Here is a 144,179-nt window from a genome sequence, read left to right on the forward strand (position 1 = left end):
CTGCTTTAGACTAACGTATTTCAGTGTGGTGGTCCACATCACCGCACTGAAATGCAATGTCACACATTATAGCACCTCCTCAGGTGTCAAGCTGATAGCTCTGCTATAATAAAGCACAATATAGGCTGCAGTGGCAGGGTGCGGGACACGATGCTCCCGGCAGGCTTGGGGCTCTCTAGCTCAGCTGCAAAGAGAGTGGTTTTACAATGGAACATTTGACTAAAGACATATCACTGTCGCCAGGAGAACAGGTTGGAGTCAGTGCGCCCGGTGGCTGCCCAGAGGTGGTTGCACTTCATGTGACTTAATAGGCAGATGTGGTTCCTGCCTCCTGAGCATGAGGAGCGGCTTGCCGCTGCCAAGTTTCTCTTATAAAGTTGGCTGCACTGGCCTCATTTTTTGCTTGCTGGCTGACTGCTGCACAAAATAATGGCATTGCAGAGCCCACTGCTCGCATGCCTGCTGTTGCTGTGGTGCCAGCTTATCGCCTCCCTCGAAGTAAGTGTGCTGAGAGTCAGGTCGGTGAGAGACAATAGGCAGACGTGCTAACTTTTCAGCTATCAGGCTTCATTCTGAGCTGTATGGGCCCCTGTACTGTTTGTCACGCAGTCTGTTTCTGCGCAGTTTTTTAGCAGTGTAACTATCGCACTGACTAACTCGAGTTGCTTTGGGTGGTGTAAGGGGGCAACTACTAGCCACTGACTGGAGAGTGGTTGGAAAATGTTATGTTATGTTATGTTATTCGCACTTATACCGCGCTCAGGTGCCCCAGCGAAGGGGCGTCCCGGCGCACTGTAAGGTACACAAAACACAACTCAGTTAAAAAGGCCAGAAAATGAAACTACAGTGAGACAAATGTATAGTCTAAGCAAATAAAATGGTCTTGATGGCGCGTCTGAACAGCAAGAGGTCTTCAAGAGCCCGGGTGTGAGGGGGGAGCGAGTTCCACAACTTCGCCGCCAACACCCGAAAAGAACGACCACCAGCTCTGCTCAACCTAAAACGCGGGACAACTGCCAGATTTTGGCCCAGGGTTCTAAGGGTTTGTGAGGGTACATATGGCACCAGGAGATTCTCCAATATTTGAGGAGGTGAACCCTTGAGGATTTTAAAAGCAAGGCATAGTACCTTGAATTTTATCCTCTGCTTTACAGGAAGCCAGTGGAGAGAGCGCAGCGTGTCTGAAACGGATCACTGAAAGAATATCGACTACCAAAATATCGACTACCCAAAATATCGAGGAAAAAATATCTACAGCAAAAATATCGAGTTTGTATGTACAAACAGGTAAGTACAAAAATATCGAGTACAAAATATCGTTTACAAAAATATAGTTGTAAAAAATATCGTATTTACTAAAAACAGTGTTAAATTAAATTAATATTAATAATTAATTACTAAAATATACTTAAAATTACTTAAATTAACTTATAATAATTAAATAATTAATGAAAGTTAAAAAAATATTTTTTTATTTCATATTTATTAAACATATATATATAGTAATAAAATATAATAAAATAATACCCAAAAACTGAAAACTGACCCTGAACCCTAAAAATACCCCTTTACCCAAAAACTGAAAACTGACCCTGAACCCTAAAAATACCCCTTTACCCAAAAACTGAAAACTGACCCTGAACCCTAAAACTACCCCTTTACCCAAAAACTGAAAACTGACCCTGAACCCTAAAAATACCCCTTTACCCAAAAACTGAAAACTGACCCTGAACCCTAAAAATACCCCTTTACCCAAAAACCCAAAACTGACCCTGAACCCTAAAAATACCCCTTTACCCAAAAACCCAAAACTGACCCTGAACCCTAAAAATAAAAACGATATTACTTCACTTACCTTAAAAACGATATTACTTCACTTACCTTAAAAACGATATTTTGGATGTCGATATTCTGTCCTGTCGATATTTTCTCCAAACAATATTTTGGAGTCGATATTATGTCCAAACGATATTTTGGAGTCGATATTATGTCTGTGTACCGTCTGAAACAGAACAGCATTTTGAACTCGCTGCAGCCAGGTGACTTCCGACTGATTAATCCCCACCAGAAGCGAACTAGCATAATCTAGCCGGGACAACACTGACGCTTGAACCACCAACTGCCTGGTAGGCACATCGAAAAATTTCAAAATAGGTCTTAGACCTCGGATGATGCCGTAGCAGGTAGCCGCCACCTTCTTAGAGTGGCAGATGTAACTAAGGGTCGGATCCAGCCAAACCCCTACATTTTTTATCTCTGATGCTGGAATCGGGGTCACGCCCAGTTCAGGAGGCCACAAATAGCCTGGTTATAACGCAACTGGCTTTGCCGGACGGACAAGATGAATAAGTTACAGCTGCCTAGCTGTGACCTAAATGAGTACCTGCCACGCTCAACTTTACAATGCAGCCATGCTTACTGCTTATGTCGCCAGCGGCAGTTGAGTGAGTCTATGAGTCACTCAGAGCTGATTGTAATCAAACTTTTAACGTTTTCCAAACCGCTTTATTTATTTTCCACAATGGCTATAGTCTGAATGATAAGTGAGTTGTTAACAAATTTGTTTTACAATGTCTTGGCCTATCAAACTGCTGAACGGTGGCTGTCTAACTTGGGTGCCATCGGGACCGATAGCAATTGTAACTAATTATGAGCCAGCAGCTCCTTTTATTGCTTCGGCAAACAGAGGCTGGTTAGCCGCGCTCATTGTCACACTGTGGCCCCTATTACGATGTCAGTCGGAGTTGCCTTGGTCTTGGAACCGACCGACCGTAGGTCGGCCGTTTCGAACACCGTGATTTCGGTGCAACCGCACATGTTGCAGTCGCAAACTCCCATATCTCTATTGAAGCTTGTGAGGCAGGCGTAAACCGCCCGCAGCACAAGCACCCATAGAGAAATTAGAGTTTGTGTAAATCCCTGCACCGTGTGACAGGTATCATGGTGCAGGGATTTACAGGGGGGCACTATAGGTGCCCTCTCGACCCTCAACCAGAGGCCACAGTGAGAAGGGGACCCTGCTAGGGGGTCCCAAAGCGAATTTCTGATGTCAGAAAGTTCGACATGGATAGCCTGTTGGAAACTAACATCATAATACCCACGGCTGTAACGCCATCCGCATGGGATTATGGTGGGTTTCCGTCTGGCCGAAGGGCTCCATGAGCCCGAAGGAAGCCAACCGGAATGACCAGCCTGTTTCAGTTCCGACCAACGTAATCCTAATACTGCGGTCAGGATTCAAACCAAGGACATCCTAATGAGGGCCTGCGTGTCTCATCATCTCACAGGCATATAGGCAGCTTGAAATCAATGTTGCGGCCTCTCTTACATCCTGTTAGAGACTCGGCTCGGGTGCATCAGATGGGGTGTTCCTCTGCACTATTGGGTGCATGGAGGAGTGGGGGCCCAGTCAGTGAAGGGCACTGCATTATTGCCCTTCCAGTTCTGATGCTTTGCAGCAGTTAAGTTAGAGTTTCTCACTGCTCAGTTGGGCGTTATTTCTGATATTTATGTTTCCCTCATCTTCATTCCTTGATTTTGCTTGTGAGAAAGTGTCACTCATATTTGTGAAAATGTCAATCATCATTACACTGAAATTATGAAAACTTTACACATAGCAATCTGAACCTTGGCAGCTATGAAACTATAGGTACATTTGCACTGTGCAATACACGTGTTAAATGGGGAACATCCTTTTCAACGCAACTTTTACCACGCAGTGCCTTTACGACGCAACTATTACAACGCATATCATTACAACGCATAGCACTGGGGGGCGCTCTAGGATAGGGAATAGATTTAATGTACTATCCAACACCTTCCCTACTATCCACGGGGACTGGAGTTGGAATAGTAAATTAAACTATTCACTATCCAGCACCCCTTAACACTATGCGTTGTAACAGCATACGTTGTAAAAACTGCGATGTAAAGGCATGCGTGGTAAAAGCATGCGTTGTAATGTCATACAGCCGTGTTAAATGGATTGAATTATTGTTTGAAGGCTATTGAGCTCCTCAAAGGTATTTCTATGCATGCCAGCTGTTCAACAGCATATTGAGAAAAACATAAATGATTCTTAAAGATTTATTGAAAACATACACAGTTCTGTTCTCAAGCTATTTTTTAATCTTTTAGCTATACAAGTGAAAAAGGAAGAAACCAAGTAAGAAGAATTTGAAGCATGAAACTGTGTTAATGTTCAGCTGAAGTACTGTTACATATTTTATGACTTGGCATGGTGGTGTGCTCCAGTTTTCTGGACACACCAGGAGATTCTTTAAAAAGTGGGAATGTTGTAAATGTTTATTCGGCAACCATTCAGTAGCTATACAAAGACGAGTTCACAGCGCAAAGAAAGTTTTCTATTTCTTTTGTTTCTTAGACAATGAAGATCAAAATATCAAAATAGTTTTGATCATTAACCTGAATATATACCTTACTGTGAATGTAAGAAATTAAGGGGTCCATTAGGATGGCGGGCGGATTGCCCCCGCCAGGCAGGCGGTAGCCACCGCCGGCCTGGCGGGGGCAATCCGCCCGCCATCCTGACACAAAACACCCCCCGCCATATTAGGATGGCATGTTTGGCCGCGGCGGACGGAAAGACCGTCCGCCGCTTTTCAGCCCCGGTCGCCTTGCGGCCGGGGCGGAAAAGGGTTTATATGGTGGCCCGTCATCCTAATGGACCCCTAAATATACATGAAAAAGCTGTTTGCAAAATTATTTGTACCCCTTTCCAATATTTTAATAGAAAGGCATACATTTATGAGGCGATATCAGCAAGCCACTGACTCAATTGATACTTATGTAGATGCTTTACATATTCTTTTAACTAACTGTGAATATGAACATTTTGACAAACAAGTGATTTGTGACCAGATAGTTTGCCATTGCTGTACATAAAAAGTGCAAGAGATTAGTCACATTGTAAACCATCCTTAATCTATCACTATTGTAAAAGGTTTAGTACAACCTATGGAGTCTTCTAGAGGGTTGTATGTCATTACAATGCTTGCATTTACCCCGCATGCCATTACAACGCGGGGATTACAACGAAAGTCGTTACAACGACTCTCGCTGGAGGGTGCTGGATAGTGGAAAAGTTTAATTTTCTATTCCAACACCAGCCCACGTTGACAGTAGGGAAGGTGTTGGATAGAAAATTAAACGATTCCCTATCCAACAGCGCCCTCCAGCGAAAGTCGTTGTAACGACTTTCGTTGTAATCCCCGCGTTGTAATGGTAGTGCAGGGTAATCCCCGCGTTGTAATGGCTGTTCTCCCTTCTGGAGTATTAAACCAACAAAGCACAGCAGCCAGGCCACTGACCTTGTTTCAAGGGAATGGCAACAAAAACAGAAATGAAAAAAACAGGGAGAATACCAGCATGAGCTAAAACAGTGACCAACGTAGAAATAGTTTTAGGTACAATCACATGGTGGAAGAGGTGTGGCACAACGGCCAGAGCAACTGACTATGGAACCCGGGGCACAAGATTCGATCCCTGTTGCCGCCAGTATATCAGCCCAGCACCATGTGACTCTGGGCAATAGCTCGCTTAATCTTCCCGACGGCCCCCAGCGCCTTGGCACCTTCGGGTAATTGTTTGCGCTTTACAAATACTAGACATTTACATTTACATATCCAGAACACAATGTGCAGTTAGACCTGCCATGGGTTAACATGCTCAAGAATTATGGGCATATTGGTTATTCTGGCAAGGAAGAAAGGAACCAGTAAAATATCGTAGAGTAAAAAGTAACACTAAGCGCGTTAACAAAAAGGAGCATACAATGCATGGTAGATTCTGATTCACAAACCACTATTATAAAAATAATGTAAAGAAGCAGTTGAATATTAAATTAAAGGAATTTCAACACAGGAAATTAGCAGAAAAATGTAAAGTGTTATTCTTGTGATTGGGGTCATAATAACATTTAAATACTATATGAAAGGTAAATGCTACTGAGGATACATATTTTCATAGCCCTCCATATGAAAGTTGACCCATGCGCCGATACTCTGGTTTCAATTGTACATGTAGAGAATTCCACTCATGCATTAGTTGAAAAATACAGTGCACTATTCAGTGAGAAATTAGGTTAATTGTGTGGATTGTATTCTCTGAGTGGATAGAGCACCCATTAGACAGTCTAATCCCTATCAAGCGCTCAGTCAATCGCAAAACCAAATCTCGACCATGGTTCAAGACTGAACTCGCTGATATGCGTAAGGGTTGTAAGAGATTAGAACGGATATGGAGAAGAGACTTCAGACCAACTGCTAAAGATATCTATCGTGCAGCAATTAAAAGATATCATATGGCACGTGCAGTTTGTATCTCCAACCAAATACACAAGAGTGCGAATCCCTCTAAGAGTACATTGTCTATTTTTGCCAGTCTGCAATCTCTGCAAACCTCGGCTGGGTCAACCATCAAGTCCAACAAACAGTGCGAGTCATCTTTTTCGTGGAAAAGGTGGATGCCATCTATAGGTCCTTCCCGACCACTCATAGCAAAGTGCAGGAGTCACGCGGTTGTCAACAGATAAATACCCTCCACTCTTTTCCGCCAATCACGGCTGATCAACTTTCTGCTCTCTGATATAAGATCAAGTCAGGATCTCCTGTCGACCCACTTAAACTAGACCAATTTAAGAAAGTGCTGTCGACAATTTTACTTTCCCTGAATCAGCTGATAAATGGGTCCCTCAGAACAGCTACAGTGCCCAGGGCCTGGAAACAGGCTAAAGTAATTCCATTACTCAAGAAACCTGTTCTCGACCCAGCCAAACCAGAGAACTACCGCCATATTCCCTTGCTTCTGTGGGCAGCTAAGATTACAGAGGCTTATGTGAACTCCCTTTTATCAGATTTTTGGCCATTAATAACCTACATGATCCCTCTCAGAATGGTTTGAGACCTGACCACAGCACAGAGTCAGCACTCCTAGTGGTCACAGAACACCTCTGGTCAGCTGTGGATAAGGGTCAAACATCGGCGCTGATTCTGTTAGATCTGAGCGCCACATTTGACACAGTGTCACATGATATACTGCTGAGATGTCTCGCGGAGGCTGGAATTACGGGCTTGGCTTTGGAGTGGCTGGGTTCATTTCTTCATGAGAGGTCATTTACGGTAATTGCCCCTCCGTTTGCCTCTATCCAACATCAAGTTAAACAAGGGGTACCACAGGGCTCCTGCCTTAGTCCCCTGTTGTTTAATGTTTATGTTCAACCATTAGCAGCAGTTGCCAGCAGCAGGGGTTTGACAATGGTCTCTTATACCGACGATACTCAGTTGGTGGTGGCACTCTCTAATAACATCGAGTGGGACGCCCTTAAGTTTTAGGGCGACCTTGCGGCAGTGGCCGAGTGTATGAAGAGCAACTGCCTCCAACTGAATTCCAACAAATCAGAGGTATTGTTAGTAGGTAGGGACCATGGTCGGTGGAGTGATCTCTGGTGGCCAACCAGCCTTGGTAATCCCTCTTCCCCCAAACAGGCAGTAAAAAACCTAGGGGTTTGGCAAGACTCTTCTTTAAGTTATCGAGCTCAAACGAAAAAAACGGCCGGGACCTGTTTTAGACTCCTCCGGAAGCTCAGACCCCTGTTGGGCTTTTTTGATGCTTCCACGCGGCAGGTCATCATTCAGGCGACGGTTCTGTCAAGACTCGACTATGCCTGCTCCCTTTATCTAGGGTCCAATAAGGCGGAGGTCTCGAGGTTGCAATGGGGAACAGAATGGCGCTGCTAGAACACTCTTAGGTCTACGCAAATTCTGCTCTGTGTCAAATGCTATCCGCCGTCTGCACTGGTTACCAGTGGCCAGACGCATTGAATTCAAAACCTTATGCATCGCTTTCAAGGTTTTGAAGCTGGCCAGGCCTCCCATTCTGGCTGATCTCCCGTTGCCTTATGCCCCTACACGGTCCCTCCGCTCACAGGGTCAGCACTTGGTGGTGGCTCCCCAGACACCTAGAGTCCGGGCTGGTGGCCGCTCCTTTTCCTACAGAGCCGCCACCCTTTGGAATTCACTCCCTGTGCAGATTTGTGGCCTTGACAATTATCTTGTATTTAGAAAGGCCATTAAGACCAATCTTTTCCCTGCATCCTAGTCTCCTGCTTGCCCCCTGCTGTGTCTGTCTCTCCTGCATCAGTGCCGGGACGCCCCTTTGCTGGGGCAGCTGTCGCACTCTACAAGTCAAGATAACAGTTTCCATCCTATCATCAAATTGAAACCAACAACAAGTCAATGAGACATAATGTTTGAGACATACCCCTATCAGGCGAGACGCAGTCAATTAAAAAAAAAACTAAAAATGTGTCAAGATGATGAGAGAGAATTGATAGAATCTTAGCTTCCCCTGGTACATGTGGCCCAGGAAAAAAGTGGGGAGGTTTGACTATGTATCCGTCTCCGATCTCTGAATGAACGCATTTGGGTAGGTGTTGTTACATTTGGATAAGTGAGCCTGGCTCATTTGGTCAACCCCGAGGTGGGTGTTTTAATGGTCCCCCTTATGTGCTTCAGTCCCATTCGTGACAACCGTGACAAAGGGATGTGAGAAGTTGACTAAAGACAACCAGGGCATGCCCTAGCATAGCTAACCACTAGACATTGTGTGCAAGTAGTCTTTCCAATACGGGAAGCCAATAATTACTTGGGGCCTACATTCACAGGCTGCGGCACTCTTTTGCCTTACATAACAAATTTATGCCGAGCTGGTGTGGATCTGCGACGTTCCTCGGCAGTAGCTGTTTCAGTGCCGGAGTCTCATCATTAACTACCTCTCAGGCCAGGACGGTCGGTCCTTGCCCAGCATCTGGTGCTGTGCCCGCAGGGTGAGTGAGCAACCACCGCCCTGATGTACGGTGCAGCCTGCGGCTCGAAGGCCATCCTGAACATGCCCTGCCTGCTTGAGCGCATCATCCCTGCTGCTCGATAAGGCCACGGTTCCTCTTTGTGCCCCAGCAGTGAAGGGCTTCCCCACGACTGCCTGTGGGCCAACGTCCAGATCCTGTTCGTATGGCCTTGCCTCCTGATACTAACTCTAGAAGGCCTCTGCTACCAGTTTCCAAAGGGCTGTTCAATTCACAAGGCCTATGACACACCACTCCCTGCAAGTGCTGAGAATAGCACTTTCATTTGCCCGCCCCCCCCAAAAAAAGGAAAAGAGAAGAGAAGAGGGAAGAGAAAACACATGTGACACGCTGCTACGTCAAGCCAGGCAATTACCGGATGAATCCGTCAATACATTCTATGCACGTCTGAGAGATCTAACTAGCACCTGTACATTGCCAGATGCCAATGATGAAATCAGAGCACATTTCATCGAAGGCTGTTCTTCAACAAAGTTACGAGAGAATATTCTACAGGTTCTGTCCATGGCAGACATGTTGACCATAGGTTGGTCGAAAGAACTGCCCAAAGTACAGACCGCCCACATAGAGGCAGCACTTCAGCACAGTGTTAAAGTAGAGCCGGTCAATGCTATCACCGCCAAGACCCAAGACAAGAAGAAACCACCTTCTGAACCAAAAATTTGCTACGGGTGCGGAGGACTTTACCCCATAAAGGACTTTGTCCTGCATATGGGAAACGGTGTTCAGCCTGCAACAAGGAAAATTATTTCGCAAAAGTCTGTTGCTCTTAAGCGTCATCAAGGAACCCAAGTCCTAAGTCAGTCAACAAGATATACAACACAGACTGTCCAGATGATGAAGGGGACATGGACAATTATGATGTTGCAGGAGCTGTCCACATAATCCATGCCATGCAACCCAAGGGGCATACACTAAAAGACATTCTAAAATGTAATGTGCTTGTCAAAGGCCACCTAGTGCAAGCACAAATCGACACAGGAGCATACATCAACATCATGGCACAGTCGATGATGCTCGCTTTGCCTGTTCCACCTGTCCTGAGACACACTACTACCAAAGTCTATACCTATGGGTCCACCGTTCCACTCTCATGAGCAGGAATGTTCACAGCAAAGGTTACACATGGATTTCGATTGACGCAGACCAAGATATACATCATGAAAGGAGGCCACGGGATGTTGCTGAGCTGCCAAACCACGGAACACTTGCAGCTGGTCGCATTCACACTCAGTGTGCTTCAGGAAAGCGTGGAGGACTTACTAACTCAGTTTGCACCACTATTTGAAGGCATAGGCTGTTTGAATGACCGGTTGATAAAATTACATATTGGTGAATCAATTCAGCAAATAGCCTTAAGGCACCCACGGGTAGCATTCCATCTCCAGCCAAGGGTGTAGTAGGAACTGAACAAACTGGAGCAGGCTGATATAATTGAGAGAGTGGATGGCTCGACCCCCTGGGTATGTCCTGTTGTTGTGGCCTGCAAACCCAAGCAACCCGGTAAAATTGTAATTTGTGTGGACATGTGTCTACTGAACCTGGCCATTAAATGAGAACGATATATCACGCCCACTGTGGATGACATTGTGGCCAAAGTCAGCGGTTCAAAATGGTTCACGAAAATGGATCTATGTGCTGGAGAGTCCAGAGTCCAGCGTCATCACCGCTTTTTCCACTCACATAAGTCTGAGGAGGTACAAGTGCTTCAGTTTTGGAATCTTGAGTGCAGCAGAAGTCTTCCAGGACACCATCCGAAGTGTACTTGCCGACCTCGAAGGAGTTCTCAATGTCAGTTATGGCAATTTAGTTCATGCCCCCACATTATGAGAGCATTTTGACCATATGAGGACTGTGTTTCAATGCCTAATGGAAGGTGGATTAACTCTCCACCAAGAAAAGTGTGACTTCCTCAAAAAGGAAATATCCTTCTTTGGATACCACTTCTCCCAAATGGAGTGTTGCCAGACCCCCTCAAGGTCCAGAAAATTCAGGCTGCCCCTGCTCCCACCAATGTCATTGGAGTAAGAAGTTTCCTGGGGATTGTCAATTATTGTGGATGATTCATCCGGAACCTTACCAACCTCACTGCTCCGCTGAGGGAGTTGGTCAAGTCCAATACAGTATGGAACTGGGGATGTTATGTTATGTTATGTTAATAACTTTTATTAGGCGCACAGCTGCCCCAGCGAAGGGGCGTCCTGGCGCCTGATCAAGTGCCACAACACAACAGATCGATGCTGGAAAGACAGGGGATCAGTCAGTATTAGCGAATAAATGAGTTTTTATGGCGCGTCTGAAAAGAGTCAGGCTGTTCAGGGCACGAATGTGGACAGGAAGAGAATTCCACAATCCTGCCGCCAGAACTCGAAAAGAGCGACCACCCATCCTACTCAGTCTGAACCTGGTCTTAGTCGCCAGATATAAAGATTCCGACCTGAGAGCCCGCGTGGGGACATAGGGGGAAACAAGACCCACAAGGGCTGGAGGAGAGGAGAGTTTCAAGATCTTAAATGTTAGACAGAGGGCCTTGAATTGAATTCTCTGTCTAACCGGCAGCCAGTGAAGAGAGGTCAAGACTGCGGAGACAGAACACCGTCTCGGAAGGCCAACAATGGCCCGCGCTGCGGCATTCTGCACCCTTTGCAGCTGAGTAGCCTCCGCCTGATTCACTCCAAGCAGCAGTGCACTCCCATAGTCCAGCCGAGAAAGAATGGAGGCTTGGACCACCAGTTGCCGAGTAGGGGGGTCGAAGAATTTGAGGACTGGTCTCAGTCCTCGCAGAATACCATAACAGGTAGCTGCAATCTTCTTTGTGTGGCTGGTAAAGGAGAGTGTAGGATCCAGCCAAACCCCCAAGTTCTTAACTTCGGCAGCTGGGATGGGAGTCACCCCCAGTTCTGGAGGCCACCACTGATCTCCCCAGAGTTCCGCCTGCTTCCCTAGAATCAGGACCTCGTTTTTTTTGGCATTTAACTGTAAACAGTTAATGCGCATCCATTTAGCCACGGCAATAAGTCCTGCACGGAATCTGGGAGCAGTCACCTCAGGGTCCCCACTAAGTGTCACCGCCAGCTGCGTGTCGTCGGCATACGATGTCATGGTTAAGCCACTCTGTCTAACGACTGCAGCCAGCGGTTTCACATATAAGTTAAACAAAGTGGGGCTCAGCGCAGAGCCCTGAGGGACTCCCAGTCCCAAAGAATGGAAAGTGGACTGACCAGGTGGAATGGCCACTTTAAAAAAACGGTCCGAAAGGAAGGAGCGAAAGCATTGGAGAGCCGTCCCCTCAATTCCCACATCCTCCAGACGCCGCATCAGAATGTCATGAGACACCGTGTCAAACGCGGCGCTCAGGTCTAACAAGAGGAGTGCCGCTGTCTGCCCCGCATCCAGCACCGAACGCAGATGCTCAGTCATAAAGAGCAGAGCGGTTTCGGTGCTGTGTTGTGCTCGAAAACCATTCTGACTCTCGTCTAGAATATTATTACGAGAGAGGTGGGCAGACAAGATGGAATTCACGTGTGCCTCAGTGACCTTGGCGGTCCAGGGCAGGAGGGAGATGGGACGATAGTTCTCAGGTAGCAGGGGATCAAGATTAGGCTTCTTCAAAATGGGACTGACCACTGCTTGCTTCCAAGAGGAAGGAACCACGCCCTCAGTGAGTGAGAGATTAATCAATTCCAATATAGGCTCACGGCAAAGGGGCGGGAGAAGAGTGAGTAGCTCTGGCTTCAGCGGATCTAAGGGAGAGCCAGATTTAATTTTGAGGCTGAGAGTGTCAAAGACCTCGACAGACATAGCAGGCAGAGAGGAGAGAGTTTCGTGGACCGTAGCCCTCACACCACTAGGCTCAACCCCGGGCACAGATGACATAAATCCTCTGTAGATTATCTGCACCTTCTCCACGAAAAAGGATGCCAAACTTTCACAGTGAGAGTCTGTGCAGATTTCTAGCGAGGTTGCCCGTTTTCCCATCAGGTCTTTGAGAACCTTAAAAATTAATTTAGATGGGTTAGGGCTACTAAGAAACTCAGAAGCATAGTATGCGGCCCGGGTTTGGCATATTGCCCTGTGGTAAATCTTAAGCTGGGCAAAATACAACGATTTTAACGTGGAGTCAAAGGATTTCCTCCAAGCCCTCTCAGCTTGTCGGCATGTTTTCTTGAGCTCGGCAAGAGTATCGTTATACCATGGGCTGCTCGTTTTGGCGTGACATTTCGACCAGCGCATTGGTATAAGAGAGTCAAGGGCAGTTAGAACCCAGTTACAAAACTGCTCATATCCCAGTTCCACATTCGGCAAATTGCCCTGGGGCTGCGCCTCCAAGATCTTAACAAACTCTACCAGTTTGAGCTTACGCCAGTTTCTTTTAAGGATCAGTCTGTCCACAGGTTTAAATTGTGGGTCGTCTAAAGGAAATGACACTTTAACCAGCAGATGATCGGTCCAACCTACCACCATCGGGTCAGATGCCCTAGCCCGAACCAGAGTGGTGAAGAAGGGGTCAAGAATATGACCTCCTATATGGGTGGGGGAGGTAACTAGTTGGTTCAGTTGCATGGCTTCAAGGTCCGCTAGCAGAGAACTGATGGGTGAGGATGACGCCTGGTCCAGATGTATATTAAGGTCACCAACGATGTTAAAGTTAGCACATCTAGGAGCTAACGAACTAACCACATCAGCAAGGGCGGCCTTGAAGACAGTGTCATTCCCTGGAGGACGGTAAATAAGCAGGCCACTGAAAGTGAACTGATGACTGAAATTGACCTTAAAAGAGGCGCTCTCGCACATCGGTAAATCAAGAGCTTTCCAATCAGCCGGAAAGCAAGATTTTGACGCCATAGCTATGCCGCCTCCCCTAGACGTGCGGTTCAGAGTAAACACTGTATAGGTGGTAGGAAATGCCAGATTTATTATAGCAGTGTCAGCATCTTGAAGCCAAGTCTCGGTGAGAAAGATGAGGTCAGGAGACTCCCTATCGATCATGTCACGTAGAGACTGATGGTGCTTGACCAAGGATCTCACATTCAGGCTCCAAATACTGAGTACTCGCTCAGTGCTATCAATACGAGTACTTAGGGCAGTCCTTCCAACAGAACACACCCCGAGGGGGGTATCCAAAGAAAAACTACCACAGATACAGTCATAAGGCCCCAGGAGTGGGAACACCGAATCATGACCACACGCCGAAAGACCGTCTCTAATAGCAAGGAGGTCAGCGCGATTATACCTGATCATTGTAGTATTATGCAAGGTGATATGATGGATGGTGGCCAGAGTCCCTAGCCCGCACCCGCTACCTCGACGCGGACGAGCGCAGACGGGCTGAACAGTAAAACCCTTTTCAATCGACAGACACCAACCTACCCTTTTTATGACTCAGCGAAGGAATCTGAACTGTCAGGTGATGCTAGTCCCACAGGCCTAGGAGTGGTACTGTCTCAACGGCAGGGCAATGGTGAATCGGCCCCTGTAGCATATGCCAGTCGAGCACAGACTGTGATGGAACACAGATACTCACACATTGAAAAGGAGGCCATCACCATCCATTGGGATTGCCGCCATTTTCACTTATATCTTCATGGACAGCCATTTTACTATAAATACTGATCACAAACCTCTTATTCCATTGTTCATGGGATCGTCATCTAAGCCACCACCTCATATTGAAAAATTAATTCTTCAATTGCAAGAATATCACTTCATTGTGGTTTCCTAGCAGGAACTCCATACCCGGTGGACTATCGCTCCAGGCATGCCCACCCTGCTACCAAGAGTGAGGAAATGGTTGCAGAGGAGGTGGAAGAGTATGTCCGTCTGGTTGTTGAACGGTCTATGACACTCCCTATCTCACTTGAATAAATCATCGAAGCCACCAAAACTGCTGAATGCATCGAGCTAAGTATCTTCACTGTGCGATCTAGGAGGTGGAACACCTAACTGGACAAAACTGTATATCACACAGAGGAGGTGAGGTTAACTTTGAGATCCCTGCACAATGTGAGGAACAAGCTGGTGATATCTCCAGAAGGCTGCCTGATAAGAGGTTCACGCTTGGTGATTCCAAGACGTTAGCAAAAGAGGGTGGTCGATCTGGTGCATTTGTCCCATCAAGGGGTCATCAAAAAAAAGTCTTGACTAAGATGTAAAGTGTGGTTCCCCAATCTGGATGCCCTGGTAGAGCAAGCAGTGCATCAGTGTTCTCTTTGCCAAGCGGTAGGTCCTGCTTATCCGCCGACGTCCATCATCACTGAAATCATTCCGTCATTCCCCTGTCACTGAGCCGGTGCAGACTATGGAAGCCTCCCCACTGGGCATCATATGGTCGTGGTCATTGATGATTTCTCAAAATATCCATAGTTTGAGATTCTAGAGTCTATAACCACGAGCCAGATCATGCCTCATTTGGAGAATATTATGGCCACTCGTGGATTACTCAAAGAACTGCGCACAGACAACGGTCCTCCCTTTTTACATCACCAAAATATTACACCCCTATGGCCCCAAGCCAACGGAGAAGCAGAGCACTTCATGCCCACTCTTAACCAAATCATCAGAATTGCGTTGGCTAAAGGGCAGGGGGTGGACTGTGCACTTCATGGTTTACTAAGAGAGTATTGAATGACCCCTCACTCCACCACTCAATTGAGTCCCAAGTCCTTGTGCACGACCCACCCAGTTGGAGTTATCATTCCACACCTCGAGGTGGTATTAACCACGCAGAAACAAGTCGCGGACACACTACAGAAATGTCAACTGAGGAATGAACACATGTACAAGGTTCACAGGGCCAAAAAAAGTCATTTCAAAGTAGGAGACCTGGTGATGGTGAAGAATCGACATCCCCAGGGTAAGTTTGTACTGCCTTTCGAACTTGAACCATGGAAGATACAGAAAGTGCAGGGGACCATGATCACTGTGAAGAAAGATGGAGCGAATATGACCAGGAATGTTTCATTTTTCTAAGTCTGCCAAACTCCTGGAAACAGTCACCTGGTGGATACCCAGATCTCGCGTGAGGTCGAACCGGCGTCCAAGGATGAGTGAGTATCAGTTGGTCAATCTACCACTCCAGAATGTCCAGGTTCAATGAATTCACTAACTGGAAGCGGAAATACCTGTTCGCTGGAGGAACCATCCTTTTTGTCAGTTGAGAGAGACACTTCGCCCAGAATTGAAGAATCCAGAGAGCAAGGGGAAGGTGTCAGTCGTCACGGCGCAGAGAGATACCATCTTTGACCTCATCCAGTGAAATCCTTTTGTTTTAAGAACTTTTTGGTATAAGGAACAGCTGAAGTTGAACATGTGTCTTAAATTGTTCTTTTTGCAATTTTTTTTGTTAGTTGCGAAGGAATGTTACGTTAGGATAAGTGAGCCTGGCTCATTTGGTCAACCCATTGATGGGTGTTTTAATGGTCTCCCCTACATACTTCAGTCCCGATAGTCACGACTGTGACGTAGGGATGCAAGAAGTTGAATAAAAAAAACAGGGGTGTGCCCAGGTTAGTTAACCACCAGAGATTGTGTGCGAGTAGTCTTTTCATTAAGGGAAGCCAATAATTACTTGGGACCTACATTCACAGCTGTGGCACTCTTTTGCTATAGATAACAGTTTTGATCCTACTCAAAATAAATCAGTTAATAGCAACTTTATGTGGATTTAAAATATTCTCAAGTTTGGATTTGAGCAGTCTCTATCATCAAACAGAACCAGAAAAAAAGTCACTGACTTGACAGCCTATATCACACCAGAAGGAGTATTTAGATCTAAAAGGATGCCCTTTGGTTTGACCTCACTAGCATCTGCTCTTGAATTCCCTGTGTGCCACAATTTTAGACAAGAGGTCAGTTGATATCTTGATTTACGATTAAACATAGACTAACATGACAAGGTTTTAGAAAGTGTGCTTGAAATTCTGAAAAATAAAGGGGTTTCAAAATTGATAATCTAAACCACATGATTAGTAGTGAATGCATATTACCAAAAACAACTCTGTTAGAAGGCATTTGTTTAGAGCTGTCACCACTAAATGTAAAACAACTATACTATCTATTTTAAGGCTTTGCGAAATATTTAAAAGAAACTGCTACCACAGTTCATCAGACTCACTTCCAGTCCAACACAGTTGCAGTATGCTTGTTGGCAACAGACCTGGGGAAAAGGGGATGAGATAAGAGGGAGGAAACAGAGACACTGGAGATCTTTTCTGCTGGATATGGACTTTAGTTGGTCATAGCAGCTATCAATTATTATTTTTTAAATGTCTTTTATTGCATTTTCTTAAACAAGACATAAATAATCTCATATCTTTGATAAAACCATGCTAAGTGGGTCAGACAAGAATCCTAGGCAATGAGCAACATCCAGGAGCCTTCATACATAGTACGCTGCAAATTCAATATATTGCACTCAACATCCTGGCCATTTCAGTAGAAGTAAGAAAAGCATAGAGAAATAACCAAAAATAAGACATTCATTTAAACCGGCAGCTCCCGCCCTCCCCCAAACTGCCATCGAGAACCACACCTCTGAAAAAACATAGTGTAGTGAGTGGGACCATTGTGTATCCCTAGATCTGTATCAGACTTGTATATCTGGATACCCACATACCAAAATATATGCTTTGCTACTGTTATGGTCTGTGTACCAAAAAGGATTGTATCACTGGCTATAGTATCCAGGAATGATAATGCGTAGTAATTAGTTTGATTAACTCGAAGACCAAATAACTGGAGTAAATTAGATACTGGTCATAGCAGCTATCTATAAAATGTAAAATTAGTAGTGCCCATGAATTAGACTGCATCTAAATATAGACACAAATATAGGCAACAATATATCTTCAGGTCATCTCTATTGATCTCTGACTCTGCTGTGAAGTGACTGATATTTCTGAAAATTAAAACACAGATACTAGTTTAATGTCATAAGTCATTATACCACTTCTAATATAACAATGGCTAGCATAAATTGCACTTGCACTTTCAACTGTTCGTGCAAGTAAAATGAATTTGTTCTACCCCCTGAAGTATTCTTTACACCTTTAAACCTAGTAGAGGCAGCTACCTACCCTTCACACCCCTCTACAACAGACGTTTCGCTCTCACTAGGCATGTTACCCTTTGAATCCCTGCGATCCATTTCTTTCATGCAAGAATCTGACTCCTCTATTATTTTGGCAATATCAATTGCATCTTTAAGAGAGGGGTCCTTAGCAGCCCATAAGCGTTCTTGGGTTTTTCTGCTTCTACATTGAACAATGAGTTGGTCCCTGATCATTTCTTCGGTCATAGGGCCAAATTTACACTTTAGTGAGAGTTCACGAAGTCTTGTGACAAAGTCGTCGATAGACTCCCCAACTTTCTGTGGCTGGGTATAAAACTTGTATCTCCTCAACGCTATGTTTGTTTCTTTTGCAAATCTCAATTCCAATCTTTTACATGCCTCCTCAAAAACATCCTGAATGGGTTGACCTCGTTCGTTATTTGCAACAGGTAAATACTTAAAAATATGTTGTCCTTCTTTACCTAAATTTGTAAGTAAGATTGCTCTTTTCCTATTGCTACTGTAGTCCTGCGCATCTAAGGCCTCCAAATAATTATCAAACATCTCGATCCACTCATCCCATTCTATACTGGGATTCCCTGGCTGGTTGAGGAAGTGAAGAGGAGTAGACACAGCAGATACATCAAGGGTACTTATATCCATTTTAACTTAAATGTATGCTCCTCTAAACCAATTAACTGGTAAAAATGCTTGGAATATAAGCTTATATCCACTTCCTATTTATATGTTACATAAAATGAAATTTGAGATTACATAGCTATATAGCCTGAAGTCTTATCTTGTCAAAGTACACCTCGCAAGAATACCCGTTTACACACCTCCTTCATATACAAGATACACCCTGATTCATGAAACGAAAATCGGCTCGCAAAGGGCCAGATTCTGAGAATCTGGCCCTTTGCGAGCGCAATTTTTGCATTTGGGATTCATCATCCCAAATGCAATAATCGCTATTACAGAATTCGCTATTGTGCGAGGAATTGCATTTAAGGAATCTCTATTAGAGATTCCTTAAATGCAATTCATCAACCAATTTTAAATTGCTAATTCGCAATTTCGGGCCGCTATTTACTGAGAGGTCAGACCTCTCGGTAAATAGCAAAAACTTAGAAAAATGCTTTTAAAAGCATTTTTCTAAGTTGCATGTTGCACACACACATGTCCTTTGGACATGTGTGTGCGCAACACCTGTTCCAATTTGCATTTAAGGGGTGCTACAGGGTGTCCTTTGGACACCCCTGGCACCCTTTAAATCGCTATCTTATTTGCGAGTAGCAAATTGCTACTCGCAAATAAGGAATACTCCCCATTCATTCCTATGGGCCTTTTGGAATGAATGGGGAGTTATTCCTTATTTGCGAGTAGCAATTTGCTACTCGCAAATAAGGAATGTGTAGGAATCGCTATTTATTTAGCAATTCCTACATGAATACCGTTTTGCGAGTCTCTAATAGCGATTCCTTATGAATCTCTATTAGAGACTCGCAAAACGGTACCTTGATGAATCAGGCTGATATACAGCCTGATTCATGTACGGGCCGTTTTGCGTGTCCCTAATAGCGAATAATAGCGACTCGCTATTGAGGAAACGCAAAACGGCATTCATGTACTTTTCGGGGAAAAAATTGCGACTCGCACGCGGGCGCTAAACCCGTTAGCGACCTACAAAAAACGCAGAAAAATCGCTATTTCCTGCTACCTGCGATCGGGATTGCGACTCGCAATCCCGATCGCACGGGATTGCGACTCGCAATCCCGATCGCACGGGATTGCGACTCGCAATCCCGTGCGATCGGGAATGCGAGTCGCATTCTCGCGGGATCTGGAAAACGGGAAGACGCATTCCGAGCACCGTGATGACATCACAACCAGGAAGCAGCCAGTTCCCACCCCCAAACACCACAGTGACGCTATCCTTCGAGTGTGCACGAGGGAAAGCAGACGCTAAACCACAGTTAGCGACTCCCGATACGGCAGAAATTGCGACCGCCATGTCCGAGGAACCTGTCCCTGGCCCCAGCAACAGCGCTAGCCGCAAGCGCAAGCTCAAGTTCTCCGAGCAGGAGCTGGAGAACCTGATTGAAGGGGTGGTGGCCAACCACGACCAGCTCTTTGGTGCCAACTCCAGGAGGGTCCCAGAGCAGGAGAAGCGGAGGATCTGGCTGGGGATAGCCTCCAGCGTCAACTCTGTGGGCGTGGCGGACAGGTCGTTGGAGGAGCTGAAGAAGCGCTGGTACGACCTCCGAGGGCGTGCCAAGGAGAGGGTGGCGGAGCGCCTTGGTGAGGCATCGGGCACTGGAGGTGGCGGACCGACTGTCCCACCCAACACACCCCTGGAGGACCAGGTTGAGGACACCTTGGAGAGGGAGGCGTGTGTTGGCGTGACCCCTCTGGACTCCTCCCGCCCCACCCAAGACACCCAAGGTAAGTGGCATGCGACTGCGACCCTGTCCCCTATGACCGTCCCTGACCAAATAGGCTCACTCATTGGCCCTTAGTCATGCCTATGTTGTGCATCAGGAAATGCCCTGAAGCATTGTGGGAGACGTAGTATGTCCACAATGTAGTAGTACCACAATGCGGCCAGAAAGGTTCCAAAGTGCGCAAATCCACAGCCATCCAGGGAATGACACCCAGCATGCATTTAACATCTGCACGTCTGACAGTCACATGCACCTAATGAGTATCCACTTACCCTCACAGGTGGCGATGAGAGCAGTGACAGCGAGAGGCTGCTGATTGATGAGGAGGCCCAGGAGGAGGAATCCCTACCCGATACCCAGCCACCAGCCCCTGCCGCTGCACCAACACCAGCAGCCAGGCCCCCCACCGTACCTGCTGCTACATCTGCCGGCCCACCGGCTGCCAAGGCCAGGCCCCCCACCGTACCTGCTGCTACATCTGCCGGCCCACCGGCTGCCAAGGCCAGGCCCCCCACCGTACGTGCTCCTACATCTGCCGGCCAACCGGCTGCCAGAGCCAGGCACCCCACCAATGTGCCTCCAGTGCCTGCCGCACCAGCAACACCAGCTGCTACACCACCTGCAGCTCGTGCAACCACATCTGGGCCAGCCACATCCGCAACACAGCGGCCAAACAGCAGGAGGGGCAATGGGCATCTCCATGCCTGCATGAGCGTGGAGCGGCGCATGCTCCGAATACACCAGCGCCAGTCGCAGCAGCAAGGAGCCATCCAGCTCCAGCTGCATAAAATTGGCCGCAATGTGGCGGGAGTCGGCGAGCGGATGGACCGCATGACGGCGGCCATGGACCGCATGACGGCGGCAATGGAGGACAATACTGCAGCGCTCGTGAAGCACCGCAGTGTTGCAAGCAGGCGCCACCACCAGCTGTTGAGCCGGCTGTCGACCTATAGTAGGTCAAATTATGTGGCAGCAAATGCCACCACCCAGCTGTCGCGGCGCTCCCTGACCCAGCAGCACCAACTGGTCCAGTGCTGCGAGGACATAACCCGGGTGCTGGAGCACTTGACCACCGCCGTGACCGCACTGCATACACCTGTGCTACCGGCCATTGTAGGGGGAGACGATGCGAGTGAGGGTGCCTCCAGCGTGAGCAGCCACTCTGCCATGCAGGTCCCGCCACCTAGGCGCAGCACCAGGGCTACGCCTGGTACAGCTGCCCAGGATGAGGAAGAGCCTCACAGGCGCCTGGGCATTACGCGCCGGAGGCGCCAATGACATTGTGTGAGGGACACTGGCGCAGGCTGACGCTAAGCCTGCCATGAACCTTCACATGCAGTATGCAGGAATACTGTATTTTGTAAATAGTTGATACCATGACCCTTTTTTCTTGTGAATCAAACAAATACATTTATTTTGCTGCACACATTCGCCTTGTGTAATCATTACATTTTGCATGCAATTGTGATATGTGGGGTGGGGGAAGGGGGTGGGCTAGAAATTGTTAGCTGTGATGTGGTTGCGACGTCTGTGGCCTTCAGCTGGGTTCTCCCCGCGTGCATGGTGCGCATGTGCTGGTGGCCGGTCGTCCCCCTCAGATTCACTGCCTGAGATGTCAACTGGTATCCGGCGCTTGGTTGCAATGTTATGAAGCATTGCACAGACAGCCACAATGCGGCAGCACGCTGCAGGACTGTAATACATGGCCCCACCTGTCTTGTGCAGTATACGGAACCTGCTCTTGAGCAGGCCAAATGTTCTTTCAATACAGTTCCTTGTCCGGATGTGCGCAACATTGTAGCGCCGTTGCTGAGGTGTGGCAGGGTTGAGGTAAGGGGTCAGGAGGTATTCCCGTAGGGCGTAGCCACTGTCACCTGAATGAGAGGAGCAGATGTTGATTGCCTGTGCAGAGCAGTTACTTCATAGCAATGTGACATTGTCGACAAAGTGTACTTACCAAGTAGGTGTCCTTCCCCAAACTCTCCCCTGATCAGTCGTGTGTGGAGTCCGCTGTGCCTGAAGATAAAGGAGTCATGGGTACTCCCTGGGTACTGGGCCACAATGTCAGTGATGATGGTCTTGGCATTGCAGACCATCTGTATGTTGAGGGAGTGGTAGGACTTCCTGTTGCGGTACATATACTCCGTGCCAGCTGGTGGGCAGATGGCGACGTGGGTACAGTCTATGCAGCCGAGGACATGGGGAAAATGGGCGACATTATAAAATTGTAGTTTTGTCAGGTCCAATTCCTGTTGGCTCGTGGGAAATGTGATGTGGCGGTGGAGCTGGCTGAGCATGGCGTCAACAAAAGTGTGGAGGCAGCGTGACATGGTGGGCTGGGATATCCCCCCAGCAGCGGCTACTATGCCCTGGAAACTGCCGGAGGCCAGGAGGTGCAGGCTGCACAATACCTGCACATGTGTGGGCATAGAATTGTTTCGCCTTGTTGGGTGCTGCATGATGGGGTCGAGTTCTTGTATCAGCCAGGTGATCATTTCCCCATTCAGCCTGTATTTTGCATAAATCTGTTCTCTGGTTTGGCCCAGCAAGGTGACCCGCTGCCGGTAAATCCTTGCCTGCCTCATGCGTCTCCTCCGTGCTGCTCGCTGTAGCCCTCGCCACCTCACCACCATGTACATCCCAGGCATTGTGGAACGCCTAATGCTGCTGCTGAATGTCCTTATGTGTGATTGGTCAGGCCTGGACCTGTTGGTGATTGGCCAACAGTTTTTCAAATTTTACTTAATCATGGCTTTTATGGTTACCACCTGCTTTGAGTTGTCCTTAAATTGCGCCGCGCAAACGTGCGAATTAGCGCTTTTTCGCTAATGTATTTATTTCATGAATGCCGATTGAGACAATATTGCGTTTCGCTATTCATTTCGCAGATTCCGTGGTTGGTCGCTATTTCCGTATCGCTAATGCTCGACTTCCCGGAGTCTGCGACTATTATAGCGTAATCGCTATTTCAATCGCTATTATTTTTTTGCGAATTCGCTATTTCGTACTTGAATGCCGATTCCGTGTTTTGCACCCGCAATTGCGTTTTCGCAGCCATTGCGGGCGCTATTTCGCTTCATGAATCAGGCTGATAGTCTTTTTGGTAGATGTGCTTTAAATGACATGTATGTACTGCTTTATTCCATTGGGTGGCAGTGTTTCTCTTTGAACAGCTGCAGTTTCCTTGAAAATAATATTTTCTCAATTTCCTTTAACCTGACCCTGTTGGTCCTGAAGACGATGACTTTCCTTTCCAATTCACCTTAACAACGTCTTTATACATGTGATTCCGCTCTCACCCCCGGACTGCAATTACCCACGATGTGGCTCCTTACAATCTCAGTCATTCGATTTGTGCTCTCACCTTTTCTGTCACAAAGCGCAGACTTCAGATCCTCACTATGAACCGCTTGACAGTTTCAGGGCCACATGCATCAAGCCGTTTTTGAATCGCAAAGGCCGTTTTGCATGTTTTGGGATGTATGAAACATTCCCAAAATAAGGAATTGCAAAGTTGTGCTATTCCTTATTTTGCCATAGCATTTCCTTAAATGCTATGTATGTAGCATTTTTGGCTAGCGAAATATGGTTAAGAATTCGCAAATTACCACCAACTTTTAGTTGATGGTAACTTGCGAATTCTTCAAAAAATGCATATTTTGGCATTTTTAAAGGTGGCATGTGATGCACACACATGCCCATATGTGCGCCATATGCACACACTTGTATATTTCAGGGGTGCAGTAGGGTGTCTATGAGACACCCCTGCACCCTTGAAATAATTCCCAAATAGCGATTTGCAAATTGCGAATTCGCAATTTGAGAATTATTTCGCAATCATTACTATGGGCCTCCTGGCCCATAGGAATGCATTGGAAATTATTCCTTAATTGCAAATTTGCAAAATGCGAATTCGCAAATAAGGAATATTAAGGAATCGCTAAAAAATAGCGATTTTTTTCATACATACCATTTTGCAATTCCTAAATAGCGATTCCTTAAAATTCGCTATTTAGGAAATGCAAAATAGTTTGTTGATACATATGGCCCTTAGTCAGGAGATAACTCTTTTCCCCTCACGGTTTCCGTTATCCCCACTCCGCAGATCTTGACACATGACGGCAGGTTATTTGCCACGACGCCTTTATCTGTGCGATCTTGCCCTTGCACTTGCACAGTACTTTCTTTCTTTGTCGCCCGTCGCGTGCCCTGCGCACATTTCTCTCTGTCACACTTCTTTCTCCATTCACATCGTGCAAACATTACAGTGCATCCTCAAACTGTTTCCCTCGACAAGTCACCTCACGCTCCTGTTAAATTCCAGGCTCCACTAGTCAGCTGACGCACCTGTCACATCTAATACGCCCGTTTTCTCTGTAAATGCTGTTACCTCGCCTCTTCGCACAGCTGACTCTCCAGACGTTGATACCTCTTCTACACCTTGCTACGATTATTTTAATGTGATCCACCTTTCGCCGTCACATTTCTTTTTTCCGTCAATCTCACTCCATTGACACTCACGTCCCGCGTAGCAAATTCTCTCCCATTTTCCTCACGCTTTCCTTATAATTTCTCGTTACTCACAGTCGTCTCCTTCACTTTTCTTTTACTGCGTGGGAACACCTCTCTCCAGCGACACGTCGCTGTGAACTCCAGTGACAGGTTCTCTTCACCCTTTCACCAGGGGACTTCACTCGCCTCTCAACTTTACATGTCGCCTTTCCACTGTACACTGTATTGCTCGCCGACTGAAGACCACTCTCGTCGCCAAGAACATGTTATAATCATAACATGAGGCGGAAACACGGTACAACATCGAGTATTTACATTATAACAGAGTTCCTATTTAGGACTTCTTTTATATGAAATATACAACAACAATCAGTATTGTGTTACCTTGCTGATTACCCCAATCACCCTTCTTGAATGATCAGAAACTGCACATCCTAAACAATTTAAACGTCTAGGACCCTACTCATTAGTGACACTGAGCACCAGCACGCACATCGACCACTACCACGCCAACCACTACCACCCCAGACCATCTCCACTGCCTCCTGCTCAATGCGCAATCTCTCAGCAAGCACTCAACTGAGATCTGGAGCACCATCCCACGCCCCAAAGTCATTTTCATCACCAAGACCTGCCTCAAACTCGCATCCGTGCCTGAAATCACCTCAGCCACGACCAATGGCTACAAAATAGCAGACGAGACCGCATCAATAAACACAGAGGTGGAATCGCCATCATCCACAAGGAAACAATCCACTGCACAACCACCGAAGATGATGTCACCTCGATCATGGAGCACCTCAACTTCCAACTCTGAACCCGTGGCAAAACCACCATCAAAGGCACCCTCACATAAAGACCTCCAGGATCTCACCTCTGTTTCTGCAATACCATTCCTGAATCATCATCTCTCCACTCCCCATCAACTCTAAAAACGAAATCTTCCTTGGCGACCTCAACTTTCACCTCAAAAAACCCCAATAACACCAGTACCGCCAACCTCCTCAAGAGCATGAGCAACAACTTGACACCACATCCACCTTTCCCGAAGAATTTTAAACACTCTGAATTTAAGCCTCTACTGAAGAAACCATCTGCCGACCCTAATGAACTCAAGAACTACCGCCCCATCTTGCTGCTGCCCTTTCCTTCCAAAGTCCTCGAGGTTCACCAGGCGCCAACTCATGGAATATCTGGAGAACAACAATCTTCTGCGCACTTCTCCACACCAACCACAGAGCTGAAACCACCCTGATTACAGCCACAGATGATATCACATCCCTCCTGACCAAGAAAAACCAGCAGCCCTGATTCTCCTCAACCTCTCAGCAGCATTCGACACAGTATCCTGATCAAAAGACTTCACCACATCTGACTCCAGGGAGACACCCTCAAATGGATCGCTTTCTTGCTCATCAAAAGAACCCAGATAATCTGCCTTTCTCCCTTCACCTTGGAACCCAAGAAAGCCATCTGAGGCATCCCACAAGGATCATTCATTAGCCCCACTCAGTTCAATGCCTACATCACTCCCTTGGCCAACGTCATCATGAACATCATTTCCTATGCCGATACCCAGTTCATCCTTTTGCTATCAAAGTCCCATCCACCACGCTGTCAACTTCCACAGGTGTTTGACGGGCATCGCCCACTAGATGAGAGACAACTGCCTTAAACTCAACACAGACAAGACAGAAGTGCTGATCTTCTGGAACACCTTCCTGTCGACGGAGGCCTGGTGGTCTCCCAAACTAGGACCCTCACCCACTCCAACTGACCATGCCAGCAACCTTGGCATCATCCTGGACAGTAAACTCACATGGAAAGAAAAATCAACACAGTCTCATCCGCCTGCTTCCCCACCCTTTACATGCTCCGCAAGATCTTCAAGTGTCTCCCCTTCAACTTCAGACGGACCGTCACCCAAATAGCTGACTGGACTAAGGCAATGTACTCTTCATAGGAAATTCCCACACTCCTCCTCAAGAGACTACAAACCATACAGTATCTAACGGCCGGAGTCATCCCAGACTTCCCCATGCACACCCACATCGCCCCCACCTCAAGAAGCTCCGCTCGCTTCCCAATCAGAAGAAATGTTAGTTCAAGATGTTGACCCACACCTTCAAAGCCCTTCGCAACCAGGGACCAGCATACATCACCCACCCCCTGAACTTCCACCTTTCCTCCAGACACCTGTGCTCTGCCACCCTCTACCTCACCCATGCCCCTTGCATCCACTGTAGTAACAGTGGAGGGCGCTCTTTCTCCTACCTCACCAGGAATTTCTGTAACAACCTGGTAATTCACCACCAGATCTCATCCTCTATGCTGGAACTCAGAAAAGGACTCAAGACCTGGCTGCTCAACTGGGCCTTCCTGCAACAGTACTCTCATCGCCTAGATACCCTTACAGGTAATTAGCTGTGCTTTACAAATCTGGATTGATTAATTGAGCTTCACATACTACAGCTATGAATACACTGAGCTTCAATAGTTCTGATATCAATTTAAATTGTAGTGAAAGTTTCATTTTTGGCTTACAGCTTATCAAATGAAATAGTCTCCAACTATAAATGTTCAAAGTCACTTCTTGAATCCGATTTGCATCCTTAGAATATTTCTTTGAACATAGTGACAGGTTCAAGAAGGGAAACATTCTTTACATCAGTGATATCACTGACTATGTCATGAGTGATGTTATATGTGAGGTCATAAGCAGTGCATTGTTGGGGTGTTAGTTATAGTTAGCTCAGGTAACTATAATTGAAGAATTTTGAGTGTGTAAAATCTGAGCCTAACTATAACGTCCCGGTAACCTTTGTTTTTTTCAATGAATTTCAAATGTTTTTTTAATTATTTTTCCTAACTATAGTGTCCCTGTAACCTTTGTTTTTTTTAAAAGTTCTAACATTTTTCTAATTGTATTATCCTAATTATAACATCCCTATCACCTTTGAGAGTGGGTTTATGAGTGGCTCTATGGGTCGGTGAGTGGGTGTGTGAGTGGATTTGTGGTTGTGTGAATTGGTGTGTAAGTAGCTGTATGGGTCTATGAGTGGGTGTGAGAATGACTGTATAGGTGTCAAGTTTTCAGATTGGTTATGTGTGGCCTTTTCATGATTTCAGTGTACGTGTGAGTGATATTGTAATATCAAATGTGTGTTTAAGTTACAGTGACATTTGTTTCTAAGTCAAAGCAAAGAATGGAGTTTAAGTAAGGAGATAAAGTGTTGCTCCTTTGTCACCATCCACTCCTATGTTCTCCCCTCATTGGGTATGCTTCTTAATCTTACACCTGTGGCATTGAGCTGGTTAGTTGTTTTTTTGCCTTGGTGATTTCTTTATATTACCATGGCATCTTCCATCAGTCAGCAGCCAGATGTGCAGCATTTGGACAGCTCTTCTGAAGAACATCCTCTGCCAAAAAAAGAGAGCAGCACATGGAAATTTTTCTCTATACCATCAGAGGAGATGAAAGTCGTTGCAAAGAAGGTGCACTGCATTCTGTACAACCAGATTCTCTCAAGGAGAACTGTCAAAAATACTCACATGGAACAAGTTCCATGCTGAGACACCTCAAAACTATGCACTCAAGACAACTGGCAAGGGCACAGAAACAGATTTATGGGAAAGCGGCTTCTACAGCTACTAGCCTTCACTATCATCAGGAGATACTTTTAAATGTTAATGTTAATGTTAAAAAGTATTTATTGAGCGCACTGCCACCGGTTGGTTTCCTGGCGCTAGAGTAGACAGAGAACGAATCCTGAGGCGAGAGGAGAAGGCAATCAGTGATACGCTTGTTTAAAAAGCCATGTTTTTAAGGCCTTCCTAAAGGACATAAGATCCGGGCAAGATCTGATCTCCAAGGGGAAAGTGTTCCAAAGGCGAGGTGCAAGTACAGCAAATCTGCAGCCACCAGAGCGTTTGCGTTTGAAGGCAGGTGTCTGGAGGAGGGCTTGGTGCGCAGAACGCAGATTGCGGGAGGGGGTGTACCTGATAAGGAGATTGTCAATGAATTTAGGGCTTTTGCAATGAAGAGATTTAAAGATCATGCAACCAGTTTTAAACGAACAACGTTGGGCCAGGGGTAGCCAGTGGAGGTCCCTGAGCAGAGGAGAGGCTGAGTGCCATCTGGGTTGCGCAGTGATCAGCCTGGCTGCATAATTCTGGACCATCTGGAGATGCTTTAGTAGATAAAGGGGTAGGCCTAGATATATGGAGTTTGCATAATCCAGGTGGGACAAAACCATGGTAATCACCACCTGGGTCATGGCTGCAGGAGTGAAAAAGCGTTGCACCTTCCGGATTTTCCTGAGCTGGAAGAAACACTTGGAGACCACTTGACCCACTTGAGTTTTTAAGGAGAGGTCGCTGTTCAAGGTCACTCCAAGTGTCTTTGCGGCAGGGGTAGGGGTAGGGGCTTTGCCCATATCGGATGGCCAGTAGTGAGGGCCCCAGAATTTGGCGCTGTCCCCTGTGAGCACCAGCTCGGTTTTTCCAGGGTTTAATTTTAAGTGGTTTTGGTTCATCCAGGTGTGGATGAACCGCATGGTAGACTGGAAATGAGAGATGGAGAGTGTGGAGTTGTCGACCGTGAAGAGCAATTGCAGGTCGTCTGCGTAATTAAAAACAGATACCTGCATATCTCTTAAGGCCTGGATTAACGGGAGAATATAGATGTTAAACAGGTGGGGTGACAATGATGAGCCCTGAGGGACTCCACAGGTAATGGACAGTTTAGGGCCAACCAGGGTACCAAGACGGACCGACTGGGAACGATTCTCCAAAAAGGACTTCAGCCAGTCTGCGGCTAGGCCCCTGATGCCAGCCTGGTTGACACGGTCGATCAATATGTCATGGTCGACCGTGTCAAAAGCGGCCGACAGATCTAGGAGCACCAGGGCCTGAGGGGAATGTCTGTCAGCGCAGTCACGGAGCGAGTCGAGGACCGCAACTACCACTGCCTCTGTTGAGTGGGCAGGGCGAAAACCTGCCTGGTGGGAATCTAGACAGTTTGAGCTCTCCAAGAAGTTGAAGAAGTTGGACAGATGTTTCGCAACATGGGCTTCTAAAACTTTAGCCAAAAAAGGGAGCAGGGAAATTGGCCGGTAGTTTGCCATACAGGGGGGGTCCGCCACAGGTTTCTTCAGAAGTGGGATGACTGTAGCCTCCTTAAATGCCAGGGGTACTAGGCCGGAAGTGAGAGAAGTGTTCAGTAAGGTATGGGCCGGCGTGGGGACGGAGGACAGACATTCCTTGAGAATGTAAGGGGGGCATTTATCAGAGGGTGCCCCGGACTTGACTCTTGTCAATAACTCAGAGAATTGCTCTGAGGTCATAGTAGGAAACCTGTTTAGGGTAACCTCGATGGTGGGGGAGTGGTGAACAGAGGGGGTGGCGGTAGAGGAGCTAGGAATGCTCGCTTTGATGTCCACAATTTTATCAATGAAATATGTGTTGAGGGCATCGCAGAAGGTCTGGGTTGGCGCTACCTTAGGGTGTACGCTATCTAAGTCAGTCAGCTCATTTAAGATTGAGAAGGTATCCTTGGGTTTGTCGGTTGAGTTGAGAATACGGGAGGAAAAATAGGCAGATTTGGCGACCAGAATGGCCTTCATGTATTCCTTCCTGGCCGTGATGAACTCAGATTTTAGGTCTGGAGAATAACAGCGGCGCCACTTTCGCTCAAGTTGGCGCAGAGATAGTTTTTTAATTTTTAGGTCTTGGGAAAACCAACGCTGAGCGTCAGCTCGCCGGGCCAGTTTAATGTCTTTGAAGGGTGCATGGATGTCGCTAGCATTTTGGAGCCAGCCCGCTAGGTTGGACTCGATAGAATTAATATCAGAGTGTGGGGGAGGAATCGTATTGTTTAGTGTTTTTATAAATTCTGGTTTATCAAGTGTTTTCCATTTCCTTGCCCTGCAGCAAGTTGGAGCAGTGGGTGATTTGATCGCAGACCAAGTAAGTTCAAATTTGAGGAGAAAATGGTCTGACCAGAGGCAGGGAAAGGTGAGTGGGGATGTGTTGAGTGGAAAGTTGGACCAAATGTGGTCTAGAATATGACCTTTACAATGGGTAGGCAAGAGAACTTGTTGGGAAAGATTCAAATTTGTGAGGAGCTCAGTGAGCTCACAGGATTGAGAACTTTCCGAGGGGTCATTGAACCAGTAATTAAAATCACCTGCCAAAAGGATCTGAGAGTGATCCATGGCTAAGTTGGCGATTTGTTTACTAAACAAAAAAGGGAAGGATGGCATAGATTTAGGAGGTCTGTACAGAAGTACACACAACATAGTAGTGTTAGGGGTTTCGAACTTTAAGACAAGATTGTCAATGTCTGGTAAGTTGATAGAGGTAAGAGTGGTAGTTTTTAAGGAAGAGTGGATGATAGCTGCCACCCCCCCACCAGACCTGCCACCAGCACGATCTGCATGAATAATATAATAGTTTGGGGGGAGTGCAGCTAAAATATCTGGGGCAGAATCATCTGGAGTAAGCCAGGTCTCCGTTAATAGAAGGACATCAGGGTGCTCTGTAATAAAAAAAAATGAAGATATCCTGTTGATGTTTGACAAGAGAGCGGGTATTTAAGTAAAAGAAGGTCAGGGAGTGAGGTTGGGGAGTAGGCTTGGGCCGAATGAGACGGGCATTGTTTGGTGTGGAAAGCATATCACCAGGGCATGTACAGTCCACCAAGATCCCTAATTTGTTAGCTTTAATGTGGGTGACTCTTGATATGTGACCATGTCCGTTGTTGTGGGATAGACGGGCAGAGCGGGAATAAGGGCAGAACCGGGCAGCGTGCCTCGTCCCGGGGCCCGGTTGGGCGCGGAAGGGCTTGCCTTAGGCACGCCTTCAGCGCGCAAAACAGCGCGCCCGCTGCGCTTGCCCGCTGCACGACCGGAAGCTACACATTTTTAAGGAGGGAAATCCCGGAGGGGGGTGTGGCCTCTCGAAAAAGGGGCATGGCCTGTGTCCGCCGCGGGAATGGCGGCACTGGGTTTTGCCGTTTGTTCTGCAGCAGCGCTTAAATCCGCTGTGCGGTTTTCTAATCCGAAGCTTATGAAGCCCTGGACAGAGTAAAGGAGATGAGTGCAGGAAGGTTAAAACAGGTAAATAGTGACACTCAAATAATTAAAAGTTTGTGCAACCTACTCCCGGCTTCCGCTTCAGGAGAATTAACTGTCTTCTGTATGGCGCTTGTAATCAGCGTCCTTTAGTAGTGACGGCCGGCGGGGGGCGGGGCCTCTCGAAAAAGGGGCGTGGCCTGTGTCCGCGGCGGGAATGGCAGCACTGGGTTTTGCTGTTTGTTCTGCAGCAGGGCTTAAATCCGCTGTGCGGTTTTCTAATCCGAAGCTTATGAAGCCCTGGACAGGGTAAAGGAGATGAGTGCAGGAAGGTTAAAACAGGTAAATAATGACACTCAAATAGTTAAAAGTTCGTGCAACCTACTCCCGGCTTCCGCCTCAGGAGAATTAACTGAGAATTAACATGCTCCAACTGAGAATTAACATGCTCCAACTCCACCTGTTGTCCTGGCAAGAGATCCTGAACTTGCAAATATTGGCACAAGTGTAAAATGTGTAATAAATTGCTAACCTTAGGAGAACAGGAAATACCAGCCTGGATGCTCAAGACTGCATAAATGTTATTTGTTTTTCTTGAAGACTTGTTGCACAGGCTGGGTGGACGCTGTTTTTTTACTGTCTTTTTCCCAGTTCCCAATTTTAGAAACATAAGAAAAACACCAAAAAGTACCCAAAATGTTTGAAAACAATAAATCAAAAAAACTAGAAGAAATTTTCTTGTTATAACCACCTTCTATGGTTTAAAGAAAGATGAACTATATGTTACATGCTTGTCAACAACTATCTAGATGTCTGTGTGTATATGTCTGTATATATTTTTAGTTTAGTTTGTCTGACTGTTTAGGTGTGTGAGTGATCGTTTGTGTGAGTGGCTGTATGGGTCAGTGAGTGGTAGTATGAGTGAGAAGTGATGTGTGAGTGACTGTATGAGGGAGTGGGTGTATGACTGAGTGAGTGGGTGTGTTAGTACTTTTATAGGTTAGTGAGTGATTGTGTGAGTAGCTGTCTGGGAGACTAAGTGGGTGTGTGAGTGGCTGTATGAAGAAGTATGTGCTTGTGTGAGTATATGTATAAGTGAATGGATGTGTCACTTGTTGTGTGGCTTAGTGAGTGGGTGCATGAGTGTCTGGATGGGTAGTGAGTGGTTGTGTGAGTGGCTGTATGGGTGAGTAATTAGCTTTATGGCTGAGTGAGTGGTTGTGTGAGGGGCTGTATGGGTGAGTGAGTAGCTGTATTGGATAGTGAGTGGGTGTGTGAGTGGCTGTATGGGTGAGTGAGTGAGTGGTTGTGTGAGTGTCTGTATGGGTAAGTGAGAGGGTGTATGAGTGGCTGTATGGCTGAGTGAGTTGCTGTGTGAGTGGCTGCATGAGTGAGTAAGTGGATGCGGGAACTGGTGTGTGGGTGAATATATGAGTGAGAGTGTGAGTGCCTGTATTGACCTGTAAGTGGGTGTGTCAGTAGCTGTATGAGTGAATAGGTAAGTGAGTTGCTATATGAGTGAGTTGCTGGGTATGTGAGTGGCTGGGTCTGTCAGTTGCTTCATTGGTGTTTGCCTGGGCATCACACTGCTTGTACTGATGTGTGGCTAGGTGTGTCAGTGACTGTATGCCTGAGTGAATAAGTGCATAAGTGTTTCTATCACTGTGTGAGTGGGTGGTTGAGTGGATGTATAGATGAGTGAGGGGGTGTGTGAGTGGGTATGTGAGTGGATGTGAGTGTGTGTGTGAGTAGCTGTATGGGTCAGTGACTGGGTATGTGTGGGTAAATGAGTAGGTGTGTGAGTAGCTGTATGGGAGAGTGAATGGGTGTGTGAGTTACTATGACTAAGTGAATGAGTGTATAAGTGTTTGTATCACTACATGAGTGGGTGTTTGAGTTGGTGTACAGGTGAGAGAGTCAGTATCTGGGAGGAAGTGGGTGTGTGTGTGCCTGCATGGGTGAGTGAGTGGGTCGGTGTGTGAGTGGTTGAATAGGAGGGGTAATGGATGTGTGAGTGTCTGTATGAGTGAATGAGACGTTGTGTTATAGTCTGTATCAGTGTGTGCCTGGATGTGTCAGTGTCTGTGTCAGTGTGTACCTGGGTATGTCTGAATCTGCATGAGTGTCTGCCTATGTGTGTCAGTGACTGTATCAGTGTATTGATGGGTATGTCAGTGCCTGTATTAGTGTGTGCCTGGGTGTGTTAGTGGCTCTCTCTGTGCGTGCCTGTGTGTGTCAGTGGCTGTATCAGTATTTGGCCGGATGTGACAGTGTCTGTAACTGTGTGCACCTGGGTGTGTCAGTGGCTGTATCCGAGTATGCATAGGTGTGTCAGTGCCGCCATCGGTGTGTGGCTCAGTGTATTAGTGCCTGCATCAGTGTTTTAGCTGGGTGTGTTAGTGTCTGTATAATTATGTTCCTGGGTGTGTAAGTTTGAGTGGGTTTGTCAGTAGCAGCACTGATATGTAGTTGGGTGTGACAGTGGCTGTATCAATGTGTGCCTAGTTGTGCCAGTGGCTGTATCAGTGTGCGCCTGTGTGTGAGTGCTTGTATGTGTATGTAGCTGGGTGTGTGACTGGCTGTTCTGGTGTATGCCTGGGTGAGTCAGTAGCTGTGTAAGTGTGTGTTTTCGATTTGTACTCTGAAAATGTGAAGTTATGAACCAACACTGGTGGAACTAACTAGTAAAGTATATTACTCCAATAGAATAGATGTTGCCATTGAAATGTATAAAAAGAAAATAATACAACAATTAATTAGTTTTATAATTTGTAGAATTACAAAATTAGTTTACAATTTGGCCAATGCATAAGAACATAATTGACAGAAATCACTAGACATGTGGCATGCTGTAAAAGTATGTTAAAATATAAACAAGCATTTTATTTTCCCTTAAATGATGTACTGTTAAAAGTATCATCATTGAACAGTGGGGAAAATACAATCACATAGATTGTAGAAAAAAATAGCACTCTATCTTGTTACAGTTCAGCAAAACTGTGCATAGCATTCACTACAATTTTCTTAAACAATTGTTTTACCAATACTTGCACTACTAATTTGTGAAGACTTAAGCTAAAAAGAAACTGTCATTATCAGCACTACTAATAGAGATATAAGACATACTAGCAATTGTAAGCCTTATAAAGACAACAATCCTGGTATGCTGAATGTTGTCATAAATACTGATAATGGTTCTAGAACTAATCAACTATCCACTTTAAAAAAAAACTGTAATCCTTCTTAGAACTTTGGTTGAATAAACAAAATATAAGAATTTGTTAGCTTAAAAGACAGTTTTTGCTTGCGTTTATGTTTGCTGTGATTACATTCCGTCCATCCAGTTTCAGTCTTAAATAGACAGTGTAGTGCCCAGATGTAACAGTAAGTCCGTCATGAAAGTAGATAGCCATAGTAGTATATGTTCTTCCAGAAATAGATATTTCCTGCTTGGAAGTTTGTAATCTCTGTTTCCAATTTACTCCCATCTTCTCTGCATGTTTGCAGCATTAATATAAGATACTTCCACTTCGCACAAGTAATGTTGACATAAGATGTGGTCGACAATTTGGGCAGGTATTGTTTTGTGTCGCTTTTTTATAAAATCTGTCAAAAGACACAGTTTTGCAATCCAGTACTGTTAAGTAAAGAAATTTCTCAGAATCTGTTTGTGTACTTGATGTCAAAGAACAATCTTATAATAATAATAATAATAATAAACTAGAATATCTCTTCCCAGTCAATTGTTTTGTTCTTAGCCGCTTCATTGTTCTCCTTTTTTTCCTTTTCAACATCACTACAGTCCTTTGTAAGTTTTTGCTTTGGACAGATGGTGTGCTTTTCATGAATGGTGTACTGTCCAACATTGCCTAAACACTTCTTAATCGATTGTACTCCTTCACACAACTTGGATCAGCACTAATTTTGCTGTCATCAAATACAACCAAATACAAAACAGGACAATGTTACAACTCAAGATAAGGCTACATATGACATTCCTTCCTTAAGGGCAGTACTGCCAACATCAACCAATCCTGAATCTGCACTTAAACCTTAAGTTTTGTGAGAACTTACAGGATTCCGTCACACATATAAGTCTTTCACAAGCAAAAAACGTACGGTGGCCCTTCCAGTCTGCTTTATGCTATCAATCTGATCAAATGTAATTTCTAGGAACTCTATTTCAATTCTGTTAGGAAAGCTAATTGAATCAATTATTTTACCCATAGCACCATTAACTGATCATTCCTCAACATTTACATCTCAGAGCAAAATCACTCAAGAATTCTTGCAAACACTTAAACATTTCTCCAATCCTGCAGTTTTTTAAACAGTTTTTTCCAATGAATCCAATTTTGTTTGCAATCTTTCATTTAGCAATAATATGATGCCCTGGTACTCCCTTTTGTCTTTTGCCATCAGTTCTAAAATGCCTTCTTTCTTTAACTTCTGCAATTGTTTGTTGAAAGAGGCACACTTCACAAGTGTAGGCATTAGGAACACAATCAGTTTTTCATCTTGAATGAAAGTGCCCCCTATACCTGCTGGTGTCTTGTTCATTATTAACAGTGTTTTAACAAGACAACTTTGTAGCAGATACTTTCCCTCTTTTGAAAGAATACCTACTCTAATATCCTTCAGAATATTCCAATATTCAACATCAGATGCTTGTTGCACATTCCTAAGTAATTTTTTTAATTTGAAGTTTAACCAAATATTGACATTTCCAATACTTCCCAAAGATTTCTGAGGTTCATCATGGAGCAGTGTTTTGAACACAGGCTATCCTTTGACTGGTGTAAGTTGTAGTAGATCGACAAACACAATCAAATGTTTTCCTCCAAATAGCCCACCATACTCTGTCCTACGAATCTGTTGCATTCTTAAGTGTACAAAGGCAAGCATTAAGTTTGAGACCATGTTCACCTCATCAATGATTAAAAGTTTTAACTTCTTCAGTACTCTTGAGACAAAATGACAAGCTTCACTGGATAATGTTTGGTACACCAGTTTGTTGTCATGTTCCACAGGCAGCTTGAGCATTTAATGTAAAGTAATTCCTTTATTGTTTTGTGCAGCTAATCCAGTGGGTGCTACTACTACACAAGACAAGTTACACTCTGTAGTCTTCTGTAAGAAAGCAGTGAGGACTTGTATTAAAAAAGCTTTTGCTATTGCTAGCTTGACCACTGATATTCAACAGTATTGGCTTAAATGGTATGCATGTATACTCTTTCTTGTCATGCAGGATCCATGCACGAATCCCTGCTAAACTCTGTCTTTCACCTTTATATATATATATTTTTTTAATTGTTGCTCGTCATATAGTTGTGAAACTAACTCTTCCAAATCAATATCTCAGCAACAATTGTTTCTTCTTGTTCTTTAAGCACTCAATTATGTCATTCAGGACATTGAAATAATCTGTGTAGAAGTCAAAGTTACTGAGTAATTCTGATTCAGAATGCCAAGGCTTAAACAATTGGAGAAGTGCCAAATAGAAGAACTCTTTTTTCAGCAGTCTATCACCTCCGTTTTCTATGATTAATTGGACTGCCTTTTGTGCATCATACCAAACAACCATCACAACCAATTACTGTGAATTTACCTTCATCTACATTTTCTGTCACGTTGTTTCTATATCTGTAGTTTTGAAGTATTTCATAAAGAAATACATTTTCAAGGTGTGAACTCCTTTTTGGATAGTAGGTGTCCAGCATGTTGGTTGTTTGACTATATCTGTACTTTCCGGGTCAAATTCTGCAAGGTACTAAATATAAGGAAAATTCTTCAACACTCTATTTCACATGAATGCTAGGCCTAGACTGACCTAAACAATTCCTTTCGGCTTAGAGTACAAACTAGCTGAACTCAACTGACCACTGCATTCACCACAAACTGATTACCACTATTGGCATTCCACATTTTTAGAATGACCGGATTGTAGTCGTTGATTTATTTTGAAGCATCTGTTCTACTCAGGTTGGAGGTGGTTTTGGATGGCTCTCGAGTAATTGTGTCTGACTGCAGACAAAAAACTGTTGACTCTTCCTTTGGAAATAACAGGCGTGGAAATCCAAAACAACATTTAGTGTAAAAATGTCCTTTTGCTCTGTACTCCGATGGTACTTACCACATGTATGTGTTTGAAAACGCTGAACTTGCTGTTTTAGGCCTTTTAAATCACTGGCTTTTGGGCTGCTACATTACAGTTTGCTTCTCCCTCAAAAACTCATTCGATTTTTCCCATGCGTACTCTGTACAACTGAGGGTCATGAACCAAGTGCACCTAAATTTCGTAAAATACATTTTAGTGCACCATGACAATACCAATATTAATTCATGCCACATTGGTATACCATCAAATGTATCAAAATGTATTCCAACTTTTCATTCTTTCCATGAATTTTGTCGAAAAGTCTCTCTCCAAACATTCTTTGTAGGTTAACTCCGGTCTTAAGAATATGCTTAACAATGTAGGATAGTCCACGAAAATCAATTTCAAATAGCAGATGGAATACTTTGACGAAATCTAGGCTCCTCCAAATATAATCCAGTTGATCTATACTCAGCTGCTGGTATTGGTACTCAGCGGTCAATATACCGTCCTCCTACTCCAGTTGGAAATAGTTGTGGAAAACAGCAAGCCCTTCCGGACACTCATTGGAGCTCCTTTAGGTTGTTTCATCTGGTATAGTTTAATGACATCTCCCATGCCTTCTTTCAAATGAAGTGGTTGGATGCTGTAATGCTCATATATTTCTCCAGATTTAGTTCTATCCAATTTTTCAAACTGTCCACTTGAAGGTAACATTTCTTCCCCCATGCAACTTCCACTTCGGAGAACATGTACATCTTTGTAGCAGACATTATTCTGTTTCTTCACCTTATTCACATCCATTAGTTCCTTCCAGATTTTCTTCTTTGTGGGCACACCATTCACTACAAAGATAAGCAGTTCATCTATCTCTCTCTGTACACCCACACTTTCAATATTACGTTTGAAATCTAAAGATAAGTACACAACACTACCTTTAAGGCCTTTCTGTAGCTCAGTCGGTGGTAGTCTTCCAGTCTTTGGTGCCATACAAACTATTGCTTGAAATGGATATATAGATTGTATCGGGATTGTTTTATAAATATTTAGATGATGAAGTTTCTCTGGAATTTCTACCAACTCTAACTAGTTATGTAATGCTCTTGCATGCATTTTGTTCTCCTCTAATTTGTCATAGCAAAATTATATATGATGTGCTCTGTTGTCAAATCAAACCTTTTCTCCACAAATAAATACACAGCAAATTCTAGCCACTTATCCCTGTTATCTTGTACAGTTTTTTAAAGAAAATCTACATTTCAAATTTTGGTTTTGTAGAGAGCACATCAACAGCATATACAAGCAAAGTTTGGTTTCTCTGTAGAAACTGCATTTAAATGCGTTATTTCTTTTGCAAACTTATCAGTAGTAATATCTGTATTCTGTTAATCTACACCTGCACACACCAACTCCTCATTTTCTTCAGACTCAACTTCAGGACCAAATAAATGGAATTGAATATCGCTACAAACTTTTTCAACCTCTGATACTGTACCATACAAAAGCAATTGGTTTAATTGTCCTAAACACAATGCTGGAGTTTTTACATAGTAATGTCTTCTAACTATATTTTGCATTTTAGAATGATAAACAGCTAACATGCAAAAATGGTGAAAGGTGCTTCTACACCCTTTCTAGGCTAGACACACCAAAGAGCCTCCTTGAAAATTTGTCAATTTCCTCACTTTACATGGATCTAAATCTTGCAACATTGCAATTTTTCGCATTACACTTTTACCTGGAAATTCTATTAGAAAAGTTCTTACTATATCAATGGATACTGGCAAACACTATAAATACTACTGCAGTCCAACTTAGAAACAGGAACATCTCTACGCTTCCCCTGTACCTCTTCAGCTATGACTTACTCTCAATTCCTAGGAACCATCTAGGTATGTGAGTTGTAGTATGAATGGGAGACTGGGGGTGTAACTGGGCATATGGGTCTGGAAGTGCGCATGTGACTCACTGAAACTTCAAAGTACATGCCTTACCTTCTGAGTACATAGTTTCCAGCCCTATGGCCTCAGGGTTGACTTACATGTTCTCATAATGAATGTTTAAGGCTTGGCAGGGAGTGTTACATCCCAACTCGAGCTGGCAGTAAAATTCATCATTCTCAGAGACACTTAGTTAACGCCTAAATAAAAGGGTAGTCACTCACATACAGGACTGTGTCTCTTCTCAAATTCTTTTCTGCATAACTTCAAGTGTATGTGCAACAACACGTCCACACTTTGTCATTTATACATATTGACGCCCTACTGCACGATCAAGGGAGACTAACACCGATCCTGTAAATTTACAAGTTTATAGTGCCAGGATTGTGTGTATATAAAATCCTAAAAACGTGCAAACACCTATTGACAAGTTGTATGTCGTGTGTATGTCTCTCCTCTTTCCTTTTTCTTATCCCCTCTCTATCTTTGGGTTTATAATTGTAAATCAATTGTATTTGTTTTTAAATTCATGTGTATTGCTGATTGTATTTTATGATATTGTTTTTGTAATAATTTTAAGTACTAGCTCCAGATGAGCTGTTTTTTAATTATTGAACTGTATTTGTACGAATATATTTTTATATAAATAAATAATGAATCACATCAATGTTGTTTAGTGTGTGAGTGAGTGAAGGAAGGCAGTGGGTTCATTACTAAGTGGACTAAGAGATCTAAGATTAAATTGGGTTTCTCAAGTAAGGTCTGCCAAGGGAAGTACATTTTCTTTACATTTATACAATACAGCCAATATTGGCGTGGATGGTCCGTTGATTGCAAATTGACAATGGGAGCCGTCCCCATGAACCACCTGTGATACCCCGGCAGGGGGAAGGCCACTCGTAGCCTAGGAGGGGACCAAGGGCAATCCATGGGACCTGCGGTTGGGGCTGCAACCATCTTCTAGGGGCTATGGCAAAGGAGGCCTAACTGCTAACAGCAGAGCTGCAATAAGGGATGTCTACTCATGTGCTCCGTTCGTGCCGTCAGCCACATGCGCTAATGTCATCCTTTATTATGTAATACCCAGTTCCCGCCCGGCCCAGGGAGTGGAGTGTGTTACAAAGTATTGCAGTGGCCGGGTGGCTCACTACTTCCCATCCAACCCAAGAACTTTGAACAACAAACATAACATAATGTAATTCTGGGAACTTACAGAGACCGCCTCCTGCACCTGTCCACCAGCCCCAAACATGGTCGGCCTTCCTCCTGGAGCCCTTAACAGAAGAAGTCTCGCAGCCTAGTACTCGGCTCCGGATTGTTGTGTAGCCCATAGTGAGGGTGCCTACTCCGGCCTTCTCCGTTCTCGACACCCCAGTTGTTGCTGTCACGACTGTGGTCAGGATCGCTTCGCTCGGCCACCCCCCCTCGGTCTTTCAGGGGTAGCCTCCACTGGCTGGCTCCCTTCCCTTGTACTTCTGCTGCTTCTTCTTCCCACACCTCCATTTCGGGCTCTAAAGCCGCCTCACTCGGACCAGGAGCCTTTTAGACCCAATACATACTACGGGATATACGCTGATTTCCCTTCTCCGCAACAATTAGAGTACCTTTGATCCATACCACCTTCCAAAGATCGTACTCGAATGGTGTGCGAAACTTGGACCCCGGTTGTCGATCTTTTCCCACTAAGTAGTGCCCTACCTGGATGTTGGCCAGCCGAGCCCCTCTTTTCTTACTGGCCCAGTCATTGTTACCTTGGCGGCGGGCCTGGGACCGTTCCACATCCAGAACTGCAGGGGTGCACACTTCACTGCTAGGTATGCCATCACGCACAGCTCTTTTTAGCAGGAGATCGTGGGGCACACAGTTGGTTGTGCAGTGAGGCGTTTGACGTTATGCCCTCAAAAACTGGTGCAAGCAGGTTTCCAGATTGACACCTTGAGCCACTCCAATCCGTAGGGCTTTGTTTAATGTCCTCATGAAACGCTCGACGTCTCCGTTGGCTTGAGGCCAATGAGGAGTTGTTTTCCGATGTCGTATGCCATGATGATCGCACCAAAGGGTGACATACTGCGACCTACCGTTATGATTGGTGCTTCAGGCAGGTCAGACCCCGTTATCAGGCACGCATGGCACCTCCTTACTTTGTCCTCCATGAGCTGATCCACACCAGGAAACCATACTTTAGTTTGCAGACGGGCCTTGGTTCGCCAGATCTACCATTCATCCTCGTAGTGCTGCGGGTACTATGCGCGGGCCCCGCAAGATTATGCCATCACCAGCCACATCAGCTCTTCTCGGCATTTCCACATGCTCTCCCAGTATTCCTTGCCATCAGCCGATCTTCGGTCATTTCCACTCAGGAACCACTTCCACTGATGATCACGTAGCGTGCGGGCCACGGCCTGTAAGCACTCATCTTGCAGCAACGCCTTCCTGATGTCTTCGAGCAGCAAAGCCTGGGGGCGGGCCTCTTCTAGCAATTGTCTCACAAATACCTCAGCTCCTTCATCCACTTCCGGCCCCTGGACTCCTCTCGGAACTAGAGTCATGACAGATAGTCTGCCGGGTTGCTCGCTACCGGACGGTATACCACCTCAAACCGGTATTGCTGAATCTGAATGGCCCATCTCTCAATTCAGAGAGGCCCATTCCTTGCCATTCCTGCAAAAAGAGGTACCAGCGGCTTGTGGTCCATCACCACTGTGAACGTGTGTCCACGCAAGTAGATGTGGAAGTGGTCGCATGCCCACCGGATGGCCAGGGCTTCCCTCTCAATCTGCGCATATCGGGTTTCCACCACTGTGAGAGTCCGACTGGCATATGAAATAGTCACCCACTCATCCTGGTCTGTCTTCTGTAGGAGCACAGCTTCAAGCCCCACCAGGCTAGCATCCACGTTCAGCTCCGTGGCCGCTCCCGGCCAAAAGTTCGCTACGGTTTCACCTTTCAACAGTGCTTTCTTTATGTCGGCACTACCATGCGGCACTACCATGCGGAACCATGCGGTTCATCCTTTCTACTAATCCATTAGCCCTGGAAAGTACAGTGGTGAAGTGATGTGTTTTATGTTCAGCATGTTGAGGAATTCTTTCATACTATAGGATACGAACTGGACCCCGTTGTCCGTAACCATGGAGGCAGGTATACCTTCTGTGGCAAATGTGTCTCTTAGAAATTGAATAACTGGGGAGGCCCTCGGGAGGCTTGGCGATCTGGGTAGCGAGTCACATTGGGTGTCAGGCGGAAAAGTTGGATACATTTTCGCAGGGCATCCAGTGTGTGCTGCTCAGATGGCCTGCTGGAACATCATGGGCCATTGTTAATGTCTACTCGCGACCAGTCGCTGTGTCCAACGAATCCCCCACCCTAGATGAACTGTCTTCCTTCCTAGGTCAATTGTCAGGCGACCACAAGATAGTGATGGGAGGGGACTTTAACTGCCATTTCGAGCCCCTAGAAGGACTAAAAGAGGGTGCTCTCACCGCTGAGGACGACTATTGGGGCGTTCCACCTTCGTCTTCACCCCACCCCAAAGCTTGGTCCCTGTTGGCAGTACAACTTACGTCCCTTACCCTGAACTTCGCATTGAGGGCATGCAATGGGCGTACCCCTTCGGATACTCCCCCATTGTGTACTTTCAATAGAAAGAACCACGAGTCAAGGCTGGACTATATATTAGTGGATATTACCATGTGGCCCAAACTTCACGACTTCAGGGTGATACCAAGGACAGATAGTGACCACAATGCCCTTCAATTAGAGATCCAGCATCCAGTCCCTCTAGCAGGGCTGCCCCCCACTATTGCCTGCGGAGACGACCAGGAGGACATGCTTCTCTCCACAAATAGGCGCCGTGTTAAATGGGGAAAGCTGCTTGACACAGAAGATGCTGTAAACAAGTTATATGGCCTAGCACTCCCTAGGTTCAAGGAAGTGGATGCTCTCATCAATCAACCAAGACCCCTTGACTATAACGAGAGATTAGCTAGCATCCACCAGGAACTAGTGTGGGATCTTGCAGAGGTCTTCCATCCGGTGGTACAATCACGAAGGAAAAAGACTCGTACCCCTACTTGGTACACTGCTTCTTGTAGGACAATCAAGTCCGAGCTAATTGCTACCATCAAGGAGGGCACTGATAAGGTTAAGGTTGCAGATCTCAGGAGGGAGTATAAAGTAGCATTGGCCAATGCTAGGGCAGAGTGGGATTGGATCCACTGGCATGACCTGTCTGAAGCCCTAAAAGCTAAAGACTCTAGGAAATTTTGGGCCCTGGTAAACAACGGGACGGGGGAACTCAAATCCGCTGTAGAACCTAACATCGCCCCCTCTGTCTGGGAGGCCCATTTTGGGGCACTTTACCAAGATACTATTCTATGGCCTGATGGAGTGGCGGTTGAGCCCCCCTGTACCCCGGATATGGCCCTGGAATTTTCCCTAGGTGAGGTGGTGACCGCATTGGAACGCCTAGCGCTGGGAAAAGCGCCGGGGTTGGACAAGCTACCGGGGGATCTTTTTAGACACCACCCTGACATTTGGGGTCCGTACCTTCTTATCCTTTTCAACGCTATTTTAGGAGGTATGGCGGTCCCCTGCTCTTGGCTGGGGGCAGAGATTGTACCGATATATAAGAAAGGGTCTCCTCTGCTCCCGGCCAACTACAGGCCGATTAGCCTTATAGATGTGCCCCAAAAGCTTTTTGCGCGGCTCATCCTGAACCATCTGTTAGACTGGGTGGAGGATAATGACATCATGAGCCCCCTGCAGGCTGGCTTCAGAAAAAACACGTCGACCATGGACCAGATTTTCCGCCTCGTCCTCCTCTACTGGAAGACGGTGAGGTTAGAGGGGGGAAGGCTGTACATGGTCTTCGTGGATCTGAGGTCAGCCTTTGACCTAGTCCCGCGCAGAAAACTCTGGGAGGTTATGGAAAAGTTAGGAGTACCCCCACAGCTACTCAGTATCATAACCAGGCTGCATGAGAACAATTATGCGCAGGTCAGGTGCGGGAGGGATGGCAACCTTTCGCCCAGGTTCCCTGTCCGTCAAGGGGTGAGGCAGGGCTGCGTCCTGGCACCGACCCTGTTCTGTCTCTTCATTAATAACGTCATATCACACCTAGAAAACGTTAAGGACAATGCCGCCCCACATTTGGCAGGCAGGAGGGTTCCGGTAATCATGTTTGCCGATGATACCCTCCTGCTTTCCAAATCCCCCATGGGGATCCAGAGGATCCTGGATGGATTTGGTCTCTTCTGTCGACAGCACGGTCTGGAGCTGAACTTAGAGAAGACCAAGTTCATGATCTTCAACCCACCAAGTAAAGCCAGGCCAAATCCTACGCTGGGTACGGTTAGCCTCGAGAGGGTTTCTACCTTCACATATCTGGGGGTAACATTACAGGAAAATCTGTCATGGGACCGTCAGATAGCAAGATCAAGGGTTAAATTGTCCCAGCTCTCGGGTGCAATTCTGAAGGTGGCCAATACTTCCACCTTCAAGCCCATAAGCCCGGCCCTTGAAACCTACAGGACGCAAGCCAAGGCAGCGGCCATGTATGGCAGCGAGCTATGGGGTATAAAGCAGGTAAAGATTTGGCAGGAGTGGAAAACAGCTTCTTAAGGCGCCTATTAGCCCTCCCACGCGGCACGCCACTCCTGCCACTGAGACTAGACATGGGTCTTCCCCCTATTGTGGAGGAGCTCGTGTCAAAGCCAGCGAAGTTTTGGCACAGGCTTTGGTCCACAAACGAACTGCACCACTATAGGCAGGACCTCACCCATGTCATGAGCCTGAATTTGAATAGCAAAATCCCCTGGCTTGCTTTCGTAAAAAATGAATTGCTTAACATGAACCTAGTGGAGTTATGGGAGGATCCCGTGCGAGGTTGCCAGAGGATCCCACGTAAAGCCTTGATCAAAATCTATAAAGATAGGAGCCTCTCACTTCTGATGAATGCTCAAAATAGCGGCACCCTCACTGCGCGATTCCTGGAATCCAAAAATTCTTATGTATTTGAATCTTTTATGGATTTTATTTTCCCTATCCTGGCGAGGAAATTGTTTGTACAATGGAGGCTAGGCACACTCCCCACCAAAACATTTACCCATAAATGGACTAAGGGGGGTGACAAAATGTGTCCATGTTGTAACATCTATGAGGAAGATGACCTCCACATCATATTTGTATGCCCCGCCTATCAAAGACCCAGAAAATATTGGATAGCGCCGCTCTGTAGAAACCTGGGGTTTAGAAAGTATACTCAGGCATTCAGAATAATGAAAACCAGCACTCTGGGTCACATTGTGTTCGCCATATCCACATTTTTAATGGCAGTATGGCTAATCAGAAAGAAAAAAGCCCTCTGAACCATCGTACTGTTATGATACTTTCCATTCCTCGCTGGTTGAGAAGAGAATTTTACACAATGTATTTTTTAAATAATGTTTTAAATGTATGTATTGTGTTTTGTATTGCATCTTTTATGGTCTATATGACCGAAATAAAGAATTTTTGGATTTGGATTTGGAATAACTGTAGCTGTTGTTATTTGGTTTACCATTTTAACAACTGTCCAATGTGAGTGGTAATCTATTAGGACTATTGCAAATTTCTTAAGCACTCTCTGTAGGTTAAGAGGACCAATGATGTCGAGAGCAATTCTTTCCCATGGTTTGCTTGGTACTGGAAGAGGGAAAATAGGGACCTTTCTTCTTGTTTTAGATTTGTCACTATTACCACATGCCTGGCAATGCTTTACTTTCTCTTCTACTAATGTGTCCATGTTAGGGTACCAATAGTTTTCTCGTAACCTTGCCTTGGTTAAGCTCCTGCTGCCCAGATGACCTTCGTGTACCAGGTCTATAATCTTCTCTCTTATCGCTTCAGGAGGAATTATCTTGTCCTTTCTAAACAATAGTCCCTTATCTATACACAGTTCGTTACGAACTTGCCAAAATTTTCTTATGTTATTATTTAATTGTTCCTGAGATTCTGGCCACCCCTGTAGAGTGTATGACTTGAGTTGTTTCATTGTGTTATCGGAGTCCATGTGATCTAACCATTCTTTTGAAGAAATTGTTGATAGGTCTATTTGAAGGATAGGGTATTCGCCTACATCAAATTGTTCTTCTTTGTTGAGCGGACTCCTTGAAAGAGAATCTGCTGCAGCATTTTGTGTACCTGGTACATACTCTATTTTAAAGCAAAACCCTTCCAGTCCCAAAATCCACTTAGCTATGCATGGAGTGTTACAAGAGTTGTTCTTGGGATTGAACATGAAAACGAAAGGCTTGTGGTCGGTGCGTATGCAAAATTGTATGCCCCATAAAAAAATTTGAAGTGTTTTACCCCCCAAAAGCAAGCCAAGGCTTCTCTTTCTACCACTGAGTAGTTCAATTCAGCCTTACTTAATGTACGTGAGGCAAATGCCACAATTCTCTCTTTTCCATCAATAACTTGTGACAGTGTCGCCCCTAATCCTTTTCAGCTTGCGTCTGTGGTGAGGATGATTCTTCTGTTATGTTCGAAGTTGCACTGATATGGGGCAGAAATTATGCTTTCTTTGACATCTGAAAAAGTCTGTTGGTGTTCTTCTAACCACTTGAAAGGAACATTTCTTTTAGTTAATTCTCTCAGGTTAGCAGTGAGCTCGGCAAAATGATTGACGTATTTCGCCATATATTCTGCCAGACCAAGGAATGATTTCAGCTCTTCCTTGTTGGTCGGTGCTGGAGCATCCTTTACGGCCTCCACCAGGCAGAACTTAGGTTTGAATCCATCTCTGGAGATACAATATCCCAGATACTCCACCGATTCTACACCTAGTTTGCACTTTTCTTTTTTTAGGGTGAGGCCCGCCTCCTTGAATTTGGAAAGAGCTTGTCTTAGGATCTGGTCATGCTCCTCTTCACTTGCACCGTAGATTAGGACATCATCCTGGAAGCATAGAGTCTTTGGTATACCATCTAGGATCCGCTGCATAATCTTTTGGAACACGGCGGCCACCGATGCCAGCCCGAATGGCATGCGGGAGAACATGAAAGTTCCCATTGGGGTGGTGAATGCCGTGAGCCTTCTTGATTCTTGATGTAGCTCCACCTGATGATACGCCATGGATAAGTCCAGCATACTGAAATGAGTTGCTTTCCCCATGGTACTTAGCATTTCATGGATGCGTGGTAATGGATGTCTTTCAACAAGGATGCTGTTATTCAAGTCACGCAGGTCGATGCACATCCTTATGTCTTGACTCTTATTCTTTCGGGCGATAACAATGGGGGCCACCCATTCTGTGCAATCCACCGGTTCAATGATCTTCAATTCTTCTAGTCTGTTTAATTCTTTCCTTAGCGGTTCCCACATCAAGTGGGGAATAGGTCTATTTTTGTGCACCACAGGTTTTGCGTTATGTTTCAATTTTATTTTATGTTGGTAATTTTTAAGCAACCCTAGTTCCTCTGAGAAGACTTCCTTGAATTCTTCAACAATATGCTCATAGTCATTTCCTGGGTTGGTGCACAATACTTGTTCCGGATGATTAGGGTCTAATTTAATTCCTAATTCTTTCTGGTGTTGCCATCCTAATAAGTTAGATCCTTTTCCCACGATGTACACCTTCCCTACTGTAGTGCGGTCTTTGAATGCAATTATAGGTTTGAGCATTCCCTTCATTGGAATGGGGTCTTTATTGTACCCACTAGGGTTTATGTCTGCTTTTGTCAGCTTTTTATCAACCTGTTCCAAAACTGATATGAAATCTGAATAGTTCACCAGAGTGAAAGGTGAACATGAGTCCGCAAACATTTTGAAGTTCTTCCCATCAATGTTGACTTCACACTACGGATACTCCTGTTTTTCCATACCCACTTCATTGACCTGTAGGATTATTTTCTTTACTTGGGCCTTGTCTTCTCCAGGTCTATTGCTCCAAGTTTTCTTAGGGAAGCATCCACATGATCTCGACAAATGCCCTTTCTTATTACACTTCCTGCACCATGCCGATTTGGCTTGACAGATGGGGTCATTTGCTAGGTGGTTGTTGCTTCCACACCTGAAGCACATTAATTTTGAACCTTCTGGATTCCCTGCATTGCTTTGTTCTATCTCTTTCTTATTCTGATTTTGGTAATTGTCGTTTTTTATTTTGCACACTTCACTTTCTTCTGTGTTTTTAATTTCTACCACCTTGTTATCTGTGTTGTTCATTTCCTTAATGCACATATCAGTGTGTTCAATTGACTTTGTGATCTTGATAGCTTCCAGCAGATCAGGTTGTTACTGTAAAAGTTTCTTCTGAATGTCTTTATTATTCGTACAACGTACCAGCTGGTCTCTAATTAATAAGACATTCAAGTCCTTGAAATCACACAACTTGCTAAGACCCCTTAGTATGGCTACATAAGTTGACACACACTCTTGTTTCCCTTGGACTCGACAAAAGAATTTATGCCTCTCTAAGACTATGTTTATTTTATCCCCAAAATGTGTTCTTAGTTTGACCAGTCTGATGTTATAGACTCCCTCATTATCGTCATCTTCTACTTCTGGTTCTGGTAGTGACTCATACACTTTTCTCCCTGTGGGACCCAAATTATGTAATAGGATGTGTTGTTTCCTAAATTCACTGAATTTCTCCCCACCAATTGCCACAAGATATGATTCAAAGATCTTTTCCCACTCTTCCCGTGGCATGTTTGGTTCCCCTATTTCATTTAAGAATGGCGCAGGTTGTGTCATACTTGCCGCTGCCATGTTGTAAACTTAAAACCAGAGTAACTGTTTACTTATGCAATTTTAACTGAATACCCCAAGTTTCAACTTGAGTTTTAACATGTATTTGTGACACACACAGGAAATCTTCCCTTAAACATTTAATTCCATTCAACGAGATAGGATTACTGTTTGTTTATCGTTCTATCTATATTTTCACTTATTTTCACGTTTTCACTAGCAGCATACTCTACTAAATATCACTTGTATTCTGGGTACTTATTACAATAACTTTTGCGAATATACTTGCTATTTTACCTTAATGTCATAACCTTTGTAAGCAAAAAGTGATAAGTTTCACTATGACTACAATTTACAACTATAAACTAACAAGATTATCAACATAAACTTAACACAGATATTGTAATTTCATAAATTGCAGTTGATAAGGATAATTGAACATGTTATGTTATGTTATGTTATGTTATAGTGGCTTTTGTAGAGCGCACGGCTACTCAAAAAGAGTGTCCCGGCGCTTTTAATTAACGAGGCTGCAGTGAAACTAACATAACACATTAAAAGAGAGAATTACAGATACAAAATAAAAAAATAAAACACAGGGGGCCTACTGGGAGAATAACCACGTTTTAAGGTCCTTTCTGAAGGCTAATAAACTAGATGCTCCCCGAAGAGACAGGGGCAAAGAGTTCCACAGTTGGGGCGCCAGTAAACCAAATGAGCGGCCTCCCAGGCGTGCTCGCTTCACTCGTGGAACGGTCGCCAGAAGTAAGGATTCTGACCTCAGGGAGCGCGCCGGTTGGTAAAAGGTGAGTCTCCTCTGGAGATACTTAGCCCCCGTCGCATGAAGCGCTTTGTACGTCAGAGTCAAGGTCTTAAAGGCGATCCGCTTACGGATTGGCAGCCAGTGCAAGGTCTGAAGCAGAGCCGTAGCACTGGCACGTCTGTTCAATCCATAGATTGCACGCGCCGCAGCGTTCTGCACAACTTGCAGCCGCTGTAACAGGTACTCTGGCAGGCCCAGGTATAGAACGTTAGAATAATCCAACCTGGAACCTATCAGGGCCTGCACAGTCAGCCGCCTGTGCTCCTCCGATAGTAGGGGAAGAAACCTCCGTAGCATCTTCAGGAGGCCGAAACACATACCCGACACTCCGAGGATCTGGGCCTTCATTGTTAACCCCGTGTCCATCTTCACACCCAAGTTCTTAGCCCATTGGGATGAACACAAAGGGGGGGCCATGTTAATGGGCCACCAGGCCTGCCACTCTGGTTCCACATCACACCCGAAGAAGAGTACCTCAGACTTATCGGGATTGCACTTGAGGCTGTGTAGATGGAACCATTGAAACACAGCCTCAAGGCAATCCCGGATACTCTCCCCCTCAAAGTCCTCTCCTCTCTTACACGAGAAGAGGAGCTGGGTATCGTCAGCGTACGATACGATCCGGGCCCCAAAAGACTCCGCTAAAGCCGCCAAAGGGGTCATGAAGATATTAAAGAGGGTCGGGCTCAAAATAGAGCCCTGAGGGACCCCGACTCCCAAAGGCGGCATCACGGCGGAATCTGGAGCGGCCCAGACCGTTTGCCGGCGGCCAGCTAGAAAAGAAGAAAACCAGCTGAGCACCGTTCCCCGAAGTCCTATCTCATGGAGTCTTGTGAGAAGACCATCATGGGGAACGGTGTCAAAAGCCGCCGACAAGTCCAACATCACCAGCATGGCTTTGCCCCCTGAATCCAAAGTCCCCTTGATTGTTTCGGAGACCTCGAGGAGCGCGGTCTCCGTACTAAGACCCGGGCGAAAACCTGACTGGGTGGCATGCAGAATCTCGTTCGACTCTAAAAAGTTGGAGAGCACCGTCTGCACGTGCTTCTCAACAACCTTCGTCAGAGCCGGCAGCAGAGAGATAGGCCGATAGTTGACAGGGGCCTTAGGGTCCAGACCAGGCTTCTTAAGCAGCGGGATGACCATCGCCTGCTTCCAAGCCTGCGGAACCACTCCCTGGCTCAACATCTAGGTGCACCTTGGTATTAGTCTGGCAGTATAAAGCTTACATTTGTTTTAAACTGGTGTTGGTATTATCAAAATTAACCTTAATGTTACCAATAACACTGTAATAGCGGATTTATTCAATTATTGTTAAAATGACCATCACAAAGGTTGACACACACAGGAAAGCTTCAAAACATTAAATGTGCGTGTCTCCGTAACGATGTGGTTGTTGTTTTCTGGGTATATCGGCCCTTAATTGCTGCAGCGTAGAAAGAGGCGGTCCGCTGAAGGCCATGAACTCCGCGCGTTCCTGACAGGATTCAGTTGCGCAGAAGACCCTGGTGGCTGGTTAAGAGTCGCTGCCCGCTGGTCGCTGAACACGCTAACAACTTGCCAAATGACTCCCGGGAACTTATTATGCCTCAGCAGGATCGGTTGGTGACATTTTAAAGTAGTGGGGCGCAAAGTGATGTGCATACTGCACCGTAGCGAGTGAGCGCAGCGAGCAAGTCCGAACCCCATAAGGGGGGTTTGGCGGGATAAACCCCCCCAAGAAAATCTTGAAAAAAAAGAAGAAAAATTTTGCATTTTCAAGCAAATTTGAGAAAGCAGGAAGGTTAATAAAGCAATTGTGAAAGTGCAGTTATTACATTAATAGATGGCATAACATAGGTAGCTGCTTATTCAGTATAATCACAGAGCTTCATACATTCCGTCCTATTACGCTCAGGTGCTGAATTCAGACTATAAGACTTTCATGAAAATCTCAGCTCTAAGAGTAGAAGAAGTTGCAAAGCAATTGTGAAAGTGCAGTTATTACATTAATAGATATTTAATCAACGGGAGAGTTAGGGTCACAAAGTCACTCTTCTACCCCTATTAATAATACAACAACAAAAGAGTGACTATACCTGTGAAACCATACGTGACAATTTATCCCTACCTAGCGATCTACACAGTGTTCAAAATGAGGAAGAAAAAATATCATAAGGAAAAGGAACTAAAAAAGAAACCTTATTTCTTAAAAGAACCCTCACTCACCCTAGTGGTGACATGCTTCATCATGGGGTTCCACAGGGGAGACCGAATGTCCCCCCTGTGTGCTGCGATGCCTGCAATTGCAGCCGAGCTGGGTTTTTTTTAAAGTTATTTTTGTGTGTGTGCTCAGTGATGTGAGTGCAGGATTAAAAGATCCCAGCTGCGCCTAAAAAAAGGATTTATTAATGGGCCAGCTGTTCACATTAAAAACAAGTGCGGACAACGTAGTGGTTTATATTAGAACCACAGTGTCCAGGTCAAAAAGGTCAACATGTTTCTGCTGTACTATGCAATATTATGCTCAGCTTTCATCAGAACCAGTGCATGAGATCCCCCGGGGGGTCCGCGCGCGCTAAGGCGCGTCCACTCCGTGAGGACACAAATGTAAAAAAGGTATTCCTTTTAACTCACGGTTTTACCCGTAATGTTTACTCCCAGAAATCGCCAGAATCTGTAAACAAACAAATTAGACAGGACAAACATAAGTTTTTTTTATACACATGTCATTCAATCACATTGTCAGGTATTGCCGAATCCTTATGACATTTATGTATAACGATATGCTATTTAGTATTGTTAATTCTTACACCCACTAGAAACTTTTGTACACCCCTGTGAGATATCAAAGGGGGGGGGTTATCTTTCTTCATTGGGCCAGCCTCGGTCCCTAATGTGCGCACTAGACAGAACTCAGAAAACAATTTGCCCGAGTGCCTACTATGGCGCCGTGTCTCCAATTGGAGTTTTAAAATTCAATGCGTCACCCCTCGTAAAAAATCAAACGACCCTTGAATGAAGGTCGGTTGACATACAATCTCAGGCCAGATGTAATTAAGACTAAGATGCGCCGTATAGTCAGACCCAAAAACACTTACATCACATGAAAATCACATGTGCCACATGGGCTGTCAGTGGGGCACTATCTTCACGATGCGCTCCATCTGAAAAGTTAAAGCAAATTAACCGGCGTGAATGTAAAAGCCGATCGCGAAAACACTCGTTACCAAAGCCTCACTGCAAACGAGTCAAGCTAAGTTCACAGACTTACTTTGTGCACACCGACTCGCCGCCGAAGACCTATTCCATAAATCACTGCAGCCCGGATCTTACCCGCCATTGAAACGCCGCAGCGTTATGAAGTGTACTTTCTGGATGGGACATTGAGCTACAGGCAATTGGCATCTGTAGCCAGCTGTTTGGCCAATGCATTGCCTTGGGTGAAAGCTGAAATCTATGACTACTTCCAGAAAGAGACAATTTCTAAATTTGCCTGACTTCGTTTAACACTTCCTCCACCTATTCTAATACCAAAGTAACGGTGACAGGGGTGCAGCACGATGTAGTCAGGCCCTTAAACTCTCTCTAAATAGTGACATAGCAGAAGATAGACTCCTACACGGATCTTGAGCAACACCATAGTTCATCGGAGCGGCTGCCTTGGTGTGGTCCATAGTTCTACGGAGAAACAGCGCAATGTGAGCAACAGCTGAACTAATATTAAAACACTGCGCCACCATTTGTACACTCTTTCTGTGATCTGACCCCTCTCTGAACAAGACCAGAGCAGGCTCTAGTGTTATCAGGCCTGCAGTATTATACGTCGATGTGTTTTAACATCTACGTGAACGTACTTGCTAATCTTGAGGGTGCAAAACTGCACCATCTGGCTCATGTTGGCTCCCCAGTAGTACGGCTGCTTCATCCTCGCTCTGGTGTTATCAGGCCTGCAGTATTATACGTCGATGTGTTTTAACATCTACGTGAACGTACTTTCTAATCTTGAGGGTACAAAACTGCACCATCTGGCTCATGTTGGCTCCCCAGTAGTACGGCTGCTTCATCCTCGCTCTCACGGGCCTGAAGTGCTTGGGCAGTGACTTGGGTATTGGGCCTGATTTGGAATATGGTTAAGATTTTATCCACAGTTACTTGTTCAGGAGGACTGAACACAGTATCCCATGCTATCTACTGCAAGCCCTACACTACAAACTCTCATCGACTTCCGGGAACTGATGGGAGGCAATGCTCTGGAAGTCAGTGGTGAACATCTATGGAATGGGGTATCTGAAGCCATCAGAGAGATGTCAGTGTCCACACAATTCAAAAGAAAACTCAAACATTGACTTCTTGTACCACTGGCAGTCAGTAGCTTCAGATAGTGGGCACAGATATAAAATATGTGGGGATATGTTGCGGTAAATTGTCAATTTTATTTTTCTGTGTGTGATTTTATTTGAGTTTTTTATGTTGCCTCTTCAGGTCTTGTAGTTTTATTTGTTGATGCGCTAGGCGGTAAACTTGATATTTGTGGGAGAGTGAACACTTGTGTGTCTCCTGCAGTGGCACAGGACAATATTGCGTGTTAATTCCAGTGGCTGTGGAACCCCCTAAGGCAACATTAATTGGCAAAAACGCTTTACTTAAGGTTGATGAGGTTGATGTGGGCGAATAGTGCAGACAGCGCAGAACTTCAAAAGACTGGAAATAATTGTTTACTTCAAACTTAGAAGTGATAAAACGTAAAATACCACCACATAATACATTTATTGCTACCAGTCACTATTTTATTAGACGTAACTAATAATAATCAATGCATCATTTCATCAATGATAAGTTTGAGTTACTCTCAGTACGTGCCCGTATTAAAAATACAGTTGCACAATTATTAATTCAATTCCACTATTACTTAACCGATTCAATGACTGAATCATTCAGTCTTAACAGTGTGTATCACACTACCCCAGACTCAGATTTTTTTAAAGAACGTTTTAGATAAGCCTGTATCGGTTCAATACAGTTTGAGTGTTGATGACAAATACCGAAACGCCAGTCCATCATACCATCAATAAGAAAAATAATAATAATAATAATAATCCACATTTGTAAAGCGCACAATCACCCGTAAGGGTCTCTAGGCGCTGGGGGCCGTCGGGAAGATTAAGCAAGCTATTGCCCAGAGTCACATGGTGCTGGGCTAACCTGCTGCCAGAGCCGGGGATCGAACCCTGATCCCCAGATTCCAGCGTCAGTCGCCCTGGCCACGTGCATCAGTACATAGCTGTCAAGTTATCAGCATACTTGTGTGACATTTTCATGCTTTCAGTGCACGTATGCGTGACATTCCAAGGCTTCCGAGTAACGTTATTAGTGAAACTTTATTTCGGCTACACCCATGCTCTTATGTTAAGGAAATTAGAAATATCAAAAATAGTCCTCTTTAGGGAATGTAATCGGAAACCGCCTTAAAACGGCAACAAAGCTTCTCAGAAGTGCCCTTTGCTTGGGAAAGAGTTTGGACCAGGACGGGCAGTAAGATATTTGCGAACTGTCCAAAATAAACATTCACAGCACCTATCAGTGAGGATATGCCGTCACTGACTCTCACATTTTAAAGATGGGGACCATTCCCCAAAACAATTTAAATTGTTGATTGTTCTTGTGGCGCAACTGTTTGTGCACCCATGGGTATGTGCGACTACTCCTTGCAAACACACAAGGAGGGTTCATGGGATTCCTCCTGCAGTGTGCGTGCATGGTTGTATGCATGTTTATGATATTGTAATACTCCAGAAGGGCACATATATGCTGGGCACTATGCATGTGAGTGGCTGTGTATGTGTGATCCTACTCTTTATACAAAGAGGATACAAGGGTCCTGGTGAGCTGCGAGTAGACTGTGTATCATGTGTTGTATTTCTGAGTGCAAGGAGGACACACTGTGTTTGTTTAGCCACACATGCATGTGCCTTGCTAGCTATCATACGGTCGAAGTCGCGCAGACCCTGGCACAGCCGATGTATTGTTATTGAGTTTGTGAAGTCTGTCGAACAGAAGCATGAGTGTACAGTGCCACTGTGCGATGAAAGTTTGAGCACGTGTTCTCAATGTTAGTGTGTGTGTGTGCAGGCTCGAGGACACCCACTGCACATGGCTGTGAGTGCACTGGGATCCATGTACCAGCCGGAGGAAATACCTAAATAACTTACTGGTAGTCTTCATTTCTCCTCATCCTACTCACTCTTGCCGTAGTCCTTAGACCCTGCCCGTGCTCTCACTACAGGAAACAGACTTTGGTCTAGTGGAGACTCGGATATTCTGGGAGTCTCCTTGGCATTTGGCACGCACGCTCTCCGGATCTCCTCAGCCCTCCTCGTCGCCTCGCCTGTCTGGTAATGATGACACGAATGCAGGCTGTGACCCCCTAGCCAATCCTGGCGTTGCATGCAGCGCCAGGATTGGCTGGTCCTGGACCAGCCAATCCTGACGCTGCATGCAGCGCCAGGATTGGCTAGGGGGGCACAGTCTGTATTTGCCCTGAATCGCCCTGAATCCTCCCGGCCCTGGCGGCCTGAGCAGCACCCCTGGGACCCGCTGGTACAGTGCGCTGTGCATGCTCGAGCTGGCCATAGCCAGGGTTGGATTGGGATTAAAAATCAGCCCGGGCAAGATAAACACAAAGTGGCCCACATTTTCCTATTGCCTTCGCAAAACGCTGCTTCGGCGAACTTTTATTAGAAAAAAGGTGTGTGGGGGGGGGAGGGGTAAAAAAATGCGCTGACTAGCTTGCACTGGAGAAACACACCTGAATACAAGTGAGGCCACTTTTGCTCCGGCACCCTGCCCCGCTCAATATGCATATGTAAATGGACCGGCCCCAGCGAGAGAAAGGGAGTGACACCTCTGCCCTCTGCTTTTTAATCTTTAGGCTGTTCTCACCGTTTTCTGTTTAGATCTTTTCTTATTCTTGCTGTGTTGTGTTATTTTTATCTTGAGTTGCAGTGGAAAGCGCCGGGACACTCTTTTCGAGTAGCCGTGCGCTACACAAAAGCGTTATAACATAACATAACATAACAAAAGGGAGGTAATTGAGGCCACTCAGGCACCCACTGGGCTGCTGGTGGCATCAGAACAACGAGCAGAAACCGCCAAATCGCCCCCAAGACTGCTCAATAAAGCAGCCCACTGCTGGAACTGGACACCGGCCGCTCGGGCATTGCCCGAGTGCCCGTGTTACCAATCCGACGCTGGCCATAGCCCTGTGTCACTCAACTTGAGTGACACAGGGCTACACCAGCCCGAGACTTAGATGCCGGCCGGCAGCTCAGCCGCCCCCCACCCCCTGGCTTCAGCGGCATGACACTGGCAAATGCAATTGTATTTTGCCTGCTTAGCGGGCGGCTAAGCAGGCATAAATACAAATGATTTTATTTTACCAATAGCGTGCGTGCGTCCATGTGGCTTAGTGGGGCTACGCCACCACACCCCAATGGACACACCGCGCCAGTGCCACACTGTCTCAAAGGACAGATACGACGGAAACCATGCACGGCATTCTCAAGTCTTAATCTTTTCCTCCTGACGTGATGCTTAAAGGCTCCGCAGAAGCTTCACAGGCAAGCTGACTGGCTAAACCTGCGCGCTGTGATAATGGGCTCTCCAGCAGTCTCACACACGGAATGACAGAGTGTGAGGATAGAAATATGTCGGCAACTTGAAAGGTATATGGGACACAGACCGGAGTTACGCTGTGACCCTTGACGTGGTGAGTTGGCTTGGCTACGCAATGTGATGATTAATACTAAGCTCGTTTGACATTATTCATGTTAAAGTTTTTCTTCACTTCTTAATCATCGTGCCAATAGCTAGAGCGCTGCTAGTTTCTCCTTAAGTTTTCAATAGTTTATAATTTCAATCCATTAACCAGAAAGTCTTTGCCCTGTAAATTTTTAAAAGAGACCTCACCACCAGTTCACGCCGCTGGATGTTGCTAGAGAAGAAGCACTTCTGCCATTCATTGTCCGTTTTTCATTCATATGACTCCCTTATCTTCTTCACTGCCAGAGTTATTTTCTGCCTGAGTTCATTCAAAAGGGGAGGAGCAGGAATCTGTCCCCTTCCACAGATCGTCGCCACTGTTATAAAGTCTATTTTCACATAAGAGACTTGACAAGTGGAAGTTTAACCCCTCCCATGCTGGTGACGAACCCCAGTCGTCACGCTCCGCAGTGCTCGTGTGCGGATGACGGCTGGGGTTCGTCACGGCCCGCCCTGTTCTTTTGTTTACCGCACAGCGGAAAAATCGAGGCCGCAGCGAAGGGGTTAACTGCCTTTATTCATCCTGCTCCACTTCTCCAGCAGTCGCACTGTTCACACATGAACATTCTACGGTAGCCTTCACAGGTGGAAGGTTCCACTAGGTAAGAAAGCACGGGGGTGTAAGGAACTTACCAAAGTAATACACAAAATAAGTATACAGGAAAAAATGCCAATTATAAGATTGTAACAGTTACACTTCACCTGAGCCAGTAAACACTCTCAAGGCTGATCTAGGAGCACTAGGATTGCATTGGGCCAGCAGGGTGTTGAGCACAGGAACTGCAACCGTGAGCAAGTGGTGAATGATTTCAGATTGTAATGGGTAGCAATCATGAGACTGGTTAGTAATGCGAGACTGTGAGGAATATTGAGGGTGACACTGTTGTGAGTGGTATTAGAATAGATGGAAATGGTGCTGTGTTATTGTTAGCTTTGGTGAGAGCGATAAATCATGTGAGCAGTGCTGATGAGGATTGTGAGGGTGATGTTATTGGTGAGACACTGGTAAGTAAAGTCACTGTGTGATGGATGGGAATTGTAAGGCTGTGGTAAGTGATGCAAGAGTGGAATGTGCTGTGATGGTGAGACTGTGAAGAGCGATGTGCTTCCCTAACTTGCTGGCATCATATTGTTTGAACACTTAACGTCACTTGGCTCTTACTGGACCCTCCTCATATGTCGCTACACACCACACTCACACCACCCACCACCGCCTCGCCATCTGTGCCCATCACACTGTTGCAGGCCTCATTTTTTAGCACAGCCACATTATCGCAATGTCACAGTGGCTGTCACAAGTCTCACCACTGCTCTCCGTCACATTCACATCGCTCACCATCACAACACATCCCCCTCTTGCACTACTTTCCACAGATTCATCATCACAATTCATCACACTTCCATAGTCACTATCACTCACCATTACAACACATCATACTTTCATACTCTTTATCACTCACCATTACTACCCATCACATTTCACATCGCTCCCTATGGAGCTAGGTAGCACATTGTGTGCCAGCCTTGGGAAATTACTAGAATTCACTGTATTGTGTTAAATACAGCGCATTACTGTTCTTTCCCTGTCACGCAGCGCAGCAAGGTGGCTTGCTGCACTGCGTGACTGTTTGATAAATATGTTTCATAATGTATTAAACAACTGGTGATGCTTTAGTGCCAAACTACAGGTTGCAGATTCAGCCACTGAATACTAACTAGACAGGTCTGAAAAGGCCAGAGAGCTCTACCACACTTTACTAGACTAGGACAGACTCTCTAGTCCACCCTATAGGCCTTAAATAATCACATAGTCTGAGCACCGATATCATGTAAGGGGAAAACGGATAATTTTAGCACTGCCGCTTAGCAAACCTCGTCACTTAAACTTTACGAACAGCAACTCTAAGAAAGAAGAGTCTAATGACTGTTTACTTACTGGTAATATTCATTACTCTGAGTCATAGACCTACCTGTTACAGTCCTTACATACATGAGCGATAGCTCCACCCCAGAGACATTCGAAGCTGAAACTCCCTTGCTCCCATCAACAACCCTCCAGGCCACACACCCACCCTGTGGCACATACCCCTCGACCTTACCTTGCAACATCCTGTACCACCAAGAACAAGAAGCTGAAACAGGAAGGGAGGGATGGGAATCAGGACTGTGACGGGGAGGTCTACAACTTGGAGAAATAAATATCTCCGGTAAGTAACTGTTCATTACGTCCTCGTCAGAACTCCCTGTCACAGTCCTTACACACATGAGCAGATTCCCAAGAAAGAATCAGCTTCAACAACAGAGCTGCAAACAGACTTTTTTAAAACAACAAGCAGCAAAGTTACAACCCTTGCACAGAACACAACACCGCATCTCCAATACTGGCAGAACCAGCCCTACCCACCACCAGGCGATAATGGGACATAAAGATGTGGGGTGCACTCCAAGTGCGGCCTTGTAGATTTCTGACATATGAGCCCTTTGAAATCAAGCCCAGGAGGCAGCCATCCCCTGAGTTGATCTCCCCTGTATAGACCCAGGCACCGGCATACCACAGGATTCATAAGCTGCCAAGATAACCCACTTCAGCTACCTATTGAGAGTAATACCAGAAGGCTTTAGAAACTGACCCACCAGACCAAAAGTCACAAAAAAAGAATACACTTTATGAAACGGTTGGATACAAACCAAGTACACCGCAATAGCACGCTTAACATCCAGATATTCTCCTCTGAATGTGGATCAGGACACAAAATCTGAAGCACCAGCTCTTTCGAGCAGTGAAGAGATGAAGGAACCTTACGGACAAAGGAAGGGTCAGGCCAGAGAACCACCTGTTCCGGAAAACACTTTAAAAAGGGCTCCGAACAAAGTAACGAGTCCAACACCCCAACCATTCTAACTGAGGTAATATCCACCAGGAAAACCACTGTGATCATCAAAAACCTCAAAGAAACCTCCTCCAGTGGCTCAAAAGGAGCAGACAGCAAAGCTCTCGTCGCCAACAGGAGATCCCAACCCGGGGAAAAGGATTTCACCACAGGTTTCTTGAAAAAACAACTCCTCAACGTCCAGGACACCAAGGGCACAGCAGACTCACAGGCAGGACCCCAAAAGGCCCTTACAGTCACCCACTGAGCTCTCAGAAAGGAAACAACCAAGCCCAACTCGAAACCATCCTTCAGAAAGTATCAGACATGCACAGCATCCACCGTGAAGGCAGACCATTCCTTACCCACACATCAACCCTGAAAGGACACAATTCTGGGCATAATGTTTAGAGTAGAAAGCCTAGGAGATTGTTAAGTAAAGAGAGACACCTAAGGAGAACACACTAGAGCCACTACGTTTGTGCTCTTAAAAGAGATCCCATCAGGTGCAACTGGACCAGGCAAATCCAAGTCAGAGTCGGAAACAACAGGAGACAGGGGTTAACCAAGATCGGCCATCAGGGCCCCACCGCCAACTGTAACAGCAGAGGAAATCAAGGCCTTTGACTCCAGACCTGCACCACCAGCATCCCTGTCCAACTTGACCTTCAGAAGAACCCTCTGAATTAAAGCAATCGAAGTAAAGGCATACATCAAGCCCTCCCCCGACCGAAAGGAAAGTGCATTCACCCGACTCCGACTGGCTCAGACCGCAAAACCTCTCCCTCAAAGCATTCTCCGGCGTTGCAAACAGGTCCACCACATTTCTGACAGGGAGTTTAAAACTCCAGACAGATGTAACACCCTCAGCAAGTTCATCTCTGCCCACCGGCAAATCTGCTGAGCTAACAAGTTCAGGGAAGCCACCTTTGCAATCCCCTGGTGGTTGACATAGCACACCACCACCATGTTGTTCATCCCTAACAGAACATCCCGCTAAAGGACCCAACGAAGAAAATGCACCAGGGTCAATTGTATGGCCTTCAACTCCCTCCAGTTGGAAGACATCCCAGCCTCCCTGACTGACCAGATCCCCTGAACGGAATCTTGAGCAATCACAGCCCCCGACCTAGCTCACTGGCATCCGTCGTCAGAACCAACCTCTCCTGGGGTACAGATAGAGAGCCTTTCCAACCACCGGGACAGCTCCTGGGAAATTCCCAACCTCCCCGTAATCAACTGGTAGTAATCTTGAGACTCCAGACACCAATGGCGCAGAATGTGATTTACCAGTGGGTACAAGAGCAACCGGGCCCAGGAAACAATCATTAAAGTCGCTGCCATCAATCCTTGTACTCTCAACCGCTGTTGAGCCGTGGAAGCAGGAGAGGCCAACACCCTCCTCTTTCAAAAGAGTCAACCTACAAAGCTCGAAAAGGAACAACCTCCCCACCCTTGTGTCGAAGACCCCTCAAAAGAACAGCAGTTCCTTAGTGGAGAGTAAATGGGACTTCTCCAAGTTCAGAATCCACCTGAACTCCTGCAGGAGACAGCAGAAATCCTGGGTATATGACTGACCCTTAGAGAAAGAAGAGAAAGAAATCACCCAGTCATCCAGGTATGGAAACACCTGGTTCCCCTGAGCATGTAACAACCCCAACAAGGGAGCCAACACTTTAGTAAACACCCTAGGTGAAACAGAGAGATGAAAGGGCAGTACCTAAAACTGGAAATGGTCGCTGTCCACAAAAACCTCAGAAACTGTTGTGAGTCCCTGTGAACTGACGCATGAAAATAGGCGTCCCTTGAAGGACCAGCGATGAATGCACAAATTCAATGCTTTTAAATCCAGTACAGGACAGTAATCTCCATTGGACTTCCGAATCTAAAACCGGAAAGAGTAAACCTCTTTTCCCCGTTATCCCACAGGGACCTTCAAAACAATGACCTCTTTTGATAACAGGTCCTGAATCCCTTACAATAGCGCAGACACTTGACCTGAATCCTAGGAACAGGGATAGCACAGAACACCTCCCATGGGGGCTCCACAAATTCTATCCGATACCCCAGTCTGATAATCCTTAAGACCCATTGATCCCTTACAAACTCCTCCCAGACCGGCAAAAATTTCTTGAGGTGACCCCCAACTGGGCCCTCCTCCTGTAACAAAGCTTAGCCATGATTTAGACTTACTGAAAGCTCCTGATTGTCCCTGCTGAACCCAGGATTTTTGGTAGAAAAGAACACCGCGGCCACGTCCCCTACCACAAAAGGTCTGAGCGGCCATTTTAGACTGAAACTCCTGCCCAAATGCTCTTTAATAGCGAGAAAATGTTCCCTTCTGGGTAGGGTGGACCGGAGCCAACAGCTTCTTGTCCTCACCCATTTTCTTTATCAGAGCTTCCGGCGGTTCCCCAAACAATATGGAGCCCGTGAAAGGAATCTTCATGAGCCCATTCTTTTGAGCCACCTCAGCTTTCCAAGGCTTAAGCCACAACTGCCGCCTAGCAGCCACCGATGCCCCACCCGCTGCAGCTGAAGCACTAAGGGAATCAAACAACTAGTATGACAAGAAATGCAACTGCTGTTCCAACATGTCAAGGACTCTGAGGGATCTTCCTCCCGAAGCAGCTGCTCTGAAATACATTGACATTCCTTCAGCAGAGTCTGGACTAGAAATCTGGTGTATACGACAGATTGAATTTCCAGGTTGTAAGCTGCAAAGGACCTTTTCAAAGCTCCTTCAACCCTCTTATCCCTGGGATCAAAGGGAACTGCATCCTCAGAAACCACCAGGCTCTGTGATGAAAGTCCAGCCAACAAGGATTCAACCTTCACCACCAAAGAGAAATCCTCTGACAACCCTTGCAAAGAATACCGTTTAGCCAGATACATCTTTCTATTCCCCCTCCAGTACATTTCGTACATATTCATGAACAGGAAGATTTTCAGGCTCCTGCTTCTGATGATTGGCAAAGAAGTCTTCAGACTCCTCTGCCACTGAGGGATCAGGGAACTCCAAATTGTCCCAAACATGGTGGAGAATGTTGCGAAGGTCAGTCCCATGAATAAACTGACCCTTCACTTCATCCTCTGAATCACAGTCAGGATCAGGAGAAACAGAGGTATCCAATTTTTGCCTTTTTTCCCCAGGGATTCTCTAGCCAGAAAGTCAGCAGGAACAGAAGCCACAATGATCTTTTGAACATCTGCCAATGAAGGTGCAGTGGAAGACCCAACAACCACCTACTCCTCCAAATGCTTACACTTCTCTGATCTCTTAACTCCATCCATGATGAGCCATAAGTCAGAGGCAGCACATCCAATTTAAAGCCAGACATCTCACTGACCAGCAATCCAGCTCCAATCCTAACCAGCCAGATAGCCCCTCAACCAATTACAACTAAGCAGGAGAAACATCTCATCCTGCCTGCCAATCCAAGAGTACAAAAGACCCATAAAACCTAGACAACCCTTCCTGCGATTTGATCGTTGACAGGTCAAGGGAAGTCTCACGAAGGATCAGTCACATATGCTGGTAAAACCTAGTAGGTGAAAATGTCTCCAGAGTGAGACTTAGGGGCTGGCTTACAGCAAGTAACCCGGCATGAACCCGTAATGAAATCACACTTGACTCAGCCCGTTCAGAGTGGGAGGGTGAAGCTACTCCGGCCGTCCGGGCTCCTTCCCCTGCCCCACCAACCACACAACGGAGCTCGCGGCTGTCCCTGTTCTTTGAGACACACCTCCTTCAAACAAGAACGCAACCATGTGTACGCTCACGGCCGCTTCTAGTCCGGAGCGAGACGTAAAACAAAGCTAACTGACTACAGACAGCGGCTCCAGCAAGTCCTGCATAGCCGGGACCCAAGCCACCTCTCAGCCCCCTCTCAGCCCCATCTACTCATCACATGCCGAGAAGGCGACTCACACCCACGCCTCAGGCATGCTGGTGTGGCATGACTGAGGACACCAGTACGGAACTCCAGGAGGTCCTGATGTAGCAGGGAACATACCAACCCTCCGTGCCCTATGGTGTCCTGATAAGTCCCCGTCTAAGTCTTTAGCGGAGACAGGAACACCAAACCTCAGCAAAGACTATGGACCAAAAAATCCATAGCCAACCGCCCAAACATGCCCCAGGAGCACCAGGCTTGTCATAACACCACCTGCCCCCCCCTCTCTTTTTGTTCCACTTCATCCTATTTCCTCTCTTTCTGTCTGTCTCCCTCCACCTCACTGGCTGAATGAAACTGAGGGATAAAAAGTGAATCTCCCGTTCAAGAGGAAGGTAGGGCCCAGTTTATGTTAGCATGATGTATCTATATGTACTCTCTTTGCTAGATAATATTTCTAAAATACATACATGTTTGTGTGATATGGAAATGTTTATTCCTTTCCTGTACAGTTGCCATTAACCTAAGTAGGCCGAGAATCATACAGACGCCATTTTCTGATCCTATGCTCGAACACAGGCTATGATCACGTGTTAGTCTCCGGCAGTTGTCAAGACCTAGTTCTACTGAAATATGGGGAGCAGCTGAATGTAGACTGTTTGCTTGAACTGTCCTGGGGCTCAAGGTCGCATCTGGCTTTGGGTGCGATAAGCGCATTCCTGGAGGCGCCGAGCCTACCCTTCCAGGCACCAAGACGAAAGGGAGTCATCCCTCCTGACCTTCCCAGTAATAAATAGTTAAGCTTTGAACTAATCATGTGTGCCATATATAGTCCTTCCTTGGAGTTCGAGGGCCGGCTGGTGTTTTCCTTTTACAGTGATTATATGTATTAAACTGAACCTATATAACTGTGTGCCTAAATGTGAGCCAGCAGTCTGCTCCGCGCACCTGATGGGTGAGGGTTGGAGAGGCTCCTCTATAGAGTACTTTTTTGCTTAATAAACTATTGAACTTTCTACACTGCCAACTGACTGATTATTGGGTAATGGGAATTGGGCTGTTGGTAGGTACAGTCCTATATGTTATTTTTATAGTACTTCAGTTGCCGACTCTGGTGGGACTCCGTGATAGGGTTGTCCTTCCCGTAGTCTGGTAGAGAGGACAAAGAAAGGGGAGCTCTGGTCGAGCAGGTGGACCAACCAAAATCTTTTTCTTTTTGGAGTTACTCCACTTTCGCGATCAGGGTGCCCCAGCTGTTAGTGACCCTTTGCCGGAGTCCTACGGGCGTAACCCAGGTACTGACCCCGTTGGTCTAAAGAAGTTGGCAGTGGAGAAAACTCAATTGTACCTGTGTGCACCAGGTGAGTGGATTGTTTGGTATCTTTTGGGATGCGCTGTTGAGCAGTGCTCTTGAAGCAGTTAACTGTAGTATTTGGTGGTCGATGTACCACGGAGAATCTTGGGGTCTGGCGGGGTAGCATTGTGGCTGCACGGGTAGACGCTCCACAGACTTGTTTTGGTGAACAATAGAGACGCCAATCGGACGCCTTGGTGTGTCTCGTCTGGGGCGCACCCGGTCGGACTGGTCTCGGAAAGGCCTGTGGTTGTACCTGGGTAGCCTTGGGGACATATCTGAAGTGATGCTAAGGCAGAAGGCTTATTCGGAATAAGACCGGGGGTGAACCAAGAAGGCTGCAGGATGGTCCGTAGGACAGTTCATGGTTTTACCTGTCCGACGGTCTCTTGGTAGTCTTTGGACTGCTTGATTTTGGTATTTGTTGGTCTGGAATTTGAATTTGATTGATTCTCCATGAACAGGATTCAATGGGCTCCGTTCTTTGTTTGGAAAGGAAAAGACGTCAGTTATTCAATATCTTTTGTTTATGCATATGTTATCGGTTTGTGTATGTTCGAATGAGTGTGAGGTTGTATGCTTTGTGAATGTTTGAACATGGCCATGTTTGAAGGGTTTTTGCTGTGATTGAATGAAGAATACGTGATAGCAAGCACGATGCTGTGTATTAGTAAATTGAGTTGTTTTGGTTGTTGTTGCCGCTCCAATGATACTCGTTTGGCAGAGAGTTAACCTGCCCTGCCTGAGGGCAGCCCAAGTTATGATATGTATGTAAAACATGGTATCACACCTATCCTGTTTAATACACTATGGCACAAATATACTAAAGAAAATGTGGAGTTGCAATGGCCTCTAACAGGGTCTTTTGATGAGAAAAAGATACATTTCTTGCAGGACCGATTGTTTTCTAAACGTAGTCGACAGTCGATGTTTGATTCATTAAATCTATGGCAGAAAGAAGCAAGGCGAAGATGTATGCAGATGGAAAAGTTATGTAGAATGAAAGGAGGTCAGACGATTACACAGAAAGCTATCGCTTACAAAATAGCTCGGACAGAGCAGGGAATTGATTGTGCAGATAGACAGTTTAGATTGTAAGTGGACAAGACCTATGTGGCTAGGACTGAAGCAGGGGATGAGATAGAGGATTTATTGGATACTCGTCCACCTCCCCCTTATGCACTGCAGTGTATATATCCTGTTGTTCCCGCAACCCAGGTGCAGGCCCCTTCGGCATCTGCCCCTGTTGTTTCCTCTCCCTCCGTTTCTTTGGGGATGTCTTCTGTCTTATCACCCTCCGTAACTGGGACAGCTTCATTGTGGTCTGATGCCGTGCCATCCTCTGTTATGTCCACAGCTGTTTTGTCTCCCCCTGTCCCTGCGTGGGCCTCCCAGTCTGCGAGCACAACCCCATTACAAGCTGCTTTCACTCCAGCTCGTGCTCCGGGAGATCTTGACGCATGAAAGTTGTTTACTCGTTCGACTGTGGGGCCAAACGAGAAGCAGAGGATAGAGAATCAGGCATCTCAGTAGATACGGCAACCTATTTATACTCTAGCTGATATCTGGTGTACACTTAGGGATTTTGAGCCTGTTATGCAGCAGCATGCTTTGAAACACATGGCCACGCGCCTAATCGCCTTATGGGAACAGTGTTTCCCAGGAGGGCTGGCCCCCCAGGTTATGTATAATATAAGGGACAAAGCCCATAAGTCTGAACTTAGTCCAGAAGAAGTGTATAAAAATGTTGAGATTTTAGTGAATTATCGAGAGCGGATGCATCAAGAGTGTTCCACATGGGACTCTCAGCATTGGATGCTAGAAGTCCATCCTATTTTTCACCCTGAAATACTAGAATTAAAAGATGATCAGAATGTAGTGACTAGACCTCGTGCAGAGGCGCGATTGTAGGAACAATGGGTCTACACCCCTTGGAAGAGGAGTGAAGTCCTCTCGTTAAAATCACAACCACCTGATCCCCGAAAGAATCCCACTGCCTACTATAAAGAACTGACAGAAGCGGCTTCCTCAGCCGTTATGACCCTGGCTGACATAGAGCTATTTTTTGCGTTGTTAGTTCCGGTTGATGTATGGCGGCAGGTGCATGATCAGGACCACGTGCAAGAATTGGGTGGAACTTGGGAAGAGATGAAAAATTGGGATAAGGAACGGAAGCCCGATGACAAACCGAAACCCGAGATACTGGCATTACCAGGCCGTATTATAAGTAACATGCATTCCTTAATTCCGCCTCGTAAGGTGGATTGGGATAAACTGACAGCACGTAATCAGAAAAAATACGAAAGTGTTTCTGATTTCTTCACTAGATTTGAAGGTGTATTAATTGATTTTAGTGGACAGGATTTATCACTAGAAGGCGGTATACGATTATTCGTTAACCGCTTTGTGACTAACCTACTTCCAGAAGTCTCTGCACGGATGCAAGCTGCTGAGAGCACCTGGACCACGTCTACGCCCTCGGTAATATTGAGTATGTCCCAATATTATGAACACGGGGAAAATGAGAGTAAGGATAAGACAGAAAAGAAAGCGAAGGATCTTAAGACACGGGTGTTGTTGCAACAAGTCGTTCGGGGATGGGGCAGAGAAAGAGGCGGTAGAGGATTTGTTCCAAGGGGGGCGGGAACTTGACGAGGCGGAAGGCCCGTCGTCCCTTTGGGAATAAACCAGTGCACCTATTGCAAGGAGGAAGGGCACTGGAGATCTCAGTGTCCCTTGTTCCTGGCTCAGAATGGTGCTATGAGAGGGGGAGGAAGAGGTCGAGGTGGTGTGGATTTCAGTGATATGCGACGACAGGAGATGACACACGTTGGGTCGGAGAAAAATTATTCCGACAACCCGAGAGGTAGGCAGTATTATAATGAGGATTGTGCGATGGATGCAACTGAAGGGTATGCCTATACATAGGACTGCCTCGGACAGAGTTGGGGCCAGGTGTCCGTACCCATTGACCAACAAGGTCTGTATGAACAAGCGCAGTTGATGGGAACATCTGAAAAGTTCTTGGTTGATACGGGTGCTATGAATAGTTCTATCTCTTGTTCTCTGGTCCCACGGGCTGCTCTGTCTGGGCAAAATAATGTTTCAGTGGATTTTTCGGGAATTCCAGTGGTGAGCCCTATTTCTAAACTGATTCCATTCACAATTGGTCCGGTTACAGTAGATTCCCCATTTCTTTTGACCTCTCATTGTGGTGAAAATCTATTGGGTTTGGATTTACTGAAGAAACTCCATGCGAAAATTCACTGTTCGCCTGATGGTGTTTATTTGACTAGTAACCCTCCCGTTAAGCATACTTTGCAATGTTTCACAAAAAATGAGCCCCTCCCTCCTGAGCTCGCTGCTATTCCAGCAATACTGTGGGCCACAGGAGACACAGATGTAGGATTTCTGAGGATTCCACCCGTTTCTATTACTCTAAAGCAAAATGCTCGACTTCCACGTATACCTCAGTATAAAATTTCTCTGGACGGTGAGAGTGCTTTACTCTCCATTATACAGGATTTGATTAATAAGGGTGTGGTGGAGGAGATGGCTGCTAATATATGCAACAGCCCCATTTTACCGATCTTGAAAAAGGCCCCCGTTGGAAGTGATCCTGACTACGCTGACACTTATCGTTTTGTGATTGATTTGCGGGAAGTTAATAAAATAGTGGTGCCCCACTATCCTGTTGTTTCTGATATCACTACTATTCTCACTATGATTCCCCCTACTGCTAAATGTTTCTCTGTTATCGATTTGAAGAATGCTTTCTTTAGTATTCGAATACATCCTGATAGCCGTCATATTTTCGGCTTCTCATTATCTGGTCGCAGTTTTCGATTTTGTCGTGCTCCTCAAGGCTACACAGAGAGTCATTGTATCTATAGTCAGGCTCTAAAAGCATTGTTGGTTGACTTGGTTTTGCCCCCTTATAATGTGCTTTTACAGTACTTTGACGATTTATTGGTGGCCTCGGACACTGAGGAGGGTTGTAAGGAGGCTATGGTGAAACTATTGTCCCCTTTAGCAGCAAATGGCAATAAAGTATCTCTTTCCAAATTCCAATACTGTCGACAGGAGGTGACCTACCTGGGTCATCTACTGTCAAAAGAGGGGAGGAGACTAACCCCTGAGCGTGTGACTACCATTTCTAATATGTCTGTACTTTGTACTCAGCGTGATGTTCGTGCATTTCTGGGCATAACTTCTTACTATCGCCAATGGATCCCTAATTTTTCCCTTCTCACTAAACCTCTTTTGTATTTAACCACTAAAGATGTGCATGAACCCTTACCTTGGACTGATAATTGCCAAAACGCTTTTGACTCTTTGAAATCTGCGCTTTGCTCTGCACCTGTTCTTGGTACTCCTGATTACCGGCAACCTTTTGAGCTTTATGTACACAAGGTGGACGGTTGCTCGCTCTCTGTGTTAACACAAGGGTTTGGTGGTAAGCAAAGACCTTGTGCCTATTTCTCAGCGGTGTTGGATAACGTCGCCAGAGCACTTCCTAGCTGTTTAAGAGCTACTGCTGCAGTTGCGGTGGCTATTCGACAGTTAGAAGAGCTCATTCTGAACACTGACTTCACAGTGATGGTACCGCACGCTGTGGATACATTATTGAACAAAACAAAAACCCAGCACCTTACGAGTGCATGTCTTACAGGTTACGAATTGACTTTGTTTGCTCCCCACAGTACGATTAAACGATGTGCCACTCTGAATCCTGCCACATTACTACCCCTCCCTTCGAATGAAAAGAACAGCGATGTACATGATTGTATATTTCAGACTGAGGAAGAGATGAAGGGATGGATAGACCTGACAGACACTCCTTTATCTGACCCCCAAGGGGAGTTGTATGTCGATGGCTCTTGTTTCAAATTACCAGATGGCACGACAACTGCTGCGTATGCGATCACCACTCTGCACACAGTAGTTGAGGCTTCTTGAGTACCCTATCAGTCAGCACAGGCAGCTGAGTTAGTGGCCTTACTTCGAGCCTGTGAGTTAAGTGAAGGTCTGAGAGTAAATATTTACACCGACAGCCAATACGCCTTCGGCCTGGCCCATAGTTTTGGCCGATTGTGGGCCGAAAGGGGTTTCCTCACTTCCCACGCTCAGCGCATACAACATGGCCCTTTGATTTTGCGATTGTTGACAGCATTAACGTTACCCAAAATGGTGGCAGTGGTCAAATGTAGTGCATACAAGGCAGTGGTGGACACAGTGGGTGAAGGTAATGCCTTTGCTGATCAAGTAGCCAAGGAAACTGCAAAATCCAAAATGACCTCAATGTTTGTGACTAGTTCTGCAAGGTGGGCGGCTGAAACAGAGATGTTTAATAACACCATAGAAAGTGTTTGAGAAATACAGAAGGAAGCTACTCCTGCGGAAAATTAGATGCAGACGATTGTTGGATTGATTTGACAGAAAACAGCGGTGGTTGTTGCCCAATGCTTTAGTAAATGCGGTGGTGACGATGGCACATGGTCCAGCTCCTATTGGGGCAAAGGATATTTGTGCCTTATTAGATCCTGTGTGGTATAATCCCAATATTCCAAGAACTGCTGCTCATGTGGTCCAATATTGCATGATCTGTTTATGACATAATTCTGGGGATAGGGAGCCTGTTTTGAGTGGAAACTTTGGTCCCCCATCTTTGCCTTTTGAAGTGCTTTAAATGGATTATATCCAGTTGGAGTGTGTAAACAATTTAAAGTATGACCTGGTCGTAGTGTGCACCTTCAGCAAATGGGTGGAAGCCTACCCGACCAAGGAAAATACTGCTCTGGCAACAGCAAAAGCATTGATAAAGGAATACTTCCCACAATATGGATTGCCCCGGGTGATCTGGTCTGATAACGGGGGACACTATAATGCAGAATTCATTAGTCACATTTGTAATGGGTTACAGATCAAACAGAAATTCCATGCAGCTTGACACCCCCAGTCCGCTGGGTTGGTTGAGAAGTATAATGGAATACTAAAGCTCAAATTGGCAAAAATTCATGAAAGTACTGGTTTAAAGTGGCCAGATGCTCTGCCACTAGCCTTAATGTGGATACGAGTTACCCCACATTCCCGTTCTGGCCTATCTCCTTATGAAGTCATCTTATGTATGGTCAAACTCCTTTGTCATCTACTCTGTCAACTCCCAATACCAGCGTGATTGATACAGCCTATAAGGAGTTTGACCATACATAACAATGTTTTAGATGTTTGCACATTTTTTGAGACCCCGTCAGATGGGGACCATCTAGTAAATAGTATACATGAATTTCAATGTATATGCTAATGCCGTACCATTTGTAAAGTGAGTCACAATTCCTTTTACCCTGAGCTATATCCCACACACCTTTCCCCCTCTTCTCCCCCTTCACTATGGGCACAAAATGGTATTGAATATTTGTTTGATATAAATTGTCTAACAATGACAAAGGTTATAAGAGTGCACTGTGAATAAAACATTGCACTACAATTGATTTTTATGTTTTGAATTCATCTTTTTATCTTTATCTTTACACTATTCAATTACTATTGGAGTCTGGGACCCCTTTCCCTGAAAAATAAATCAGTATCGTGGTTGAATAGAAATTGTGGGTTCCCATTGTCTTTCTCAAATGATATAATATCTACCCGAAGAGTTATCTGGATAGGAAATTCTAGAAAAAATAGTAGGGGGGATTGTATCATTGTCAATTTTAAGTATCCGCAGCATGTCGCCACAGTTCTGCTTAGAGCGGCTTCCCTACCAATTGCTGACAATACTGTATGTGCACGCCCTCTTGGTTTCTTTTATAACCATCTTGGTAATACTCCACACTCACATACTGTTCAGCCCAAGCCATTTTCATCTCTACCTAGGTGTGGTTTTGTTACTCCTCCCCAAATTGGGAATCAACCCCCAAATAGACTGGACCCATATCATTATAGGCTGCCTAGGCCAAATAGTCAATTTGATCAAGCCCTCCCAATGGCCTATCAATATACCCCTCTATCATCCCTGGAGGAAAATGATTGACTGTCAAATAATCCGAGGACTAATGTACAGCCCCCACACTCTACTTGTAGGATTATGACATGGAATATTGCTGGTAGTAAGGCTAAAGCAGGGAATGACACTTGGATCAATTCATTAAAACCTATGACATTATAGCGCTCCAAGAGACCTGGGATCCGACAAACAGTTTCTCTCTGGATGGGTATAGTCATTTTTGCATTCCAGCAACTTGTAGTGTGGCAGGTAGAGCTAAGGGAGGCTTACTAAGTTTATTTAAACTTGACTTAAAGGGTACATTAACTCTGTGTAACTTAGGATGTCAAAACTGTCTAATTGTTGAACTATCCCCTTCTGATACCCCTAAGATTTTATTTAATAATTTTTATAATTCATGCGCCAATGAGTGCACCAGTCTTAATCTGGACCTATTGGAGAAATTTCTGTCAGTCTATAGTACTAATGTGAATACTTTTGAAATAATATTCCTAGGGGACTTTAACATCCATCCCTGCAACCAACCGTGTGCCAATATAGAAGAGGAGGGCCCTCCATATTCTTCACCCGTTCATCTTGAAGACTCGAAACGGGGAGAGGCCCTTGAAAACTTTTTGGTGAGATGGAACCTCTATGAGTCAGGTTGCGGGGAAGGTGGCTCTAGGTCCCCCACATTCAAAGGAACAGACGATGGTACTATTATTGACTATATTTTTATGTCTTCTTTTATATTGTGTAAAGTTCTAAGGTATAAGACTGAGGTCTCGGTCTTCAGTGATCATAACCCGGTGTTAATAGAAATACTGCCCGCGGACTTATTAACCCTCAAAACTGTGACTCATAAGGGTGGCCTAAACGTGGTTGTTAAAGATCAAGGATGTTGGCTAAAATGGTCACACATAGTCCCTGAAACTTTCTTGCAGGAAGTACTGGTCAAGGTTGAGGCCGATGTGACCATATGCCTAGAGAAGCAGGCTCAAAACACACATGTGGTCACTGCTTTTGATAACATTTGCAGACAAATTAACCAAAGCCTACTTGTTGGCCCCAGACAGACGAGAGATCATGGTAAAAGATGGTTTAATAAAAATTGCTCTAGGGCACATGCAGTTTTACTTAAGGCCCTGAAGGCTACCCCTAAAGATCGAGCTCAAATAGCCAGCTTAAGATCTGCTTATAAGAAAGCTATTCAAGACAGGAAAAATGAGCTGAAAGAAGAGGCCTGGTCACAATTACTTGCCCCTGAGACCTTAAAAAATAGTGGGCAGTTCTGGAAAATTGTAAATCAACCGCTATTTTCGGGTGAGGAGAATTCTCCCCTTGAGTCCAACATCCCAGACGAGGGCTGGATAACACATTTTGGTAAAATATATTCTACCCCAGGTACAGAGATCCACATGACTAATACCCTTTCTAGATCCGAGGGTTCCCAGGTGATTTTTGAGGACATAGAGGTAGAAAGAGCGATTGAACAGACCCTAAAAAATAAGGCTCCAGGTCCTGACGGGGTTCCTGCAGATGTTTTCAAATGTGCGCCAAAATTCTGGTCTAAGATCTTGTGTAGTGTTTTTAACGCTCTGAACCAAAATAACATACCGGTGTCCTGGAAAAAATCTTTTATTATCCCAGTTTTCAAGAAGGGAGACAGGCAGGACCCCTCCTGTTATAGACCTATCTCCCTAATAGATTCCTCGGTCAAAATCTTGGGACGTGTTATTTTGCACAAATTAAAGGACTGGCTCGACGACAGAGGGGTTCTGTTGAATGTGCAATATGGGTTTAGATCGAAAAGGAGCACTTTAGACCAATGCCTTAATCTGCAACTGCTACTGGACAAATATACCAAGGTTAAGGAGGGGTCAATGTACCTGGGGTTCATGGACCTCTCATCGGCATTTGACCTCGTAAACCGGACAAAGTTATGGCAAATTTTACTCAACATGGGACTTGATCGGGCCTTAGTTAACCTCCTGGCGGACTTACATTCTGGTTTACTGACTTCCGTCAGGGTTACTGCTGACGGGCGCTGCTCTAGCCATTTTAACTCAGAAAGGGGGGTCAGGCAAGGGTGTATTCTGGCCCCCCCTTCTTTTTACTATATATATCAATGCCCTAGAACCTGCACTAAAGGAGGCAACTCTTGACATACCGCGTATAGGGGAACTTGGTATTCCAGTTCTCCTCTATGCGGATGACGCTGTCCTTCTCTCACGGACGGGGGTTGGGCTACAACGGCTGCTAGATGTCTTTGGGAATTTCATGGGATCCCTGGATATTAAAATAAACGCAAAGAAGTCACAAATTATGATTATGGGGAGGTGCTCTAGAAAGAAGCAAATTAAAACTTTTTTTTGCTGCGAAGAACTGTGCAGAGTGCCCACATTCCCTTATCTTGGGATCACCTTTGATGAAAGAGGGAATTGGGGCCCCAACTCAAAAACAGAAACATCTCCTTTGCAAGAACTACTTCTGCACTCCAGGGCTTCACAAAAAAACTGGGGGCAAGACCTATAGCAGCACTAATGAAGATATATAAAGCGAAATGCCTCGCAGTAGCCACATATGGTAGCTCAATATGGGGCTATAGTGCCCCAGATTGTCTACAGGTGACCGAAAATAAATTCATGAGATCTGTCCTATCAGTGCCACAGTCCACTCCCTCGTATACTATCCATTCTGAATTGGGGGTAGGCTTCATTTCTGACACAATAAGAATGGCTCCCTTAATATGCTGGATGAAGACCTGGTTGAACCAGGAAATCTCCTAGAACCATATTATCATGAAAGATTGTCTCCTACTAGAAAATTCCAGCAAGATTCAGAGGCTGACATACATTAAAAACAGCTTTCTTAAACTGGGGAGACCGGAGCTTTTCTCCTCACCAGAGTTAATAACATCTAAGGACATCACACAAACTAAGGAAGCCATGGTACAGATGTTGACTCTGGAGAGAGAGGAATTAGAACTTAGAAAACCCACTGTAAGGGCTAATCTTCATTGTAGCCAGCTCACCAGGACCTGAAATTTACCTTAATATGGTGAACCGTCCCTACCATAGGTTTCTTTTAACTCATTTTCGTTTTAACCTGATCCATCTGAATCTAGGTCAATTTTCTAATTGGAGTACCCCTGAAAATGCAAAGCCGTGTTCTTGTGACAATTTTTCCACTCAGAACACAATGCATTTTCAAATGTTCTGTGGTCACTACACGGAATTAAGGACGAAATTCCTGGTACCAATACTTAAGGAGGCTGGGTTCCTGCAAGTCAAGCCTGCTTTCTTGTACTTACAATTATTAAAGACCCCCCGGATCACCTTTCATGTCGCTAGTTTTCTAGTGGGCGCTGTCAGGATTAGGAACAGGAAAATGATCAATTGTACCTAAATGAATTTGGATACAAATTAGAATGATGTATGCACTGTAAAAAATGATAGTGAGGGTATTTAAATAGTTTGAGGCTTTTATTCTATTTATTGTGATTTTATAAAATCTCATGAAATTCTTAGGAAATTTTTATTGGTTTAATATTCCTCTTTTACTGTGTGTAAATAATGTATTTAATGTATGTTCTGTACAGTACCATCGTCTTTTTATGATATCGATTTATCAAAATAAAGTATTCTGACTGACTGACTGACATTTTTAATCTGGGAAGCTACCAGCATCAAATAAAGTTAGTTATAGCTAGGTAGCTTCACCAAGTTTTAGTGGTGAGGATTTTCAGTTTATATCCTCAGGGGGTCCATTGGGTATACATGTTATTAGCATGTTATCACACTTAGGTCTTTAGTTTTTCTTGACTTCAGGGTTTTGAGTTTCTGTTAAATAATACACACACACGTTTCCTTTTTTCAAACGGAAAGGTGGTAATCGATGATGATAAGTGGACTTGCTGACGAGTACCAGCCAGCAGTCCCCTTGGTGTTACGACCGTGAGGTGCCTCCTTTCCGCTCCACACTTTTTTCTTGCACATTGGGTGGATTATGATGGTATAAATATTTTAGAACTTGGATACAACACAGTTTAGGGACTTAGTTAGTCCGTGAGGGAGTTATAAAGCTTATAGTGACCCATCTATTGCTGGATACACAGATTTGGGTGTGACGTTTGGTGATCAGGCCCATTGTTGATTTATAATACGTTGAGTGGGGGGCGGCCTGGTCATTTCTTCCCCCTTTAGCTCCTATTGCTTGAATCATCTGTAACAGAGTCCAGGAAATCTATTACTGAAGGAGAGTGGCACAGCTCGAATTCAAGAAGATTACGATTTAGAAATGAGTTAGGGGTGTGGGGGTGCCGGGGTGGGGGAGGTTGAGAATAGGAGACGCTATGATGGTGTTTACAGGCCACTTTTTTTAGGATGGCTGCAATGGAGCGTGGTCTAGGGTGGCTAGAAGAGATGAAATCGTGTCGGACTCGAGCGCGCCCGCGGCCTGGCTGCAGGTGTTCGGACTCGCTAAGGCCTGGCTCCGCCCCGGCCCTGAGTCCTGGGATGTATCGCTCTTTCTCACCCCCGTACTCCCCGGGAGCATCGCACATGGATCCCGGACCATGGGGTTGCTATGGGTTGCTGCGAAACAGCCTCCAATTGACAGGTTGGTGGTGGTGCAGAGCTCAGGGTGTGTTTGTATATTACTTAAGGGTTCAAAAGTCAGCGATGCCCAGCCGCTGGCCAAAAGGTAAACACGAGGCAGCGGGCAGGGCTCAGGGCTGCCGTCCACCTGCAGATCGGTCAGCCCCGGCTCGTCTCTCACCGGACTGTGACAGGGAGCAGCAGTCGGCGCTCCAGTCCCACCTCCAGCACGGACGTCATAGCTGCCAAGGTTTCAGATTGCTTGTGTGTGACATTTTCATATTTTCAATGTCATTATTTATGAGTGACATTCAACAACTATGAGTGACACTTTCTCGCCAGCAAAAATCAAGCAATGAAGATGAGTGAAACACATCTATCAGAAATTACAGCATTTCAGCAATGAAAGACCCTACAAAGATCTTAAAACTATTGCAAAGCACCAGAAATGGAAGGGCACTGTATGACACGAAACATAGACTGCATAGCGGCCACGGTCTAAGAGTGCTGATGTGCGTCATTTTCAAGGTTTCAGGACACCTATGAATGACATTCAACTACTAAATGTGTGACACTATGTTTCGAGCAAAATCAACAAATTAAATAGATGGAAACAGATAAACGTTAAGAAATTAGACTCATTTGAGCAAGGACAAGTTATGAAAAGAACTTGAAACTGCTGCAAAACACCTGATCCTACTGTAAAATGAGTATATACCCACAAACTACTCACATCTTCCATGATTTTACACTTGTAATCATTACTGCTTTTTGCAAAGCCGCAGACAAATTGCATTAGACAGTGTAAAATGGCCAGATCATGTTTGACTATGGAACACCTTATCCCACTTAGTTCAGCAGCTCAACTCATGTTCTGATTGCAATCTGAACCTTATTGCGTGTTCTCTTCCTAAACACAAAGGGCCATATGTATCAACATTCCGTTTTGCGATTCCTAAATAGCGATTTTTAAGGAATCGCTATTTAGAAATCGCAAAATGGTATGTATGTAGAAAATCGCTTCTTTTTAGCGATTCCTTAACATTCCTTAATTGCGATTAGCGAATTGCTAATCGCAATTAAGGAATAATTTCCCATTCATTTCTATGGGCCAGGAGGCCCATAGGAATGAAGGGGAAATGTGCGATTAGCAATTTGCTAATCGCAAATTGAGAATATTTTCAAGGGTGCAGGGGTGTCCAAAGGACACCCTGCTGCACCCCTGAAAATGACATGTGTGCGCATATGGCGCACATACATGCGTATGAGCGTCACATGGCACCTTTTGATTTTTAAGAAAATGCTTTTTTAAAAGAATTCGCAACTTACCACCAACTAGAAGTTGGTTGTAATTTGCGATTCCTTAAGGGCATTTTGGATTTTTTTTTTCCTTGATACATTGCATTTAAGGAATCGCAAAATTTGCAATTCCTTAAATACAATCGCAAAATAAGGAATGGCAAATTTTGCGATTTCTTATTTTGCACCAAAATTGTTTCATACATACCATTTTGCCAAATTGCATTTGCAAACGCCGAAATTCTGCGAATATCGGCGTTTGCGAATGCAATTTGGCTTGATACTTATGGCCCAAACATCACTGCACTGGTTAGTTTCTAAGATGCAGTGGCGAACTCGCTGCTGACAGCTGCTCTGCTCAGCTGTTCACAGGCAGTGCTGTGCTCGAGTCTGTGGGGCAGTCCACGCACCTCGGTGCTCGTACCGGGGCAGAAAGTGCCAATGCTCTCAGCAGCAGGACTGCAGTGGGCGCCTTTTAAAAACAGCGATCACCATAACGTAACAGGAAACAAGTGGAGTACTTTATTTTGCCCAGGCCCTACCAGGGTCGCAGCAATGTCCCGGCAGGAGTCAGGGCTTAGTTAGTCTAGCGCCATCCACTGGCTGTGGAGGTATGCTTGAGTGCATTGAAAGGAGCCTGCCCTGACAATAAACGAGAATTATTTATTTATATCCTAACAGTTACCGCCGGCAGCTGCCTATTTAAATGATGACTTAGAAAACAAAAGCGGAGAATTCCCTGCTCTACTTACTTTTCGCTGCAATTTGAAGCTTGTGAGCGCGGCAATTCGGTAAAGGGCGCTTGTGGCTGCAATCAGAAGTACGACTTGGCGCTTGCATTTCATACATGTGTGCAGCGCAGTCGACGCCGCGCTGCCCCCAAAATAGTGGTGCATGGGGTGACCACCCCCACTGCTCCCCCCAGCTACGCCCCTGTTACCACCTACTTCAAGTAGGTGGTAAGCCCCTCGCAAACGGGAAGGGGTCCCCAAGGGACCCCTTCTCTTTGTGAATGGTTGCGAAAATATTATTTATGAGCAGGCAGTGGTCACAGGGACCACTGCCTGCCCTTAAAAAATGAAATTGAAAAGTTTCATCTTTCTTTTTTTAATGCAGCCCGTTTTCCTTTAAGGAAAAGGTGCTGCATTTAAAAAAACCTGCCTTATTGAACAAGCATTGAAAATGCAATAGGTCTCGCAATAGAAGAGTTTCACATTTTTCGTTTTGCAAATGGATGAGTGGCGTTGCGTGGATGAGTGGCGTTGCGTGGATGAGTGGCGTTGCGTGGGTGAGTGGCGTTGCGTGGGTGAGTGGCGTTGCGTGGGTGAGTGGCGTTGCGTGTGTGGCGTTGCATGTGTGAGTGGCGTTGCGTGTGTGAGTGGCGTTGCGTGTGTGAGTGGCGTTGCGTGTGTGAGTGGCGTTGCGTGTGTGAGTGGCGTTGCGTGTGTGAGTGGCGTTGCGTGTGTGAGTGGCGTTGCGTGTGTGTGTGGCGTTGCGTGGGTGAGTGGCGTTGCGTGGGTGAGTGGCGTTGCGTGGGTGAGTGGCGTTGCGTGGGTGAGTGGCGTTGCGTGGGTGAGTGGCGTTGCGTGGGTGAGTGGCGTTGCGTGGGTGAGTGGCGTTGCGTGGGTGAGTGGCGTTGCGTGGGTGAGTGGCGTTGCGTGGGTGAGTGGCGTTGCGTGGGTGAGTGGCGTTGCGTGGGTGAGTGGCGTTGCGTGGGTGAGTGGCGTTGCGTGTGTGAGTGGCGTTGCGTGTGTGAGTGGCGTTGCGTGTGTGAGTGGCGTTGCGTGTGTGAGTGGCGTTGCGTGTGTGAGTGGCGTTGCGTGTGTGAGTGGCGTTGCGTGTGTGAGTGGCGTTGCGTGTGTGAGTGGCGTTGCGTGTGTGTGTGGCGTTGCGTGTGTGAGTGGCGTTGCGTGGCTGAGTGGCGTTGCGTGTGTGAGTGGCGTTGCGTGGCTGAGTGGCGTTGCGTGGCTGAGTGGCGTTGCGTGGCTGAGTGGCGTTGCGTGGCTGAGTGGCGTTGCGTGGCTGAGTGGCGTTGCGTGGCTGAGTGGCGTTGCGTGGCTGAGTGGCGTTGCGTGGCTGAGTGGCGTTGCGTGGCTGAGTGGCGTTGCGTGGCTGAGTGGCGTTGCGTGGCTGAGTGGCGTTGCGTGGCTGAGTGGCGTTGCGTGGCTGAGTGGCGTTGCGTGGCTGAGTGGCGTTGCGTGGCTGAGTGGCGTTGCGTGGGTGAGTGGCGTTGCGTGGGTGAGTGGCGTTGCGTGGGTGAGTGGCGTTGCGTGGGTGAGTGGCGTTGCGTGGGTGAGTGGCGTTGCGTGGGTGAGTGGCGTTGCGTGGGTGAGTGGCGTTGCGTGGGTGAGTGGCGTTGCGTGGGTGAGTGGCGTTGCGTGGGTGAGTGGCGTTGCGTGTGTGAGTGGCGTTGCGTGTGTGAGTGGCGTTGCGTGTGTGAGTGGCGTTGCGTGTGTGAGTGGCGTTGCGTGTGTGTGTGGCGTTGCGTGTGTGTGGCGTTGCGTGTGTGTGTGGCGTTGCGTGTGTGTGTGGCGTTGCGTGTGTGAGTGGCGTTGCGTGTGTGAGTGGCGTTGCGTGTGTGAGTGGCGTTGCGTGTGTGAGTGGCGTTGCGTGTGTGAGTGGCGTTGCGTGTGTGAGTGGCGTTGCGTGTGTGAGTGGCGTTGCGTGTGTGAGTGGCGTTGCGTGGCTGAGTGGCGTTGCGTGGCTGAGTGGCGTTGCGTGGCTGAGTGGCGTTGCGTGGGTGAGTGGCGTTGCGTGGGTGAGTGGCGTTGCGTGGTTGAGTGGCGTTGCGTGGTTGAGTGGCGTTGCGTGGTTGAGTGGCGTTGCATGTGTGAGTGGCGTTGCATGTGTGAGTGGCGTTGCATGTGTGAGTGGCGTTGCATGTGTGAGTGGCGTTGCATGTGTGTGTGGCGTTGCATGTGTGTGTGGCGTTGCGTGTGTGTGTGGCGTTGCGTGTGTGTGTGGCGTTGCGTGTGTGTGGCGTTGCGTGTGTGAGTGGCGTTGCGTGTGTGAGTGGCGTTGCGTGTGTGAGTGGCGTTGCGTGTGTGAGTGGCGTTGCGTGGGTGAGTGGCGTTGCGTGGGTGAGTGGCGTTGCGTGGGTGAGTGGCGTTGCGTGGGTGAGTGAATGGTTAGCTGTTGCTTATGCGACGTATAGCACTTAATACTAAAGTAGGCAGACCTTCTTAGCCTTTGTGAGAATAATAGCAAAATAAAAATAAAAACCAGATCAAGTCAAGGACGCAAACGGCACCATGCTATTGTTTATTTACTCAGATGATTTGCATAAAAATGTAACTTGTGAGCACGTTTCTCTAACTCTCCAATAATCCCATTACAACACTTTGTACAAATGAGATTGGGACTCATCCTTCCGAAGTCGAGAAAAATGTGCAACGCTGTGTTGTAGTTAATTTTTTTAATTAACAAAATGCAAATAATGTGGAGAGATTTCAAGTGATTCAGGAATGGGCGCCCTTGTAAAGAGAAAGTACGGCCGGCCTGGGCAGTGATAGGGGAGGAGGGAGGAGAAATGCGAGTCACGGCAGCAGCAGCCTTTGATGTGCCTGCCGGCCGGCCGTGAATAATTAGGGGGTGAGAAATGCGCTCGGAGGGCTGCCTTTGATGTGGTAATGCGAGGCAGGCAGGCAGGCGGCTGGTGGCATTGTGCACGCGCTTTTTAGGGCTTGCGCAAGCGCAATGACCTAAAAAGCACATGCACTTGAAGGAATCGCCAGTGGAATCGCCAGTGGTGGATAAACACTGGATAAGCCCCTATAGAGCTTCGCCAGCTATGCGCTGAAGCGCATCAGCAGGCGAGCCCTAAAAAGCAGTCACAGACATGGTGGTCTGCTGACCCCACAGGCCACCTTCCCTGTGAGTGCTATCCATTCCCAATGGGGTCGCAAATTGCGCTTGCCTCATGAATATTGATGAGGCATGCAATTTGAGACCCCATTGGGAATCACAGTGTTTAAAACACCGTTGTACATTCAGATTAGCGAGCCACAAATTGCGAGTCGCAATTCTGCACAATTTGCGACTTGCTAACTGAATGGTCGTACATCTGGCCCTTAGAGGTGTATACATTCATTCTGTACGCTAAAGACCCACTGATTGAGAAGCATGCCGAAGCAGGCTCTACACATTGGCATCAGTCGACAGGTCAGTGTTATAGGCTTCATTGTCCGCAGATATTTTCTGAAAGGAAGCGGCTTTCGAAATATAGAAGGAACTCGTTCTTACTCAGCTATCGTGAGCTCTTATAATTGTTTTAAGAGTATAATATTAGAGTACTATATGAATAGGCATTTCAGGAATACATATATGCCCATCTGCCTGTTTACACCCAAACATGCCTGTCCGCTATCGATCATATCATTGGTATTTCTGTTTTTTTTGCATTCTGTTGTATCTGTCTGTATTTGTCTTTTCCCTCTATATATCTGATTTTCTATCTATTCATCTTTTTGTATTACTTTCTTTTTACGTGGTTTTCTGTTCATTGGTCTGTTTGCTGTCAGTCATTTTTTAGATCTGTCCCTCTGTTTGTCTGACTTTCTGATAAAGCATCTTTCTCTATGTACCTCTGCAGGTTCTTCTGTCCATCTCTCAATCTTTTTTCCATTCTTGTGTCTAATATTCTAATGGCCCCTGCATCATCCATCCACACAATCACTCACCCACTCTAATTAATTCATCCATCAATGCATTCATCCATATATCCATTCATCAGTCTCTGTCTCTCAATTTTCTGATTCAATCTCTCTCCTTACCTCTCTTGTTATATGTTTCTATTTCTATATATCTCTCTAGGCCGAATTCAGAAACCACTTTCTATAAAAACCTTTGTCTTGCTTCTTACTCCAAACTTAGGTGGGCCTCTAAAGTCACTTCGACTAACATATTAATTCTAATAACATCACGTGTATGATTTCAAATGCATCATTGTTTTGTTGTGTGATGTTGCATTAAAAATATCCCACAAACTTTCAGTATGGGTGACTCATTATTCAATTGCTATTCTGAAACATTTACAAGTGAAAGCTGATTTGACCAGGCTAAATTTGAAATAGCAAGATCAAGCCTTGTTTAAGGGAATTGGTTTGGCTTCTAAGTGAAAGTGCTGCTTTACAAAAAAATGAGTGTATGAGTATTGTGGATGGATGAATAGGTGATTGCACAAAATGAGTGAATGGTTGGATGGATGTATGATGCAACCGACTCAATGACTACTCCCCCATTAACATGGTCACTCATCTTTGCATTCATGTAATCACACATTGACTATTTTTTTCATTTGTCACTCACCAATTTACAATTCCACAGACACAAATTTGCCAATTGATGCACTTTCAGGTATAAGTCTGACTTATTGGCCTTCCCAATGCTTTCTCTGACAGACTCCCAAAATATTGCTTGGGAGGGAAGGATTAAAATGTGTCCTAGTTGGGGGGGAGTATTACCTGCTGACAAAAGCAGGGACAACGGATCAGTCTTCGCTGCCCTTGCAACTAACACCTCAAGCAATTGTAAAACCCGGAATGTGTCCTACTTGTAATTGGGCCCCAAGTGTCTTATTGGGTGACCCATCTACCTTCGATCGAACCATTAGAAATGGGGTAGCTTGCTTTGTAAACATGGGCCTGCTTGTGGATTCTATCAGTTTGGTGAAATAACGCTTGAGCTGTAGCTGAGTCTAAGTGAATGAGATGCGGAGACTGTGCGGATTTTGCAGAGATGACGGCAAAACAAGAGGTGCCGGATGAATTTTAACAACAGATGGCTAAGATAAATTTGGTCAGTTTCCACTAAGACACATTTTTTTTATATAGGCTTACATTTAAAACCATGAATTTCATAGTGTGCTTTAAAGCTTACAAATGTCTGGGGAGCAACAGTTTTTGCTTACTTGTTATTGCAAATATGCTTTTGGCTTCTCTAATAGCTTATCGATCATTTGAGAAAAGGGATTAGTGGATCACATATTGTAAAAATCTACAAAAATCCAAGTTTCACTTTACCAGTCATTTAAAGTGGTGAAACACCACTTTTTAAGGAAAACTGCTGTTGTCAGCATTGTTTGGCAGCCTACAGGGGCTGCGTTTGATGGCAGTAATTTGTAGCTCAGTCTGTGCTGAGGGGGCCCCCTGCAACTCGGGGTCCTCCGCAACGCTGGGCTGCGGGGCCCTGTATTACGCCCCTGGATCTCAGTGCCTCCCAAGCTGTAACATGTATCAATGGGCAGCGACCAGGAACAGGCCGCAGAATGTCCTAAACTTTAATATATATATTTCATAGGGCAGCCGGCTGTAACAGGTCTCAGTGGATCCCGAGCTGTAACATGAATCAATAGACACCGAGCTGTAACAGGTCTCAGTGGGTCCCGAGCTGTAACATGAATCAATAGACACCGAGCTGTAACAGGTCTCAGTGGGTCCCGAGCTGTAACATATATCAAGGGTCAGTGTGCTGTAACAGGCCGCAATGGGTATGAAGCTTTATTATGTATCAATGGGCAGCGAGCTGTAACAGATCTCAGTATGTCCCGAACGGTAACATGCATCGACGGGCAGCGAACAGGTCTCAGTGGGTTCCGAGAGGTCACATGCATCAATGAGAAGCTGTAACAGGTCACGGGGGGTCTCGAGCTGTAACTTGTCTCGCTGGGCAGCAGGCTGCTACAGGCCGAAGTGGGTTCCAAGATGTAACATGTATCAATGGGCAGTGAGTTGTGGCAGGCCTCAGTGGGTCCGAAGCTGTAATATGAATCAAATGGGCAGAGAGCTGTAACAGGCTGCAGTAGGTCTGAAGATGTAATTGCCGTTATTAGGCCCCGATCTGTGACACGCTCAAAGGCCTCACAGGCCTCATGCAGCTCTGGGCATCAATCAGCCTCAAGTAGTAACCGACATTAATGTGATTCAAGCTGTAATCAGTATTAATGGGTCTCAACTAGTAACAGGTACCAATCGCCTTCATTCTATAATAGGCATTAATGGCCCCCAAGCTAGAATAGGCATCAGTGAGCCTAAAATTGTAAAATGCATCAGTGGATTCTCAAGATGAGCTTCACGGTAGACCGTGTGCCTGGGTATGAGTTACTTGGTAAAATGAGTGATTCCAGCTGGTTATGGCACCCCTACAACATGCAATGACGAGCTTGTGCCCCCCAGAATGGAGAAAGATGATGTGGACATGAAATGACCAGTCCCTTTACTGCTAATGGATATCTATAATTCCAGAGAGATTTTTTCTCCCATTTATCACCTTAATTGACCACGTGGGTAATTTGATCCGGGGGGAGGAATTGGGGTTGTGGGTGGGGGTGTAGCTCCACGGTTTACTGCCCAGTCCTCTTTTTCTGGTTACAGTCCTTGCAGTGCCGAGAAGCTCCGCCCAGAGATTGCCACCTCTATGGACAGGTGCGAGGCTTTCAATATTCTTTTGATCTTATGAAAGCAGTACCTTTCTTTCCGTGTCTCTCTGCTTCTCTCCTATTGAACACAGGGTCTATCGTGGGTACTTTTGCCCATTTTTTTTCCTGTTTCCTGAACTCAGTGACACATAAAATGTGTTGCCAGGGTGATAATGCACCTTGACAGCTGGAGCAGGCACTACACGTGCCCCACCAGCAGGGTGCGTGTATCCTGCAGGCCTCCAGGCCTTCACTCCAGGGGCAGTAGTCACCAAACGTGCCAGCAAAGAGGGAACGTTTCTTGAACCAAAATCACCCACAATGCACCATTGAGCTGTGTATCATCATGGACAGGGCCAGCTTTAGCACTGGTGACGCCCAGAGTGACAATGTTTTTTGGTGCCCCCCCCCCCCATGACCACCTGCGCAACAAATTCCCGCACTACCACCACTGGGTAATAGTCTCCATAACTACTCTCACTCAGATGCATTTAATTCGATTTATAGTGTCACTCATGAAAGTGAAGGGTGTCAGAGTACTTTACGTTGGAAACACATTACTCAATCATATGTGCGTAAATCATTGTATAGAAAATGTTACATAAGACAGAGTGGTAGGATTTATATGTCATCCATTCTGGTAGGCAGTAAAGTTTGGGTGGGCTTGATCTGGAGAAGCACAAACTCAGAATTTAAAACGTAAGACCATGATTGGGGATTATCTTTAATAATTGGAATTGATTTCTACCCAAATCAACACTTGGTACAACTTTTGAATATTGAAAGTCTGGGAAAAAAATTAATTCGCTCTAAACTATACTTGAAGTCTGCATTTCAGTTCTTTGATGACAGTTAATAGCTCACGGATTTTTATTAGTTTTTTAACTAATAAACTACAAGTAACAAAACAAAGTATCTGACAAAGCATTAACCCCCTGACCTATTTACGTTTTGTTCACTTCGGGATTTGCATGATGCACATTCTATGCAGCAGGCATATTGACCCTCTGCGCTAACTTATGATGAATCAAAACATCCCCCAGTCAAAACTCCAACTAGACAAAACTTCTTTCTCTTCAGGAAGAACATCACATCGCTCACCCTAGTAGGCTTGACATTTTTATTGTTGGCTGAAAATTGCTGGAGGTCAGGAACACTGCTATGGGTGCTTTTAAAAACAATATAGTATAGCAAACAGGCGCCCTCATGCAAAGTCAGCACCCGGTGCGGTGGCACCGGTGGCACCGCCCTAGAGCCGGCCCTGATCATGGACGTCATTTAAGGGTCGAAGCTGCGACCCCTGGCTTGCCCTCTGCTACCCCTGGCACTACCTTTATGCGACCCCTGGCCTCAGAGGTGGCAAATTCAGTGGTAGGAACACAGGGGCAGCTGGGGCATCACACTCTTTATTTTCTGGCAATTCTTTATTCCACTAATGTGTAAGTATGAGTGTGTGAGTGAAAGTGGGTATCAAAGGGTGTGTAATGTCACTGCCACTACCCCATGTATTATGGTTAATTGACGTCCATGTATATCTGTTGTTATTTGGTAGCAGTTTGTGTTACTCCAGTAAGGTATTTTATGTGTCTAGCTTAAGGTGTGCTTGTGTGGTGAATGACTTGTAGAGTGGAACCCCTCCAGTTGTAGAAAAATACAAAAAAAGTCAGAGCAGCAAAGTTTTAGGAAACACCAATGAAGTATTTCAAGCATTACCCTATAGACATGCTTATTTCTGGTATCAGCTAAATATACTGCCTCTAGCTTATGTTAAAGGCGCCTGCAACAGACAGTTTCTCACCAAACAGAGTTGCTCCCTCACTTGCCGTTACATCAGCTCCCATCTTGATATCAATTTATTGCCTATATTTGTTGAATGTTTTTACCACTTGGAAGTCTTTAGAAATAAGTTGTAAACCTTATTGTGGACAGGTATTGTGTACTGCCACTCCCTCATGCAACCAACATGAGTTCTGGATTTGTGGTAGGTCTGAGAGATGTTGGGTTGTCTGAAATGTGTTTTTTTTTCAAATAAATGTTTATTTAGTACAACTATTGAACTGATGACACACGCTGAAGGAATTTTAGGCACTCGAATATCGAAGTAGCGGCTGCTCCCATTGCGAAGTGGTGAAGCGGGGGAGGGGGAATACAAACCAAAAACATCACGGAAGACAGAAATAAAAATATATAAAATTGCACTTACCTGGTCCGACGGCTGCCCACGTGCTCCCGATCCTCATCTTTCTGACGTCGGACACTGCTGCCCACTGTGCAGGATCCCAGATGCCAATCCCAGGGCTTTTTTCACGCTGGGAATACTATTTTCTGGTTCGGCCCCCAGACAGGAACTAGGAGCCTTTGTTGGTTCTCCACCCGGCTGTACAACAACGCTAAGGGTTGGAGAAGGCTACCTGCGCTTGACGGTCTGGGCCACCACTTCCCCCATACCCCTGATGCTGCAGCATCAGTAAGGATGGCCCAATGCCTATCCCTATCATATCATCTTTGTAATTTTTGTAAAAACAAAAATCTAGAATAAACAAATTGGTAATTGCACAAAAACAATTCACAAGTAAGAAATAAAAGAATGGCAGAGTAAGATGATAAACCAAACAGCAGCGAATAAAGTGAAGAAAAGAAAAGACATGAAAAATCGATGTCGGAAAGAAATGACATAAGGAGCAGGGAAAATTACATGATGAAAGTAAAAATGCATGATCAAGAAATGAAACGATGAAATAAAGACAGAATAAAGAATGAAGAAGAAACAAATGAGAAAGTATGGACGAAGGAATGAGAAAATATATTCTGGACAAGAGAAAGTCTGAGTCTGAGACAGCTGGCCGCCTTCCTCGAGACGAATGGATCCCTCGACCCCTCACAGTCTGGCTTCCGAGCCAACCACAGCACAGAGACCGCCCTCATCGCTGCCACCGATGACATCCGAACCCTGATGGACAACGGAGAAACAGCGGCCCTCATCCTCCTAGACCTCTCCGCGGCGTTCGACACTGTCTGCCACCGCACCCTAGTACAGCGCCTCGGCAACATCGGAATCCAGGAGAAGGCACTGGAATGGATCACCTCCTTCCTCGACGGAGGAACACAGAGAGTCTGCCTACCACCGTACAAGTCAGAGGCCACCGAAGTCATCTGCGGCGTCCCCCAAGGATCCTCGCTGAGCCCCACCCTCTTCAACGTCTACATGAGCCCCCTCGCGGCCATCGCACGCAAACACAACCTCAACATAATCTCCTACGCCGACGACACCCAGCTGATCCTCTCCCTGACCAACGACCCCGCCGCCGCCAGAACCAACCTGCACGAAGGGATGAGAGATGTAGCCGAGTGGATGACTACCAGCCGCCTGAAACTGAACTCAGACAAGACGGAGGTCCTCATGCTGGGCTCCTCGCCCTCCGCCTGGGACGATTCCTGGTGGCCCCCCGCCCTGGGCACCGCACCCAAACCAACGGACCACGCACGTAACCTGGGCTTCATCCTGGACTCCTCCCTCTCCATGACCAGACAAGTCAACGCCGTCTCCTCATCATGCTTCAACATCCTACGCATGCTACGGAAGATCTTCTGGTGGATCCCCACCGAGACCAGGAAGACCGTCACCCAGGCCCTCGTCACCAGCCGACTGGACTACGGCAACGCCCTCTACGCCGGAACCACCGCCAAGCTCCAGAAGAGACTCCAGCGGATACAGAACGCCTCAGCCAGACTCATCCTCGACCTCCCACGAAACAGCCACATCTCCGGACATCTGAGAGACCTGCACTGGCTCCCCGTCAAGAAAAGAATCACCTTCCGTCTCCTCACCGACGCACACAAAGCCCTACACGACCGAGGCCCGAGCTACCTCAACAACCGAATCAACTTCTACGCTCCCAAACGCCACCTCAGATCAACCAGCCACGCCCTCGCCGAAGTCCCACGCATCCGAAGAGCGACAACAGGAGGAAGGTCCTTCTCCTACCTAGCCGCCAAGACCTGGAACTCCCTCCCGACCGACCTGCGCCTGACCCAAGACCACCTCGCCTTCAGGAAGAAGCTCAAGACCTGGCTGTTCGAGCAGTAACGGCACCCCCCCTCCTAGCGCCTTGAGACCCTACGGGTGAGTAGTGCGCTATATAAATGTCTTGATTGATTGATTGATTGATTGAGAATCAACTAAAACAATACGAAACACACAGCCCATAGAACAATTAAACAAGGAAGGAATGAAAGAAAGTGTACGGAGAATGAAGTGAGATGTAGATGTTAAAACAGAGAAAAGAAAAAAGCTGGAAGAAATTAGCAGGGAAAAAGAAACAGAACAGGAAAAAGAAATCAAAGACCGTGCACGCCCCTTTCATGCACGACAGGTCAAATTAGCACAAGTTCATGGGTAAACTTGTGAGCAGTAGCACCACGCCAAGGTTTTGACCTTTGCTACTGAACATTCACACCATTCACCCCTTCATTATGATAATAATAATAAGGGAATTTTGTATAGCGCTTGGTTACGCTCGGAAGCGTGTCCCCGCGCTGAAACTGAAAAACTCAGAACAGAAGTAAGGAATGGGCCCGGTTATCTAGAGAATAGATGTGTTTTTAGTTTCTTCCGGAAGCTAGATTCAAATGAATCCAGGCGAAGATTAAGAGGTAGAGCATTCCAGCTCTTCGCCACCAAGTAGTGAAAGGATCTTCCTCCCATGCGGGCCCTTCTCGCCCTAGGGACCTTTAATAGGCCTCCATGTGAGGAGCGCAAATCGCGTGATGGTACATACCTGGTGACTAGGTTCTGAAGTGGTGTTGGCGCCTTCCCAGTAAGGATGCGATAACAAGTACAGAGGGCTTTAAATTCAACTCTGCTCCTTACTGGCAACCAATGGAGGGTCAGAAGGGCAGCTTTAGAGGCCGATCTTTTTGGGAATTTTAAAAAGAGGCGGGCTGCCGCATTCTGTAACACCTGAAGGCGATGTATTGCCTTACAGGTTGCTCCCAGGTACAATAGGTTGCCGTAGTCTAGACGCGATGTGACGAGGGCGTGCACCAGCGTTCTACGGGCGGACGTAGGGAGGAGAACTAGGACCTTCCGTATGCTTTTTAAAACGCTAAAACAGACACCCGCCACCCGGTCTATCTGGGGTCCAAAAAACAGGTCAGCATCAAGCCAGACCCCAAGGTTTCTGATTCACACTGCCTTGCTTCCCATTAGACCCACAGACATTCCGCACCCAGCTCCAGAGAGGGGCGGTGCCAGAGTTCCTGGAGCTCAAGGCAAAATTGAATTTGCCTGAGGTAGAACCACAGAAATTGCTATTAAAAGCTGTTTGGAACAAAGACAAGGAACCTCATAAGGCCTTACCACACCTCATGGAAGGCTCCGTCCCCACCTCAAAGTGCATTTCACTGGTGGTTTGCAAGGTGCTGCCCGGTTTCTCCCACTGAACAATCAAACAAGTAAATGGCAGAGGCCATGAGAAGCAGAGCTGTCGCGGCCAACCTGTGAGTCTGATGTTAGCTCGGTGGCCCCAGGTCCCTCGTTCACACCATTCATAGCCCAGTCCACAGACTGCACCACCACTGTAGGCATCCCCGACTACGCCTCTATACACAGACGAGTGGTGAATGATGTCATAAAGCCTGTAAAGGCCAGGGTATGATGTAGTAGATGACATCACAAGGGATTGTTGGGAAATGCTGATAACACTCCAGGAAGCAGGAGAGAAAAGACAGGAAGAAAGCAGCTAGGAACAAGGCACAGAACAGGAAGAAAATTAAATCAAAGACAGAGCACACCCCTTTCATCCAAAACAGGTCAAATTAGCACAAGTTCATGGGTAAACTTGTGAGCAGTAGCACCACGCCAAGGTTTTGACCTTTGCTACTGGGCATTCACACCATTCACACCTTCATTCATACTATCTTGCTTCACATTAGACCCACAGACATTCCGCACCCAGCTCCAGATAGGGGCGGTGCCAGAGTTCCTGGAGCTCAAGGCAAAATTCAATTCACCTGCAAAGAGAACCCCAGGAATTGCTATTAAAAGCTGTTTACTGCAACGACAAGGAACCTCATAAGGCCTTACCACACCTTATGGAATGCTCCGCCCCCACCTCAAAGTGCATCTCTCTGGCGGTCTGCGAGGTGCTGCCTGTTTTCTCCCACTGAACGACCAAACAACACATGGCAGAGGCCTAGAGAAGCAGAACTGCCACGGCCATCCTGTGAGTCTGATGTTAGCTCGGTGCCCCCAAGTCCCCCATTCACACCTTCATTCATACTACCGTGCTTCCCATTAGACTCACAGACATTCCGCACCCCGCTCCAGATAGGGGCGGTGCCAGAGTTCCTGGAGCGAAAGGCAAAATTCAATTCATCTGCAAAGAGAACCCCAGGAATTGCTATTAAAAGCTGTTTACTGCCACTACACGGAACCTCATAAGGCCTTCCCACACCTTATGGAAGGCTCCGCCCCCCCACCTCAAAGTGCATCTCTCTGGCGGTCTGCGAGGTGCTGCCAGTTTTCTCCCACTGAACGACCAAACAACACATGGCAGAGGCCTCGAGAAGCAGAACTGCCACGGCCATCCTGTGAGTCTGATGTTAGCTCGGTGCCCCCAAGTCGCCCATTCACACCTTCATTCATACTACCGTGCTTCCCATTAGACTCACAGACATTCCGCACCCCGCTCCAGATAGGGGCGGTGCCAGAGTTCTTGGAGCGAAAGGCAAAATTCAATTCATCTGCAAAGAGAACCCCAGGAATTGCTATTAAAAGCTGTTTACTGCCACTACACGGAACCTCATAAGGCCTTCCCACACCTTATGGAAGGCTCCGCCCCCCCACCTCAAAGTGCATCTCTCTGGCGGTCTGCGAGGTGCTGCCAGTTTTCTCCCACTGAACGACCAAACAACACATGGCAGAGGCCTCGAGAAGCAGAACTGCCACGGCCATCCTGTGAGTCTGATGTTAGCTCGGTGCCCCCAAGTCCCCCATTCACACCTTCATTCATACTACCGTGCTTCCCATTAGACTCACAGACATTCCGCACCCCGCTCCAGATAGGGGCGGTGCAAGAGTTCCTGGAGCGAAAGGCAAAATTCAATTCGTCTGCAAAGAGAACCCCAGGAATTGCTATTAAAAGCTGTTTACTGCCACTACACGGAACCTCATAAGGCCTTCCCACACCTTATGGAATGCTCCGTCCCTCCCACCTCAAAGTGCATCTCTCTGGCGGTCTGCGAGGTGCTGCCTGTTTTCTCCCACTGAACGACCAAACAACACATGGCAGAGGCCTAGAGAAGCAGAACTGCCACGGCCATCCTGTGAGTCTGATGTTAGCTCGGTGCCCCCAAGTCCCCCATTCACACCTTCATTCATACTACCGTGCTTCCCATTAGACTCACAGACATTCCGCACCCCGCTCCAGGGGCCTCGAGAAGCAGAACTGCCGCGGCCATCCTGCGAGTCTGATGTTAGCTCGGTGCCCCCAAGTCCCCCATTCACACCTCTTTCACACCATTCATAGCCCAGTCCACAGACTGCACACACACTGCAGGCATCCCCGACTATGCCTCTATATATAGCAAAGAGGTGAATGATGTCATAAAGCCTGCCAGACCCAGGGGTGTGATGTAGTACATGATGTCACAAACCTGCCAGGGTCAGGGGTGTGATATAGGAGATGACATCACAACCGATTGATGGGAAATGCTGATAACACTCAAGGCTGCCTTTGGGGACCAGTGATACATTATGTTGGTAGATATAGGTCCTTCTGTCGCATAATATCACAGAAGCAGAAGATTGAGCGAAGGAAGTCAGTTACAATAATCTTATTATTAAGGGTTCCTGTTTCCTCTTTATTGCATACATGTTAACAGAATCTGTAAAGGTGATGGTGAGATGGGCCTAGTGTACTGCACATGAATGCACAGCTTGTCATTCTGTTTCTTCCTATCTGCTCTGCCCATTTCACAGGTGTGATTCAGGTATTCAAATGGCAGGGTGGGATCTAAGGGTTAGAAGACACCTTACATCAGTCTTCTGCACTGACTAGCAGAGCCTGGCAGCGGTCTTATGGCTGGGCTCTGAGTCTTCGTCTGTGTTAGCCTGCCTGCTGGCCTGGCCTCCCATAGACACCTTCTTGTGTAACGATACAAGGCTTCAAGAGCATTGCACACATGCATTCAATAGAAGGTAGTTCTGGATACCCTGGGGGGGCAAGGTGCACAAGGAATCTGTAGTCTTGGGATGTACTGTTTTCTACTCCCAAAATTAAGATTTCACACATAGCTGCTGGCTGCTTCAACCTTAAAAACACATGTATGTTTTGTGCAAGAGGCATTCCAAATGTAGAATTTGCATTCCATACATAGTTCGAACGTTCCAAATTGGAAGCGTTGTTCCAATCTACATTCTAAAGGAATTCTTTCAAATCCAAATTAGAACTCTCATTCCAAACTTAGAACATCCTTTACAAAATAGAACTGCCAATCTTAGAACTCAAATGTTATTTGAGCAAAGCCTGGACATTACATCATGCCTTCATTGTGACACCAAAAACACCTTCATTACAAGTGTGTAAATTCGATTTTGCGCAGAAACTGGAGTTTCTGATCTAAGGGGAGTGGCAAACGGAGTATCAGTACTGCACTTTGTGGGTTTCTCGTGGACACATTTGGTCAGGTAAAACCTTATGGAACTTGTCCATGGAAAACAGCTCTGTGCTTGGGAAAAACCCAACAAAATCTGGGCAGAAAGGTGGACATCAGCTATAATTCTCCCGTGCTGAGAGGAAAGTGCCTAGCAGTGCAATATTCTGCATCGTAGAATGTTTAAACACTACAGTATCGTCGATTGAAGTTATGACATTTCTGATGCGGTGTCGGCACAGCACTGGTCATTATGGGATCAGCGGCATGGTGCAAGAGCACGGCTGTCACATGAGTGTTCGAGCACAATATAGCATTAGCCCATCAATGAACCAGCACACAATCACAATGTTCTCTCAGTCAACTGCTCCACCAAAGAAGAGGATGGACAGATCCAGGACCATTAACTGATCCCAAGGAGGGGAAGGGAGAATGGGATGCTACCTAGGGGAGAGAATGATATAGGGACTGTGGGTACCATCTCAAATATTAGTCCTCATTTTCAAATTTCTTCATATGTATATACCATTTAAATAACAACGATTTTACATGTTTCTTTTTTATGTTAATGCACTTTATTAATCTGGTATTTTAATTTAATTTTCAAAATAGCCACAATTCCCCTGAGTAGGGGTTGCAGACGACAGTTTAAGAATTGTTGTTTCAGACTGAAGTATTTGAGAAAAGAATGTAAAGGAAATGAAAGTTTGTTAATTAGCAGAGTAGAAATTAGAGTTGGAGAAGGCTGGATCAGAAAATCAACACATGATGGAGGCGCAAGTTAGAGTAATCTTCGGGCAGACCCAATTCTCTTATTCATCATAGCAACCATCGCAGAGTGCTCCTCACTTGAGAAAAATGGTATTCCCTCATTTGAACTGCATGTGACCCCTGAAATTGAAGGAACCTATTGCATGTACTCCAAGGGATATTACAAAGGTGGGAACAAGGACAGATAAGCAGTAGGTGCTGTGATAGGACAACACACATGAGGTGACGTACAATCAATGTGCCCCCTGAGGCACAACTTTGGAAATAGGTACAGAGTCGCCAAACACCCCAATTACCCTGTGCAGTAGGGTGTAATCTGAATCCCTGCACCTCTATTTGTTGAAACCCTAAGGGTTTTTAGAAGAAAATCCAGATGCTTATGATAGGTTCTCAGAGAGGGCAATAATCCTGCTAATAAGAAGATTTGCAGGAGTATAGAATGGAAACTTACATGAAGGAACACAGAGAAAAACTGTAGAAATCAACAAAAAATGGGGATCTTCCTGGGGCGAAGACAAAAGCACAAAGACTGGAAAGATGCATAGCGGCAGGCTGGAGCCAAACCAGAGAGAGCATGTTGAAAATAGGCAACAATAAAGAAGAACAATCAATACAGTTACCAAATATTTTTAATAGAAACCAAACAATCAATGCAAAGAGAATAGGCCTGGCTTTCAAGTGGTTACTATTTTGATGATTGTAATCGTGGTTGGTAATGGTGATGTTGGTGGAGATGGTAACAGGAGAAGTAATGGTTGTGGTTGTAGTACAAATGATAGTGGCATTGGTGGTCGTAACAATTCACACCCGAGTCATGAGACAACCACTAAAAGAAGCCTCCCAGGGGGCGTGGTGAAGACAGAAATGGAGTGTGACATGTCTTGTCTCTGCTCTGGATTCCCGTTGGCCTTTCATGCAGTATTGAAGCACCGGGACCTGCTTGTTTGTGCAGTTCCCCATGGGCATCTTCCTGGACACCCCCATAGGCGGGGCAGCTCTGTGGGCCAGAGGAGAGGGGATCCCCCGAGGGTGATCGCGGATCCTGGAAGCTGGTGGGTTTATCAAGGTCTGCCGTCTTGCGGGAGCGGCTGGGCTGTGCGAGACACCTCTAGCCCTGCTAAGAGTGAATGCCTGATCATCGGGGCTCATCCGACATGGCAACGCCATGTGGGGGCTGGGCGGACCCAGACCTGCATGGAATTGGGTGCCCCTGGTCTCTGTTTGATCCCGGGGGCGTGCCTGTGGGTGGCTTGGACCTGCAGCATAAAACCCAGTGAAATCGGAGAAGTGGAAAGTGTGGGCCATCAATTGCTGACCACCCCAACAGTGAGTAGCTGTGCCGACACAAAGGGTGCTGGTAAATGCCAAAATAAAGGCCCTGACATAGGGTTACCCCTGCAAGCCCTGAGAGGAGAGAAGCAGTTGCTGCCCACCCGCATGTCGCAACAACAGCGCGTGCTGGCCCGTGAAACTGTGACATGCCTGTGGGCAACCCTGGGACCTGTAAACTTCTGAGGCCCCCTCTTAATTCTTGTGGTCTGTGTCACGTTTTGCATTGGCCCCCTGTAGCAACTGGAAAGCATCTCACCTAGTGCCAAGAATCAGCATCACCAGCCCCACCTGCACGGGACCACCCACGTTAGGGCCCCTGGAGGTCGCCTCTCCCAGCCTTGAACTGGTTATCACCTGCCTCCAATGCTGGGAGGACTGCTGTTAACAAGACTCCTTCAGTGTGTGTAGAGTCGCACCTTGAGCTTGAGGAGCTGGCACAATACCTGGACTGTTGCTTGAGCTGCAATTCCCTCCCTCCTTCCACCCAAACCACCTTCAACACCCGCCTGCACCAGGGAGGCACCTGGCGTCTGCTCTCGTGACCATTGAGAAACACCCTTGAAGGAGCAGGTTGTAGAAAATCACTTGAGTTTGCCCTAATAATCAGACATCCCTGACACCTCTAGTGGGATCTGTGCGCTTACACGCCGATCTTTGCTGGAGATGTTGGGGCCTGTTGGACCTCTGTTATTTGTTTTCTCTGTTTGTTTCCTACTTTCTTTGGTCAAGTGCCCACTGCTGAGCCTATGTTCAGTTCTCTAATGGTCTGAATTATACACAACCACACTTCGGCATGTGATTCACTCCCTGATTCCCTGTCCCGCTCCCTCCTCCCACAGACAAAATTCTCACGAGACCAGCAGCATCTTGGTTATTTGACCCCTGGGATATGGCATTCCCTTGCCTGTGCCACCTTGCCCTACCCCTGAGAAGCCATAACAGGGGCCCACCTTCTGTTCTAGTGGCTGTGGGCACTAACCCCTGCCATGGGGACAGTCCCACACAATAAACTGCTCTCACGAAACCTTTGCGCCTTAAAGTCGCCTAACAAATGTAAGCAGGTTTGGCGATACCTCCTGTGACATGATCTGGACATCATCCTTCTCCAAGAGACACATCTGCTGAGGGAGGACAATCACCAAATGTCACACACAAAATATCCCCTTTGTTACTGGGCACATGCCCCTACTGAAATGCTGGGAGTGGTGAGTGGACACATTGTGCAAGGGGTGATCCAGCTCCACAACCTTCAAGGGTGTCAAGGAAAAGGAAGGACACCTTTTAAAGTTGAGTATCTTAAGGGTCACATGTCCTCTCACCCTGCCTAACATTTACTCCCCCAATCAAATGTTCAACATTTACATTTGGAGCATCCTTTGGGATCAACAAGCAGATATGGTGGGTGATGATATAGTGGAAGGAGACTTATCTTGGTCTGTAGCTTGGTGTGTAGCATGGCTTCATATCATGGCACCGTCACAAAGTCTGCTAAGCTGAAGCGTGACATAGCAGATCTGGTGTTAGTAGACGCTTGGCGTTATAGATATCCTGTCTTGCAAGATTACTCGTTTTACTCCCATGTACATGCCCCCTACTCCCCTATTGATTATGTCTTTCATACATACTCCTTACTCCGGGATCTTGATGCCGCAACCATCTCATACATCTCAATCTCAGATTATGGTCAAGTGGAGCTGGTATGGACTAGTGGCTCGAGCTCCCATAGGTGACCGTCATAATGGAGCTTCCCCCGCATCTACTTACTGACCCGGTAGACACAGAAAAGATCCAAAAAGGGATTATAAAGTCTTATGATCTCAATGCCCTCCTGGACACACTGCATCAGATGCTTTGTAACATGTACAAGGCTCCCATTAGGAGAGTTATTTCTTCTATTACCAAAGCCAGAGTGAGGGAGGCCGGACTGGTAGAAATGGACATATCAGCAGACGTTAAGGCCCTTGAGATGCTTGACCAAATCACCCTCACCAGACACATCAAAGGACAACTTGCAATCCTGTGGGGACAGTTGAGAGTGCTTAGGACCAACAAGGCTGAACGCTCTCCACTGGCCTTAAAACAGAAGTATTATTAGGGGAAGAGCAAGGTTTGCTCATTTCTAGCCCGCAAACTATGCCATCAACAAGCCAAGACCCCATATTTCTAACATCCAGACAGGGGATGCTCCCTGGGCAACCACTGAGAGGGCTAAGCAACAAGCATTTTATGTCTATACTACTACCAAGCCCTATATAGACGAGATGACACCCCCTAGGACATGATGGACGCTCAATTACAGGACTGTGTCTGGGACCAATTAACCTTCTTCACGCTGGCCTCCTTTACACTCCAATTATACTCACGGAGCTTGACTGGGCCCTCCAGCAGCTACCCAGGTGGGAAAGCTCCAGGCCTTGATGGGCTCCCCATTAACTTCTACAGAATATTCCTCCCTAACTTACAGGATTGGCTATTGACACTGTTCAACTCCTTTACCCATGACACACATCTTATGCCTACTATGGCTGCTGTTGAAAACACCTTCATACTCAAGCCAGGGAAGGACCCCCAGCTGTGTTCCACTTACCACCCAATGGTCCTCCTGAACATAGATGCCAAGATCTTTACAAAGATCCTCACCAATAGGATAGGGTAATATTTCCCCGGCCTCATAGACCCTAATCAGGTTGGTTTTTGTTGTAATCGGCAGGAAGTGGATATCATTCGACAGGTTGTGGACCTGGTTGAGAAATCCTAGTGTAACAATAGCCTAGCCTGACTTCTCTCGTCTGAAGGGGAGAAGGCCTTTGCAGGATGAGCTGGGCCTTCCTGCGTGCAGTCTGGGCAAGACTGGTCTAGAGCCAGGCATGAGCACCAACATCATGGCATCATATTTAGCCCTGACAGCCTCAATTCTCAATAATGGACACAATATGAACTCCATTCATCTTTTCCATGGCACCCACTAGGGGTGTCCACTATCATCCATACTCTTCGCTCTGGTAGTCTAGCCCTTAGCTATCACTATCTGGAAGTCGGAGCAGTGGGGAACATAACCATTGGAGGCTAATCCTACAACATAAGTCTCTTCCAGGACGATCTTTTGCTCAAACTCACACAGGATCAATGACATAATATCGAGGGACAAAATATAGACTACTAAAAATATCGATGCCAAAATATCGACAGACAAAATATCGAAATCATATCTACAAACAGGTAAGTACAAAAGTATCGACTCCAAAATATCGTTTAAAAATATATACTTTGTAAAAATATCAAATTTCTTAAAAATAATGTAAAATTAAAAAAATATTAAAAATACATGACTAAAATATACTTAATAATACTTAAATACCTTAAAATTATTAAATAATTAATGTAAGTTATTAAAAAAAAATAACATTTTATTTGTTAAAGCATATATATATTAACATAATATTATAAAAAAATATACAATATTATTACCGTAGGTTAGCGGGAGTGTAAAAATTACTATTCCCACTCAAGAGAGTGCAACAGTAGGGAAAGCGTTGGATAGCGTAGGGGTAAAAATTACTATTCCCACTCCAGTGAGTGCAACAGTAGGGAATGCGTTGGATAACGTAGGGGTAAAAATTACTATTCCCACTCCAGAGAGCGCAACAGTAGGGAAAGCGTTGGATAGCGTAGGGGTAAAAATTACTATTCCCACTCCAGTGAGTGCAACAGTAGGGAAAGTAAATACTTCATGTATTATTTAAAAAATATATATATATTAATATCTATAACAAATTAATTAAAATGATTACCAATTTAAAAATACAAATTAAAATGAATTATTACAATTAGTTACCTATTAATACAAATTAATTACAAATTAACAATTAATTAATTAGCAATTAAAAATTAATTAACAATTAATTCAAAATAAATACAAATAAATGAATTAAATTACTTAATTATTTATAATTAAATTACTTCCCTGTTTCCTCCTGAGGCGATAAGCCGGGAGTTTGTTTGCTCGTTTTTTAAAAATTTTGTGTCACTACTTACTTGTTGATTTTAAACGCACTCCTCTCCTGGCACCACAGAACTCTGAGAACTCTCTGCACAGCGGATTTTAGCGCTGGTTGTGGAATTAAGTTCCCCTAACTATTCTCGCCACCATTGACAGCGAGACGCGAGGCCACGCCCACTCGAGGCCACGCCCCCCGCCTCGCTCGGCTTAAAAACGCTGAATACAAGCGTCTAGAGTCAGAACCTGTTTCCTCCTGAGGCGATAAGCCGGGAGTTTGTTTGCTCGTTTTTTAAAAATTTTGTGTCACTACTTACTTGTTGATTTTAAACGCACTCCTCTCCTGGCACCACAGAACTCTGTTTGAGAACTCTCTGCACAGTGGATTTTAGCGCTGGTTGTGGAATTAAGTTCCCCTAACTATTCTCGCCGCCATTGACAGCGAGACGCGAGGCCACGCCCACTCGAGGCCACGCCCCCCACCTCGCTCGGCTTAAAAACGCTGAATACAAGCGTCTAGAGTCAGAACCTGTTTCCTCCTGAGGCGATAAGCCGGGAGTTTGTTTGCTCGTTTTTTAAACATTTTGTGTCACTACTTACTTGTTGATTTTAAACGCACTCCTCTCCTGGCACCACAGAACTCTGTTTGAGAACTCTCTGCACAGCGGATTTTAGCTCTGGTTGTGGAATTAAGTTCCCCTAACTATTATCGCCGCCATCGACAGCGAGACGTGAGGCCACGCCCACTCAAGGCCACGCCCCCCACCTCGCTCGGCCTAAAAACGCTGAATACAAGCGTCTAGAGTCAGAACCTGTCTCCTCCTGAGGCGATAAGCCGGGAGTTTGTTTGCTCGTTTTTTAAAAATTTTGTGTCACTACTTACTTGTTGATTTTAAACGCACTCCTCTCCTGGCACCACAGAACTCTGTTTGAGAACTCTCTGCACAGCGGATTTTAGCGCTGGTTGTGGAATTAAGTTCCCCTAACTATTCTCGCCGCCATTGACAGCGAGACGCGAGGCCACGCCCACTCGAGGCCACGCCCCCCGCCTTCCTCCCTCCCTTGATAGTATGTGCTTACACCGCACGCGCAGCGGACAGGCGCAGCGGGCGCGCCGTCTGCGCGCCGAAGGCGCGCCTAAGGCAAGCCCGTCTGGGCCCGTCCGGGCCCGTCCGGGCCCGGACGGCCCTAGGCCCGGTCACTATGCCCATTTCTCCAGGGCATTACCTTTCCTATACTCGAGATAGTCTCCTGGCCCTGAATCCTCCTAAACACCCTATCTGTAATTACATCTATACGGGAGACAACCTTTTTACCGGTTGTAACCTCTGCAACACGCTTTGCGCGAGAACAGAACGCCGGGGCCTACATCTAGGCCTACTCAATTGCAGGTCGCTTGTCAAACATGCCCACGAGTTAAACCTCCTTATTGTAGAACACGCCTTTGACATTCTGTTTCTCACAGAAACTTGGCTTACCCCTAACAATGGCCCTGATATGGTTAATGCCCTACCTCCCGGCTACCAAATCTGCTCACTGAATAGACCAAGTGGCAGAGGAGGTGATTTAGCTATAATACACAAAGATTACCTTACTTGCAGAACTGCTGACGGAAACATTAAAGACTGCGAAAGCTGCCACTTCACCGTTCAAATCTTGCCAGAAACGTCTATGTCTGGCCTACTTGTATACCGCCCTCCAGGCCCACTTGTCGAGTTCCCCAGCAGACTCATGGAGCATGTCACCCTTAAGGCCACAACTTCCTCTAACTTCCTCCTATTGGGAGATTTCAATCTCCATTTCTTGGACCCAATCGACGCCCCCGCAGCTGAACTGCGGCTGGACCTCTCCTCTATTGGCCTCTGCTTAACGAACCCACAGCCCACTAACGACAAAGGCCAGTTACTGGACCCGATCTTCACAAACATTCATGATCTTAAAACTCGTGTGCACCTCCCTCTTCCTTGGACAGACCATTTCCTGATCCCCTTCGAATGGCACTTTGATACCCCTCCACCCCAACAGCCTAGAATTAGAACCCTTATCAGGCGTTGGCACAAACTTGTCCCAGAAGAATGGGCAGCCAAACTCAGGGAATCTACCCCTCCCCCCACTCACAACCCCACAACTGCGGACTCTGAATTTAATGCGTGGCTCACCCAATCACTGGACTGCCTCCTTCCTCGATCCAGCACCCTCAAACAAACCAAGAGAGTTAACCCCTCCCCTTGGTACACCTCTGAACTTAATACCCTACGGAAGGAATGCAAGAGGACCGAACGCACATGGAGGAAAGATAAGTCAGCAGAGAAGAAAGACACGTTTCGGTCTTCCTTAAAGACCTACAAGCTTGCGCTCCAGAAAACCAAGAGCTCTTTGTACGAGGAAAGAATCAAAAACGCATCCTGTTCCGCTCAGGAAACTTTCACCATTCTAAAAGAACTTCTCCACGCCCCAGTTCCCCCCACGAAACCCCTGGACCCTATAGCAGCGGAAAATAAATGCATCAAACTTGCAACATTTTTTGATGAGAAAATCCCAAAAATTCTCGCCTTTTTACCTCCTCCCGACACCGGTTGCACTGGCGGTGACAGTCTCAGCCCCCACCCCTGTCACAACCCACCACTCAACACCCAGGCACCCTCCCTTGATACTTTCGGTCCAGTAACCACAGAGGAGGTAGCTGTGACATTTGCCTCTATCAAAAGTGGCTCCCCCAGCGACCCGGTTCCACTGCGCTTCCTAAAAAAAGTGGCCCCCACGGTGATCCCTCCGCTCACGACCCTTATCAACGCTTCTCTATCACAGGGAGAAGTCCCTCCCAGCTGGAAAGCAGCAGTAGTCAAAGGTCTCCTGAAAAAGCCTTCATTGGACCCTCAGGACTTAGCCAACTATAGGCCAATCTCCCTCCTCCCAGGGAATAGCAAAATCACAGAAAAACTAGTGAATAAAAAGCTATCACTATTCCTAGAAACTAACAACCTGCATAGGAACTCTCAGACAGGCTTTCGCCCTGGCCAGGGCACCGACACCGCCCTCCTAGCGGCAGTAGAGAAGGCCAGAAGCATCTTGGATACAGGAGGATCAGTGGCAGTGATCCTCCTGGACCTTAGTGCGGCCTTCGATACTGTCAACCACCAGGTTTTAATCCAGCGTCTGAGAGACATTGGAGTGAAGGGCATGGCTTTGAAGTGGCTGACGTCATTCCTCAGCAACCGTTCCTTCCAAGTCTGGGAGAATGAAAGCCACTCCCCTGCGGTCCCCCTCCGCTGTGGAGTGCCGCAGGGCTCATCACTGAGCCCAACGTTATTAAACGTTTATATGTCTCCGTTGGAGGAGTTGGTCACTCCGTTCGGAGTGATGATTATCAACTACGCCGATGACACCCAGCTGGTGGTGACCCTTTCACACCCGCACCAAGAACCTTCCAATCTCCACGGCTGTCTCACTGAAATCCACGGCTGGATGAACTCCTCAGCACTAAAACTCAATGGGTCTAAGACCGAAATCCTGCTGCTTGGACAAAAAGGGCTCCCCCTACCGCCCAACATGTGGCCTACCTGCTTGGGTGATCCCCCTGCTCCCAAAGATGAGGTTAAAAGCTTGGGTGTATGGCTTGAGAAAGATCTGACCTTTAGATCCCAGGCAAAAAAAGCGGCCGGAATATGCTTTGGACTCCTCAGGGCATGCAGGAAGGTGCTTCCCCTGCTCCCCTTCACTTCCCGAAAACTGCTGATCCAGGGCCTTATCTTGTCTAGGCTGGATTACAGCAACGCAATTTATTTGGGAGCCCCGGAAGCCACATTTAACACCCTTCAGAGAATCCAGAACGTGGCTGCCCGACTTCTTACTAACACCCCGGCCAGATCATCAGCCAAGCCAGCCTTGAAGCAGCTTCACTGGCTTCCAGTCAGAGAAAGGGTGGTCTTCAAGGCCCTCTGCCTGGCACATAAACTCCTTCACAACAAAGGTCCACCCATTCTCAAAAACTTTATCATTCCCTACAAAGCCACCAGGTCACTCCGGTCAAACCACGAGAACCTCATCATTGTCCATAAAGTGAAAAGAGCCCGAGCTGGAGGCCGCCGCTTCTCAGTAAACACAGCAAAACACTGGAACAGTCTCCCCCGGAAACTGAGAACCGAACCAAATCTCCTCCAATTTAGGAAAGCACTGAAAACTCTTCTGTTTCCCTGATCTTCCCGCCCTCCCGCCGCGACTCCCTCTTGACTACCAGGTTCTAGCGCCGGGATGCTCTTGGGTTACTGCGCGCTCTACAAAAACCTTAAAATAAATTTTTAAAAAAAATAAATCCCACCCTATTCCCCTATAAACACACAACTCACTACAGAAAATAAATTAGTAACATTAACATAATTATCAATTAATCAATTAAATACAACTAATTGGCAATTACAATTTAATTAATTACCAAATAAAAATTAATTAACAATTAATTCAAAAACAATACCAATAAATAAATTGACATATTTAATTAATTATAATTAAATTACTTCCTACCCTATTCCCATATAAACCCACAACCCGCTACAGTAAATAAATTAGTAAAATTAACATAATTATCAATTAATCAATTAATTAAAATTAAGTGGCAATTAAAATGTAATTAATTACTAAATAAAAATTAATTAACAATTAATTCAAAATAAATACCAATAAATAAATTTACATATTTAATTAATTATAATGAAATTACTTCCCACCCTATTCCCCTATAAACCCACAACCCGCTACAGAATTAAATTAGGCAAAAATTAAATAACATGAAATTAATTAATTAAATGAAATTATAACATGGGGGGGGCGGAGCTAGCCGCGCTTGGAAATGGCCGCGCCGTAGGCGAGCTCTCCGGATCAAGCTACAATCCTGCAAGAAATCCTGGGTTAAAAAGTGCCATAACACACTGAATATACCTACCTGCTAAGCGGTCTGTCTCTGCTACCGGATGGTACCATCCTTGGGGAAAACGGCCGGCATCGGCGCGAAGGCTCCGACACAGCCCGGGAGTGAGGAGGCGCCATCCCTGACCGTGCGTGATCACCTACGAGCTACGCGAGCCCGCAGTTGCGCGAGGGTGCTGTAGGCCGTGTCAGCCTGCGACGGATACGGAGATCTGCATTCGCTCCTCACCTGCCACCCACTGGCAGATCGTGCTGTGCTCCTGAGATACTCTTGTGCAGCAGAGGATGGTGCTGGAGACAACGAGATAGAGGTGAGGAAGCGAGCCGGATTTAGCTCCACGATCTCGCCCCAGCAACGCGGACACCGCCTGGGTACTGCGCATGCCACATGTTGGACTACTCTTACTCCTCCACTCTTCCGAGGGCCCGAGCTGGGGAACCACGCACACGGGACTCGACAGTGGCCAGGCCTGCCAGCCATATTCCCCAAAACTGAGTGTCTGCCTGCTGGTGCGATACTTTGTGCGGACCCTGCTGTGGTGGCCGAGACTGGCCGAAGCACTCTCCCGGACATGCCCTTCATTCCTGACGATAAAAGCCAGCAGAGGGTCGGCTCTCACTAAAGGGGCGCTCTGACGCCAGCTCACGCCACAGTCGGATACTGGCCGGACCACGTTGGCTTGCACCTCCACAGAGTGCTATTCCCCCCACTAGGCCGCGGCCTTACTATTGAAGCGTGCGGGGCCGGGACGGACGGCAGTAGCCCACGCCGACAACATGGGCAAACCGGAGAAAACCCAAACGAAAATACAATTTGATAAACAGAGGAAGCTGCACTCATCATCAGCCGACCGCCAGACGCCACTCCGCGACTCTGTGCCCTCTTCTACGGCTCAGACAACGCTGGATGTACAGGCCATGTTTACCGCTATTCAGTCCACCCTGACCAATATAGACGGAAAGATCGACACACTCACTTATAGGGTGGACCGCATGTCGGAGCGCTTGGACAATCAGGCGGAACGCGTGGACATGGCGGAACGCCGAATAACAGAGACTGAAGACGCAACGCAACAGCTCGAATTAAAACATAAGAAGGTGGACGCACTCTTGCAAGGCCTTGCGGCTAAGACGGAGGATTTAGCAGCGCGTTCGCGACGCTGCAACCTACGAATCATGGGCATCGCAGAGACGACACATATAAACAACATGGAGGCATATGTTGAGACTCTCCTAACCACCATCTTAGGCAAAGACATTTTTTCTGCGGTATTCATCGTGGAACGGCCGCATTGCACTTTGGCGCCCAAACCGGCGGTTGGAGCTAAGCCGCGCCCTATCATAGCCAAACTGCTGAACTATAGAGATAGGGATGCCGCGCTCCGGAAAGCCCGCGAGCTCGGGTCTCTCACACATGAGGGCATGAATATCTCAATATACCCAGACTTTACGTCTCAGGTGCAGGAAACCAGGAAACAATATATGGACGTCAAACGGAAGCTGAGAGAAAACGATGTTCCATATGCAATGCTCTACCCGGCGCGTTTGAAGGTAACTCTGGATGGGAAAAGTGTGATCTGTAACACGCCGAGAGAAGTAATTAAATATCTGCAAGCCAATCACCCACATGTCCTGAGACACGGGGTCAACAACACAAACAAGATCCCCCTTCAGATACGGAATAACTATTGTCTATTCGCTGGCAGTAACTTACTTGACGCAGCTGCCGTATACAAGAGGACATGACTGCACACCTGCACATACTGGTACATTGTTGATAGATTGTCTATGTGTAATACAATTGCTGCAGCGTTCACAGAATCGTACCTGAAATGCCAGTTTTGTTCGATTGTGGGTGGCGATATGTCATCACGACTAAAATACTTGCTATGTGCACTAAGACCCAACTATCACTAACTCGCACTAACGCGTGCGGCTTGATCACCTTGCATAATAATGCTGGGCCTTTGGCGGGCTGCGACCGCCCCCCCCGTGTGATCCACATTACCTGCCCTGTTTGAGGTTCCAAGTTTGTGAGCATCTTGATGTTGTGGGTGCTTACCTGTGTTTTATTATGTTCTGGGCAGACTGATTTGGGTACAGGCTTTGTCATGATTGGGATGACGGAGTGGGTGGTGGGTGGGGGAGAGGGTTTTACTAAGGTTGATGCTGTCACAAATTGCTTCTGCCACAACGATGTTTCAGGTTCTAGATGCTCCTATCTCGGTTGCAATGATACACTACGCCTACTGGTAAGGCAGAAATGCTCAAATGGTTGTGGGTAGACGCTTAAAGTTACTGACATGGAATGTCAGGGGCCTTAACAGTCCTAAGAAAATCAGGCTATAGATCTGGCGCTCCTACAAGAAACCCACCTCCTCCCTGGGAAGGCTAAAACGCTGGGATACCGCTGGGCTGAACACTCTGTCTCTGCCACATACTCCTCCTATGCTCATGGGGTGGTGGTTTTGGTGCGCCGTGGGGTTCAGTTTCACTTAGAGAGCACAGATGTAGACCACAATGGTAGATTTGTTATCGTTACTGGTACACTGCGCAGCCCTAGAGTGGGAATTGTAAATATATATGGACCAAATAGGGATGACCCTGATTTCTATTTGTCTCTGTTCACCAAACTGCGCAACCATCCCCCGGTAGAATGGATCTGGGGTGGAGATCTGAATGTTGCACTTGATCATGCTCTAGATCGCTCTCATGATACTGTTGAACACCATAAACGCGCAGCGGACGCTCTCCTTCATGGCATTGACGAATTTAATTTACGAGATGTCTGGAGAGACCGCCACCCCACACACCGAAAAAGCACACACTCCTCCGCAGCGCACGCCAGTTGGTCACGGCTTGATTATTGGTTGCTATCAGATCGGGCCTCTACGTGGACCACTGATGTCACACATCTCCCTAAAACACTGTCGGATCATAATCCGGTGGTCCTGTCCCTGGCTATCCCAGCATACAGCCCCCACCCCTGCCCCCCCCCCGTTCACGTGGCGCTTTAATGCCTCAGCGCTTGTTGACCCTCTATATAAGGAAACACTACACAAGGCAATAGTGGACTTCTTTGCTCTCAATGGCTAGTCTGTAGATAGTGCTGGCACGCTCTGGGAAGCTTTTAAGGCGACACTCCGCGGGGTGGGAATCCTGAAAGATATCAGAACACGACTACAGAACTGCGAGAACGATATTCGACGGCTGGAATCAGAGTTCGACTCCACACAAGATACAGGGAAGTTAGCTGACATACGTGAGGCAATCACACGTTATAACGGACTAGCGGATGACGAAATAAAATACATGTCCACGAGGCATACAGCGCGCAGGCTGGGAGAGGGGGGACGCCCCGATCGTGTACTGGCACAGAAGGTATGCATGCAAATTAAGCAACAATTGATTACGCAATTAAAAGATGACCAGGGAGAATTGCACTTTGACACCCCTAGCATCTTACACACGTTTGTCACCACGTCCCGAGAATTTTACACCACACAGCACACGGCCACCGAGTCGGAAATGTTAGACTACATTGCCGATGTGGCATTGGTGTGGTTGTCAGACTCACATCGAGTATCCTTGGCATTACTCATAACGGAGGAGGAAACTCTTGCAGCTATTAAGTCCATACCGAACGGGAAAGCCCCAGGTCCGCAGTCAGCAGTACTGGATAAAGGTCACTGCCCATTTGACGAAACTACTGTTATGTGAAGTTCCATGTACTCCTAGGGTGTTCTCTGCTGGGCTTAGATGTTCCACTCAGGGCGCAAGGCAAGAAGCTCATGGCTATCTTACTGCTGCTGGCGAAGCGCAGACTCTCTATACACTGGGGCGGCAGGCGCGCCCCACAGATTAAGGACTGGCTGATTGACACTGCCTACTGCAGGGACAATATTATGATGTACGCCGAAGAGCTACCAACTGCATCCAAACCCTCTGATATTTGGGGCCCGCTTTCAGAGTATTTACGCACCAACCCAGATCTAACTGAAGAGACTCCTGACACTCTGACTTGTTTCTAAGTCGTATCTCATGCCATTCCTGACAGTAAAAGTACCAGAGAATAAGTGTATTGTATAGGATGACTACATGAGCTCATAATGATTGCCAAACTGAGATTATAGATATTGTATTTTGTACATCTCTTGAATATTGCTTGTGTCTGAAGTGTGACATGTATCTGTTAACCGAGTTTATGATAAAACTGATCAATTAAATAAAAAAAAATTTGTAACATAAATACACACTTTTCACACATATAATGACATAAAAACACTATAAAAAATGTAATATTATTAAAAATGCAATAATTTTAATAACCTATATTATATACTTCGATATTTTGACTTTCTATATTTTTAAAATTCGATATTACATTACTTACCTTAAAAACGATATTTTTGATGACTATATTCTGTCCTTTCGATATTTTGTCCATTCTATATTTTGAAGTCGATATTTTGTCCATTCGATATTTTGAAGTCGATCTTTTTTCTGTTTGCCACTCACACAACCTGTATGCTCCTTGCCTGTGGTGGTCAGCTGCCTCTCTGCCTTTGAGGGTGTGTCGTGCTTTAAGGTCAACATGACCAACTCATACATCCTTAATCTCACTATAACTCAGCAGGACCTCCATGTGCTTCACATGCTAGCATTCACACAAAGAGGGACAGGGGCTTGGTAGGTCCAGCATACAAGTCCATAAGCACAGAAGTGGAACAAGAGGTATGCATTTCCTATGGAGAGTAGACTGGAGTCAAGTAGGGGGACGGAGTGGGGCCGATGGGCGTGCCAGAAGGCCCCAGGTAGGGTAAGAAAGGAGGGAGTGGGATACCTACTATGAGGAGCAAGGGCCCTCACACACCCCTAGAGGTGTCATGCTTCAGAATAGCGAAGCACATCATTTGGCCGGCACTGCCATGCCCAATGGGCCCTGCAGGGGGACTCTTTGCTGGAGGTCTTCTTTGTTGTTAGCCATGTGGCCCTAGAAGATGGGGGGGGGAGTGAATGAGCGATGAGTAGAATGGGAGTGAGAGTTTGTCTAAATATAGCTATGTGTCCAAAAATAATTTTATTCGCTGGATACTGATGCTATGGTTAAAAACAACCGACTGTGAGAGTCGTGGCTGGCGAAGAGAATTAAACCTGCTACAGCTCAAGGTGATTACTGGATGATGGAAGTGGTCAAATGGTTGACATATTTTGTTCCTGGGTTCTCCAGTACGATGAGTGGAATTTCATCAGGACATCCTATCGCTCAAGGTGGCCGGAGAGAGCTTCAGTCACCTGTGGGCAATTACAATCTCATAGGTATTGTTAAGACTGGGCAGGAGGTTGTCCAACACATGAGTTCTCAATGTGGCAGTGCGCATAATCACTCTGGGTCTCTTGTACTAGCCAACGGGTTGTTAATCACTGCACATGCTGCCAGATCAAGTTCAGGTAGATTCAATTCAGTAAGGAATTAGGAAACAGCTACCTTGTGTTCAGAATGAAGTCTGGTTTGTCCACATTTGTCACTGAAAAACTGCCTCCTAACCTTGTAAAACATCAAGGAGACCCTCTACAAAGAAATATTGCCATCAGGCTCCATGACAGTGTCTAATGGGCCAAATGAGACTCCCGTATGGACCCACACAAGGGCTACCATTGCCAAACCAGAGTAGAGGATGCAAAAATATTGGCAATGCAAACACTTTTGGAACTGGGTCTAATATTCCGGTGTCACATGTGTCTCTTGTAACAGTGCAATGTGTTTTTCCCTTCGCATTCAGAGAAATCATCACAATGCATGTATCTCCCTTGGTGTCTCCATACCTCTGGCATTAAAAGTCAGAATGCCTTGAGTACCCATGTGTGTGTAGTGCACTGGGAAGTGTGGGGAGGCATTTCTGGAGTAGCCTGCCCCCAGGTGGGCCACCAACACATATCTTGGAGATTTAACCTGGGGGGCTGTAGCCCTCTAATCAGTGGACATGCTATTCAATGTTTCTGTCTCATGAAAGTAAACATGAACACACAACATCTCCCCCCATGGCAGTACCCAAGGGGAATACTAAGCAATCAGTGACAACATCTACCTACAAAGGGTAACTTGGCATTTATGCCCACACACAACTCAGCCAAGGCAAGGCTAGGTGGAGTGAATGTGTCCTGTAATGCCAAATGGGTATTGTATTATGCTAGTGTTCTCCTAGTGACCATGTCAACAATCTGTCATGAACAATCAGTGGCAGAAAGAAAGCTGCAGCTAATACAAACTACATCCTCAACTTTCATCTGGCAACTGTTTTTGCATACTTACACCCACCTATCCTATCCATGTTCACATTTCAACATTACGTCTTGGCCTGCATAATCTCTACTTGTGCTGGTCTGACCCCTCTCACAACCAACCCAAAGTTCATGCTCATCTCTAAAACTATCCATCATTCACACGCTCTTCACAATGACCCTCTGCAGCTGCCATCCCTAAAACCATTCTTGCCCTCCAAGCTCTACCCTTGTACTCTAACTCTTCCCCCAGACTCTCACATTCACATTCTGGTGCTGCACCTCCTACACCCAAACCTACATTACCAGCATCACACTTCATCGCTATGTACACCACACCTCTCCCATTCATGCTATATACACAAAGTACTGTACTCATCATCCCCTCAACAGACGTTCAATATAACATGTCAAATATACCCCTCTCATCCCCATTTTGACATTCACTAATGGCTTGTACTGCACTTTTTTCACAAGGTGCAAATTCATATACAACTCTGACATTTACACTTAACACCTCACCACATCTCTCACTCAGAGACTTACATTGCTCAATGAATCTGTCCTCATTCATTCGCCTCTCACCGTTCACTCACCCTACTCTGCTTAAAGCCTACTAATAGTCATTTGACAAACTAGGGCATCCACAGAGCTAAACACAACATCCATCTACTGCCCAACACCTCGCATCTCCCCATCCAGCACCCTAACTTACACAAGTGGTGGTGGGGGGGTTAAACTATGTATACCCTTGATACACACCCATACACTTTGTTTCAAATAAAAACTTTAACCTTCTCTCACTGCGGCTCTGTCATATATACATCTCAATTCCATGCTCCATACCACCATTGACTTCTGCACACTAACAACTGCCTTCATCAATGAAACTACCCTATCACAGTCATCTCTCACCATAGTCTCAACAACTACAGCTCTCATCTCCTGCCAGCTTATAACTTTGTCTAGCTGATTCTACCTCAATCAACTTTACCCAGGCTTCAACCAGCTTTACAAGGCTCCCACACACCAGCATTTAAAAACAATTACATTGTAAGAATGAGTATACTTCATATCTTCTATCCAAGAACTGCCTTTGACCTTAACTCATCCCTTCCACTCTCTCAAAATTCCTACATTGTTCTGTCCCCATTATGTCTGAGTCTCCACTCTATTTCCAGAATGGAAGCAAAAGTCTCTCTCACCTCTACCCTTGGTAAGATAGCTCAGCCCATATGTAAATGTAAATGTACAGGAATTTATATAGCGCAAATCACCAAGCGGTTTCTAAGCGCTTGCTTAGGGAACCCGTCCTGGTATTCCCCTGTGAGATAACCCCGGCAGGGTATCCGCAAGGTGAAAGCAAGGCATCCCACCGCGAGGGGCCGTTGTGGAGATTAAGCAAGCTATTGCCCAGAGTCGCAGAGTGTGAACCCGTGAATCGAGTAGGCACCGGAGCGAGAATTGTCGAGTCCATGGACATTTTAGGACTCAAGACCCCGCCGAGCCGGGAATTGAACCCTGGTCCCGGGCTGACCTCTGCTTCCAGGTCTGCCTCCTCTAACCAGTGAGCCACACTTCTCCACTAGCTCAGCTAGCTAGCTAGCTAGCTCAGCCCATACAACATCAACCTTGCAAAACACATGTGCAGCTAGGCCTCATTACCGTAGATCCAACTCCTCTCCCCTGTCTTTCAATTTACTGCATGGTTGTAACACAGGCTCCAATAGCACCTGCACAGCAGACGGGCACACAACCTTTCTGTGCACTCACAGTCCACTAGACCTACTACATGTAGCATAGGGAAATCCACTAGACATAACAACACTCCAAGTTCATCTCTGTGTGATCTTGGCCAGCATCAAGTATAGCTCAAACGTACTCTATTGTCATCTACACACAAATGAAAACAACACACATATAATATGCTCAGCTACTAATGATGTGTGGGTGAAATTGGATAGTCATAACTTGTACAGACAAAACATTTGTGAGTGGAAAAGTGTGCAAATATCTAATATCTCATCCATTCTCACTCATCCCATTTGAGCAGTGCCCATTGTGCTACGATGCCATGATGGCTGTCAGACTTCAGTTGTGGGTGCATAGCAGAGGATTCCCCGATGTTCATCCAGGCAGGGGCAGGTTTCGGTCACATCCATAGCACCCTCAAGTGATGTGGCCACATGCCGTAATGATGACGATGTATTGTGTACGGTGAGTGAGGGGGTGAGCAAGTCAAGTGTGGCATAAGAAGAAACTCAGATTAAACAATTATCACTCCAGTCTGTACACTGCAGGGCTGTTTGTGCCAAAAACACTGACATCCCATCCCATCCCATTCCTAAGGATGTTGTGCGTTGATTGTGCAACACCCTGATGCACTATGGATAAAAACCTAAGTGAAGGGTCTTTCCATATGTAGCTCGTAATAGTGACAGGCCACTAAAGGCAGTGCCTTGTTGCTGGGCTCTGTAGTCATTAGCATTTGTGAAGCCCTGGGCAGCTGTCCACGGGCAGCTTCAGCCTGGACTGGCACACATTATCTACCCTAAACTAAATCCACTCTACACCATTCCTGTTGCCAACAACTGCTTGCATAAATGGAGCCAAGAAGAAGATTGTTGCAGTGCAGTGTCATACTGAATAGGTATACCTTCAGCTGTGTCACATAAGGGTGGTATAAGGGGCATTGGATGACCATGCATGGACAAATGTAGTTTCCTCAAAACGCACTTACAGTTGACATAGCCTAGCATTCCCAACTGGACAATTAGGCATACAAAAAAAATTCCCTTTGACATGAATAGCATTTGCCTAGATGTCTGCAACATAAATGACACACAAAGACCAAGCAGCACCCAGCATTGACCCTTAACAAGTAGATGTAATATCTTGGACACAACAAGCATAATTCACTCCTGACACTATTGTGACAACTCCTAATCCATATGTAGCCAGGTCACATGTGTGTCATCTAATTGAATTGAGTATTGCAGCCTTTGGCAAATACAAACTGTAGGAACTGGGGTCACCAGTTCCCCGGGGGGTAGCTTGGCTCGAGCAGGTAGGCACCCGAAGCTTAGGTGTAAAGTGACTACACAGCACACACATCCACTGAACCAGTGAGCGCACACAATGACTTAGACCACACCAGTAAGTTTCATTTAAATCAGGTAGCTTTTATCTAGATCAAGATCACTTTCTGTAAATCATTTAGACCAAATCAATAGTCACAGTACCAATAACTCATTAAATCATTTCATGAGAGGGCGCAAAGGGAGCAATTCAACATTCAACATAGCATGTCGCAATAACCATTTCAGTAAAGCAATGAGCACTTCACTCTATAACTGTAAGCATTAAGTTCCCCTTTTATTAGATATGCATCAGCATTTCATCAGGTAGAATGAATACTTTTATTAGGCAGGAATAACCAATTCATCAAGCAAGAATAATCATGGCATTAAGCAGGAATAAAACATTTCAGATTATCTCAATAGCAGTACTGAACATTTCCTTAGGTAAAAATAAACCTTTTCCTATGTACTCAGGCCCCATAGGTGTTTGGAAGGGCCCTGGCCCAGTTCGGGTCCTGGTAGGGGCTAATCGGGGCCAACGGGGCACAGTCACCAGTCTTCCCCAGGGAGGGGCGAGCTCAGGGCCTCCTCCGGCCTTCCTCCCTGGGGGTTTACCCAGCTCCTCGCAGTCAACTAGGGCCCATGGGACCCAGCAACAGTTTCCCCCCCCCCCGAGGGGAGGGGCGATCCCGAGGTCTCCCTCCTCCCCCAGGGGTTACCTTTAACCATCGGCCCTCCGGGGCCCTTGCGGTGGCTTCTGAACAGTCGGGGGCTCTGGCTCTTCCCGGAGCCCTCCGGGGTTTCCCACTCGGTTGGGGCCGTAGAGGCTGTAGAGGGGCGGAGGGGGCTTGCGCCGGCTGGTGAAGGGGAGGGCTCCAACGCTCCTCGGAGCCCTCCGGCAGTGTCTCGTCCTGTTCCCGGGCCCACGAGGACGTCAGAGGCCCAGGAACCAATCAGGAGGAAGGCGCGTTGGAGACAGGGCCTGAAGACCAATGAGGGCGCGGGCGCTCCCGCAGCCGCCTATGGCAGCGCGACCTGTGGGGGCACGGCACCGGTGGCCAATCAGAGCGTGGCGGGGGCGGAGTCACTTCCGACACCCCCATCACGTGATGCTAGTTTCAGGCTTCGGGCCTAGCTAGGCCGACTTTGGCCTCACTGATATTCACAGCGGCCCTCTCCTTGCTCCCGGGGGCCGCCGAGGGGCTGAGGAGGTTGGCACTTCAGGGCCAGCTACAGCCGCGACCGGCGTCTGAGGCTCTGGCGAGGCGGCAAGGGCCGCAGCGGTGAGTAAAGCCGTTAGCTCTTTTCTCCTCAGCGCTTCAAGGTACAGTGCTAGCAGGGCTTCGCAGCGCTTCGTGGGCAGGTACGTCAGCACATACAGCGCTCAGGCTCACAGCCGTTGACAAGGGCCCAGCACTTCTCAGGGGGGGGGAAATCGGCACGATGGAAGGCAGGATTCAGTTGTGGACGATAGCGCTTCTCCAGGGAGCCCAGCGCTTGGGTGATACGCGATATGGGGAGCACCCATGGCAGTTCTGGCAGGTTACAGCACTTCTCAGGGCACAGTAGGAGAGCGCTGAGTAGGTAGGCAGTCCAGGCAGTTTAAACAGGACAGGCCACACATCCGTGGCAGATCAGCAAAGGGGGCCCAGGTGGAGTCAGGGAGCGCAGGGGGTGACACAGCGCAATACCTGGTTGATCCCCAGTAGTCCTGTGGCAGTTAGGTTTCTTCTTGGCGCTTGGTGGTTCATGCGCCCTTGGTAGGCAGTTACTTGCAGAGGGGGGGGGTTTGAGTTAAAGGCTGCTGACAAGTTTCCTCAGCAGGTCACTGCAGGTGGTCCCTGGATTTCCGTCCGCCGGGCCAGATCAGTGGGCTAGTTCGGTGTTCCTCACACAGCTTGGTGGGCAGCGCCTAAACCCTGTCACCCCCAGTGGTATAGGTTTCTGACTAGGCCCTACCGCCTAAGCCTCCTGAGTGGGTCCCCCAGGTCAGTGATGCCCCAACTGACTGAAAACTTTCCCTCCTTTTCTTTATATATGCCCAGTTCAGGTGACCACTCTCTGAGGCGGCAAAAGCCGACTCCGCCCCTATTCTAGAAGGTTCCAGGAGCTCCCCTAGTCTAGCTCTGGGCAGGCAAGGCAGGCTGGTATGGCAACAATGTTTAGGGGTTCCAGCCAAGTCCTGGCAACTAGAGTGCGCCTAAAAAGACCACGCTGCAGTAGCAGGGGCCAGTGGCAGCCATGTTGGGGGAAGAGAGCACCTGAGCCTTAGCATTGATTAGCAATGGGAAGGTGCTCGGAGACCTAAGGCCAACAAAAAAGAAGGTGGGAAAAATGAGTCAAGGGTGAAAAAAATAGGGAAAGACCACCCTAGGGCTGACAGGTCTAACATGCGTCCCCCCCAGCCGAAAGAGGGGAGAGCTACCCAACCTCTAGGGAGTTCTCGTCACTAAGGCGGAAAAACCGGGAGAGACCATCAGCATTGGCGTGGTCAACTCCGGGCAGATGTTCCACCCGAAAGTCCATCAACTGTAGGGAAATGGACCACCTTAGCAACTTGGGATTCTCGCTTCTCATTTGCATGAGCCAGCTAAGGGGTCGGTGGTCGGTTTGAATCAAGAAGTGAGAGCCAAAAAGGTATGGTCTCAACTTCTTCAAGGCCCAGACCACAGCGAAGGCCTCTCGCTCGAAGGAACTCCATCGCTGTTCCCGAGGGAGAAGTCGTCTGGAGATACAGGCCACAGGTTGGTCTTGGCCGTCGTTGTTGAGTTGCGAAAGCACAGCGCCTATGCCGTGCTCAGAGGCGTCCGTCTGCACGATGAACTCTTTCGTGAAGTCAGGTGTTGCAAGCACCGCAGCGGTGCACATCGCGCGCTTCAGTGTCTCGAATGCCTCTTGGCAAGCAGCCGTCCAGATCACTTTGCATGGCTGCTTCTTGGACGTTAACTCAGTCAAGGGGACTACGATGGTACCATATCCCTTGACAAACCGGCGGTAATATCCAGTGATGCCGAGGAAAGCTCGGACCTCAGTTTGGGTTTTGGTGGGCTCCCAGGCCATGATGATCTCAATTTTGGCCTGGAGGGGTTGCACCTTACCCCCGCCCACCAGGTGTCCCAGGTAAACGACAGATCCCTGTCCAATCTGGCACTTGTTAGCCTTGATGGTGAGGCCAGCGCGTTGCAGAGCCTGCAGCACCTGCTGGAGATGCTGCAGATTGTCCTCCCAGGTGCTATTGAAGACAGCTATGTCATCCAGCTACGCCGTTGAGAAGGACTCCAGGCCAGATAGCACCTGGTTCACCAACCGCTGGAAAGTGGCCGAAGCATTCTTGAGCCCGAAGGGCATCACTCTGAATTGGAAGTGGCCCTCGGGGTAGGAGAACGCTGTCTTCTCCTTTGCTCCATCAGCCATGGCAATCTGCCAGAACCCTGATGTCAAGTCGATGGTGCTGAGGTACCGGGCTGCTCCCAGCCGGTCAATCAGCTCATCTGCCCGGGGGATCGGGTGAGCGTCTGTCTTGGTGACAGAGTTCAATCCCTGATAGTCCACACAGAACCGAAGTTCTGGTGTGGTGGCCGGTGGGGCCGCTTTCGGCACCAACACGACCGGACTAGCCCAAGGGCTGCTCGAAGGTTCGATCACCCCCAACTCCAGCATTTTGGCCACCTCACCCTGGATGCTGTTCTTAACTTTTTCGGAGAGCCAGCAAGACTTGGTTTTTACAGGTGGACTGTCCCCTGTGTCCACATCATGGGTACACAGATGTGTGATTCCAGGCGTGAGGGAGAACAACGAGGCGTGCTGCTCCAACACCTGGCGGCAGTCCCTCTGTTGTTCTGGGGTCAAGGATGGGGAGAGGGCCACTCCCTCCACCGATCCATCCTTCTCCTGGGCTGCCAGAAGGTCAGGAAGAGGCTCACTCTCCTCCTCCTCGCTCCCATCCGTCACCATGAGGAGAGCAAGCTCAGATCGCTCATGGTGCGGCTTCAAGCGGTTGACGTGGAGCACCCGATGGGGCTGTCGGCGGGTCTTCAAATCCACGACATAGGTGGTCTGGCCTCGACGCTCCACAATTTTGTATGGACCAGTCCACTGGTCCTGGAGGGCACTAAGCTCTCCAGGCTCCATGAACCACACCTTCTGTCCAGCGTCCAACTCCACCGTCCGAGCGTTGCGGTCATACCACTCCTTCATGGCGGCTTGGCTAGCCCCCAGATTGTCTGAGGCCCCCTTCCACAGCTTGGCCATCTGGCTGCGGAATGACAGCATGTAGCTGACAACATTACAGGGAAGCTTCTTCGAAGTCTTCTCCCACCCCTCCTTGACAAGGCTGAGGGGCCCTCTAACGGGCTGGCCATCGAGCAGCTCAAAGGCGCTGAACCCGACTCCCTTCTGTGGCACCTCGCGGTATGAAAACAGCAGGCAAGGGAGGAGGACGTCCCACTTCTGCCTCAAGTCCTCTAGCAGGCTCTGGATCACCCCCTTCTGGGTCTCATTTAAGCGCTCTACGAGCCCGTTAGTCTGGGGGTGGTAAGGAGTGGAGAACCGGTAGGTCACTCCGCACTCCTTCCACTTGGCCTGCATGTAGGCCGACATGAAGTTCGTGCCCCTATCTGACACCACGACCTTGGGGAATCCCACTCGGGTACAAAATCCCCATCAGGGCCCGCGCCACCACAGGTGCAGTGACGGTTCCCAGAGGGATAGCCTCCGGGTACAGAGTGGCATGGTCCACTAACACCAAAATGAACCGGTGTCCCGAAGAGGTCGGAGGGTCCAACGGCCCAAGAATGTCAGTTCCGACCCGCTCAAAAGGGGTCCCGAAAACCAGGAGCAGTTCCAAAGGGACCTTCACCTTAGTCCCAGTCTTGCCACTTGCCTGGCAAGTCTTGCAGGTCTTGCAGTAGGTGTCAGAGGCAACTCTCATCCTGGGCCAATCAAAATGTGGGACTAGCCGCGCAAAGGTCTTGTCCTGGCCCAGGTGTCCAGCCAAAGGTATTTCATGCGCCAATTCCAGTAGGATGGCCTGGTAGCATTGGGGGACCACTAAGGCCCTCGAGGATCCATGCACCGGAACCTTAGGCTCACTGTAAAGGAGGCCATCCTTCCAGTACACGTGATAACTGACGGTCTCCTGATTGGTCGCTTGGGCTTTCGCCTGCCGCCGCATGCCTTCAAGCGTGGGGCACTCTTTCTGCACCCGACAGAATTCCTCTCGGTTAGGCCCTCCTTCCACATGCCACTCGGCAAGGGTCGGCAAGTCCCCCACGGGAACAACCTCCACCTCCGCGGACTCCGGGGGTACCTCCGCGGCCTCTCCATCCGTCACACGGGGTGTGTCCTCCACAAGATTTTTTTCTTTACGACCAGCATTGGGTTGGGCCGTTGTCTCAGGCTCCAACCCGGGTTGAGTTCCTTGCCGGGCAGCCATGGACCTCGTGACCACGCAAGTCCATCCTGGTAATCCCAGCATCTCAGTGTGGGCCTTAAACTCCACTTCCTTCCAGGCGATATGTTCCAAGTCGTTTCCTAGCAGACAGTCCACAGGCAAGGCAGGGCTTATAGCAACTCTCAACGGGCTTTTCACTCCTCCCCACTCAAAGGGAACCTGAGCCACGGGATAGTAGCTCAGACTGCCGTCAGCCAACACGGCCGGATGGAACACATCAGGTACTACTTGCTATGGGGACACCAGCCGCCTCACTACGGTGGTAATGCTGGCACCTGTGTCCCTCAGAGCCTTCACCCAACTCCTCCCCATTAACCTTCACCCTCTGCTGGTACTTAGCAGTGTTCGATGGTAAGGACGTCACTGGGACCATCTCGCGAGTGAAACCAGGGTCAGGTCTGTCCACTCCCCTTCCCTATCTAGGGGCAGCTCCATCCCAAGCGCTACACTAGCCACCCCGGGACTCTTGCCACCTGTGGGGGCTGGGGGTCTCTTGCAACACTGGGGATCCCCCTTGTAGTGTCTAACCTCCCCGCATTCGTAGCACCGGACAATTCTTGGCTGCTGACTCTTGTCAGGGTAAGCGGGCTTTGGGGAACTGGACTGAGGTGGGGTACCTACTCCTCTCCCAAACTGTCTGTTTTGTGGGCCTCGTGAGAACTCCTTCTTTTTATATCCCCCCTCTTTCTTCTGGGGGAAACCCTGCCCGCCTTTCGGGCCATCTCCCCCGGGGCCCTTGTGAGACACCCGGGTGCTAACCCAAGTATCCGCCTCCTCTGCAATCTCACGGGATCAGTCAGCTTGCGGTCCACCAGATGTTGGCGCAGCTCCGGAAAACATTTATACAAGAGGTGCTCTCTCAAAAACAGGTTGTACAAGCCCTCATAATCATGCACCTCGCTGCCATGCACCCAACCATCCAGAGCCTTACGGGCATATTCGAAAAAGTCTACCCAATTCTGCGTGGACAGCTTATGGCTGCCACAGAACTTCTGGTGATACCTTTCGTTGTTGAGGCCAAACTTTTTAAGTAGAGCCTCCTTTTATGGGGGGATATCTGAACTGGTCCACCTTCTCAAGGTACAGGAGGGTGTCCCGGACATTGGGGGTATATATCGATACAGGCCACCTCCCCAGTAGCTCTCAGGCACCCCATGGACTGTCAAGGCCACCTCATACGCCTCCAACCACTTGGCGATGTCATCCCGCAGAGTGTAACTCGCTATCACTTCTTTGGGTAACCAAAACTTAGGCTCATGTTGAGCCCCTTGTACGCTGCCACCATTGGGACTTCCTGGCGCACTTAATTGCAAGGCTCTCAGCTCCAACTCCTTAAGCTGAAGCTCGTGCACCAGCTTCTTCTCTTCCAATGCAAACGTTTTATCTTCCCTTTCTCTCTCCCTCTCGTGCTCTAGCTTGGCAAGCTCCCACTTCAATTGCCTCTCCTCCCTCCTGTCCTCATATTCCTGTGACGATGTACTCCTTCAAGACCCACTACTACTTGCCCTGGAACGTCTTTCTGGCATCACATTTTCAGACACATCTATGTTTAGTAGGTCTAGTTCTCCTGAAGCACCCGCCTCCTCTTGTGTGTCCTGCCCCTCCTGTTCCCCATCCCCTCTCCCCTCTGGGTGGGCCCTTACCCATGCCATCAAAGCGGTAAGGAGCTCCTCCTTCGCGGCTCTCCGCCCAACCGGCACCTCCATCCCCTGACAGAATCCCTTAGCAGCACCACTGTGTATTCTTCCAGGTCGACTAGCTGGAACTCCATTTTGACAGGTGGGGACCCAGATAAATCAAGGGAAAGATAGTAGGACGTAGGTAACAGGATTGGGTCAAAACAGGACTTTACACACTCAGGTTAGACAGTGGGGGGTCAATTGCTTAGGCTTGCATGCACAATAGGTGTCTAGTCTAATTTTGGCACTTTCTGTCTCACAGGAGGGTGCTCTATAGTCACAGGTCCTGATCCCACCGCTCACCACCAAATGTAGGAACTGGGGTCACCAGTTCCCCGGGGGGTAGCTTGGCTCGAGCAGGTAGGCACCCGAAGCTTAGGTGTAAAGTGACAACACAGCACACACATCCACTGAGCCAGTGAGTGCACACAATGACTGAGACCACACCAGTAAGTTTGATTCAAATCAAGTAGCTTTTATCTAGATCAAGATCACGTTCTGTAAATCATTTAGAGCAAATCAATAGTCACAGTAGCAATAACTCATTAAATCATTTAATCAAAGGGCGCAAAGGGAGCAATTCAACATTCAACATAGCATGTCGCAATAACCATTTCAGTAAAGCAATGAGCACTTCACTCTATAACTGTGGCATTAAGTTCACCTTTCATTAGATATGCATCAGCATTTCATCAGGTAAAATGAATACTTTCATTAGGCAGGAATAACCAATTCATCAAGCAAGAATAATCATGGCATTAAGCAGGAATAAAACATTTCAGATAATCTCATTAGCAGTACTGAACATTTCCTTAGGTAAAAATAAACCTTTTCCTATGTACTCAGGCCCCATAGGTGTTTGGAAGGGCCCTGGCCCAGTTCGGGTCCTGGTAGGGGTTAATCGGGGCCAACGGGGCCCAGTCACCAGTCTTCCCCAGGGCGGGGTGAGCTCAGGGCCTCCTCCGGCCTTCCTCCCTGGGGGTTTACCCAGCTCCTCGCAGTCAACTAGGGCCCATGGGACCCAGCAACAGTTTCCCCCCCGAGGGGAGGGGTGATCCCAAGGTCTCCCTCCTCCCCCAGGGGTTACCTTTAACCTTCGGCCCTTCGGGGCCCTTGCGGCGGCTTCTGAACAGCCGGGGGGCTCTGGCTCTTCCCGGAGCCCTCCAGGGTTTCCCACTTGGTTGGGGTCGTAGAGGTTGTAGAGGGGCGGAGGAGGCTCGTGCCGGCTGGTGAAGGGGAGGGCTCCTATGCTCCTCGGAGCCCTCCGGCAGTGTCTCGTCCTGTTCCCAGGCCCACGAGGACGTCAGAGGCCCAGGAACCAATAAGGAGGAAGGCGCGTTGGAGGCAGGGCCTGAGGACCAATGAGGGCGTGGGCGCTCCCGCAGCCACCAATAGCAGCGCGACCTGCGGGGGCACGGCGCCGGCGGCCAATCAGAGCGAGTCACTTCCTACGCCCCCATCACGTGATGCTAGTTTCAGGCTTCGGGCCTAGCGAGGCCGACTACGGCCTCACTGAAATTCACGGCAGCCCTCTCCTGGCTCCCGGGGACCGCCGAGGGGGTGAGGAGGTCGGCGCTTCAGGGTCGGCTGCCGCCGCGACCGGCGCCTGGGGCTCTGGTGAGGCGGCAAGGGCAGCGGCAGTGAGTAGAGCCGTAAGCACTTTTCTCCTCAGCGCTTCAAGGTACAGTGCTAGCAGGGCTTCGCAGCGCTTGTGGGCAGGTACGTCAGCACTCATGGTGCTCAGGCTCGCAGCCGGTGACAAGGGCCCAGCGCTTCTTGGGGGGGGGGAAATCGGCACGATGGAAGGCAGGATTCAGTTGTGGACGATAGCGCTTCTCCAGGGGGCCCAGCGCTTGGGTGACACGCGATATGGGGGGCACCCGCAGAAGTTCTGGCAGGTTACAGCGCTTCTCAGGGCACAGTAGGAGAGCGCTGAGTAGGTAGGCAGTCCAGGCAGTTTAAACAGGACAGGCCACACGTCCGTGGCAGATTAGCAAAGGGGGCCCAGGTGGAGTCAGGGAGCGCAGGGGGTGACACAGCGCAATACCTGGTTGATCCCCAGTAGTCCTGTGGCAGTTAGGTTTCTTCTTGGCGCTTGGTGGTTCCTGCGCCCTTGGTAGGCAGTTACTTGCAGAGGAGGGGGGTTGAGTTAAAGGCTGCTGACAAGTTTCCTCAGCAGGTCACTGCAGGTGGTCCCTGGGTTCCTCTCCGCCGGGCCAGATCAGTGGGCTAGTTCAGTGTTCCTCACACAGCTTGGTGGGCAGCGCCTAAACGCTGTCACCCCCAGTGGTATAGGTTTCTGACTAGGCCCTACCGCCTAAGTCTCCTGCGTGGGTACCCCAGGTCAGTGAAGCCCCAACTGACTGAAAACTTTCCCTCCTTTTCTTTATATATGCCCAAGTCAGGTGACCACTCTCTGAGGCGGCAAAAGCCGACTCCGCCCCTATTCTAGAAGGTTCCAGGAGCTCCCCTAGTCTAGCTATGGGCAGGCAAGGCAGGCTGGTATGGCAACAATGTTTAGGAGTTCCAGCCAGCTCCTGGCAACTAGAGTGTGCCTAAAAAGACCACGCTGCAGTAGCAGGGGCCAGTGGCAGCCATGTTGGGGGAAGAGAGCACCTGCACCTTAGCATTGAGTATCAATGGGAAGGTGCTCGGGGACCTAAGGCCAACAAAAAAGAAGGTGGGAATAATGAGTCAAGTGCGAAAAAAATAGGGAAAGACCACCCTAGGGCTGACAGGTCTAACACAAACTGTATGCCATCTTAGGTACAATGTTAGGCGTGTCATATCCCATTTCAGAATCATCATATACCTGAGACGACAACATTTAGAACTAGTGCCCAAATGTGAAATGCACTAGCAAGTTGCTGAGTTGGGTGGAAAAGGTAGACACATACTCTTTGTCACACATCCTCTCTGGCCATGTAGACACACTTAATTTCAAATAAATACTCATTGAAAAGTTGGAGAACACACTGCAACTAACAGTTAAATGCTTGACTGTGGATAGTGGACCAAACAGCAAATACAGCACCCACACCGCTAGTCACCTATTTTTTTTGTAGTGGATAATATTATGTATCCCTGTGTGCACTTCCTCGTATGCACCCCCTCCCCAAGGGTGCCTCCCTTACCAAGGGAATACAATACAAGCAATCACAATGGGAGCTGCACCACAAAAAGAGGGCAAACGTGAGTAAAAGAGAGCGTCAACATTTCATAATCAGATAATTGACAGTCTCTATACAATCCACATATTTTTCTCTTCCTTTATTTATCGTTAATTTCCAAAAACCATCAGCCAAAGCGTTTCGTCCATTAAAACATTGGACTTCTTCAGGGCTGTAAGTTAAAATGAGATATACGTGAGTAGCGCGGGCACTGCGCTGGTGGCGAGAGGCGTTTTAGTTAAAGAGAGTCTGGTTGAGTCAATAACCGCTCGATTTTAAGAATCCTGGATGTAATGTTTTTATGATTAACTGTGTGTGCTTTTGCTGAACTTTGCACTGAACTTTGCACATACCCCTTTCACTTACCCTGATCTCCGTCGGTCCCTGGTCCGTCACGGCTGTTGGTGCTGCTTGAACGGAGGGACGCGACTCCGCCTCCTCATTTCAGATAAAGTGTGAGGGAGGCCGGCCGCGCTGGTGTGAGTAGCGTGAGCACTGCGCTGGTGGCGAGAGGCTTTTTAGTTAAAGAGAGTCTGGTTGAGTCAATAACCGCTCGATTTTAAGAATCCTGAATGTAATGTTTTTATGATTAACTGTGTGTGCTTTTGCTGAACTTTGCACTGATCTTTGCACATCCCCCTTTCACTTAATGTGGGGGGATGACAGAAGGGGTGGTGGGGTGGCTTTCATTTTCAAAGAAAAATATATGCTTACGTCCTCTCTACCCACCACTATCTCAGGTATTGAGGGGCTACATTTCTGCTTGCAAGTCAATCCACAACTCAACGCTGATTATCTAGAGACCCCCGGATTGCACTCAGCCAGTTCATGTGAACTCATGGACATTATTGTCCAAAGCTCTTTGGTGCATCCTCACTATATAGTACTGGGTGATTTTAATGTCCATGCAGACAAATTATTACTGGGCCGACGCACAGGGCAGGTCATATGCTTGTTTTGATCTTTTCGAATATCCAGGATACGATAGCGGAGACCCCACAGCCACTGCTCTGGTCGGATCATTTCGTGGTTTCTTTTGTAATTACGCTGCCCCTTTGTAATCAGGCAAAGGGTAGATGTTCTTTTTTTGAATAGGCAATAGAAAAATCTTTCACCAGACACCCTAGGCCCTGCCCTGGCAATTGATCCCCCAGCCCTGACCACAGACCCGAACATGGATGCGGTGGCGCTGAATCTTTGGATAGGCAACACGGTGGAGGCCATTGCCCTAGCAAAACTCTCCCTGTCACGCAGGGAATCACCTTCTGCCCCATGGTTCTCAATTGAGTTGATGGCAGAAAAGAGCAATTGCAAGAGACTGGAGCGTGTGTGGCGGGCAAATTATTGCGAATCAGCTAAGATTTGCTATAAAAAAGCCCTCCGCAATCTACATAAATCCATAAAAAAGGCCAAGAAAATCAAAATTGCTACTTCTATCCAGCTAGCTGAGTAATCAAGTAAAGAAGTTTTTAAGATTGTTCAATCCTTCTTTAAGCCAGTAGTCATTGAGACAGAAGTCACCCCGTCTGAGAGACTTTGCGAGGACATCTCGAATTTCTTTGACAATAAAATTAAGAAAGTTTATGACACTTTCTCTCATCCTAGTCCCACGGTAATGTCGGACGTGGCTGATAGTAGTGTAGCCACCTCGACCGTAGGTCAATTCCACTCTAATTCATTTACTGAGGCACTGGAGGAAATACAAAGATGTAAATCAGGGGCCCCCAATGACCCCTGCCCTCCTAAGCTCTGGAATATGATGTCAGATTCAATTGTAATAACACTTTTACACATTTGGAACACGTCTATTGTGTCGGGGGTGTTTCCCGAGTGTTGGAAACACGCCACACTTCTTCCCCTAATGGTGCCCCGGAGGACCTTAGTAATCTCCGACCGATCTCCCTACTAGCTGCCCCAGGTAAAATGCTTGAAAAATTAATACAGCGCCAATTGAATAGCTTCATTGAGGAAAACAGTATCCTGCACGAAACCCAGTCTGGTTTCCCTGTCAGGTTTCAGCACTGAGACCGCCCTCATCGAGGTAGCTGAGTCGGTTAGGTGGTCCTTCGATTCAGCCCCATCGGCTATGCTGGTGCTCCTGGATCTATCTGCCACGTTCGATACTGTCGACCACGGCAGACTCCTGCAGTGGTTAAAGGATATCGGCCTGAAGGATAGAGCACTGGGTTGGCTTAACTCCTATCTGACCGATCGGTCCCAGAAAGTAACTCTGGGTTCCTTCTCTTCTAAACCGAAACGTCTCTGGTGTGGGGTCCCCCAGGGATCGGCACTTAGTCCTTTATTATTTAATGTTTATCTAGCCCCACTTTTCAACCTGATTGCCAAATGGGGGGTCAAGGCTATTTCGTATGCAGACGATACACAGCTTGTCCACCCTTATTCAGAAGTGTCGGAGGCGGCTTTTGGTAAATTTAAGGGCTGCCTCCGTTATGTAGCCAGCTGGATGAATTCCAATAAATTAAAACTGAACGCAGGCAAGACGGAGGTGGTCTTTTTTGGGAAAGGCATACGACCCTCTCCGGACCTGTGGTGGCCATCTGAAATGGGCCCTCCGCCGCTCCCCAGTACTAATGCAAAAAATTTGGGGGTGAGATGGGATGACAGCCTTTCCTTCTCCTCTCACATCCAACAGGTCACAGCAGGGTGTCTATGTAAACTCAGGAATCTCCGCAAGTTTCTCTCGCTATTACCGGTAGACTGCCGGAAAACGGTAGTCCATGCGACTGTCACTTCAAGGCTGGACTACGCGAACGGCCTCTATCTAGGCCTACCAAAATATTTGATTCAACGACTGCAGACCGTGCAGAATGCGGCTGAGCGGAATCCCTGCAATACCTGTTCTGCTGTCGCTCGTGCTGCTGACTGTGGGTGTGCCTCACCGTAGGATCCCTAGCGCTTTTCTCCAGGACTTTTGACGCTTTGTGCCTGCACCTCGCCGGACCCGCTTCGCGGGTCCCGCAGCGCCTGGCCATCTGGGGCTGCTGGTTGTAGAGGTACACGGCTGAGGAGCGGGCAGGCAGAGGAGCCGGCGGGGCTGCGAGCACAGGCAGGGACTCCAGTATCCAGGAGCCCCTGCGCGCCCATTGCTCACACCTGGGCTGCTCTCCCCGCTGGCCACGCCCCCCGCTTGGAGCTGAAAACCGGGCTGAGTCCAACGACCTGTGGAATCCCTGCAATACCTGTTCTGCTGTCGCTCGTGCTGCTGACTGTGGGTGTGCCTCACCGTAGGATCCCTAGCGCTTTTCTCCAGGACGTTTGACGCTTTGTGCCTGCACCTCGCCGGACCCGCTTCGCGGGTCCCGCAGCGCCTGGCCATCTGGGGCTGCTGGTTGTAGAGGTACACGGCTGAGGAGCGGGCAGGCAGAGGAGCCGGCGGGGCTGCGAGCACAGGCAGGGACTCCAGTATCCAGGAGCCCCTGCGCGCCCATTGCTCACACCTGGGCTGCTCTCCCCGCTGGCCACACCCCCCTGTCCACTAACCAATTACTGATAGGGTATAAAACGGACTGAGATACCCGCGTCGCGGGAGCGCGCGGGAGCGCGCCGGGAGAAGCCCGGGACAAGGGCGGGACCGTCTGTGGCCGTCCGGGGCCGCTGGAGGCCGGGCTGGGCCACCCCTCTTACCAGCGTCTCACATCTACTATCACCAGTAAGTGACATTGAAAACCCCAGTTTGTTTGAGATCAATATGGCATTGTCTACAATTACAAACTCTGTCAACAGCCACTTGGTAACTTCGACTGTAGAGTCTGGTCCACTGGCAATTGGCCCCTTAGATAAATTCTTTTTTAATCGTTCAATGTCAATAGATAAAGAGCTAACCCTGGCAGAGAAGCGCGCGGAGCGCAGATTATCAATTGAGATACTTAAGAACACAACGGATAAGTTTCCTAATCTAGCTTATCCAACCCTGGTAACCCCCTTATCATCAGTAAACCTCCCAGTTACAACCGAACATTCTGAGGTCCAGGTTGGAGAAGTAAATAAGTGTGTTGCGATAGATTCAAATAAACCATGTGGTAGTAAATCGCAAGTTACTCTGCACTCCGACTCCGGCCCCCAGGTCATATCGGCCCATCCTAAATCTGGGTCCAAAAGGAAATGGACATCTTCGGTAAAAAAATGTAAAAAGGCGGTTAAACCCCCACAAAAATTCAGGAAGATACACAAACCTGCGAACATTGGAAAGGTTCTTACCAAAGAAGTTCAAAGTCCAGAAAGTGTCTCACCCATGATTCTTGTATCCCTGGACTGCCAAGATAAAGTGGATAATTCCTGTTCTGTCTCTAATGTACCCTGTAAGGATAATGCTTTATCCCTTGCAAATGTACTGCCAGATTTGGAAAAATTGTTTAGATTACTACTTACCCCTATAGAGGATAGAATTGCCAAGCTTGTTGATAGGCTAAATCATTTTGAACAGATAACATTAGACAATTTCTATTCTACTAAATCTTTGATTAAAGCAAATAGGGTGGAAGCGAATACAAATCTTCAGGTCGTTAATAACCCTGTTATCCAGGATAAGGGAAGAAACCCCAGAAATAGCTCTCCTTTAAATACAAAGCAAAGTAAATCTACAACAAAAGCTATTGCAAAAACTCTTGATAGAGTAGGGAGAGCGACCGCTGGTCTTGAACCATCTCAGTCGACCATAATACATCCTACACAGCCCACAATACCCCAGACACAAAATCCATCGGTTGCTGTGAATGCTGAGGCTATATTGTGTCACCAAGTGGGTAAAGTACCAACACCTGTAAATGTAACTAATAACATACAGATAGCTCCAAACACCACGGGGGGAGGAAATAGGGCTAACATATGTCCGTTGGTAAGTAAAACTTTAGTGTCGTCCCAACCAAACAACAGACATCAGGCGCAGAAGCCTGCCCCCCAACATGTCCCCCAAGTTCCCAAATCTATCCCACCGCCCTTGGCAAAGCCGCCCCATAAAAAACCCCCAATTAATCTCACCCCAGACTCCTTCCCATATGTGGCAGTTCTCATCAACGTACCACCACTATCCCCAGGACAGAGAGAAACATTCCAGATGCTTAAAAACAAGACCATGCACTGGTTAAAGGAAAATCGTCCTCTGCCTGGTGATGTCGATGGGCTAATAATAGGGGCAAGGAGAATAGATTGGATGGGATATACACCAAAAACCCTGGGGGGGGATTGTATTGTGCTCAATTTTCAAGACCCAAGGGTGGTGGGATGGATAACAAGGCAGGGATGGGGAACAAACAAGGGTGGTATCGGTATTGTGGACCTCACCTTTTTTTACCCCCGACCCACAAGTGTAACGACTAGTCTACTCAATGAACCCATAATCCCCCCTACCGTATCATGGCCAGTCAACCCTTTACCACCTCGTCCTGTTGGTCATCATTACACCTCAAACACATATTACAACCCCCATGCAGGATGGCAGGACCCGGGATGGGGATATTGACAAACCGGTACAGATAGTGTGGGTGGGATTATTAATGAGCTAAAAGGGTCATTTGATGTATATGGTAACACAATTGTCACAAACCTATCGGTCAATAATATCGAGACGGGGGGATTGCCTGAAGAAGGTGGTCTTAGACTGGGAAGTTTAAGTCCGAATGTTATGATAACACACCCAGCAATAGTAGACTTGACTGTCAATCCAATAAACGACCTAGAAGGGCTGACTAGTTCTATGGATAGCCCAATGTTAGCCCGAGTATTTCCATCCATTAATGCTCGAGATGGGACAAATGTTGGCATTGGTACGCTTCTATCTTGGAATGTCGCCGGGTTGGCTAGCAAGTTGGATTCCCAATCCTGGGTGAATTTCATAAGTGGTTTTGACATTTGTTGTTTCCAAGAAACCTGGGCTTGTGATCCGCTTTTTTGCCTAGGTTACCTGAATTATTGTATACCAGCTTCAAAAGGGGGAAGAGGGCGGCCCAAGGGAGGCTTAACTGTTTGGGTAAGACAGGACCTGCATATTAACATCAAAATGCTGGACCTGGGAGATAGTGATCTGCAAGCACTAAGAATCTCCGTAGTTAAGGGCCAACCGATAGATTTGTATAATGTCTATGCGAGAGGCAACAATGTGACCAATTCACCCACTATTGAGCTGTTGTCTGCTGCCATAGAGGCGAACTCCCGGGAAAGTGCAATGATAATTGTCGGGGACCTAAACAGGACATTTGAACCTTTGGACTGTACAAATGACCTCCTGGAGAGTGAAGAGGACAATCTCTGGGGAGTACCATCTCTATGTTTAAAACCTGTGAAGCGATGGACAAAAGAGATCTTATTATTAAATGGAATTTGTATGGAACACGGTTTAAGAGCACTGAATGGGAGGACACCGGGGGACAAGGAGGGCAGCTACACTTTTGACAATGGTATCAATAGGAGTCGAATTGACTACATTTTGTGTAGTCTCCAGTTGTGGAACGGGGTTGTTGATATGGCTGTTAGGCCCCGGGTGGAAAGTGATCACAACCCCCTATGTGTGACCCATAGGTGGTGGAAAATCTGTACAGGAAATACTATAGAGACATACGACGAAACCCCTGTAATGAGTAACGATGAGCGTAGGTTAAAATGGCCCAAGGTATTGGCAAATGAGGCCACTTTGACCTACATTAGCAACGAGGTTGATAGTGCAATTTCCGCGATGGAAGCTGCGGTTCCAGTGGTTCCAGGGAACAGTTGCATCACCGAAATCCACAATAAGTTATTCTCCCTTCTGAGACCATGTTTTTATATTAAAAAAAGGAAAGGGAAGAAAGCTAAGGAAGTGGCCAGGTGGTTTGATAATCACTGTAGAACAGCACGATTAGAACTGGGACAAGCCATAAGGAATAGGGACCGCGCTGCAGTGATAAAGAATAGGAAACTGTACAAACTAGCCATTTATCGTGCCAAAAAGAAATGGGACGAAGCCCATTGGGCAGAATTAAAAGAGGCCTCTGATAACAAAGACTCAACGCTATTCTGGAAAATTATAAAGTGGGGTAGTGGAGCAGGTCCTGCGAAGCCAGATAATAACATAGCAGAGGAAGCTTGGGTTGATTATTTTAGACCACAGTACGCGAAAGGTAATCATCTCGTGGCAGCTGACAGTATATTATCGGTTTATGCAACCGATAATCTATTCTCTCTTAGAGAAGCGGAAATTGCCATTTGTTCCGCGAAAAGTGGGAGGGCACCAGGTCCAGATGGTATTCCCCCCGATATATTCAAGCACGACGTAACTAGATGGGCGAGATATACCCTCCTTGTAGCAAATGCCCTAGCGAAGGGGGCAGTGGTCCCAGACATCTGGAAGGGTGCAACCATTATCCCAATCCACAAAAAGGGTGATCGCTCACTGCCTGCTAATTATAGGCCTATAAGCCTAATAGCCACCATGCAGAAAGTAGTTGGGAGAATGGTAACAAATCAGCTTATGGACTGGGTAGAAGACAACAACGCCCTCTCTCCATACCAAGCGGGATTCAGGCGATCTACCAGTACCATCGATCAGGTCTTCCGCTTCACCATATTGCGGTGGAAGACCGTTGTACTGGGAAGGGGCTGCCTGTACGTCGCGTTTGTCGACCTGCGGGCGGCGTTCGATCTAGTCCCCCGGTACAAGCTATGGTCGGTTCTCCAAAAGCTGGGGATTCCTGCTGATCTGCTAACATTGATCATGCGACTGCACGAATCCAACTTCGCCAGAGTCCAGTGGGGCGGAAGTGGGGAGACAACGGCGGATTTCCCTGTGGAAAGGGGAGTCCGACAAGGCTGTTCCATGGCCCCTCTACTTTTTTCGTTATTTATTAACGGTATCGTCGAGAGAATGTTGAAGGCTAGTGTGGATGCCCCATCGTTAGCGGACATCAGGGTCCCGATCCTGATGTTCGCTGACGACACTCTTATTTTGTCTAAGAGCCCCATGGGGCTCCAACGTGCATTAAACATTTTCGAGGTTTTTTGCCTGGAGCATGGGCTAGAGGCAAATGTGGGAAAAACAAAATTAATGGCCTTTTCCACAGGACGCAGGAGTTACCCCAAGGTAACCTTAAATAGCAGTAGGCTAGATACCGTTACTGAATTTACGTATTTGGGTGTACAGATCGCAGAGGGTACTGGCTGGACGCACCATGTGGATAAAGTGGTCCTAAAGCACAAGCAGCTTTCAGGTGTTCTAAGGGGAGAACACCACAAATCCAAAACAAAGCCTATAAAGCCAGTAACAACAGTGTATGATGCAAAGGTCTTGGGTGCCACTCTATATGGCGCGGAGCTATGGGCCTGGGATAGCCTAGTGGCTCTCCAGACTTCCGAGAATAAGTTCATGCGAGGGATAACAGGACTCCCACAGAGCACCCCTCTAATCCCATTGTTTTTGGAGCTGGGTAGACGTACCATTGTAGACAGAGCCCGATTGCGCCCAGTCCTCTACTGGAGACGCCTCTGGACGACTCCAGAAATAAGACAATTTGCAGAGGGTTTTCTATGGATTATCAAGGAAGATATCTTCCATAAGATAAAATGGTTAAAACATCTAAAGACCATGTTAGTAAATCTAGGATTTTCAAATCTTTGGAATAATCCCGAGGGAGAAATCTTCCCTAGTAAAGAAGCCCTCAAAGAACAATATTGGGACTGGGTGGGTGGAAAGATGCTGAAAGACACTAGGGCTGACTCTATGTCTGGCCGCTACCTGGAGACAAAAATCCTTCCAGTCCTAGAAAATTACTGGGATAATATTACAGTACCTATGGACAGGAAACTTGTCTTCCAGCTTAGATCAGGTTCTATCCCCCTAAATAAATTGACATCTGGTTGGCACAGACCCACTAATAACTTATGCCCAGCATGTGAAAATGCCGAGGAGAGTATAGGTCATTTCCTCTTCGTATGCCAAGCTTACGTAAACCCAAGGAGAAAATGGCTTTCGCCGGTATGCAAAAACCTGGGGACACGTGACAGTGCTGTGGCTCTAAGAATCCTATGTACAACAAACCAGGATTCGATAGTCATAGGGGTAGCCAAATACCTGGGTTGGGCTTGGGCAATTAGACGACGGTCCTTGGGGGGTAGCAGGTAATCAGGTATTCCTTTTAATAATGTTTTATGTAATATCACTGGTATAAATGGTTTTTATAACGTAAATGTAGTATGAGCTGTACGTCATGTTTAATGAATTTTTTATTCTGTAACTATGTATTATTGTGTATTATCTTGGTTTTATGTGCTTTTATGAGAATTCTCTCGAATAAAGCTTATACAAACAAACAGCATATCCCCTTTAAACAGCATGTATCTCCGCATCTGCACGATCTGCACTGGCTCCCAGTGGCAAGCAGAATCAAATTCAAGGCACTGACCCTGGCTTTCAGGGCTTTACGTGGCGCCTGCCCTAACTATCTAAAACGGAGACTCCCTCGCTATCAGCAGGCAAGATGCCTGCGCTCAAATTGCTTATTTCAACTAGACGTCCCGCGAGTCAGAAATTTTCAAAAAATTCTGTCCAAAACCCAGACTAGCAAGAGTCCCTTATCTGGTCTAATATAAAAAGAAATATGAAGAAGGCAAGAAGGACCTGTGTGCATATAATGTATAAATCATATAGATAAGTAACGTACCAATAGAGATGTAAATCGTCTATTCAGATCTAATTTAGTGTACCCAATATCAAAGGGCACTTTTCAATAAGTGTGCCAATATTCGGCGTCTGTAAGTAAAAAGACACAAGGCTTGTGACAATGCAAACCATTGCGAAAGGTGCATGTTTTCCTACAAAATCTAGACCACGAGTATGGGGCCTACCTGTATGAAACTAGAGTAACAATCTAAACAGTGCAGCCAATCAAAGCAATTGTCCAATATCGCCGATGGTTTGCACAATTAGAAATAGGTGTGCCAATCTCAATCTGAATGGCACCACTTAGTGGAGGTTATCCACCAAACTGTATGTACCTAAAAACAGAAAAAACATGCCTAAGACACCATACATAAATAAAAGAAAATCAATAGCGTAATAGGTGTGTACATTTCTACAGACTCTCACACTCCAACTGTGGCATTAGGCGAGAATGAGATGTACATTACAATCCTAGGCCCTGTACAACTCTACAATCACAGCATGACCAGTCAAGAGCATTTACACACATGAGAACCATTGTGAATGTGTATCTGACATCATCCCTTGCAATCAAACGCCTGTTTCTATCAGTGACCTGCTTTGTTAGCCACTAAATGGCATGTGTTGTCACTATTACAGAGCATGAAACATGGACTCACACTTTAGAATGGAGCGGATGGAATCAGACACCCAATCATGTGAAAGACCAATGTGACAGGTGACATGATTTACCAAAGCAGTAATGTGCTCTTGGTATTACATTGGGCACCAGTGCCGGGACCTGACTTTGGCACACTGACCTATCAGTACTAACCACGCCCTGAACATAGACTTTACCTGCTACCTAGATGTTTAGCATAGGATTTCACAGTTGAGTGCTTTACCATCAACATACTTCACAGACTTGGCGTGACCACACAGAGACCAGTCCAGACATTTCTCAAAGTGCTGACACTTGTTGAGCACATGAAATAGTAAAGAAGGTTATCTCCATGCACATGTTGCTCTCATGCGCTCAGATTACAATTGTATGGCACAACTGTCAATAGCCTGACCATTTTATCCTCACATGTACCAGGTGAAAGGGGCGTACCCATGCATCGACTTATCCTTGTGCATATGCATCTTTTAATACTGAACTGTGGTTTGGTGTGTCTTACACCAGAAAAAGGGCCCACAGGCTAAGATACACATGCCGGGGTCAATATGTTGCACGACAAGGCACATATTCAACCCCTCTCAGCTGCTGGCTGGCTCTCAACTGCAAATCCAGGCCAGGGAAGACCACAGCAAGGATGTGAAGCATTAGGGGGTCAGGAATAGGCATCAGGGAGTTTAAAATTGTAAAAGGTACTAGTGGAGATGAAGATGAGGTTCACAGTATCGAAGGTCAATAATTCACAACAGTCATCTCCTTCCAAAGTTGCTGCCAAAAAGAATGTCCTTCATACCCATGTTAACAGAATCTGGAAAGACGCTGGTGAGATGGGCCTAGTGTACTGCGCATGAATGCACAGCTTTTCATTCTGTTTCTTCCTATCTGCTCTGCCCACTTCACAGGTGTGATCAGGTATTCAAATGTCAGGGCGGGATCTAAGCATTGGAAGACACCTTACATCATTCTACTGCACTGACTAGCAGAGCCTGGCAGCGGTCTTATGGCTGGGCTCTGAGTCTTTATCTGTGTGAAGACTGCCATAGACTCCTTCTTGTGTGACTATACACAGCTTCAAGAGCATTGCACACATCCATTCAATAGAAGGTAGTTCTGGATACCCTGGGGGGTCAAGGTGCCCAAGGAGTCCGTAGTCTTGGAATCTACTGTTTCCTACCAAAAATATTAAGATATCACACATAGCTGCTGCTTCAACCTTAAAAAACATTTATGTCTTGTGCAAGAGGAATTCCAAATGTAGAACTTGCATTCCATATATAGTTCTGACGTTCCAAATTAGAAGTGTCGTTCCAATCTACATTCTAAAGGAATTCTTTCAATACCAAATTAGAACTCTCATTCCAAACTTAGAACGTCCTTTACAAAATAGAACTGTCAATCTTAGAACTCGAATTTCATTTGAGCAAGGCCTGGGCATTACATCATATCTTCATTGTGACACCACAAACACCTTCATTTAAAGTTTGTAAATTTGAATTTGTTCAGAAACTGGAGTTTCTGATCTAAGGGTGTAGTATTCCTGCACTATGATTCTTTCTCTATGTTACCATGTCCTAGCTGCTCAGCCTGTGTGTATCTGTATGTATACCAATAAGAAGATTTTCAGGAGTATAGAATGGAAACTTACATGAAGGAGCACAGAGAAAAATTGTAGAAAGTGACAAAAAATGCATCTCTGTTCTTGGGGATCTTGCAGGGGGGTCAAAGACAAAAACACAAAGACTGAAAGGTTGTGTAGGGGCAGGCAGGAGCCAAACCAGAGAGAGCATGCTGAAAATAAGGCAGTGGGCTGTCACAGCTCTGAGTGAGTCTGAAACTGTGAAATGTGTCAATGGGCTGCGAGCTGTAGCTGTTCTCAGTGTGTCCCAATCCTTATTCTGTATCAATGGGCAGTGAGCTGTAACACGCCGCAGTGGTTACAAAGTTTTATTATGTATCAGCGAGTTGTGACAGGTCTTATTGGGTCCCAAGCTGTAACATATATCCATGGAGCTGTGTCTGTTCTCAGTGGGTCCTAAGCTCTAATGTCAATCAAGGGGCAGCGTGCTGTAACAGACTACAGTTGGGCCCAAGCTGTAGTATGTAGAACTGTGCAGCGAGCTGTAACAGGTCACTTTGGGTCTCAAGATATACCATGTATCAATGGGCAGCGAGCAGTAACTGTTCTCAGTGTGACCCAAGCTGTAGTATTTTTAACTGGGCATCGAGGTATAACAGGTTGCAGTGGGTCCCAAGTTTTATTATGTATTAATGGGCAGCCAGCTGTAACAGGCACCAGTGGGTACGAATGCTTTAGTATGTATTAATGGGCAGCAAGCTGTAACAGGCCCCACTGGGTACGAAGCTTTCGTATGTATCAATGGGCAGCAAGCTGTAACAGGTCTCAGTCGATCTCAAGCTATAATATGTATCGATAGGCAGTGAGCTGGTCAGAAGCAGTTATATGTGCCAATGGATTCACAGATAGCATATCGATGACAAAAACATAATTGTCAAAAATATCAGAAAAAATATAAAATACAAAAATATCGACTCCCATACCTACACAGATAAATACAAAAATATCAATGTAAAAACTTATGTTTAGATTGGGGTGTATTTCTACTGAGGAGTGCCAGAGGGGTGTACCCAGAAAGGAACATTCTTCCATATCCTGTGGGAGTGCCCAGTCATACAGATATATTGGAAAAAGGTGGTCCGCATCATGTCAGAAGTTTTGGAACAGGAAATCTCTTTAGATCCCAGATGGCATGTACTGTGTGTGTCTGGAGAACTGACATGGCCCAAATACCAAAAACTCTGGCTGCAAGTGGCAGCTATGGGTGCTAAAAGAAACATTGCTGGCGCATGGGGGGAGACTCAGCCGCCTAGGGTCTCTCTGTGGAAACGGGGTATGGACTGGTGTTGTGCATGGAAAAAACTATTTAAGAGGGCAGGGGATGTCCCAGTAAATGGGAAAAAGTTTAGCAACAATGAGAAGATTACAGGGGGATTGGGGTGGGTATTGATCAGCTAGGTGGGGCTGGGCTCCGGGATTGGGTGATTCGACTATTATTATCTGAGTGGGTCTTGATTAATAAAATGTATACTCGAATGATATTGTGCAGAACCCTTGTAAGCATATGATCATGTATGTTAAAGCTGACTGCTGTTTAGTAAAAAGAAGTTTAAAAATATCAATGTAAAAAATATTGATTTAAAAAATATCGATTTAAATATATGACACTGACGAAGGCAAGTGCTGAAACGCGTCTGTTGGATTATAATCTGCGCAATAAACTTATAATTAAGTTTAGTCTGCTGTGAGTGCTGTTTCTTTGGTCCCTTGGGACTGCGGAGCTCTGAATATATATATATATATATATATTCACTGAAAAAACCATAGGTTATAAACCATATATAGTTAGGAATTAGCATTTAAAAAACCTTACTTTACTCACACAAAACCATTGAAATTCCATATATAGTTAGTTGTACTAACTATATATCGCGCACCCGCAATCCACTGCTGATCATGTCACATATTACATCATTCATGACATGTTCAGTGACATCACTGATGACATCACTGATGACATCTCAAATGACATCACTGATGACATCACTGATGACATCTCAAATGACATCACTGATGACATCACTGATGACATCTCATTTGACATTACTGATCACATCACTGATGACATCATTCATGTGATAATACGATGAACCTCTTCAGACTCTAATATAACCTTAGATACACTCAGTGTAAACACAGACTCACAGATTGTCACTCATCCATGAAGTTACACACACACCTAGTCAGTCATGCAAACAATCAATCACACCTCCATTTCCTTAACTATACAGTTAAACACACCTTACTTATTTAAACATATACTAAAACATATTTACTCACTTATACAATCCTGGATACAAGTTCACAATGATCCATACAGCCACTCACACATTCACTGGCTCTTATGCACAGTTATTTATATATGTCAACTCTCACATGTACTGTATTTTACATATGTACTTACTTTGACATGTAGCACTGAGATATCTATTCACTCACCAATACAGTCATCCTCACAGTCAATCGCCCATACAGCTGTTTCCACATGCACTTTTGAACCCATACATCTATGCAGAGAGTCATACACCTCCCAGCCACCCATACACACTCTCAGTCTCCCATACAAATACTTGGGCAACCAATCAATAACCCATATAGTTAATCATATAGCTACTGATCAACACATGCAGCAGTTTACAGAACAACAGACATAATGATGCACAAATTAAGACAGTTTAGTCACTAACCCATGCACTCAGTGAGACACATTTAATCACTCACTCATACAGTCAGTCATGCACCTACTAAATCCTTTGTTCAGACACTTCTACATCCACTCATTCTTCAATATGTAAGACATATTTTAACTTTACAGAAACATACAGTCACTGGATGTTGTCATCAGTGATGTCATCAGTGATGTCATTTGAGATGTCATCAGTGATGTCATCAGTGATGTCATTTGAGATGTCATCAGTGATGTCATCAGTGATGTCACTGACCATGTCATGAATGATGTAATATGTGACATGATCAGCAGTGGATTGCGGGTGCGCGATATATAGTTAGTACAACCAACTATATATGGAATTTCAATGGTTTTGTGTGAGTAAAGTAAGGTTTTTTAAATGCTAATTCCTAACTATATATGGTTTATAACCTATGGTTTTTTCAGTGAATTTTCAAGGTTTTGTAAATGCTAATTCCTAACTATATATGGTCTATAACCTATGGTTTTTTCAGTGAATATATATATATATATATATATATATATATATATATATATATATATATATATATATATTTTATATACTGGCCTGACAGTGCGTTCCATCTCTTCTGACCTGGAGGCCTTTCAACTTCCCCAGATGGTTTCCCAGCCTACCCATCTGGGTGGGCATATTTTGGATCCCCTGTTTACTAATCTGTTGGGGATTCAAATTACCTCTGTCTCTCCGGTGGAATGGACAGACCACTTCTTGGTGTCCATCCTCTGCCCTGTTTCGGCCACTCCTTCCATCTCTACGGCTAGACGGGTTCAGAAGAGGGCTTGGAAAAAGCTTAGGTTAGAGGACCTTCATCGTCTTCTATTAGAGGAGCCGCTGGGCCCTTTGACGGATGTGGAAAGGGGGTATGACCTCTTCTGTTCATGGATAACTAGGGCCTTGGACTCTCTGATACCTATTGTTTCTACTAAAATCAATCCCAGAGAGTCGAGTCCCTGGTACGATGGCACTCTCCGGGCCCTAAAGGGTGCCTGTAGACGAGCAGAGAGGGCTTGGCGGAAAACCTATGGGGCTGATCTAAAAGCTGCATACGCCAAGTCCGTTAAGCTCTACCATCGAGCTATCTGCCGAGCTCGTGCGGCTTTTTATGCCACCGAATTCCGGAACAGTCCGAACCCGTCAAAAGCTATCTTCAAGGCCGTAAAAGATCTCACGGCGAAGCGGACTACCACTACGACCGTAAGCTCCCTTTCCCATTGTGAATCCCTTGCATCTTACTTTTTGGGGAAGGTCCAAGCTATATATAGGACATTCCCTAGTATAGGGTCCACTGCGGAAAGTATTAATGGGGTTCGCCATCAGACTACACTGCTTGTTTTCCCCCCCCTCACCTTGGATGGTTTTGACAAACTTGCGTTACAAGTCAAATCTGGGTCTCCATCCGATCCAGTAAGGCCTGCTCTCTTCCGAGACCAAGCTTTTATGGGGCGTACAGCTGTATGCTCCCTTGTCAACCTCTCCTTGGAAACGGGAACTGTTCCATCTAAGTGGAAACAAGCTGTGGTGTCCCCGATTATTAAAAAGCCCACTCTGGACCCTTCCAAGCCTGAAAGCTATCGCCCCATTTCGTTGTTACCCTGGCCAGCCAAGATCACTGAGGCCCACGTCAACTTGGCCCTGTCTGAACATCTGACTCGGACCAATGCCCTCGACCCCACACAAAACGGATTCCGTGCTGGGCACAGTACGGAAACTGCGTTACTTGTGATGGTGGAACATCTCCGGGCAAGGTTGGATGCTGGTCAAACGGCGGCGCTTATTTTGTTAGATCTTAGCGCCGCCTTTGATACGGTAGACCACAGCATCCTCCTGCGTCGACTCGAGGACACTGGCATTGGCGGTCAGGTGTTGCAATGGTTCCGCTCCTTTTTAGATGACCGCTCCTTCTGTGTTGCCATCCCTCCCTTCAAGTCCAACTACCAACCACTGGCCATGGGGGTTCCGCAAGGGTCCTCGCTGAGTCCCACGTTGTTCAATCTTTACGTGAGACCGCTAGCTGATGTCGCTAGGCAGTGGGGCCTTACTTTGGTCTCATATGCCGACGACACTCAGCTGGCGGTTACTCTCAGCGGGGATGCGGAAATTGAGGCCCCCAGGTTTCAGTCCGGACTGAAGGCGGTGGCTAGCTGGCTGACAGGCAATTGCCTTCAGCTAAACGCCACTAAAACAGAGGTGATGGTCGTCGGGAAGGGAGTGGAGTTGTGGGGTGACCACTGGTGGCCCTCAGAGTTGGGACCTACTCCGATCTCGGTATCGGAAGTGAAAAATCTGGGGGTATGGCTGGATGCGGGCCTCTCCTTTATAGGCCATACTAAAAGAACCGCGGCCTGTTGTTTTGGTCTCCTGAGGGGCTTGAGACCTGTTCTCAAGTTCTTTGATGCCCCGACCAGGCAGCTGGTGATCCAGGCTACTATCATCTCCCGCCTGGATTACGCCAGCTCTCTCCTGGCTGGGGCTAACCAGGCTGAACTAACCCGTCTACAACGGGTTCAGAATGCTGCGGCGAGGGCGATTGTTGGTTTGCCCAGATTCTGCTCAGTGACTGGTGTCCTTCGCTCCCTACACTGGCTTCCGGTTAGGAAGCGCATCCTCTTCAAGGTCTTGTGCCTTGCTTTTAAAATCTTGAGAGGCACAGGCCCGGAAATCCTGTCGAGTTGTCTGTCTTTTTATGTCCCTGCCCGTAGCCTCCGCTCTCAAGGTCTGGCCCTTGCGGTGGTTCCCAGATTCAGGCTCAGCCGCATGGGAGGCCGCTCGTTTAGGGTAATGGCTGCGTCAGCATGGAACTCCTTGCCTGTTGAAATCCGCTTGCTGGAGGACCTTCTGACCTTTCGGAGGGCTATAAAAACCTTCTTGTTTTAGCTGTTTCTTAGTTTCTGTTCTTAGCCTCTCGTTGTGTTACGGGCTACCTTGTCTCTGCGCCAGGACGCTCCTTGGCTGGAGTATCTGTGCGCACAATAAATAGTCGTAACATAACATAACATATATATATATATATATATATATATATATAACATTTCTATGGCAAAATGAAACCCCTTATTTTGTTCCTTTTCAAATTAAATGTATTAAGTGTTACCACTTTATTCCAATCAAGATGACTTCAGGTGTGCCATACTTTTGTCATAAGTAAGACTGTTAGCGTTCTAGTTGTTCTTTAAAACACTCTGGGACTTTCTGTCACTGGGCTATAGTTGGGCTACATCTGGCTGATATTTGGGCTACATTTGTTTTTTTTGTCTCTGGCGGCCATCTTTGGGCTACATTGGGCTACATTGGGCTTCATTGGGCTACATTGGGCTACATTTGGGCTCCAACATATATATAGCCCAATGTAGCCCAATATGTATTTTTCAAAGTTAATTTTCGTAAAAACCACTGGAGCATATATCTTGAGACATAGCAAAG

This window comes from Lissotriton helveticus, chromosome 2_1, assembly GCF_964261635.1.
Source record: "Lissotriton helveticus chromosome 2_1, aLisHel1.1, whole genome shotgun sequence".
Classification (NCBI taxonomy): domain Eukaryota; kingdom Metazoa; phylum Chordata; class Amphibia; order Caudata; family Salamandridae; genus Lissotriton; species Lissotriton helveticus.